General features: G+C 48.8%; 4 protein-coding genes, 1 long non-coding RNA gene and 1 other non-coding gene across 15 annotated transcripts; 2 read left to right on the top strand and 4 right to left on the bottom strand.

Annotated features, from left to right (window-relative positions):
- Positions 1-72,112: 72,112 nt before the first annotated feature.
- On the bottom strand, positions 72,113-74,757 carry LOC147649716 (uncharacterized). The gene is made up of 3 exons (XM_086858306.1): positions 73,893-74,757; positions 72,559-72,699; positions 72,113-72,407 (listed from the first exon to the last, which is right to left on the bottom strand). The coding sequence occupies exons 1-3, from the start codon at positions 73,966-73,968 to the stop codon at positions 72,223-72,225; spliced, it is 402 nt and encodes a 133-aa protein (XP_086714432.1). The 5' UTR covers positions 73,969-74,757; the 3' UTR covers positions 72,113-72,222.
- A 2,352-nt stretch (positions 74,758-77,109) lies between these two features.
- LOC111937165 (U6atac minor spliceosomal RNA) lies at positions 77,110-77,237 on the top strand. The gene has a single exon (XR_002868469.1). It is a non-coding gene; the product is annotated as a U6atac minor spliceosomal RNA (small nuclear RNA).
- A 1,342-nt stretch (positions 77,238-78,579) lies between these two features.
- WDR5 (WD repeat domain 5) lies at positions 78,580-90,374 on the bottom strand. 4 transcript variants are annotated; one of them, XM_023938293.2, is made up of 14 exons: positions 90,263-90,374; positions 88,125-88,315; positions 87,218-87,326; positions 85,848-85,921; positions 84,848-84,937; positions 84,183-84,272; positions 83,463-83,546; positions 82,573-82,628; positions 82,391-82,437; positions 82,158-82,233; positions 81,799-81,832; positions 80,966-81,040; positions 80,618-80,705; positions 78,580-79,703 (listed from the first exon to the last, which is right to left on the bottom strand). In XM_023938293.2, exons 2-14 carry the CDS (start codon positions 88,203-88,205, stop codon positions 79,603-79,605), a joined length of 1,005 nt encoding a protein of 334 aa, XP_023794061.1. In that variant the 5' UTR covers positions 88,206-88,315; positions 90,263-90,374; the 3' UTR covers positions 78,580-79,602. The 4 variants fall into 4 exon arrangements, with proteins under 4 accessions (XP_023794061.1, XP_086714869.1, XP_086714870.1 ...); XM_086858743.1 differs by lacking the exon at positions 90,263-90,374 and adding an exon at positions 89,810-90,258; XM_086858744.1 differs by lacking the exon at positions 90,263-90,374 and adding an exon at positions 89,012-89,681.
- On the top strand, positions 89,645-131,189 carry BRD3 (bromodomain containing 3). Of its 7 annotated transcripts, none has more exons than XM_086858738.1 (15): positions 89,658-89,800; positions 92,250-92,399; positions 95,808-95,898; positions 109,128-109,195; positions 114,866-115,192; positions 115,788-115,925; positions 116,877-117,024; positions 118,448-118,659; positions 120,138-120,509; positions 124,795-124,923; positions 125,299-125,490; positions 125,828-126,063; positions 126,563-126,855; positions 128,641-128,769; positions 129,286-131,189. In XM_086858738.1, exons 5-15 carry the CDS (start codon positions 114,992-114,994, stop codon positions 129,399-129,401), a joined length of 2,166 nt encoding a protein of 721 aa, XP_086714864.1. In that variant the 5' UTR covers positions 89,658-89,800; positions 92,250-92,399; positions 95,808-95,898; positions 109,128-109,195; positions 114,866-114,991; the 3' UTR covers positions 129,402-131,189. The 7 variants fall into 7 exon arrangements, with proteins under 7 accessions (XP_086714861.1, XP_086714864.1, XP_086714862.1 ...); XM_086858742.1 differs by having other exon boundaries at positions 89,669-89,800; positions 95,636-95,898; XM_086858735.1 differs by lacking the exon at positions 109,128-109,195 and having other exon boundaries at positions 89,645-89,800.
- On the bottom strand, positions 93,306-95,080 carry LOC111937053 (uncharacterized). Its single transcript, XR_002868391.2, has 3 exons — positions 94,544-95,080; positions 94,407-94,463; positions 93,306-94,286 (listed from the first exon to the last, which is right to left on the bottom strand). It is a non-coding gene; the product is annotated as an uncharacterized LOC111937053 (long non-coding RNA).
- Positions 131,190-138,096: 6,907 nt separating the features above from the next.
- BRD3OS (BRD3 opposite strand) lies at positions 138,097-138,624 on the bottom strand. Its single transcript, XM_086858746.1, has one exon. The coding sequence runs from the start codon at positions 138,486-138,488 to the stop codon at positions 138,219-138,221; it is 270 nt and encodes an 89-aa protein (XP_086714872.1). The 5' UTR covers positions 138,489-138,624; the 3' UTR covers positions 138,097-138,218.
- Positions 138,625-139,345: the final 721 nt, after the last annotated feature.

Genomic DNA, 139,345 nt, shown 5'->3' with positions numbered 1-139,345 from the left:
TGCTTAGTGAGCAAGGTTGGAATTCCAAGAGTCTTTTCCTGAAATATCTTGAAATCTCTTGGTTTCCTCCCCAGTGCCCAGCACTGACCTCAGCTCCCAGGGGTTTGTACCCCCTGGCACGACTCTGCTCCACAAACACAATAAATCCAAGCTCAGCCTCAGAATGTTTGGCACAGCCTGACAACGAAATGCCCTGGCCATGGGTGGGCAAGGCAGGTAACAATTCCCGTGGCTCTTTGGGAACATCTGGGTTTTTGATCCTGCTGTTGGGTTCATCACTGAAACACACTTTGTGGTCCACCATGCTCTAAGAAGTATTATCATCCTAAAGAAGTTCCAAAAATACATCCCAGAGGAGCATAGAGGGTCCTGCTGCCTGGAAGAACAGGAATCCTCCACTTCCAGACCCAAATTCAGCATCAGCCATTGGAGATGTGCTCAAGGCAGGAATGATCGGCCTGTCCTCACTTCTGCCACTGAAGTTTTTCAGCATTGATGGGGAACATGGAAGGCAAGAACCAGGACAGTTTTATTTCCCATGCCTGCTTTTTCTCAAGGATCAATGATTCCAGGGTTTTTTACCAGATGAACCCTGGTTAAGTGAGTATATCTTGGCTTTAAAAGACTCGCCCAAGGCTGAGGACTGGCTCTCTCTCAGCATCTCAGCAGGAACTGAGTTTGAAGCTGGGTTAGATGTGGTTCTGGCCTTTGTATTCCTCTTGGGTGGGCTGGGCTTAAATCTTAGTTTTGGCCTTCTGAGTGTGTGATCTTCCCTAATTCAGCATAAACACCTTGCCTGTGTAAAGCAAGGCTCAGCAGGGTGGCAGTCCCGGGCACCAGTGGGTACCATCCCACAGCACTGTGTGCCCTGCTCCAGGCAGGGAATCCATCCCCCAGCCCTGCCAGATGTGCTGCCTTTGATGCCAGGCAAGCACAGTCCTGCTGCTCCAGGCTGGAGCTGGCTGCTCCCAAATAATCCCTGCTTCTGCAGGCACAGCTCAGTTTTATCCAGAATTTAGTTGGTGGTTTGGTTTCTCCATCAGGTGCTGAAGCATCAGCAGGGACGTGGCAGAAACCATCAAACCATGAGGAGAGAAATGGGGAGAAAGCTGTCCAGGCCTGTGTGGACAAGGGCCTGTCATGTCCATGTCCCTGTCCCTGTCCCTGTCCCTGTCCCTGTCCCTGCCACCAGCAGACCTTCCAGACCCTCCCCAGGCAGCAAACAGAGCTCAGATTATCTCATTACACCAGTGGGTACCTGCCCCATTATCACCATGGCTCCACAACATTTAAACCTTCGTAGCTCTCAGTCCTGACAGGGGTTTTTAATAACCTGATGAGGGTGCAGCCAGACTTTCACGTGTCCAAGGCAGGGTAATCAGAGATTCTGGGTCTGCCACGGAAGCAAAATGCAAAATAAAACATTATCACAAATAACAAGGGTGTTTGTGAGCTGCACAAAGCAGGAGCTCAGTGTTGGGGTTGTTGCTTCTTTTCAGAGTGCTCTCCTGCTAAATCCTTTCTAATATTAAAGCTGGCTCGATAGGGTCCTGATCCCTGGTTGAAACATCAATATTACTAATAAATAGAAATAACAAGTGAGGTAAAGGGCCAGACCAGCCTGACCTGCTTTATGAATTAATGTAGTGAAAACTGGCCCTTTTCTTCCAGCCTTTATATACTGCAGGCACATATATGAACATTGTACACATTTATTGGACATCAGAGCTTTGGAATACAGCGGGAGCCATGCTGTAACCTAATTACAGTGCCAGGGAAAAAGTGGGAAAGGCCCATTGCACAGCCCCCTTTGGCTTGCAGGATTGCTAGGAATGAAATCACCTCTCCCAGCCAGCATTTTTTGCCCAGGGTGGATCCCCTCCAGCCCCAGAGCTGAGGGGTTTCCATGGGATCCAGGGCTTCCAGTTTGCAGGGATTTTAGCTGGAGTTTGTGGGTCTTGTGGCAAGGCCATGTTTGGTTTGGAGCTGGGGCATTTAGGGGATGGCTGGCAACAGGAGCTGGGCAACCTGAGCCCTCCACCCTGTGCATGTGCTGGTGGCTATATATATCCATATATCCCAGGCTATATATATCCAAATATCCATATATCCCAGGGTATATATAGCCTATATACGTGTGGACAGAGGTGCTGGGCACTGCTCTGCTCCCCTGTAACTCTGCCCTGTGATTCCTGCGTGCTGGGGGAGGATTTCTGGGAGGTGTGAGGCAGACGTGACCGAGCTTTGGGATGTGAGCTGATCCCAGTAATGTTCTATCCCAGATCCAGCTCCCGGGAATGCCAGCACAGCTTTACACCACAGAGCAGCAATCTGGGGCCGGGCCTCGCTCCCAGACACAGACACCGTGTGGTGTCCATAATTTATAAGCTATTCAAAATTTATCACCGAGAACAAACTCCGGCTGCGGAAGGGTTTTAAAGCCTTGTTAAGTATTAAAGTGGAAATATCTGTGCTGGTGAGGATGGGCATGGGGATGGGGATGGGGATGGGGATGGGGATGGGGATGGGGATGGGTAGCATCCTCCCTGCCTGCCCCATGCAGACCTGGGAGGGTTCAGATTATCTCTCCATCCCCTTATTTTTCCTTTTTCCCCCCTTTTTTTTCCCTTTGTGCTGCCTCTACATCACCGTGTTGCTCCAGCCACAGCAGCCCCTGGGTCAGGGGTAGATCAGGGCTGGCTGTGCCCCCCTCCACTGCCCCCAGTCCCCTCCCTGGGGGGACCCTTGGCTTTGCTGCAGGGGGCCCAGGCCAGGCTGGCCAGGGGCTGACAGAGCCATACAAGCACTTGTCACCCCGGCGGTGACGAATCGGCCTCGGCTGACAAGAATGGATGGAGCTGTTTCCCGGGCTGGTGGGGGGCGAGAGCAGGGCTGGGGATGCTCTGGGGGGATGCAGGAGAGGTGCTGGAGGTGGGAGGTGAGGTGGGACTCAGGTGGCTGAGCTGGGGCAGCCCTGTGCCAGGGATGGGGTTTGGGGTCTGGGCTGGGGCAAATTTAATAAGTCCTAGGGCGGCCTCCTCGCAGAGCTTGGCTTAATGGGATGCCAGAGACGACAGGGTTGCCTCGATCTGCTCATTCCCTGGGCCTGGGGAACCATCCATCTTGTTCTAACCCTATTTTAAAAAAATATAAAAGGAAAGAAAAGGAGGGGGTGGGGGAGAAAGAAAAATGATAAATCTGTTCAGGGCTTTTGTTTGCCTGCGATTCCTGTAAAGGACAAAAAATGAAATAAAAGCCAGGCCCATTTTTTCCTTGCTTGGTGTTGCCATGGGATAGAAAATCGCCTGTTCTCAAGAGTGCAGTGCCTCTGGGGAGGGGAAAACCCCTCGTTAATGTTACAAGTTGCATCTGTCCAGCTCTCCAGCTCTCCCTTGCCTGTCTCCCCCACCCCCTCACATTCCCATTGCTAATTTATTTGGCTCTCCATGCCCTCAGAAATCAAAGGGGAGATCCTGGCTCCCAGCTCTGAGACAATGACCACCATGCTGAGAGCATCCCAGATCTGAGAGCATCCCAGCTCCGGGAGCATCCCAGCTCAGGAAGCTCTCAACGAGGTGCAGGAGACACAGAGCAAAGTCTTGGAGTGCAATGCCTCCTCATCCCTCTGGAAAGCAGAAATAATAATCCTGGCTCACCACTGCAAGAGGTGGGAGAGGGAATTCCCCCTCGGAGAATGCTGTGGGCAGGAAGGGTTCGGGGCAGGATCCTCCACTCTTCCTTCTGCTGGAACCTCTGACCTCCTGGCCTGAGCCCTTGAGGAATCAAATGAACAAACCTCCCTCTCCTGCTCCTGCTTGGCTCTCCAGCTCTTTCCCTGCTCAGGGAATGTATGTGATCAGGACCCAGCACTATTTACCACATCTAGGAGGGTGAGAAGGCATAAAAAAAGATCTTTGATGTAACATGCTGCCATAAAAACATGTCTGTGCAGTGGAGCAGGGGCTCTCTGGGGCTTTGCAGGGTGAGGGAATTGGCTGGATATTTCCAATGGCATGTGACAAGGAAGATACCAGCCACTGCCCATTTTGGAGCTCCGAGGTGAAGCACAGGAGCCGGTGCAGGGCTGGGAGCCATAAAGCAAAGAGCTTCACAGTGAGAGACAAAACAGCCAGAACCAGTGCAGGGAGAGGAGGATTTTCTTACCCAGCCATGGCTCCTATCTGCTTGGATCCCATTTCCAGGCTATTTATAACCCAGGTGCTGGCAGAAGGCTGGTGGCTGTGAACACTGAGCCCCCAGCACCCCGTGGTTGCCTGCACCACATTGCCACACACGCCTGCTTCTCCAGAGATCTGGCTCCAGGAGCAGGGGGGATCAGCAGCCCCAGCCCCCTGGGTCTGCTCTGCACCAGGGAACACCCACAGGGAGTTTGGGTGGCCACAGGCAGCAGGATGGGGCTGCAGAGAGGGAAGAATGGTGATTTCAGCTGGTGTAAAGCAGAGGTTTGGTGCCTGATGTGCCAATGGGGACCAAAATATGGCTCTGCAGGTGACTCCAGGTGGGAACACATCCTGAGTGGGATGAGCAGCAGGGCTGTGCCAGAATATGCCATGAGGAGCCATGGCAAGCCACGCTGTGCCAGCTGCACCATGCCATGCCACGCCATGCCACCTGGGCTGGGGACAGGCTCAAGGATGCCCGGCTGGCATCACGGCTTGGCAGAGGCAGAGGCATCCTCACAGCGCTGCTGGTGCTGCCCAAAGCCTGTGGCAGTTGTGCCTGGAAGCCAAGGAGAAGCACAAAATCTCTCTGCACACTCTCAGGATCCTTGGGTAACTTGCAGGTATCGGTTTGCTGGATTGTGTGTAAAAGGCTTCACAGTCCTTATTATAAACACTATAAATAGGTTTGTGGTTCTTCTTTGAGCTTAAGAACAAAAGGCTGTTTCATTATCATTAAACTTGCGTTTGAGTTGCTCTGTGACTGAGTGTCTGGCCTTTTATTGCAAGCCAGGGCTTTCAAAAGCTCCTTAAATGTTAATGTCACCTTTAAAACAACAGTGGCGAGGCCTTTGATCAGCAGCGCCGGTCACTTGGTGCAGCTGAAGTAAGAACCAGCCACTGACTGATCTTGGGCTTTTAATATTTCCCCCTTCCCCCTGTGGGTGCCTGGCACCAGGAGAGCAGCCAGGCTTTGATCAGACCTGGGTTTTTAGCCATCTCAAAGATCTCCTCAAAGGAGATGTTCAGCACTGGGTTTCCATGGCTCAGTGCATGGAGGAGAGCAGGGAATGGCCAGGTTGCCCCTGCCTGGCTTTGGAGACAGAAGAGAGGCCCTTCTCCAGTGCTTTGCCATGGACCTATGGGACTGCCCAGGCTTTGGGGCCACCAGCTGCTCCCCCTTGTCCCTACCACTGGTGCATCCCCACAATTTGGAGGCTGGCAGGGAACAGGATCATCTCAAAGCCTTCCCCTTCTCATGGCTCCAGCTCTGCCCTTCACCAAAACCTCCCACATTCCCACCGTTTCTGTCCACACTCAGTCCCTGTGCATCCCACACACGTGCTGGAGCTCACGGGCAGCAGCGTGGGGACAGAGTGACACCAGCACTCCCTGAGCAGGCAGCAGCCAAACGCCGCAGGAAAGCACATTTCGGGTCCAATTAATGCCATCCATGGCTCTGCTGGTGCTGGGCTGGGTACAAGGATATGTTTGCAGAGATAAGTGTGAGTGTAACCTGATGACACAAGTTGCCTGCTTCCAAATGTCAGGCAAAGTTCACCCAACCCATGTGAAACGAGTTAAAATTTAACAGAAATCTGCAAAGTGTTGCGTTGTAATTGAATCCATGATGTGGATGGGAAGCATGTTCAGACACATCCCAAATTTGCCTGAACCATAATATTCTTCTGGAAAAAAAATAAAAAAAGAAAGAAAGAAAGAAAGAAAGAAAAAAAAAAGGTCGATCTAAGGGAGGCGGCTGCTGCTAAATATGCACACACCCCCTCCTTCCCCTGCTGCAAGGAGAAAGTTCTGTCTGAAAACTTCTGAGTCATCCTGCATCGGTTTTGATGTGTCAAAATCGGTTTAAAAATTCACAGCTGAAGCAGCAGCGGGGAGAGCTGAGCCCAGGCACAGGCAGATGAATGCAAAGTGCTGCAGAGCTGAACCGCATCGGCTCCGCATCCACGAGAGTCGCTAAAGCCGGACTGGGCATTAAGGAGGAAAAAGGATTTTTGGCTTCTTGACACTGTGGTGTGGCTTTGTGTTGTTTTTGTCTTTGCTGGCTGCTAATTCGCCCTTTGTCCTGGCATGGCAGGGTGCAAACCCCTTCAAGCTTTAGAAATGGAAAGTTGTTTTGTTGGTTTTGTGCTCCCTTTCTATGGCGAGTTCAGCCCCCAAGGCCTCCCTGCCGTGGGCTTTGGGCAGCAGTGGCCAGATGTGACCAGCATGGCCCATCACAGCCCCACGTGGGCTGCAGCAACCTCTCCATCCCTGAGATTGCACAGAACCAACCCAGTGCCCTTTTCCCTTCCCTTTCCACCTTCTCCTGCCCAAATCCTGCCCAGGTCCTTCAAGCCAAGCCTCAGCTGCCAAAAGAGCCGTGTCACAGTAAGGAGGAGCAAGCAGGAGAAACGAGCTCTGTGCTCTGGCTCACTGTGAGGTTTTTGTCTCTATCTTTTCCATTTAGGGAATTTATTACACTAAGTGATGGATGGAATGGATTAAAGAAAGAAGAGGATGGCCATGGCAGTTTGGAGTAACTGAAGACAGCCCCCTGCCTGGGCCAGCTCTGCACACAGCATCCCCATGGATGGATCTGGGGCTTGGCTCTGGTTTATCCCCTGCTCCTTTCCAGCAGATTAAACCTGTGATCCTAAAGGTCGATGCTCCTGGCTGCTGCTGCACAGCCAGGCTCTCCCCTGGACACAGCAGGAGTGGAGGAAAACTGTGAGGGATGACTGAGACCCTTGTGTACTTTTACTCTGCAAGGGCTTTTCATAGGGGAGCTAAAAACAAATTTAGCACTTAATGCTCTGAAGAGTAAACACTTAAATACCCTATCATCTGCCCAAGTGCTTTGTTTATTATTCAGAGAAGCCAAACTGAAGCAGTTTTCCATGGAGATGTAGTACCTCCTTCAGATTAGCCAGCTTAATTAGATCCTGGTTGCAGCGCACGCTGCTCTGTGCTGATGAGGGAAAAGTCAAACAGACACTTCCAGAGGCCAGGCCTGGGCTCCAGCTGCACCAGGCACAGGGCAGGATTTTGGGAAGAGAGTGACAAAGCAGGACATCTCAACTCTGGTTCAAGACTGATCAGCACAGGTGTCAGGGCCAAACCCAGCACTGGTGCTGGATGTGGAGAGGAGCCACTGTTTGCTCCCAGTCCCTCCAGTCTGTCCCAGCTTCCACCTCCAAATCCCAGCAGGGACAAACCTGACCTCTGGTAAAGATTGACAACTTTAAACAAGCTATTTTTCCCTTTTCTTAGAAGAAAGTTGGATGAAAATGCCAGTTTAGGTACTGAATACTGGCAAAGGCCACTCCTGGATAGTGGCTGCTATGACTGGTACTCCCTGAAGCATAAAATCTCCAGTCTCCCATTTACAAGCTATTAAAGCTGTTACATCCCATAATGGAGTTCCTCAGGTGAAGAAGACAAACAAGGGAAAATGCTGAAACACCACTGCAAGGCCTGACACAATAACAGACACGACACAAGAAGGATGTGACACGGGGAGACAAACAGGAGTGAAATTTATGTCACTGGAGATTACAAGGGCATCGTATATCAGCCTTGGAGACGGGCTCTGAACAGGGCTGGCCCAACCTTTCAGGGGAAAAAACTCGGAGGAACAACCCCAGCCAAGAGAAAAAGCAGAGCTGGGGCTCTCTGGCAGCATCCTGTGCTTGGGGAGTTTGGTGGGAAGGAGAGGGAGAGGCCAAAAATGACACCATGGCCACGTGCCTGATGTGACAGCTGAAGGTGTTGCTCAGTTATTGATGGTATGAGGCTGGAAAATGTGTGCAGAGGTAAGAGACACCTGTGCCATGGTGTGAGGGGTTTTTCCTGGGCCCTCTTTGAGTGGCATCTCTTTGAGCATCAATGGCTAATCCTGTTTGAGCTGGTGGGGCTGCTCTGGTCCCACCCTGAGCCCTGCCCATCACACCCCACCACCCCCCAAAGCAGCTCTTTGGTCTCTGGATAAAGCTGTGGGGAAGGGAAAGCCAAAAGCTGAGCAGAGCCCAGACTCCAACATCCCACAGCGTGGAGGGGAATTCTGTCCTTCCTGAGGCCAGAGATCACGAGATCTCTATCACAGGGAAGCCCCATTGTGAATGGCTTTAGTAACATCACTGAACCAGTCTGCAGGGGAAGGTTTTACCCACAGCTTATGAGATTTGGCCGTTCCTATATCAACTTTCTCATGTCCATCCAAAAACCTGTAAATAGCCATTAAAACTCAGGAACAGGAGAAGGGTGTTGGCCTTCAGTTGGATTTGGTGTAATGTGAGTACTTTGGACTTTGTTTAGCACTCAGAATGAATTATTGGCTCCTCGTCCTTCAGCTCAGAACCTTCTTTTCTTGCTTTAAGTGACTATTTTCAAGCATGTGATGCCTGCCCTGTCAGAGCCCAGTCCCCACTCTGCAGCTTTCAACTGCTCTTGGAAGTGTCAGAAATTATTAGGAGAGGCTGGATATGGCCACTGCTGTTTCACAGAGCATCTCAGGTTGGAAGGGATCCATAAGGATCATCAGGTTCAACTCCAGGATTGATCCATATGACCAAGAGCATCATCTGGGTGCTCACTGAACTGTTCTGTGACCACTTCCCTGTTCCAGTGACACACCATGTGCTGGGAAAGTGACAAATCCAAAGCAATTTTTCCCATGGTCACAAAATCAACCTATGACCACAGTGTGACCTGAATATTGGGGATATCATTTCCAGCTGTTTTTGGGGCTGGAAATGCCTTTACCAGCCTGCCCCAGTGCCAGGGCACAAAGCAGAGATGCCTCCTGCTGCTCTGTGCCTGCCAGGAAGGACGAGTCCAAGGTGGAAGAGGATTTAAGAATCCACCTAAGGGTGATGCTGCAGAAACTGAGGGTCCTGCAGGACCTGGCTGCTCAGCTGTGAGTCTCCTGCAACTCCCAGCCCTCATTATTTCACTCCAAGTCAGTGCAGCAGCAGTCAGACTTCAGAGTAAAAACTGTCCTACTTTCAAATGACTGAATGCAGCCCGTGCCTCAGATTCCTGTTGCCATGAACACACGCTTCCAGCGGCGTGGGCTCTCAGGTCTGGGTGGGTTCCCCTCCATCCTTGGGTTCCATGAGCTGAAATTGGGGTTGATCTGTCTGGCCCCAGCGCAGTAAATTTGCCCTGCTGCCTCAGCTGGCAGCAAGGTGGGGGTAAGATTGCTTCGGTGCCAGATGAACTCATCACAGGAGCGCTCCAGCCGTTCCTTCAGTGTGTGTCTGTCACAGGCTCCGCGGGGATCAGACACCCTCAACCTCCGCCTCGCGAATAAAAAATGCCTTTTCTTCTCCAGCCTCACAAAGCAGCAGCTCTGCCTGGAGCCCAGAGGCAGCAGCAGAGCCCCCTTCCCTTCCCCTCTTCCTTCCTTCCCCCTCGCAGCAGAGATATTGCATTCATTCATCTATCTCGGGGGCCGCGCTGAGCTCGCCGCCTGACAATGCATTATGGTGATGTAGGTCTTCATTTCGCGCTGTCAGGGACTACAACAACTGTATCCATTACCCACCAGGCCTAACAGGACAGCTCCCCCACCTCTGGGGATGTCCCCTGGCCATGTCCCAGCCACGAGGCTGCGGGGAGGAGGGCAGTGCCCGCTGCTGCAGGGGTAGGATGGGGAAAGGGGGAGCCAGGAGGAGATGGATGGCCCCGAGTGCCACGAACACAATGAGGTAATTCCACCCAGCAGAGCCTCATCAATCCCCCGGCTCCAGAGCGGTGTCCCCACGGCCATGGACTGCCAGGGCCATAGCCCAGGTGTGTGGCTGTCGTGGAGATAAAAGAGGCTTAATTAAGACCCAATAAGCTAAGTGATTTGTTATCTCGGCGCAATATATTACTCCAGCCTATCGATCCCAGGGAAGCACTTGTGTCCGAGAGCCACAGACCAGGCTGGATCACTCCTTGGTGAATATCTGCCCTGGAATTCCCACTGGATCACTCCTTGGTGAATATCTGCCCTGGAATTCCCACTGGATCACTCCTTGGTGAATATCTGCCCTGGAATTCCCACTGGATCACTCCTTGGTGAATATCTGCCCTGGAATTTCCACTGGATCACTCCTTGGTGAATATCTGCCCTGGAATTCCCACTGGATCACTTCTTGGTGAATATCTGCCCTGGAATTCCCACTGGATCACTCCTTGGTGAATATCTGCCCTGGAATTCCCACTGGATCACTTCTTGGTGAATATCTGTCCTGGAATTCCCACTGGAGCACCAGTTCCTGCTGCTGGCCGCTGGCAGAGGCCAGGAACCTGCCCGTAAGGACATACCCTCAAAAATATCAGGATTTGCTTTGCCCAAGGGAAGAGGACAATGAAATCTGGGAAAAGGCAGTTTCCATAAACCAGCACGAGCTCAGCTGTGGAATGGGAAGCCCCAAGGGCTGTCCCTGTCCCAAGCAGAGCTGGATGTCCCCGAGCAGGGAGCCAGGTTCTGGACACACACGCCGTGACCTTGGTGCTCCAGCCCAGCTAGCACCACACATCCCCAGAGCTGCTGAAACATTCTCTTCCCAGCTAAGATCAAACCATTTATTTTTCAAAACTTGAAGGAGGGGTGAAGGGGAGAGGGAGGGGAACCCAATTCCTTTAACATTCGAAATGTTAAACTGTTCATGGAGTTCTTTGATCTTTTGAGGTTTTGCTGCAAAGGGAACACCCTTTCCCCATTGGTTTACTGAGTCACGCTTATTACTTCAATGCAGAAATATCCTTTATGTCAAGTGTATAAATAACCAGCTCTAAGCTTCAGAAGCCTTTTCCTTTTTTCTTTTTGTCTGCCTATTTTTTTTTTCCCGGAGGAGTTTGTTTCACGCTCTCGTGGAGCTGCCTGCGTTCTCCCTCGCAGTCACAGCCTTCCCAGCAGGGAAACTGGGTGCCCTGCACGGGTGCTGTGCAGGGAGCACCCAGGGCCACCCTCTCTGCATCCTCCCCACATTTCTTGTGGGGAATTCGACAAAAAAGCTGGAGGGATGAAGAGATTAGAACATCCAGGCTGGAACCGCAGTTAAGATCCCGGGATGCCCCCAGTGCAAGGAGGAGCATCCTCCGTGGGATGCGCAGAAAAAGCACGGGCTGGGGAGCGCCTGCACGGCTCTCCCACGTTTTCTGCGGCATCCCTGGCATCTCGGGGCAGAGGCCGGGGTTCGAAGCGGCCGCAGGTGCGGAGGAAAAGCCCCGGGCTGGCAGAGCCCGGCTGGCAGCGGCCCCACGAGCCCGCCCGGAGCTCCCGCAGCCCCGGCTGGAGCCGGGCCGGGCTGCTCCCTCCTGCCTGCCCCCGAGCTACGTCTGCATCGGGCTTGTTTGAACAGTATTGATGGCAGGCAAGCCGGAGCCTGAGCCCCGGGAGTGCCCGGTTCCATGGGGAAGGAGGCGCTGATCCCCCTGCGGGATGCGGGGTGAGGCACCCCCTGCTGTGTTTGTCACCTCCAGGAGGGGCCAGCCCGGTGGCACGGGCGTGCCAGGTACTGCAAAGCGTGCTTTAAACCATGGCACAGCTCAACAGCTCCGGATTTCCTTCTTCAGCACACCGTGAGCCTCGCTCAGACCTGGACACGCTTGGCCAGGCAAATGGAGCCTCCCCAAAACGGGACAGCATCCCCACTCCAGCCTTGGCTGAAAGGACTCAAAGCTTTCAGGAGCCAATGGTTTGATCTTAGCTGGGAAGGGAATGTTTCAGCAGCTCTGGGGATGTGTGGTGCTAGCTGGGCTGGAACACCAAGGTCACGGCGTGTGTGTCCAGAACCTGTGCCCAATTCCTGCTGAGAGCCGAGATGGATGAGGGATGAGGGATGAGGGATGAGGGATGCTCAGAGCTGTCTCAAGTCACCTCTGAGGACCACCAAGCAGCTGTGTGTCCCGTCCCCAAATCAGGAGCTACATCAGGAATGACCACCTGGTGACCCCCACCTGCCAGAGGGATCAGGGCTGGTGCTGTGTCAGAGCCTCTCAGGGATGTGAATCTGCCCTGTGCTCCCTTCCCCTGCGGCACAGCACAGCAGGGATGCACCAGCATCACCCCTCGTGGCACTTGGGCTCCCAGATGCTTTTGCTGGAAGTGGCACATCCAGGAATGCTGGGTGGACCCTGATCCATCCCAGGAGCTGAGTGTGGGAGCTGCTCTGGCCCCTCCAAGCCCAGGCTGACGAGGGTCCTGGCTTACACCAGTGGAAGTGGGTCCATGCTTTCCTTTGTCCTCCCTTTCCCCCTTGTTGGAGGTCACACCCCCCCATTACATAACCAGGAGCCTGCTCTGGGCAGAGCAAGGAAACTTGACATTCACATAACCTGCCAGGCTCCCTCCAACAGGGGTTATTAAGTCATTAGAGTCTGTTAGCAAATTTTCCCAAATACTTTTTGCTTCTTCCCAGGGGCACCTTGATGGTTAATGATCCCAAACTACAGGCTGGGCTTAAATTCACCCACTCCAGTCAAACAACCTCCAGTGATCCTCAGGGTGTGCTGTGGAGGGAGGGGTCAGGAGGGACCCTGAAGAGAATTCCCTCATAAGGATGTTCCTATTGAGAGGCAGAGGGAAGGAAGGGCTGGCAGAGGGCAAGGGGGAGGTGCCCACCCCAGGGAGGGGTGAGGGGGTGAACCCCATCCTCCCTCAGTAACACACACCCCCTCTTCTCCTCAGCTGAGCTGGCAGCCCAGGGCGATATTTCTAACAGGCAACTGTATTGCCTAACTGGAGACAGAATAAAAAATAATCATAAAAAAAACCAGTCAGGCAGGCCAGTTGAGTAGAGAGGAGATAGGTTTCACCCACCTGTAGCTGACTTGTCCTCACATTCTCAGGCTGAGCAGTGTGCACATCAACACCTGAGGATCTGAGGCTGCTGACAGGGGACATCCCCTGGCCCCAAGCCCCCACCCAGGAGCAACATCAATTCAAAATCCACACTTTTATCAGAGTATCCCTCACATTTTTGTGCTTGTTGAGAAGCAAAGTCTGGAGGAAGGGCTACAACTGCACCCCAAGGCGTAGGTAAAGGGGAAACCCCACAGAGACTCCTCTAATTTTAAACCCATGACTTTTAAAAAGAATATTGTACACTTAAAAGGATTTCTGATCTATTTGGCATTTAGCAAAGCTGTCATAATTTTTATGAATATCAGTAAAACTAGCAATAATAATGAACTGATGGCTACCAAAGTGTGCCTCCAGATAACTCTGAATAATTTCCACTTGGATAAGCAGTATAGCTCTCTGATCCCCATGACCCCACAGCCTTGAAAACCCTTTGAAAGACCAGAGGAAGCTGTGATTTCCATCCCAAGCCATTTTTGGTTAATATCTGTGAGGAAGTCACCTGGCTACATCCAACATGAGGTTCAGCATTGGCATGGGGATGCAGAAAACTCCCGGATTTCCTGAGTGGAGCCCCCCCAGGCATCCATCCCACAGCTCCCAAGACAGGGATGGAGCCTTGCAATGGTCCTGGCAAGGAGCAGAGATCTCTCGGTGTCACCAACCCCTGGGCAGAGAGCAGGGAACCAGAGAGTCAAAAATCCACCTTCTTTTGCAAAGTTGCTCATGGAAGGAGATTTGTCACAGGAGCCTGTTTGGTGCAGAAATAAATCTCCCTTTAAGGCAGGTAAATCTCAGGCAGAATCTCTAAGATACCCTAATGTGGCATTAAGCTGAAGTTAAGGTTATATTCCTCCAGGGATGCCAGATGGGATTTGCTTTCCTTGAAGACAGGACACATATTTTAACTTTAATGGGTTGATGGAGCCCCTTTTATCTTGTAAATATGAATGAGGAAGAGGGAGCTGTTAAATAAATGGAGGGGTTTTACCTGAACCTTTTTCCCTGTCATTGGCTTGGACTGTGCTAAAGACCTTTGTTTTCTCAGCAGAAAACTCGCTCAATCATTCAGAAAGGGAACTAAATGCCTTTTGAGAACATAACCTTTATTTTCTAGATAAATGGTTCACTCAGAGCAATTTGCATGTGGGAAGCTGGTATAAGGCACAGGGAAAAAAAAATTATATTTAAAACCCAATAGCAATGTAGGTCATGATACAAACATCTACTGCTGAGATGACTTCTCTGGGGTTAGAGAGTTAGGGAGCCCAAGGCAATGTAAAAGGATGGGGAGGGTTTGTGCAGCAGCTCTGCTTGGGGCTGAGTGGGAGCATGGAAGAATGAACTGATCCACAGTGGTCCAGGTAAAAGGGGCTGGGCCCTGGGAAGATGCAGACAACCAGATGAGAAACTCTGCAAATGGTTCCCACCACCCAACGCCTGCTCTGCAGCCCTGTCCCCAAGGCTGGCTTTGCAAACCCATCCCATCCCCTCTCTCGTTCCAGAACTGATGCCACCAGAAGTGTCCCATTCCCTGGAGCTGTCACACCAACTCCAGGGACACCTGGTCACCTCTGCCCAAGCACAATTCCCACAGCAAAGCCAACCAAGGGAGCTGCTGCTGCCACAGCAGCAGGGAGGGACAAACCAGCACTCAAACCATTGACTCCTGATGGCTCATCTTCCTCCAGCAGCAGGTTTCCCTAAAGTTCTCCAAATCAGCGCACACCAAAACTTTTCATCCCCCATCCAAGCCACCTAATCCAGCCCAGAAACAGCCCCCAGACCTTGGGCTGGGTACCACAACCTGCTCTCTAAGGTGAGCAAGGACCCTGCAAGGCATCGACCCTGCTGCAGGTTGTGCCCCTGCCATGGTGTGGAGGAGGCAGAGCCTGGGAAAGGCGCCGGGAGCAGCTGCAGCAGAGCCTGGTGCCAAGCCCAGCTGCTCGTTAATTAGGGTAACATGTTGTCTCTTGTACACACCTCCAAAGACGCTGCATTAGCTTGATAAGTATTTAACACTTGGCACAGGGGGAAATTTCCACTTAGCATCCAGCAGCGCCGAGCAGCAGGGAGGGAAAGGTGGCACAGGCAGGGCAGGAGGTGGCACAGCCCTGGGGATCCCTCCTTGCCCTGCTGGGACAACATCAGGCAGGGGCTGAGGGGTTTGGGGCTCCTGGGGCAGAGCCCTGGGTCTGTTCTGGGTTTAATCCACCCCTCTCCTGGGGGTTGTGGCTGCTCGTGCCTGTCTTTGAGAGGCTTTTGGAGCGTGCTGGCCGTGACGGGCGCGCTGTGCCGCACACATTGTGCTGGGGAGCAGGTACCGTGCAAACACACTGCCAGGGCCAACGTGCTGCTGCCTGCCAGACATCTTCATCCCCACAGCTGCCTTCCTGCAGCGGGGCTGCAGGAAAAAGGGCCACACTCAGCTCCTGGGACAGCAGGATATCCCCAGAGCTGAGGGAAATTGAGCTGGGATGTACCCAGCCTGCCAAAAAAAATCTCTTGCTGCAAAACTCACCTTTTGCAAGTTCAGTTCCCCCCAGAGGGGCAGAGATGAGGGTGATCAGACTCTCTCCAGCTTTGGGGACTCATCCCAGCCACAGATTGGGGTGGGGGAGCTGGTCCCAGTCCATCAGGCACTGCCCAAGCCTTACAAAGGGCCGGGCAGCAGCCCAGCCTCCTCTTTCCACTTGCAGGTTACATTAGCATTTTCCATACGTTTCAGTGCAGATAAATCTTTTGTCTGAATCGAAATCAGTAATTATGAGTCAGTGTTAGCACACGGCAGGTGAGTCAGGCACAGAGGCATTTTTGCCTCGTACCCTCAAGGTCTAAGACACATCACTCTCCTGAGCCTCCTGTGTGTGGTCTTTGCTCAGGGCTTTCACAAACTTCATGGCCAATCCACCAGCCAGTTCAGCAGCCAGAGCTGCCACCTCCTCCTCAAATCCTCAGGGTGGGAAAGCACCCTCAGCACGTGGAAATGCACAGCTGGTCCCTGCTCAGTCCATGCCCTGTGCGCTTGCCTGCAGCTCTGGAAGGACGTGGGTTGTTAGAGGGGATGTTTTATTGATGGGTGTGCCTGGTTGGAGATTTGTCTCCCCACTCCCTTTGATCCCCCAACTCATCTCCTTACCCCATCTCCTCTCCTTACACCCCCATGGAGTTCAGCCCCATCTTTCCCTCCTCTGTGGAACTTCATCCTCCCACACACCAGGCTCGGGCCACAGAAAAGTGATCAAACCCTGAGAGGTGTCGTGGGCTGTAGGTTGCTTTGGTCACCCAGGTGCACAGAAGGAGCTCCAAAACCCCACATCCACCCTGGAGAGCCCATCCCAACGGGGATCCCACTGCTGGGCCAAGCTTTAAAGATGTGTGGGCAGAGCAGTACACGGACTAAATCCTGCATTTCTCCAAGGGCCACGTGCTAACGGCACCAGGGTGAGACTCTGTCACGGCTCTTCTGCTCCTTCAGAGTGGAACTTCCTTAGGGGCTTTGTCCTAAAAAGACAGGAAGCTCATGTCTCCAAAAGTTATTAGGAGAGAGAACACAGTCCAAGATATCCCCACATCCAGCATGATCATCTAAACTCTATTTAATTTAGAGGTGTCACAAGAGAGTGGCCACGAGTCAGCACTGTACAGGCAGGGGAGGGGAGAGCATCCCCACGCTCCTTGTTTGAGCCACAGTGGAGATAAAAATCCCACTGGCACGACCTAGGAAGGAGCTGTCAGCCCCCAGCTCTGCACAGAGGAGATTAGCCCAGCGAGCCTGTTTGCTTTCTTTGCCTTAAAGCACGCAAAACCCAACAGAACAGACTTTGTTTACTGCCCGTCCTAAACCGCTTAGGCAGGGGGAGATGAGCTGAAAGCTTAGACACGCTGCAGAGCTCCAGCCAGATGTGGTTTCCAATGGCTGAGTTAGGCACCTCTGAAACCTGAGGTTTATTAATGAAGGTGCCTGCTGAACCATAACGAGCTGTTGTAATTACCTCGGCCGCAGCATCCCCGGACAGCACCGCCACCAGTGCCCGGCCAAGTGACCACAGCGTCTCGGGGAGGTGAGGAAACAGGTGAAGGTCATTCCCCACACTGACAGGCTCTGGTCAGGCTGGGGAGAGATAAACCATCGGGGTCACCCTGATAAGGGGTGAAAAAGCTCCAGAGGCGAGGAATAATTACGTGTGAAGGGTGATGTTTCCCTCCCAATGACAGGCTCCTCATCAGAGCCCTCCAGAGCTGAGGATGCTGCGCTGAGGGACCAAGCACAGCTGAGCAGCACCGAGCTGTGTCTCTGTGGGGTGAGCACTGGGCAGCAGAACCCTTCCCTGCAGCCCAGATGGGCCCTCCCCAGTGCAAACCAGTGCAAGGAGCAGGAAGGATGGGCGTTCTCCTTATGGCAATATGTTGATCCCAACACCCAACCCCACCTGTGGATGGACTCTTGGATGCTCAGGAAATGATGCTGGGCTGTGCTTAGGCAGGAGCAGATTGAACTGCAGTCAGCCCAGAGCCCCCAGCAGAGGGAATGGAAAAGCCACCATGGCTGAGGACCAGAGAAGAATCTATACCAAACCACCAGGTTGATGGAGACCGGGAAGATCAAGGAAGACAAATAACAGCATGGAGGAGGGGGTGACAAAGCAGGGGGACCAGGTGACCCTCCTCAGTGGGGGCACAGTCCTGTCCTCCTCCCCGAAGCACAGCCCTGCTGATGGAAGTCAGCACCTCGCTGAGCAAACCCTCACTGGGAGCTTTTCACACCTGGTTTAGCCTCTTGAAGTTTCACACCAGTGAAGAGCTGTGACCTCAGAAGGGAAGGGTATCAGCTGTATTTCCCAAATATCAGCAAATTGTGTGAGAGAAAGAGATATGTTAAGGGGGCAGACTGCTCAAACCATTACCATCCTTCTTAGTACCACTTAGCTGAACCGTTAAAAAGATCCAGGGCTCCCAAAGACAATTAAGCTCAAGGGAAGCCATAAATCTCAATAAACATCAAGCCAAGTTTTCTTCACTGCTTGAAACAACAGATATAATTTCATTGGTTACTGAGCTCATGCTCCCAAAGGGATTTCAGATAAAAAGCCACTTATTCAAAACACCAAACCCAGGCTTCTCCTGTCTCTCAGGCTACCGAGGGGTCAGATTTCCCAGCATGGGAACAAGTGCCCCGCCGTCTGCAGAGGTGGAGCCTGGCTGCAGCAAACCTTTGCAGATTTATGATGTCTGTGGTATGGCGCTGTGACCTGCCACCAAGGTCAGGCACCTGCCTGGGGAGCTGGCAGATCCCAGAGGGAGGCAGGACCTGGATGCTGGACACTGCCCTCCATCCTTTGCTGAGCTCAGCAGGACATGGAGCTGGGAGCCTGCTCTGGGACCCCAGGGACCAAGGTCACACACAGCCAAGGTTGTGGGGAGCACTTTCTGTATCTCCAAGCTGGCTTCCACCCCTGCCTCGTTATCTCTGAGGTACTTGAGGAGCCCAAAGGGGCGGCACAGAGCACGTCAGCTCTCCTGGCTGCCCCAGGAGCCTCCTGGCACTTTGCCCTTGTGCCGTTTATCCAGCTCACAACCAACGTCTCTCATCCATGTGCATTCCACTGCGGACATCAGAGTGAAAGCCATGCCAAGGCAGCACATGCCAGCCTCAAGTCCTCACTCCAGGGTTTTTTCCTGGCAGGTTCTGTGCTCACCAGGGCTGGGGCCTCAGTTTGGACAGCTCTCTGCAAGGTCGTTCCATCCGCCAAGCGCTGCTTCCTTGTGCTTTGATTTAAGTTCTGGCATGCTTCTTGTATTGATTTCTCTCAGATGTATTTTATGGGGAATAAGCACTCAAACCAGGAGGCCAAGACCTCCTGCATTGTGCAGGGCATAGTAATGGATGAGCTCCTTCTCACACTCCCTCCCCTCCCCTTGTCCCCAATTCTCTCACCTTTTATTTAATCCACTTGCAAAAGCAGTGGAGTGAAGGATGGCAAATGCACAAACACATGAAATGTCCCTGCTTTGGATGCTTCCCTGGGAGACCCAAGCAGGGGATGGCTTTGGGTTGAGAATAGAAGGACTTCTCCCAGTTTTTATATGGAGTTTCAGCTGCAAAAGCGTTTCCCTGGTTGAGATTGTCCATGGGATCTCCTTGACCACTGGGCAGTGGTCAAGAGCCTCAGGAAGCAAAAAGAATTCAGCCTTGTTATTATTTAGCACCTAAAAGCTGTAGGTGGTAGAACCAACTCACACCTCAGCTTTTCTCCCCAAGAGAATTTTATGCATCTGATGCATCTTTAGCATCAGGAATGCCCCGATGGGATGGCAGGGAATGTGTCCTCATATCTGTTCTGCTGTCTGTGCAGACTATCCAGAGCCAAACACATCCAAACATTCCAGGGAAGGCTCTCCTGCCAACTGAAAATCTCCTGACCTCAGCAGAGGTGGAGACACGCGAGATCCTGGGGGACAGCCTGGGCTCTCCAGGTTTCCAGCCCACTGGTTTATCAGCATCCGAGATGTGCACTCTGGGTTTGCTGCATCCACAACTGCTGGAGGTGACCTTGGCAGTGCTGGTGTCCTGGTTAAACCCCAGCCTCAGGTAGGTGAGACCTAGAAATCACCACCAGAAGCAGCAGAACATTTCAAGGGACAAACACTCAGCAGACTCAAGGGATGGATTTTCCCTGTTTTAGTAAACAAACTACCTGGGATCCCTATTGCCAGCATCAGGTTTCCCAAAATCCTGAATGCAGGCTGCTGGAATGACATTGCTGTAAAAATGAGGACTCCAAAACTCCCATTCAGTATCTTGTCCCCTGATGACATAAGCCCAAGGAGTCAGGATTTGGAAGGCAGCCCTCGTTCTGTCCACGGGAGGAATAAAAACATGGTTATTGTTTTTCTCAGTGAACTGCAAAGCCTGTTTTTAAGTGAAACCTGAGCTTCCCATCTCATCACGTGCTTCCAGGAACTCAAGCTTTAGGAAGACCAAATACTTTCAAACTCTGGATAAGACCATTAGAGTTGCTTAATTTCCTTTATGTCCATCTGTTTCAGTTCAGCTCAGTTGCTTCTGTCCCAGACAAGACATTTGGCTCTTCTAAATAAATCTTATAGCCCATTTGGATTAAAGACTTTCTGATGCAGCCTCTGAATATAATCCCTCTGATTTGCATATCAAAGAAATCGAGTTAAAACCGAGTAAGAACCATGCACGGAGTGCTTGGAATTGCTGGAGTATGTGAAGCACTCACGAGGTCCCATATGGATAATGGCTCTTTTGTTTGGAATTTATCCTGGGCTCCTGCGTTCCCCTGGCTCTGGTCGCACCGGGCACACTCCGGGCTTTTCAAGGCAGGCAGGGTGAGAACATAATTGAGTGGTTTAGCTGTTGTCCGAGGCTCGAAGTCTTACAGCCCAGCAAGCGAGAAGGCTGCGGGGAAAGTGTGAGACGCGCTGGGAGCGGGGGCGGCCGCTGCCACCGCGGGGACAGCGCAGCTCCAGCGGCTCCGCGGTTATTCTGCTCGAACAGAAAACACCAGGAGGTGTTTTCCCATGGAGGGAGGGCTGGGAGCCTCTTCCCCGTGCTGCAGCACCCCGCTCAGCCCCGGGCAGCGCTGGCAGGGCTGGCTGCGGGGCTGTGGCGCTGTCCCCAGCGCTGTCCCCATCTCTGTCCCCATCTCTGTCCCCAGCCCTGTCCCCAGCCCTGTCCCCAGCCCTGTCCCCAGCCCTGTCCCCATCGCTATTTCCAGCCCTGTCCCCAGTGCTGTCCCCAGTGCTGTCCCCAGTGCTGTCCCCAGCCCTGTCCCCAGCCCTGTCCCCATCGCTATTCCCAGCCCTGTCCCCAGCCCTGTCCCCAGCCCTGTCCCCATCGCTATTCCCAGCCCTGTCCCCAGCCCTGTCCCCAGCCCTGTCCCCATCGCTGTCCCCATTGCTGTCCCCAGCCCTGTCCCCATCGCTATTCCCATCGCTGTCCCCATCGCTGTCCCCAGCCCTGTCCCCAGCCCTGTCCCCATCTCTGTCCCCATCGCTGTCCCCAGCCCTGTCCCCAGCCCTGTCCCCAGCCCTGTCCCCAGCCCTGTCCCCAGCCCTGTCCCCATCGCTGTCCCCAGCCCTGTCCCCAGCCCTGTCCCCATCGCTATTCCCATCGCTGTCCCCAGCCCTGTCCCCAGCGCTGTCCCCAGCCCTGTCCCCATCGCTGTCCCCAGCCCTGTCCCCAGCCCTGTCCCCAGCCCTGTCCCCAGCCCTGTCCCCAGCCCTGTCCCCATCGCTGTCCCCATCGCTGTCCCCAGCCCTGTCCCCAGCCCTGTCCCCAGCCCTGTCCCCAGCCCTGTCCCCAGCCCTGTCCCCAGCGCTGTCCCCAGGCTGGCAGCGACAGCTTTATCTCATTTCTGAGCAGCACAGCTGGGTCACGGGACAGCGGGCTGCTATTCCTGGCACTGACGCAGCCTTCCTGCCCAGGCAAATGCTCTTCCCCTTTCCCTGGTGTCCCAGGGTACCTGTCTGTGACACTGGCCTTGCGAAAGGCTCCAGAGGTTCCCCAGATCACAGGCTCCGAGCCGGGCTCGCTGCCGGAGCTTTGGCAGCAGCCCAAGCGCTCCCTCGCTGCTGTCCCACTGATTCCTCTCAAGTGTTTGTGCTCCTGAGGCATGGGAACAGCTGCTTCCCTCTTTTTAACCTTCAGAACGGTAAAATCCTGCAGGGAAAAAAAAAAAATTAAGAAGGAAAACTTACATAACGCTAAAAAAAAAAATAATTCAGCAAAACCTTGCTGCACCACCAGTGCTGCCCTCTAAATGGATTCAAGGGAGCAATTCAAGACCCTGTCACAGCCTCCTTCAGTGCCATAATTATAAGAGGAGTGGACATGGTTGCATTGACAAACTCCATACCTCCTCCCAAAGATCCCAAGATTATCAGCTCCTCTGTTCGGTGGGGAACTGAGTCACAGAGCAGGGAGGTGGTTTGGGTATCAGCCCTGCAGGGTTACTGCAGAGGATCAGATGCACAGAGGGACTCAGGCAGGAATCCCTTTGCTAGGGCAAAGCAGACACCCACGCTGCTAATAATGATAATAATTAATTACAAGGACAGAGCAGAACTGCCCCAGCCTGAACCTTTACCCAGAAAAACCTCATTTTCTGTGGATGAGAAGAGCCTCGCTTGTTTACCACTGAGGAGCAGGAGGGAGAGCTGGACCCAGCACAGAGCATCACCCTCCTGCCTGCCACAGCCCCAGAGCCACCACAGGGCCATTAAAAACCAAATTCATTTCCAGGGCTGAAACCAACTGCCCGTAATACAGAATCTGCTGCAGATGTGGTTCAGTGTGGCACCTGAGAGCTGGGAGGTTAATGACACAGGGCTGTCAGCAGCCTTAATTATATTCCCATTTTTCCAGCCCCTGATTAGCTTTAGAGCTCATCTGGTGTCAGAAATTTGGTGCCTAAGCTTTGACAAAAGTGTTTCATTATTACTTAATAAACGGGCAGAGAGGGAGGGCACGTCTTTAAGCTCTGGCTTGTAAAAGCTTCCTTTTTCAGCTTTTTTTTTATTATTATTTAACCTCCCTTACCTCACCTCAGCCATTTGGGCTGGCCCCACTCTCAGTGCCCAGCCAAGAGCCCCCCACATTGCTGGGACCCCCAAACCTGTCTCAAATTCCCCCATAAATGTGCCCTGTTCAGCTGGGAGCCTGCTGCTCTCTGGCTGCTGATGGCCAATTAATAAGAATCATTTATTACTGTTCTATCACCCCTAAAATGAGCCAGGTGTTTGCAGGGAAAAAATAATAAAATAAAAGGAGATTTAAAAACAATAATAATAAAAGCACAAGCTTCGAATCAAAAGATCCAAACGGCTTAAAACCTAAAGCAGAGCTTAGGTTCTTGTTGAGATTCAATTTCCTCCAGCTCTCAGTGAAGTTAATTAGTTTGAATATTAATAGAAGTGGTGAGAAGGAGCCTGGTATCTTTTAGCTCCTTCTCTAAAAACACAGTGAGTTCCACCACAAACCTCGCTGGGACCGACGGCCACCCCAGCACTTTCCTATCCTTGCTCAGACCCCCAAAGGCAGCTTGCTACCCAATTCCCAATTAATTCCCCCCAAATTTTTTCACCCCTCAATGCTTGTCTGTTTTATCATTTTGCTCCTGGAGTGGAAATTTGAACAAATAATCCCAAAATACTGGGCTTGTGCTCAGAACTGAAGTGGCTGGTGCTGCCTGGGTGCCTGGAGGAGGTTTTTAAAGGCAAGGGTGGCTCCTCAGCATCATGAGCTGGGTGTTCCCTCCCACCTGGCCTGACAGTCAATCCCCTAAATCCCTGCTGTGTTTGTGGACATTGCTAAGAACATTTTTGCTGTTTCTGTGAGGATGAGAGCGGCCTGCCCAGAGGAGCATTCATGTGGGGTAGGGTTCATGGTGCTGGTCTCTCTCTGGGCTTGGCCACATCCACGGCAGTTGCCTGGGATGAAGGACGCTCTCAATGACTTTATCCTTGACCTCTGATCAGTCAGAAACCACGGAAGTTTCCAGCACCTCCAACCACTTAATGTTTAACTTCTGCCGTAGCTTCTGGAGACTGATACAATTTTGGCTTTGCAGAGGCAACTGTGGCTGGAAGGAGCTGACTGCAAATCATTAGCAGGACTGTTCTCACCCTGGTTCTTGGCTTTTTAATTGCCAGGCAGAGCAACATGAGACATTCACTGCAAAAATCTGCAGCCACATGAAATCCTCTTCATTTGAGGTTTGGTTCCAGCGGAGCAGCGAGGGATAGAAACCAGGCTGATATTAACAGAGCCACTTCCAGTGTCTCCAGTGGTGACAGCACTGGAGTTTGGTTCAGAAGATTTCCAGAGGCTGGAGATGGGCAGGGAGCAGCAGCAGCATTTAGTGAGTGGCCTCAGCTCAGCACAAAGCAGGTGTGGGATATTTTTGGCACAATCCCACTGCTGTGTCTGATGCTCCTGCCCCTTGAGTGATTAAAATAAGCCCCATCAGAAAGGGACCCAAGGGAGGGTTGGTGACTTCTACATGTCCAGCTTATAAATTCCCATGTCCAGGAATACCTGAAACTATTGGAAAGAATCTCCCCCTCCAATGAAAAAACGTGGTTTGTTTGGGAGGGAAAATCAGCTGGAACAGGAATGGTTTTCCATCAGTGAGGAAAGCTGAGGTGGTGTCTCGTGATGGCTGAGGTGGACATTCCCTCTGAATGGAGGACTTTGGTCCAACTGCCTCCCAGCAAGGCACCAGCAGCACCAGTAACACCAGTAACACCAGTAACACCAGCCCTGCAGCCTGTCCCCGTGCCATTTCCAGTGCTGCTAACGAAGGGCAAACACCAAATGCTCATTGCATGGAACCCACCCAGGCTAATAACACTATTAATTACAGCACACAGCCCCTTCTTCCCACTGTAAATCTCTATTAGCAATAAACTGGAAGGGTCATAAAAGGGAGTTTACAATGAACCCACCAGGCAATATGTGCCTGAATCCTTGGCTTTGTTGCAGCTGGCAATAAAGCCATCTTTTATTAGAGCACATACCCTGCCCTGGAGATAACATACAGGGCCCAGGACTCCTCGAAGAAATGATGCAAAGCTGTTTTGTTGCACTTTGATTTGCTGCAGAGCCATGTGGAGGTGGGAAAAGCCGAGGGATCCGGGTAACAGGCTCTGGTTCCCTCGCTCCCAGCCTGACACTGAATCACCAGAGTGGGAACAGCCTCGGTAATTCTACATCGTAAATGTTCCCCTGCCCTGCAGGAGGGAAAACTTGAGGAAACAGGGGAAAAAAAAAAGGAAAAAATAAAAAAATAATAAAAAAAAAGAGTTGGAGGTAAATGAAGGAAATCTCTGGTGTGAGAAAGGAGTAGCAAACGGTTGTGGTGGTGTCATGGGCAGGGGTTAATGGTTAAGCTTCTGTTTTTGTTTATAAAAGTCAGGAGCAGATAGTGCTGAACATCTTAGAAATAGGCACAGATCCATCCAGGGGCATGAGAGCCAGGCCTGGAAGGCTTCAAAGTCCGAGGCAGGCTGGCTCCAAAAGAGGAAAAATATTAAAAAAGAAGGAGTAAAAACCCCAAAATAAGCAAAGGTTGATATCTGCAACCTGTGGGACATGAGAGAAGCACACAGGTCCCAGAAAAAATGTCCCTCTCTCTTCTTGCCTCCCAGCTGAAACAAAACTGGACTTTGATGCTCCTTGTAGGTCCCTTCCAACCCAGGTTATTCTGTGATGCTGAGAATGTTTGCTTTGCTGAAGGACAAGCACCAGCCCTGGCAGGATCCCCACCAGTATCACGGGATAGCCAGTGCTGCCCCTCTTCCCACTCCTGTCCCAGCATCCCTTCGAGCCCTAGCATGGGCACCTGGATCCTCTGGGCTTGCAAAGTCCCTTAGAGGCAGCAACGCTCTGGTTTAAGCTCGGTGGAAGGTGCTGTAGACACCGGTGTGAAAACACCACTTGTATTTAGCTCGCTGCTCAGGTAGGATTGTTCTGAAGTGCAGATCAGCCCTCTTCTCTTATATATCTTGCAGTCTTAAAAGTAACAATTCTGTCACCTCTGGAGCCGTTTCTCTGCTGTTTGCAGCTTTGCTGGAGCTTCAGTGTTTAGCTGGAGGGCTTCATCTCCTTCAGACATCTACCTGCCAATTATCCATCCCCTCCATAAATAAAACAAACAGCTGGTGGCTTTTGTTATACCCATAAAAAGTCGTTTTCCCTCTGTGTTTGCAGTAAAGCTGGTGGCACTGTGCTAGGAGAAGGCAAACAGATTTTTCCAGGGAGTTTAATACCTGGCTCCAGCACTGTGGTTTGGACTTTCTTTCAAGCTGAAATTCAACCAGGGCCCTTCACACTGCTGCCTTTATGCTGCTCTGAGGTGTGTTTCCTTTCTTGCAAACACTCCCAGTTTTGGGGCTGCTCTTGGACAAGTTATTGCCCAGGGAAGCTGTGGCTGCCCCTGGGAGTGTCCCAGGCCAGGCTGGACAGGGCTTGGAGCAACCTGGGACAGTGAGAGGTGTCCCTGCCCATCTGGGGGTGGAATGAGATGAGCTTTAGTGTCTCTTCCAACCCAAACCATTCTGGGATTTTGTCTGCTGCCCTGGACAATGGTGAGAGCCCATTGTGGATGTCAGGTGAACAGGACAAGTGCTCTCCTCAGTGTAACCTTTTTAAAATTCTCTTCTCCTTCTTCCACCTGCTCCAGACCTCTGGATCCTCAGGGAAAACTCTCATCCCACTTCTCCTACACTCTTCCCTTCTCAGGGTAGAGCTTTTCCCAGCTGGGTTTGCAGGCCAGACACACTCTCAAAGTCAAAGGGAGAAAAATATCACGCTGGAAGTGCTGGAGCCCTGGGCCTGGCTTTTTAAAGATGAATATTCCGCAGAGAAATTACTCATTGTTTTTTGTGGCTCTTTTACAGAGACAGAGAAAGAAAAGAAACTGATGTAATAGGAGATATTAGCCAAGACATCTGACTAAGGCACCTCACTCCTCATCCACCACATCCAGTCCACTTGGAACTTCTGCTGCCATCCCCAGCCTGGGCTCTGCTCCTGATGGAGCACAGGCGGGGCTGGACCCCAATCTTTGTCTGCAAGAGTCAAAAACCAGCCTCTGAACCCACCCCACAGGGGAAGCAGAGGAAGCTGGGGAGCACCACCAGCCTGCAGCCAGGCTTGGAAGGGACCTTGGCTCCCTGCTGGGCCCTTTGCCACCAGCCTGTCCTTCCCTGTGCTACCGAGAGGGCCGGGTAGCCAGCAAGGCCACGGCTCCTGAGTCATCCCCATCCCGCCCTCCCCAGCTCCAGCTCCCTTCCATCCCCATGACACACGTGTGGGAGGGGACATTTTATATATATATATGTATATATATATGTATTTCTACTGCAGCTGGTGGCCCTGCTCCTGAGGACAGAGGAATTACTATTACCTGCTGCTTTCGTGGTGTAATAAAGGTCATGTGTTGTACCCTGCACAGAGCTCCTGAGATGATGAGCAAGGAGATTTTCCCCATTCTCTGCCCTGGACTGTGCAGATGAGTGCTCACATTTATCCAGCATGGGAGTGGGAAGGGATGGCTGGGTGAGAAGTGGGAGCAAGGCACACATGTGCACACACAGGGACACATGGCCCCGTGCATACTGAGGCAGAAAAACGCTGCAGCTCTCTAAATCTACCCAGCAATCCCGCGCTAATCTGCTCAGTCGCAGTCCCAAATATAACTCAGGGACAATAAATAAACTAACAGGAGTTAAATAAGTTCAGCTTCTTAACCTTTGCACGGATCAATCCCTGTGTTATTTCATTTTTCCCTTGTTTCTCTCTGTCCCCATGTCTTTTTCCCTGCTTCAGTGGCAGCAGGGCACAGCAGCCAGGTGAGCAGGTAGCTGGAAGCAGAGAAGGAAGACCCAGATCTGTGAAAAAAATAAATCACCAACCACTTCCTTTCTGAAACCTGGGCTTGTTGCTTCCTGCTCTGCATCCCAGATCTCAGGAGGTTCCATCTCCAGGGGGATTGACACCCTCAGAGTGCAGGAATTCAAAAATCCTGGGTTAAAAACTCTGGCTGTGGCTCCTGCTGGTAAATCACACTCTGCCAGCTGGGAGTGAGATGACCCATGGATTTGAGATCTATAAAATACCTGGTCCATCATGTGCTGGAACCATGTCTTCCATCATGACTCATGTGCTGCTGTGCCACACACTCATAGGGAAAGTATGATGCTGGTACCCAGCAAATGCCACACTGGAACAGCCCCAGCTGCACTGCTCAGCACATCCTCCTGCTTTATTACCCATCCCAGTAGGAATAAGTCTTTCCTCCCAGCTGGACTCACTCAAGAATGATGAATATCCAGCCTCACTGCTGCTGCCATCTGCACAGGACACAGAATTTTAGGTCTTTTTCGAGGTGGTCAGTACAGCCACCATCCTGCCTTGCCAAAATCCCAGGATGGTTTTTGACTCTGAGCTGGGAAAAAGAAGCTGTTTTCCAGACTCCCACCCTCGGAGGATGAGTCGGAGGAAATTAGCAATGATGCACCACTGAAAAAATCAAATTGTTCAAGCAAGTTCAAAGCTGAGCCAGTTTGGAGACATCTGCACACCACATGCCAGGAGCAGTGAAACACCAAGAAATCCTTGCAGAATGGCATTGGGGGAAGGAAGCTTGAGCTGTTCAACCCAACTGGGGAAGCTCCCAGTGCTTCTGTTCTGAGATGCTTGAAGGGACTCAGTAGAAAGGAGAGAGAGTTGAGGGAAGTGAGGGAAGAATAACAATTTTTGGGGAAAATGTTGAGCTACTCATGTTCATAGAATCCCGAACTGGCTTGGGTTGGAAGGGACCTGAAAGATCTCATTCCAGCCCCCTGCCAGGAGCAGGGACACTTCCCACTCTTCCAGATGGCTCCACGCTCCATCCAACCTGGCCCTGGACACTTCCAGGGATCCACGGGCAGCCACAGCTGCTCTGGGCAACCACAGGGGCCTCCCCACAGTTACCTTCATTTTGGATGTGGTTATTGCTCCAATTTCCAGAATGAGGTGACCACTGAAGTCTATTTTCTGATTGAAACCCAAAATCACTCGGCCAAATCTAAAGAAACCCTTTCTGAAATTGGAAGGCAACCATGAACTGAAACAGCAGAGAAAAATGGAGATGAGAGTCCAGTTTTCTTTCTGAAGAACAGGCTGGTTTTAAAATAAAAATAAAAGAACCTTGCCAGGTGAAAAAAGTCCATCCCCTTCATCAGAGATCAATAACATGACAGCTCAGGCCAGCTGACCTGTGGCTGTTTGCAAAAGGCTTTCGCTCTGTCCATGGAGGTCAGAGTAAAAAACTTTTACAATGTTCAAAGAAAAGTGAGTAAATAACCCAAAATCAAAGGTCCAGCAGCTTCTCATCCAAATGGCCTCAAGATCATGCATGCTGGAGGAGGAGGTGTCAGCCCAAGTGGGAAAATCCCACTGTACCTGAACAACACGGGAGCTTTGCCATCCACTCCAACAGAGGCAGGAATTATTCACTGTTTTTCTGAACTTCTGTGTCATCCTAAACTCCATCCTGCTGGATTTTGTGGTTGAGGAAAGGCCAAGTCTGGAGCAAGGCAGTTGTAGGAAAACTTTATACATTTAGTAAGCACAAATATCCCCTTGTGAAAATCCATGTCGGTGTGAGGGGTGGGTTCTTCCACCTTCTCCAGGCTGGGATGACAGGAATGCTGTGGATGGGTTGCCTTGCTGGGAATTCCCACACTGACAGGTGCCACACTCCATCCCCAGTGCTCACAGACTGGGTGAAGCCCCATCTCCCCACCCAGCTCCAGTCATTCCATGGCCCCACAGCAGACATTGCCTTCTCCAAGGAAAAATTAGGGTTGAGCATAGTTTGAACACCATGACCAGCCCCATGGTCTTATATATGAAAAGGGTTCCTGCTCTTCAGGCAGAGAAATTCAAATAAATCAAAATCTGCTCTCAGAGACTGAAATATCCATCAGCTGTAGGGAAAGGAGACAGAAGGAAGGAGCAGGGTTAGGGCAAGCCCACAGCAGAGGAAGAGACATGAGAACATAGCCTGGTGTTTGCCCTTCCTCTGAGAGAGGAGCTTCACACAGCCCTGAAACCAGATTGTCAGAGCAGGGAGTTTGCAGAAGTGGTCCAGCACAGGGGGACTCCCATGGGGATGCTCGAGACCAGACTTTCCTGAAGTGCTCACCTGATCCGCTGCGCTTTTTGGAAAGTCTGAACACAGAGCAGATAGCTCTAGACACTGCTGTCTCATATAGGTATGGCTGACTCAGATAAATATGGAAATATATCTGTGAGTGGCTTAACGCACTTCCCTTCCTTCCTCCTCTCTCCCCCCAAGTTTTGCATGTCTGAAGCTGTTTCAGATAAAAGATTCACAAAAATGAAAATGCATTTGGGATGTCTGGGAACTGAAGAAGTCAGAGAAAACCAGACGGGGTTAGAGCCCAAAAATCCCTGTCTCCTGCCAGGAATCTCAACCCACTGCTTACTGCAGGTCGAGGCTCCGTGTGCTCGGCAGCAGCCAGGGTTTTTTCCAAAGTGTATTCCATCAGCAGTAATGGGTCTTTCCTCATAAGCTCTGTTTTCATAGTAAATCTTCAATCTTACATTGCATTACAGAGTTCAGCTGCCGCTAATCCTTAAAAACAATTCATTTCCAACTGCAAAGTGCAATAAAGAAAGGATAATCACTATTAATATTAGTTATTGTTATTGATTTCAGCTTTAAAGAATTGATTTTCAGTCCTGGCTGCATTTATGAGTCTCTTTGCTGAAGATGCATATACAGGGCCCACCACTATTTTTAGATCCTTGCCCCAGCTCCGGGAGGAAGATGATGGAGAGGGAGGGCACCTCCATGCACATATGGAGGAAAACATTGAGATTAAAAGGAAAATTATCAGTGCCTTCTTCCACTGAGGCCCTGCAATATCAGTGAGTCCTCCCAGTCCTTCATGAGCCATAAATTCAGTTTTACCCCCTGACTTGCTTTGCCTGGAGTTCTCCTGGCTGACATTTCTCCCCACTCTATCCACGGTTTGATTGCTAAATATAACATCAAAATATAAATAAAATGGTTTTAGTGGAGGTGACCCTTTCTTGTGGAGGGGTTCAACCCCTGGGGATGCTCAGCTTCCTCCACTGAGCAAATTTGAGTGAGGCCCCAAAAACAGGCAATGATGCCAGGGTGGGATGGGATTCCTGGGAGGAAAATCTGTGCAGGAGCTCAGGGATGGGATGAGGATGGGCAGGTGGGAAATGTTTTGCCACTTGTGGTTGAAGCAGATGCCCAGAAAGGAATGCTGAGAAGAGAGAGTAAAGTTTCAGTTCCTTGCTTTTAAGGCAAGAAGGGGGTTGGGTTTTTTTAATCAACGTCTTGCTTCAAAAAGTCACTAAAGTTCTGTCTCAAGGGCATAAAAATACCGAGAACCTCAAAAGCAGAAGGAAGGAGGTTGGTTTTTTAGGCCACCAAAATGTTTCAGTGGGCTTGGAGTGAAAAAGTTTCCAACATATTGCTTGGGAAGAAATTTTGGAATTTTTTTGCAATTCCAGTCACCCTGCAGCAAATGCTTCTTTTTCCCCAGTTGTTTGGAAATGGCAATATATATAAAAAATTCCATATATAGCGCTATTTTCTGTGAGCTTTAAAAGCTCTCCCTCTAGATAGTTTGAATATAATTTGGTGAGGATGTGGGAATGAAACTGGGATAAAAACCTTAGCCAAGCCTGTGAAATAATTAAATGAGCATTTAACCAAGATCATTATTTTCCACAGTTTTATTTATATGCAAGATTGGATACAATGGTCTGGAATATTGTTCCACGCTATTACTGTGCTATAAATTATTCGAGCAAAGCACAGCAAGGCATCATAATGCAATATATTTTTATAGTGCCATAAAGTAATTACGCACCAGACAACAAAATCCTACAGAAGTGACATATTTTATGCTTAAATTATAATTACATTAAAAGCGTCTCTTCCATTTGATGTTTATGGAGCACACACAACGGCTGTAGGGAGGCCTGGGAACAAAGGGGATCTCTCAAAGAAAGCTGGGCTGGGCCAGGGAGATGCAACTGGGGAATATTCCTTGGATCTTGGCCTTTTCAGAGAATTTCTGACAATTTTGACTGTGTCTCAACAGCCACACTCAGAGAAACACCACTGTTCCTTGGGTTAGGCCTACGGATACAGGCCCAGCTAGGAGAAACAATGCAATCCAGTGGTGTTCCAAGAACTGGGCTGGGATTTTTCCCTTTGTTTCACCTCCCTTGGACATGAGGGATGAGGAATTTCCCAAATGAACATTTGTACTTCCACAGATCTCAGCTACAAGGACATACAGCTATCTCCCTCAAGAGAGGCCTCAAACCATCTTCTTCTTCCAACACCATTTTTCTAGAAATCTTGTGATGTTCTGGGGATAAATTCAGTCCAGAAGTGGGAATAACACCCCAAAAATTGCACTTAGAGCAATGGGTGGGAAGAGCCCAGAAAAAAGAAAGAATCCTTTGGTAGGAAGGGCCTGGATATTTCATGGATATTTCACCTCAGAGATGTTTCCAGCTGCAGGAAACCTCTCCAAATGGGGCCTGAAATTTTTCCTAGTGGATGGCGCCTGGTTTGGGTTAAAACCAACTAAAGAGATCAGATCAGTGATGTAGAGAGGGGTTGTTAATGCAAGGAAGCTGCAGGAGGAGCGAGACAAGCCATGAGGCAGAGATGGTCCCATGGTTGTCCTCAAGCCAGGAGCTCCTTCTGGGAGCAGCCCAGAGGGTGGGAAAGGGGCAGCTCTGCAGAGGGGACATGCAGGAGCAAATCCTCACCTCAGGAGGGCTCAGCATGTGCAGAGCACTTGTTTCTGGCAGGGCAATAATGGCTCGAGCCTGCAAGGAAATGGCTTCTGTGGTTACAACCCAGCTTTTCCTGGAAAGTGCCCAGCTCCCACCTCGCAGCTCTCGGTTCTTCCTGCGTGACTCACGCCAGCCCCAAGGTGGGCATCTGACACCCTGCAGAGGCGGTGACATCTTCCTAGAAGTGTGACAGAGACCGTAACCGGCAAGGCAGCAAGGAGCAGCGGTCAGGGGAGGATGGAGGACAGGGCCCCTGGCTCTGCCAGGCCTGGGTTTGCTGCCCATGTGTTCTGCCACCTTCAGAATACGCTTTGCTGCTGCGTGCCTCAGTTTCCCTATCCGTGTGGGAGCTGTGCATGAAGGGAAGGAGGCCAGGAGCAGTTGTGAGCCAATAACGCTGTGCAAACACTGCCACACTCAGGAGCGGGGTGAAGATACACAGTCCCCTTCCCACCCAAACCTACAAAACCTGTGCTATGAACGAGGACAGCTAATGGTCCTGGGAGGGCTGCATTGCTCTGTCTGTGTTTCTGTACCCCCCACATTAACTAACTAACCAACCAACCAACCAACCAACCAGTTTATCTAGTTAATATCTATTTATCTATTTATCTATTTATCTAGCCACCCCCTGCCCATGGAATGGCCCCGCTCTTCCAGAGCAGACACTCTTCAGAACAAACCCATCCCACAAGAGTTGGTGTTTTGCTAGAGAAAGGTCACTTCAGCTGTTTGTGTGAGAGTCGAGTTCAGCTCAATATCCTTCCTGTCCTGACATCCTTTTCCAGGCCGAAGCCCTTTCTGGAAGCACACAAAGGAAAAGCTCAGGACAATATCTGCCTTTACTTCCTCCTCCTGGGCTGTATCCTTCAATGTCCCACTGTCCAGGGGTTCTGCTCCATGCTGGAAGAAGGAATGGCTCCTAAATCATGTCTACACATGGCTGCTCCCCTGGATCACCCAACAAACAGCGAGGTCTCCTGCTGTGTGGAAGCAGCCCTTAAATTCAGTGACCCAGAGAGCTCAGAGCAGAGCAGGGATGGTTTGAAAGTCTTTTCTGGCTCCTGTGGTTTCTCTTCTCTTGGATCTTTGTTGTGACATGCCCGCACAGTGTGACAAGACCTGCACAAACCCTGTCAGTCTCACTGTGCTCCCTCTAGCATCGAGGAGGAAGCTTACTCCAAGAGAAAGAACAGCAGAGATACTGCAGGCTCTGCTGGGAGAGGGCAGGGGTTAAATTCAGGCCTTGGAGAGTTGAAATATTCCAAACATAAGGCGGATGTGGCACTTCCCAGACTGCATGTAAATCAGAGACACATGCTCCCTCCACTATGGCAGCACATGTGAGCTGTTTATTTGGAGGACCCACATTGCCACTTATTTTTGTTTCCACCCAGTCAGAACTGGAAGAAGTTTGCTCCAGTTCTTCATGGCAAAATAACACAGGGTCTCTTTTCCCCCAGGACCGAGGGCATGAGAGCTACCTTTAATTTCTTGACCAAAAGGACTCAGTGTTGCCCTTTTGGGATGAGCTCCAGATCCCCCATCAGCCTTGGAGCTTTCTCTCCCTCTGAACCCAGCCAGGAGCAGCTCAACATCAGGAAACAATTCCAGGGACTGTTCCACATTAGCCACAATCCAATTATTTTCCACAGCCTGGTGATGCCTTCCCACACCCCTTCCCTGGCCATGGCGGTGCCATGGATGGTATTGGGCAGGCTGGGGGTGACAGTGGCAGCACAGGAAGGGACATGGCAAGGTCTGTGCCTCTGGCTCTTTGCACAAGCCCAGGTTTGCCCTGCTGCTGGCAGCAGCCTCCTGGGGGTGAAGTCCAGTGCTACGCTGTCAGTGTGCAAAGGACATGGCCACTGTGAAGACCTTTAAGCAGCCAGAAGATCATGGGGACAAATGTCCATGGAGGACAGAATTACAAAGCCAGGGTGAGGAAAGGTTTCATGTCCTGGGCATGGGCAGTGCCCTGAGAAACTCTGCAGTGCAGCCGTGCTCAGGACTGGCTGCAAGGCTGCTCCAGCTTCCCTTTTGGGTGTCTCCACTGGGTATGCTTGCAAGCAGAAACTCTTTTCTGGCTCAAACCAGCCCTGGCTTCAAGCCAGGACCTGTGGCTGTGGTCAAGGCAGGGCTGAGGCACCACTAACAAGCCCAGCTTGCTGTACATCAGCTCCCACACAGCCCCGACTGCTCACTGTGACTTTCGAGGCTTCCCACACACCACAAGCTCTTCATCTCCTCCTCCATGACACCCTGGCTCCTTTTGTGCCCAATTTCAATTTATTTCTTGCTTGGCCGTGCTCCTTTGCTCAGCACCCAGCCCAGGCCAGGCCAGGCTCCCCTCAGGGATCACAGCAGGGATTACAGCGATCTGCAGATGGTATTTGGGGTCCTGAGAAAGGTCCTCCCTGCCATCCCTGCTCTGCTCTTCACTCTGAGCTCTGCGCTGGTGCGGCAGGAGTGCAGCCCTGCAGGCGCTGCCTCTCTGCAGGGTTATTGCTCTGCTCGGCTGGTTGGAGTCGCTTACCCTCGGAACCCCCAGCGCCACGGCAGCGCTCCAGGCGTGCAGCAATGCTCCAGAGCCCATCATCTGCTGGATCCCCCCTGGAAGGGTCTATTTCTCTATTTCTGTGTATCTCTGTCTAGCAGCTCCCACATGACTGGAGCAGAGTGCGAGGGCTGGCCCAGCTCTGTGTGGAAGCTGCCTGGTGTCACCCAGGGAGGGCTGGGCCCCCGCTGTCCCCATCAGCCAGATGTGACTTGTCCAGTGATGCATGAATGCCTGGGATTGAGCTTTCTTGGTTTTCCTTCCTTCCCAGTGCCCCCAGCTGATGGCAGGAACTGGAGGAGGCAGCTGAGATGCCAGGGATGAAATCTGCTGTCCCCTGGCACACAGATCCTGTGTCCCCAATGACAGATTCACCCCAAACAACCTGTCCCCTGTGACACCGGGACCTGCCAGGTTGCCAGACCTCTCAGTGAGTTTTGGTGCCCAGCCATGAACAACCTGCCTCCTCTGGTGGAAGGAGAAGGGCACAGAACACAGAAAATGAACCTGGATTCAACATCTGGTATCACCCAGTCCCAAAGGGGCAGAGGAACTGGTGTAACTGGTCAATTTAACAGGTGGGAAGCTCACACTAGGCAGGTACAGGCACCAAAAGCCACTCTGGAGAGGATGCAGAAAGGCTCTTTGCAGCCGTACACCAGCTTGCTTTTCTGTATTCAAACTGAGGTGTTGATCCCTGCTGAACCCAGCACTGATAAGAAAGGACACACTTGGAGCAGCTCCCACTGCATTTTTTGGCTTTGTGATGCCCATACCCACCTCACAGCCAAAGCTCCCAGACAAATTAGGAGTTTGGAGCTGCTGAGGCTTGCCCAGCTGGAGGAGATGTTTGAACCCACTCACAGCCAAGGGGGGCTGGGGGAGACAAAAAATCCAAAACACAAACAGAGCTGGGAAGGAGGGAGGGGTCCTTGCTTTTCATGCTCAGGTGAGGCAAGGCAGGGAGGAGGAATGCTCTCCTCTGGATCCACCAGGCCCTGAGCCCCTGGGGGGGCTGGCCTCACCCCTGGAGCACAGTTCCTGCTGTGCACCCTCACCCTGACCCCACTGGAAGGCAGAAGCTTTGGGGAGAGGAGAGCAGGGTTCCCCTCTCTGCAGCCTCCTCCATCCTGGGGAGCTCTGGAAACTTCCCTGCCCAGCCAGGAGTGGTACCACAAACCCTGGCAAGGGTACAGGCAACGCTTCCCTCCCACTCCACACAAATCAGCCTTTATCTCCTGGCTAAGTGGGCAAGAGGTGCCTCTTCCGAGGCTGATGAGAGCTGGGAACACGAGGCGTGGAACGGGCAGAGCCCACAATGGCTCTTTGTAACGGGGCTGAGGAACGCTGGGGAAGCAGAACAGGTTTGCTTCACAAAGACCAGAATCCTCCCAGGAGCAATTACCAGAGGATCTGAGGGTAAGAAGATCCCCAGCTCCCCGCAATTTGGATGTGAGGACAGGGTGACCCGTGAGGACACGAGTATCAGGATGACAACTTTTCAGGGAGGGCTCCTGGGGACACTGCTGGAGGTGGAACTGCTGATCAAAAATCCTGCACGGCCAGGCATCTCCCTATGGAAACAAGATGTGGGGAAGGACTAACTCCTGCTTAATTTAGAGCTGGAAAAGATCACACTCCCTTAGATGGCTTGGAAGCATATTGATATGACTGTCGTGGTCCCAGGCTGTTGTGCCGTGTCAAAACAAGACGTTTTGATCAGACTGAAGCAAAGGAAATGTTGAATTTTCCCTTTAGGGAAAGAATTCCCAGGACTGTGAATTTCATCCTGGCTTTAGATTGCCCTTCTTCAGCATTTCCCATGGGACAGGGGGATTTTATTCTTTTTTTCAAACTCTTATCCTCAAGACCTTCTTCCGCAATTCTGGACTTAGTCTTTCCAGAGGGTCAGGTTTATTCAAAACCGAGGGGGCCAGAAGGCCTTTCAAGCAGTACTGTAATTATAACTGAAATGTCCAGAGACTTCAGAGAGAGCAGAAGCTGAAGATGAGCACAAGATGCCTCAGGACCCTTGAGGAAATGAGGAGATCTGGCACACGGATTTGGACTGCCATGGATATGCCATGAAAGTTCTCATTAGTGTTATTCTACATTGTGTTTATGGCCACAGTACCAAGACAGGGCTCCCACAGGGAGACCGCACAGGAGCATCACAACAAACGGTGGAGAATGGAGAAACATCTCCCACCTGCTGCTGTCAAAGGCTTTTTCTCCTCTAAACACAGCAACACGGACTCAGAGGCTGAGCCCAGGCACTGCAGCTCAGCAGCTTTAGCCCACAGACACATCCTGAGTCACGGGATGGGTTTCTATTCCTGTTTTCTGTGCCTTTGCAGGCCAACTTGGTGCGAGATTGTGTCACCCACACTCGCACAGACGTCTGTGTTGAGGCCCTTCTTGGCCCTGCCACCTCCATCTCCTGCTGTGCTGGAGATTTCCACCTCCACCTGCCTGCACAGAGCACAAGCACAGCCACATCCAAGGCTGGCTCAGCTCGGTGCCAGCCTGCAGGAACACGCTTCAAAGTGTGGCGTCTCCTCATGGGAATCCAGAGCAGACAATTTCCACAACACGCCCGCCTGTTTCAGCATCAGTCCCCAAATTTTGGTCCTTCAACCACCCACACCTGTGAAACACATTCCCAAGTCCCCTTCCCACCTGCTGTACCTGAGACTGGCGTGACCTCAGGACTAAACCAGTGGATTTGGATTCTGTTTGCTGTTAATAACCCATTGCCAGCCCAGAAATGGGATCAGCTTTTGCTCATGGCATCAGGTCCACCACTGGTTCCCAAGAGTTTTGTGGCCTCTTCAATTTGATGTTCAGACCTACAACCCAAAATGCAGGGGTTGACCCGAGTGGTCAGGATGGGCTAAGAGATATTTGGACACAGTTAAGACCCCACCCCAGCAATGCCAGGAACCAGCTGCACTCTGAAACCTGCTGAATCTTCTTTTCTGCCTCATTCCTGCCAAGACCATTCCAGGTGAGCTTTTGCAGCTCATTTTTCTCATCCATGAGAAGTCCACATCAATGCTTCAGCCTTTGCAAAGTGCTTAGAGTTCTACAGACTGCCCAGTGCTGGTGCAAAAGCAGATGTTGTTGAAAGCTGGGCTTGGGCTCCTTTTGGCCCAAAACCTGCAGCTGTATGCTTGGGTTTTGATTTGGCCATGCATACAGCAATCAGTTAAAGTTTAAGCAATGTCCAGAAGTCCTGTTGGCTCCTGTGAGGCCAAAGGACACATCTGAAGTGAGATTTGGGATTAAATCAGGTTTTCCAGTGGAGTCTAATCGAGTAAAGCATCCAGCTCCCAGGATATGCCTGAATCCCTGGACCTTTTCCAAAAATGAGATGTGATGATGAGGTTACTTCACCTGGATAAAGAATTGGAGGGTTTTGTGCCCAGCTTGTCTTTCCCAAAACATCATGTTTTCCATTAAAGGGAGCCATTCAGGAAATTAATTACTCCAAACTTCCACAAATGTTGAAGCCATGTAAACAAGGACAGTGCCCAATAGTGCCACCCCTTTGGTGTCAGTGGCTCATCCCTGACAATGATGGAACAGCTCCTGATCCCACTGTGACATCAGAAGCTCCTCGTGATTTTGCACAGCTTCTGAGAACTCGAGTTCTCTTCTACTTAAAGCATCTTCACCTTAAAAATGAGGCTGTGGAGAATTCACTGCAAATCCCTTTGCATTTCCTTAGCACTGAGGAAATGAGTGAGATCAACTCCAGATTTGCAGCAAGCTTGCCCTGCCAGAAATATTTGTGCTTGGACCAGCAAAGCCAACCTTCCCAGGCCAGCTTGGGAGAGCAGACGCTTTGTTTTTTGGCTGCAAGGGAAAAAGATGCCAGCTGCCAGCATTTAAACCAGCTGCTGAGCACAAAATCATCCAGGCAAGGCATTGTGATGGGGGGACAGGAGGGAAGAAAGGAGGGCATGGACTCAGTACAGAAACCACCGTGCTGAGAAACCCAGCTGTGACACAGAGCTGGGGCGTACCTGCGGTGAAGCCAGATTAAATCAGGAAATTGGGATTGCTCTCTTCTTATTGCTGCCATCCTTCACCAATTTGTCCTAGAAAATGGGGCAGGAGCTTCTAAAATCCTGCTGGTGCCATTTCTTGTCACTGCCTGACCCTGCCCCTGGTCTGACAGCCCTGATCCATGGGGTGACCATGGATATTGCCCTGGGAGGATGCCTCAGCCTCACTGAGGATAAACTTGATTTACTTTGAGAGATGATCATGTTTTTTCACTGTTCCATGGCTGTGATTGCTTCCACATCACACCCTCATCCTCCCAGCCTTTTCCCCACTCTCCTCAGCACTTCCAGAAGAAGCAGCAAGATGAAAGCAGATGTTGGCAGCTCTCAAGGCTTCTCTTTCTGAGCCAGGCAAAAGTGACTTTGGTTTTCCACCCTGCTCTATGAGAATGTTCTGCCTGGGTGCACGAGTGGGTTTGGATTTATGGGGAATTTACCCAATGAGTTGGGAGCTGTAGAGTCACATATATATATATATGTATGTATATGTATATATGTATATATATATATATATATAAATTCTGTTTCAAATCAATATCCCAGGACTGTTCTCCATAAAACCAAGAATTTACACAAGTGAAAAAGAATTAACATCAGTGTGTTCCTCACAAATAGAAAGTTTCACAGAGTTTGATTTTTGTGGGCGTACATTTCAAAATCTGCCCACAAATGTTTTCTGTCTTAAACACCTCAAAAACTTCCCAGGGAAAAGTGACAGAATGTATCTCTGCAGTCAGAAATGGCATTGCATCATGTACAGACATAATCAGGCTGGTTTTCAGCTAATTAGCTCTCATCCAAACTGCATCACTGCTTGAACAAAGCTGTAAGAGACCCAGGGCAAGTTTCATGGTCAGGAGGTCCATGGGAGTTAGAATAAGATGATCTTTTAGATTCCTTCCAGCCCAAATAATTTTATTATTTATTATGAATCCATGCCAGAAGGGCTGGAGTTCCCTGGAAGGCCATGTTGATGCCACTTTGAACATTTTCGTGTAATCCAGTGAAAATTCTTCGAGGTCCCCAAATGTTAAAATATGAGTTGGGAAAATATTCCAAATTCCTTTGCAGTAGTGTGAAAAAAAAATCCAAGTTAAATCTGGAGTGTTTTCCTACATTTAAAATAAGAGTTTTAAATTGCATTTCATTTTAAGGGACATTGAAATTTTATATTTATTTACATTCTACGACGACATGAAAGGCAAGAGCGGTTCCTGCAGCTGGAGGATGATGAAGTTTGAAGGAGATGCTCCGTGCAGGGAGATGTGCTGGACCAGGGTTTGGGATCAGTGCAGTAGCATCCTCCTGGTGCTTCCATACCCAGTTAACATGAAGGAAAAGCTCTTGCTGTCTCCAGCCGATTGTAATTCAATTGTAAAAAAAAAAAAATTTGCTCCAGGTGGCAATTTGGCATCTGCTTTCATTTCCCCCTGTGGTGAGGGATTGCAGGCACTGCTAACGAGAGGCTAATTTTGCACACAGTGGGCGAGATCCCCGGCTCCTGCAGAGCGCAGGGAGCTCCGTGGAATGGGAAACAGCTCCTTCCAGCCCAGGGGATAAGCCCCAGGAGTCAGTCCTTCCATCCTTCCACTCCCGACAGCAGCTCGAAGCTGTGAGTTTTGGGCTGCAGCCTGGGATGGGCCCTGGGGTTGCTGTTTGCATCTGCAGCCTCTTTAAACATTCCCGTGCAGAGTTATCGCTCTGGAATTCCAGAGTGCTGAGTCCCGGCCTCAAGCAGCCAGAGGAATTTGCTCCCCAAGCATTAATGCCTTCTCCTTCCCCAGAAGGATCCCCTGGGATGGCTCCTGTTGTGCAATGAGGGTAGGCTGGAGTCCTGCCAGGCCCCAGATCCGGGTCTGGGCTCGGTCACCTCATCCAGCTCTGGCATGCGAGCTGGGTGGTGGGACCAGTATGGTCCATGGGGGGACTGGGACAAGCCCTGGGCGAGGAGGGACTGGGCATTGCTGAAGGGCAGCACTCTCCTCCACCCCCTCCACTCCAGGGGTATCCAGCTTTGCATCAACCCATCCAGAGGCAGAGCTGGACCCGGTCTGGGGACACACACACCGCATCCTGGATCCTGGATCCTGGATCCTCACTGATGTTACTCCCACTGATCTGAGGACAAGAGAGGCTGCAGGACTCCTCACTGCAGCACGATGCCTGCCTGCACTGAGCTCACAAGGAACAGTTTGAAGTTGTACACACGCAAGAGCAGCAGTTTAAAAAAGAGAGATAGAAAAGGTTCTGGATGTAAACCAGGAGAATTGCTCGAGTTTGGAGGAGGCTCGTCCACATCTGCTTTCGGCAGGGGCTCCTGTCACTGCAGAAAGGCCGTGGGACAAACGGGGCTACGGGGCTGGCGAATCATCCCTGGCGAGCTCCAAAGGAGCCAGCAAGCTTTTGCAGTCTTTCTGATGACAAGAGCGTTGTGCTGACAAAACAGCCCATTTTCCCCGGTCTAACCCCCTCGTTATCAGCCCTTCATTGCAAGAGTGTTGGCTGACACGGCAGAGCAGGATTATGAAGTTGTTGACAGGGAGCTCATCCACTCCGAGCAGTTACCGTGGCAGGGAGCATCCAGCACACAGCAGCTCCTGACAGGCTCTCTCATCAGCCAGATACCGTGTGGGGGAGCCTCCTCCAGTCTCACACCCCGTTTTCCCCACTTATTGTATTTAAATGAGTCTCCCAGCAGGTTATGGTGGATTAGCCCCACAGAAAAATTCATGGGGACACAGCCATAAATAGCCTTGGAAATGGTTCTGTCCGTCCAGGTGAGTCCATCTCTGCAAGGAGGTAGGAAAGGGGTCTGTTTGGGAGAATGCTGCTGTGATTTTTCTCCTAATGGCCAGGGAGGGGAAGGAGGAGCACAGAACCTTCATGGATGGGGAAAACCAGACCAAGGCCAGAACCTCACCTTGCCAAGACTTCCATTGCTTTACTGATTTTGGTACAAGGCTCCTGATGGCACCAAGTGGCTAAAAGCCATGCCAAAGGCCAGAATTAGAAACCCAAAGCACTGTCCAGTGCTTTATTCCTGAGCTCAATAAATGTATCCCCTCCTGGAAGTGCTGCTCAGTGTTAACAGGATTAGTGGCCTGCTCATCCATCTGGGCAACCTCTAAGAGCAGGGTAGGAAGGAAGGAGGTGAGAAGGATAGAAAAAAGGAGAATGGAGGCTGGTGAAATGTCCTTAATCCTGCTCCTCTCCCCACTGGGACAATGTGCTGTCTCCTCGCTGCTCTGCCATCCAGATAGCTCCATAATCACAAGGCAGCAGCAAAATCAGCCCCAACCCAGCACTGCAAAACTCAAGATTTCACTTTGATCTCTACCTGGAAGATGAAAAGTCTTAATCAAGGCCAAGAGCATGTTAAACAGCTGACTCTAAAATAATTGGGCACTCTGGCCTCCTTAGGTAAGTGCAAAAAGAGGAGATTATTTTGGCTTGGGTAGTCAAACGTGTCCAGGCTTTATCCTGACTGGAACAGGGCACAGGCAGAGGGAGCAGAGCAGTGCAGGCTGAGCACACCCTTCACAGGACGTGCCAGACAATCCAATGGTCTCTCTGCTCCCAGGATCGTTCTGTTCCCTGCTTCCCCCCCAAACTGGCTGCATTAAATCTGGCTGGGGCAGGGCTGCCAGGCTTGGCCAGCACTTGCCTTGCCAGACCCAGGAGCAGCTGCTTTTGCAGAGAGGATTTGTCTGCCTGGAGAGTCCGAGTCTTTTACTTCATTTCCCTAAACCATTTCAAAAACCTCTGCCTGCAAGGCTGAAGGAGACTTAAAAAGAGGTTTTAAACTGATGATTGCTGGTGGGATGGACTCCACAAAAGAATTGTCTTCCCAATTCTATTAGGATGATGTGCAGGGGAAAAGGGGCAACCATGGCATCCAGATAAGCCACGCCATTGCAAAAGGTGCAGAAATCAAGAGGGATGGAGAGGAGAGGGATGAACTTGCTCCTTTGGGCTCAGTGCTTGAACAGAAAACAGCAGAGCCGATATGGTAGGAGGTATCCTGTACTCCCAGCTCAGATGATGCCATTGGATGCTGGAGCAGGTCCCAGATGTGCCCATTTCTCGTTGCAGGTTTGTGTCACGTTGCCTCCCAGCACCTCACAACCAGCACTCCATGTGCGACAACAACACACGAGAGCGAGTGCACGGGCAGGGGGAGGTTTGTGCCATGGAAAAGGTGCTTTGCCCCTGATTGGAAAACCTAATTAGCAATTGGAGAGGAAGGAGCATCCCATCAAGTAGCTTTGCAGGTTCTTTTCCAGCCCATCTCTCTTGCAGAGAGCGAGGGAGCAGCTTCTGGAGTGGCACAGTGGAGCAGGGGATGGACGGGATGGACAGACGAGAGCATCGCCTTTAAGAATGGAAAGGACATGAGACAAAATGTTCTTGCTCCATGTTGTAAACAAACCTAAAGTGTTTTGAAAGACTCTGTCAATATAAATTACTGACAAACAAGACACTGGAATTGCAAAAGAGGAGCCCAGCTGGAGAAAGGCTGCTCGCAGAGTGCCTCGCTGCCCACCTCAGACACTCAATGCGGCAGCACCACTCTGCACTGCCCTCCCACATTCCTCCCTATTCTTCCCCTCTCTAGTGGAGAAGAGGCATCAAGTGCTCTGTGTGAGATGAGTGCATTAAAGCATCCTTCAGTCCAGCCACCGCAGCCCTGAGAGCCAAGGGAATTTGCCAGCAGAATTCTCTGTGCAGCATTTCACGATAATTCCCTGTGCAAGCCCTCCCCGTGGTGTGGGGTTGGGAGATTGGCTCAGCAGTGTCTGTGTCCCTGTTCCTTCCTGCAGGCAGCTCATTCCCATCCCCACAGGATGGATCAGGGAGCTCTTGGCATCCTCCATGGGGTAAATGTGTGCTCCAGCCACGGGCAGGGAGCAGCTTCTGTGCTGTAAATTCACAGCCACGGTTACCTCGTGTTAACTTTCTCATCTGGCTGTACCTTCTCCTGGGACAGCAGCCAGAGCTCTGTGAGGAACAACCGTGGCACTGCCAGTCTCAGCTCAGCTGTGGACAGCCCAGCAGCAACCTTGGAAAAAAAAATGCCCAAAATAGAGTAATGTTGATCTCTTAACCATGGCCTGGAGTGATTCTATTGCAGGTCCAGTGGTGAACAATCCCTGTGTGCTTTGGGGGACACTGATGGGGAAAAGTGCTCACACCCACACTGAGCATGCATCACGATCATAGAATCCATAAAGGTGGAAAAGATCTCTAAGATCATCAAGTCCAGCCAGTACAGATAGAGACCAAAAGTGTATATCTTTAGGGGTGTTAACCCCTTCCCAAAGAGATCAATTAAGAAAACCTCTTTGCAGGGTTTGTTGGTGTGGTCAGCTCCCAGCCCAGCCCCAGCACCAGCCTCTTCCCAGGAGGGTTCTGGTGGCAAATCTCAGGAGGATTTTTAATTATAACAGTGGGAGTTAGATCTTCAAAGCTTCTCTGCATCTGAGCTTAAATTGCTAAAACAACCTGGAGAAGACCGTGAGGAGACTTTAGAGCACCTTACAGCACTTAAAGGGGCTCCAAGAGAGTTGAAGAGGGACTTTGGACCTGTGCATGGAGTGACAGGACAAGGGGGAATGGCTTCAAACTGCTGGAGGGCAGGGTTAGATGGAATATTGGGAAAAAATTCTTCCCTGTGAGGGTGGGGAGACCCTGGCACAGGGTGCTCAGAGAAGCTGTGGCTGCCCCTGCATCCCTGGAAGTGTCCAAGACCAGGATGGAAGGGGCTTGGAACACTCTGGGACAGTGGAAATGAGATGAGCTTTGAGGTCCCTTCCCATCCAAACTGTTCTGTGATTCTACAAAAACAAAGGCTCCAAAATCTACTGCAGCTCCTCAAAGCATCTGCTTGCACCTCTGGCATTTCAACCTGGTACCTTCTGAGTAAAATCGATAAAACAGGTAACAAACAGGAATTTCTGCACCCAAAGACTTCCTACCAATTCCCAACACCACTCAGTGAATGGCATAAATCAGGGTTTTGCACTTTTTCCCCCTCTATTTAAAGCACAGATGTCTGAGCAGAGCTCCAGGAAGAGAGCTCTGCCTGGTGCAGAGCCATGGCTAGCACATGGGGATGCTTTAAAGCCATATGGGATTTCCAGAGGGCCCTACTGTACTTGGGCCTCGAGTTCAGAGCAAGGGGAGTGCTGGAGGGGTGGCTGTACCAGCTACACAAATAAACTGGAGTGGGTTCATCCACCACTGAAATACAAACACGGCTGGGGTGGCAGGAAGCCAAGCAGAGAGATAATATTTTTCTTAGGTATTAGCCCAGTATGAAATCAGAGCAGACAAATACTCAAAGAAAGCCTTGACAGGGAATAATGAGATCTTCAGGTGGGTTTTTAAAATTTTACTAGAAAGCTGAGAAAATAATGAATTCTAACCATCCTCCCTATGATTAAAGAGTCTCAGTGCTACCCCCCTAGAGTGGCATGGGTAGGAAGTGCTTTTCATAAAGATTTAGTGGTTATTTCTCCTTCCTTCTGTATTATAGGAAGCTCCAGGAGATCTCTCTGCTTTAGCAGAGGTGAGCTGGGCTGTGCCCATGGCAGCAGTGCTCACCAAGCCCTGCCCTGGCACAGGGGTCACTCTGGGGCTGGGGTCACTGCCCTTGGACGGGATTTTGGGGCACATCTCCTTCTCCAAAGAGGAGAAATCAAATCCAGCCCAGGATGCAAGGAAGAATCAGACAGAAGGTGGTCTCCACGTTCACATTGCTGGTGCTGAGTTAGCTCTGCCTCCTCTTAGGGCTTCAAGTACCTCGCTGGGACCCTTGGCAGTGGTGCCAGAGCAGAGCTGGGGTGACAGCCTGGCCTGGGGACAGAGGAGTGGGGCAGGTGAAGGGAAAACAGGGACAAACAACTCATCGCTGCTTCCACCGAGATCACAGAATGCTTTGGGTTGGATGGGACCTTCAAGACCATCTCATCCCAACCTTCCCAGCATGGGACACCTTCCTGCAGACCAGGCTGCTCCGAGGTGACACCGGCAAGGATCCTGTGCCGGGTCTGGCTCCGGGAGGAGCCCGTCCGTGTCAGCCGGGATGGGGAAACCTGAGCCCATGGACAGCTCGCAGGAGCAGAACTAACAAGCCAACAAATCAGGCTGCTGCCATCTCCTCCGCCCCTCTCTGTCTGCTTCAATAACAGCCGATGGGGGAGGCTCCCAGAACTGCTGAATGGCTCGATAACCAGGAGCCAAAAACATTCAAAACCGCACGTCCAAATTAATTCATCCCAAAGCATCCGCAGACAGAGAAGGGGAGGGGGGTGGTGGGGAGGGAGGAGGTGGAGGAGAAGAAACAGAAGAAGGAGAAATGAGTTGGCTCCTTTTCAAGCCCTTTCTAAAAATGCTGAAAGAGTTTGGCAATACTAATAAAAACCCAGTGCAGCAGTTGCCCTAATTTCTCTCAGCAACATCTCTGAGAGGCAGGCGACGGGATGGCTGTGGCATGTAAAATGAGGGATGAAAAGGAGGAGGGAAGGGTGGGGATGTCAAAGAGACGGTGGCAGGATGAAGTCTGACAGGATGGACACAGAGACCCGGGATGGCTGAGCTGCTGGAGCCCCACTTGGATCCCTCCCTCCTCCATCCCTGCCCTTCCAAAGCTCATCCCAGACCCCCTCCCAGGGCTGGGAGTCTCTGTGCTCGTGGCCCGTTCGTGGCTTCCAGAACGACAGAGACGGGTTTGAACATCATCTCGAGGCAGTGTGCAGTGTCAGCCTGTCTGCTGGGATGAGACTCAGCAGAGCTCCAGCCAGAGGAGAGGAGCAGAAAAGTCATGCATTGGTATTGGAGCGAGGGAGCCCAGCAGCCAAGCAGGAGGGAGCTCCAGAGAGCAGATTTCTCCTCAAACAGCATGAAATCTACACAGGAGAAAAGTTTGTGACCAACTCAGCCTGGGAACCCCCTCCTGGGGAGGTGAGGGCTGAAGGAGCACTGAGCTTCCTGCAGGTATGGGCAATGTGGACAAGGTTTTCTGTAGCACCATCAAAGCTGCATTTTGGGGTTAGTTTCCAATGTTTGCCACTCTGGAGCAACACTGACAGCATGTGGTGTGACCATTCCCATTTCCTCACCACCCAGAGGGATGCTGTGGGGTGCCTGTGAAGCTGATTCATCAATGAATGGCTTTAAAGTGGAAAATAATGCCTTTAAATGGAAAGAGAGTAGGGTTAGATGGGATATTGGGAAAAAACTCTTCCCTGTGACATTGGGAAAGCCCTGGCACAGGGTGCCCAGAGAAGCTGTGGCTGCTCCATCCCTGGGAGTGCCCAAGACCAGGTTGGATGGGGCTTGGAGCACCCTGGGATAGTGGAAGGTGAAACTGGATAAACTTTAAGGTCCCTCCCAACCCAAACCATTCTGTGATCCTGTAATTCCACAATAAATTAAAACATCCCTCAAGAATCTCAAGCTCAGACCCTTAGATTTTAAGTTTCCAACACCAAACACCATGTCAGGAGTTTAGATGACTCCATCCCAGCCTGTGGCTGGTTTTTCCAACCCTTGAACAGTGGCATTTTCAGGGCAGTGGCAGACCCAGGTCCATGTTGGGGACCTTGCTAAATTGAAAGGCCAACTCTGCTATTAGAAACACAACATTTAAGGACAGCAACCCATCAAACCACCAGCACAACCAAGGTCAAAGTCATCTTTGAGTCATCCCATGGAGTTTTACGGGGATCTGTATAAATAACTGGAGAGGCTAAAGCTAACGGCTGAGTGCAAACACTCCCAGTGCTGCAGGACTTGGTGACATTCAGCCAAAAGGTCACATCTCTCACCATGCTATTTGCATTCTCCATCTACATACCGCAGGAGGAGAGCAAAGGAGCTGGAGGAGGCAGGTGAATGGGCTGGAAATGTTGCCCTGCCTCTGGTTTGGGCAGGACCTTGCAGTTCCTTTCATTAATTGAACTGTGAGAGTTTCATAGCAAAGCACCTCGTGGGTGTTGGGTCTGCTACTCCCTCTGACCAAGAGTGAGGACAACACATGTGGGGACGCCCCAGCAGACCATGGGACACTGTGGCTTCCATGTGAGACCATCCCCTGCTCCAGCTGGAACTTGCTTCCCATGGAATTGCTCTTGTAGGGACCAGTGAAGAATGGGGCTGCTCTTCAGAGGGGGCTTTGGAAGAAGAAAACCAAGAGCTCAAGCACTATTAGGACATGCAGCATTTTTACTGTGCCCCTCATCCCAGTGATAGTTGAGGGTAATTAAAATTGCAGAGAGATACTGGCAGCTCTTGGGAAGGGAACCACTGAACCTCCATGTGACTCCAGGCTGGCCAGCTCCAGTTGGGATGAGGGAGAATGGTGTTTTTCTGTCTCCCAGAGGCGGTGTTTGCTATCTGGGGAGTGCGGGCAGGGAAGAGGTGTTAGGAAATCTCTCTGACTCAGCCTCAAAAGTTGCTCAACTGAAATATCCAAGGCAAAGCAGGGTGCTACAGCTGAGGGATTGCTTCCTGAGTTGCAGAAGAAGGGATGGCTTGAAAAGTTTCGACCTCCAGCTAATTTTAGATGGACTGCCCTATTATTCTCCAAGCTTGCATCAGTTAAACCTTGTTTTTCTGTCACACAGGACATGGGACACATCTGTACCACTGAAGATTGGCTTAGTCAGAGCCTTTCTGAAGCCTGGGGCTTTCTGGATTGAATCACAGAATCATTTAGGTTGGAAAAGACCTTTAAGATTATCGAGTCCAACCCTATTTATGTACCTATGTAATGTTTAACTTCATGGCACTATAATGCAGTTAAAGAGAATTCAAAAGGAAAACCCTGCTGCTCCTAATGCAGTTTTTTGGTGATGTCTGAGGCACCTCAGACAGCAAAATGCATCTTTTTAATCAAGAAGGAAAAGGCTGCAGTGTGCACAGACCTGGTGAACTCATGGTACCAGGAATGATCAAAGCTGGACGACCTCCTGCTGCTCCCCAGAGCACGCTGGGTTGTTGCACCAACTTGTACATGAATTTAAGTCCCAGGGTAGGATTTTAACCACAGCAGATGGTTGGGAAGAAAGCAAAGGCTCTCCAGAGGAGCCCCACCTGGAATGTGGGCTGTGCTGTGATGTAGGAGGCTGATGGTGGCGTCTGGCCTGTTCCTCTCACAGGTACCAGAGGCTTTGAAGCATCTCCCCAACATTCTTAAGGACAGTGTGGGTGTGGGGGAGCCACCCTTCTTGGCTTGGGGAGGTGACTGCTCAACCCTCAGCCGGGGAAACCATCCATAAAGGCTCCAAATAGGAAATGCCTTCAAAAAATTTAGGGTGAAAAACCAGTCTTTGCAGATCTTATCTCAGGGGAAATGGGAATCAGGCTTTTGGGAGGAGGCATTTCCCACCCCTGTGGGCTGCCAACCCCTCCCTGTGCTGCTGCAAATCCCTGGCAGTGGCCTTTGCAGGATGCAGGAGAAGGCCTCTGAGACATTTCTTTCAAAAATAGAGCAGGGGTTACCCTTTCTTTCCAAACTCCTCCCGGGAAGGAGCCGCCCTCTCCCAGCGCCTCTCCGTCCCCTGGCTCTGTGCACATTAACCCCAAGCTCTGAGGGTCCAGCCTCTTCCCTGGGTTCTGTGGTCACTGTTAATTCCTGGGGAGCAACTCCCACCTCTCCTGCTGGTGGTTTCCCAAATAGTCCCAAAAACTTCAAGGGAACACCAGGGAAAGGAGGAAATGTGCTGCAACTTGATGATCTTTAAGGTCCCTTCCAACCCAAAGCATTCTGTGATTTCTGTGATTCTCTGCTTTAATGTCAGGGCTCTCCCCTGCACCCCAGCCCTCAGCAGGGCTCCAAGCCAGCCAAGCAGAAGAGACTTTCCAGAGCTCATGGCAGAAGAGGAGCTATAGCAGAAATTTTAGGAGAAACGCCAGATCCCTGCAAGTCATCAGCGTGAAACAGCCCCACGTCTCTCAAGACAGATGTTTCCAGATGTGGCCAGGCAGCTGGACTACCTGACAGGCAAAACAATGACCTGGCCAGAGGTTTGGTGCCCAGAGGGTCACAGGCCAGTTCAGCAGGGGGTAAAGGGTGGTGATTTGGCAGATTGCAGGTGGCAAAGCCCCACAGGTCCCCTTTGACAGGCTGAGGATCATCCCATGGATCCAGGTCTTCTCTGCTCCTGGGTTTATGCCTATTTAAAAAACAATCCTGGGATTCTGGAAGGTGCTGTGACACTCTGTGGATGTGGCTGGAGTGTTTCCAAGTTCCCTCTCTAGAGAGAGCTCTGCAAGTGTCAATGGAACTGACACTTAACCTTTTCCTGGGCCAGGTAGTTTCACTCCGGCATCCAGGGCATTCAAGCCAGGATCAAAGGTCTCCTCTGCAAAGTGATGAAACACAGGCAAAGGCCATGTTTAGATGGATTTGTCACCCAAACAAAAAAAAAGAAAACTGGAGATTGTTCAGCCTGGAGAAGATAAGGCTTCATGAAGCACCTTCCAGTACCTAGAGGGGGCTTACAAGAAGCCTGGAGAGAGACTTTGAAAAGGAGGGCAGGGTTAGATGGGATATTGGGAAGTAATTCCTCCCTGTGAGGTTGGCAAGGCCCTGGCACAGGGTACCCAGAGAAGATGTGGCTGCCCCTGGATCCCTGGAAGTGTCCAAGGCCAGGCTGGACTGGGCTTGGAGTAACCTGGGCCGGTGGAAGGGGGTAAGACTGGATGAGCTTTAAACTCTTTCCAACCCAAACCAGTCTGGAATTCTGTGAAGTGGAGGGAGAAGAAACCCTGAGCATCCCTGTTGAATGGGTGAAGGGATGAAGCAAAACTGCAGCCAGCCAAGGAGCTGAGCTGTTCCCTCTGCTCTCCTGAGCATCCTTCCTGGTCCTGCAGATGCTCCTGGCGCTGTGGGAGGGATGGGAGCTCCTGCAGCTGCATCACCTGCAGGGCATGCGGGCTAATTACCAACCACACAGCCAGCAAATGGCTCTGCCAAGGCAAAGTGCTATTGACTGAATCAGAGTGCAGGAAAATGGCCCCATCTCAGCTAAGGTAACCTTCTTTTTCTAAATGGTTAATCTCCAACATTAGAGCTGGTGTGTTAAAGGAGGTTTAGGGCAATTTAATAGCTCATAAAACTTTATGGTCCCAGTTGAAATTGGAGTGATAACTCTGGAGTGTAAAGCTATACTTTGCTAAATGTCTCCCTTAGATTTTTTATTTTATTTTATTATTGGAAACTTAACATCTGCTACAGCAAAATAAACAGAACCATTTGCACTGTTGAGAGACGTGAGCATTCTGCTTCTCTTCATTCTGTTTATATGTTTATTGCTTAAAACTTTGGCGTCGATATTATCCTTGATTATTAAGATTTCAATCACTCCGAGGAAGGGAGAGATAAAATAAGCCAAAACAGAGCTGTGATCAGTTTAACTTGTGGGCAGAATGGAAACCAACAGCATGCCAAATCGTAGATACTGATATTGTTTGGAGTCTTCTGAAATTTCCATTAATGATTCCTTGGCCAATTTTTGTCTGTAGCAGTGCTACATAAAGCAACACACAAACCACCATGGAAAGGGAAATGGGGAGGATTTGGAAGGTGCTTGACCTGTAACAGTCCCTATTTTGATGCTTCAGTTTCCCCAGATGCCAAGTGCTGGTGACTCCTCCTAAGAGGAGACCTGAAAGCTTCATCCCAGTTGTTCTTCCCTGGGAAGTGCCAGTAAATGCCAAGATCTGTGGCAGAGCTGCTTTTCCCGAGTCCCAGCATTGTGGGATTCTCTAAAATGCGCAAAGTATTATTTTTCCCTCCAACAAGTACATATTTGCTAGTCTTCCCCAATTCCTTTCAGCATAAATCTCAGCTCACGCTTCCAAGCCACGTATTTAAGGGGGGGAAAGTATCTTTCTAAAAAGAGCCATGTGAGAAATGAACCAGGGGCTTACAGAGCCAGAACAGCCACGACTCACACGGAAAGGGAAATGAAAATGTTGGTGAACTGCAACCAAGGGTGCTCCAGCAGGGAAGGGGTCAGCGAGCCCAGCACAGGCTTCACAGTCCCTGGGAGGTGTTAGAGGAAGTTTGGGATTTATTCCAAGATCTTTGTGCAGAGACCAGCTTAGTCTGTTCTGCCAGCAGTCTGCTTTAAGCCTGGCTTTAATCTGGTGTCCTTTGCCCAGCACAAGTCCCAGTGCTGCATTGCTTGGAGCCACTGGGGGCTCCTGAAGTGCGGAGAAGTGAGATTTCCCCGCTGCCAGCAGTCCCCCAGAGAACGCTCTCTGGGATTTTGTGTGTTTAATTGCCACTTGGAACAGAACAAAGCCCTTCTGGCACAGCCCTGACAAGAGCAGGATGTCGAGTAGAGGCTTGAAAGGCCTCGCTCCTCCCTGCCAAGGCCCAGCTCTGGTATGTCCCCGGACAGGCCGGAGTGTCCACACCGGGCTGTGTGGGAGGGCAGCGCACTCCTCTTGAAAAGCCGCTTCCTCAACTCTCCCCTGACGTGCTTCCCATGCAGAGATACCCCCACTCCTTTCAATTCCACCCCAATTTTCCCTTTTCCCTGCCTGCCATGTGCAGGACAGCTTTGCACGGGTGTTTTCCCATGATTCAGCAAATTCCAGGGCAGCAACTGAAGGGTTAAAGAGTGTCTCGTTAAATTGTCCCCAGGGATCCTTCCCCAAGCTTCAGTCTTGGCCTTTGCTGAAAGATTTCCTCCTTCCCTGAGATGTCATTTAAGCCATTAGGGGGATCTTTTGCAGGGAATAATGCCTATCCCTTACACGTGGTCCCCCTTAATTAGTAATTAGGATAATGCAATATTGAAAAAGCAAGGCACAAATTTAATTAGTTGTGTTTTATTAGAGTAACTAAGGAGAAGGCCCGCAGACTCCACGGAGGGAGAGAGATCGATACTGAACATCTATTTTCACTAGAAAACAATTGCAGCTGACGGGCTGTATGTGGGGGGAGCCACCCTCAGCCTCCACCCCTGCCTGCCCAAGGGAAGGGGCAGCACAGGGCCTGGAAAATAAATGATCAATACCTCCAGAGAGGGTCTGTGTATTCTCAGTGAGCGTTCCAGAGCGGATATAATAAGAGCTGACACATAGCTATGGGGAGATGGCCTCCATTGCCCAATTAGCTCATTATCTTTTTAAGCTGTTCTGGCTCAAAGGATGGCAGAGGAGCTTGTTTCTGCTTCTCTATCTATTTTTGGGGAGTTGGTGAGTCTGCTTTGCAAGGAAGCCCCTTCCCACTGGCACCCTCTGTCCACCCTCACTGACCCAGCAGGGCCATGTGTGCTCAGTGTCTGCTGGAAAAAGCCACTGTGTCCCTTTCCTGGGGTCCTTCTCATTCCTTCCCTGCCCCTCAGGGGGGCTGCAGTGGGGCTTGGCATCCTCTGAGACAAAAAAACATTTCTGTTTGCTCTGCAAACCCTTCTGGTAGAGATCTTGAGAGATGTTTCCTCTTTGGCAGGGCTGCTGCTCACACAAACCTGCCTTTATTTACGGGCTTTCATGTCAGCACAGAACCTCCCACCTGGGCACACGTACACACCTGGTGCCAGTGCCAGGGAGTCAGTGAGTGCCACCTCTTTGCATGGCTTGATAAAGCCACCAGACAGTTCCCAATCTGCCTTTTCCTGCTTCTGTTCCATAGTTGTTCTCCAACCTTCCTGCATCTCATCGAGTACAGAGAGCAGGGCCCTGCTGGGCCAGAAACTCTGCATGGTAAAATAAAGGGACTTCATGCAGGCACTTGTAGCTCAGATAGGAAGATAAAAGGTGGAAGAAATTAATTATTCTCATCTGGTTATTTGAGGGAGAAATAAAAGGGCTGCAGAGAGCAGGAATAGCCACTGTGCCGAGGGTCCCAGGCCAGCGCCGTGGCTACGAGGGCAGCAAAATTAGACTCAGACCCATGCGGCTCGATTAGAGATCAAGCTTAAAAATAAAACCCAACACCAAGGGTAAAGAGAAAATATAAACTCACACAGATTTCCCAGTCTGGATGCTTGGGCCACCCCATCCTAGCTCTGCTGCGGGAGAGGGATGGTGTGACACAAAGGGAGCCGGGCTGTGACCCACCCTCCCCACGGGCTGCTGCAAACGGAGCCTTTCACGATATTTAATGCTCTCCAGCACATTTTGGTACATGGAGATCAGTCAGGCTTTGATAAGATCATAGCAGGAGGACAGGAGGAAATTGCAGTCTTGCCCAATGCTTGATCTTGCGCTGCTGAACCTGCTGTATCGGAGACGTGATGGTCCAGCCTTAATGGCATCATATTAAGCTGAGACAATGCAGCCCCGTGACCTTGTGATGCTTGATAGCCACATGTGCTGTTTTAATGAAAAATCGGGGCTTAAGTAAATGGCTGCCCATCGGCTGAGGACTGTTAACGGGATCTCGCTCCCAGCCGAGCCCACTCCGAGCCGGGGGGAGGGAAAGGGAAGGGAATTGGGATGTAATAGTCATAATCATCCCTCAGTCAATGTCCTTCTGCCTCCTCTGATGGTGGCCCATGGTGCTGGTGGAGAGGCAAACCCACTCTAGCCCACCTGGGGCTGCAGGGCTCTGCTGCTGGGTCTGTGCTCTCATATTTGGGTTTGGGCCTCAGTTTCCCTCAGAAGGAGTCAGAAAATCTGCCACTGCCACATCACTCGGGTGCACTGGGGGCAAAGCACAGCTGGATTCAGAGCTATTCCCCCTTGCTCCAGCCTCCTCCATCCCAATACCCACCTCTGGGAGCGGGGACTGGGGCGGACACCCCTTCCAGGCACACAAACTGGTTTCCTCCCCCAACAAATTGAAGCTGTAAATATTGATAGCCTTCTCTTCCAGGGCTTTTTAATGCCCTCCAATACTTAGGAACTATTAAGCGCACCCATCATTAGTAACCTGCGAAGTAAATGCGTCCTAATGGGCAGGCGAGCTACGCTGGCCCCAACAAATCATTCCTAATGAATAGTACCTGGCACATCCATCACCCTTAAATGCCAAAGCAAATCCATCTGCGTTAGCCGCTGAAAAGAGCCAGGCAGATCTCGCTCTCCCTTTCCTCCCAAGGTAGGGGAGCGTTGGGCTCTCAGCAACACGTGAGAGTGGCTGTTCCCAATCTCTCCCCATTCCCCAAGCCAGGATGTCCAAGGCGCATTTCTCAGCCGCACACAATGGCGAGAGGGCTCTGCCAGCGCCATGAAAGGCTTTAAATAGAAACCAGCGTTTCTCCCTCGCGCTGCACACAATGCTGCTCTGACCCTTTGCCGACCTCACCCTCAAATCTGGGGTTCACAGCCCCAGCCTTGAACCCGGCTGTTTTTTCATGTTTGGCCTCTCTATTTCCTGAGGTCAGGCAGCCCACCGCTCCATTAGCATGAAGCAACTCAGGGCTCATTTGCCAAAACTGACATCCTGGGAAAGTCCTGATGAATTTATGAATTAGAGGCTACAGATGCCAGTAAAAGAATTAAGGAGTTATTTATTTATGTATGTATTTATTATTATTATTTGCAGGAAATCAGCTGGGATGCTGCTGTTTGCTTTTTCTGAAAAGCACAGCCAGCCTTGAACGCTGTGTCAGCAGCAGTTTTCTTTCAGAGAGGAAAAAACACATTTTAAAGGTCTGTTAGGGGTTGGGGTTTGGTTGGGGGTTTTTTTTTGTTTCTTTGGGTGTTTTTTATTATTATTTTTAATTTTTTAAAGGAAGGGCCTGAGGAAGAAAGTTCAGCGAGCAGGAAGCTGAGGGAGCCAGGCCGGCATCCCGGAGGGGCGAGGTGCTCTCACCTTGCGGAACGCGGGGATTGCGACACCCGAGCAAAGAGGTAAAATTTATATCCCATAAATCACATGTCAAGTGCCTGTGAGGAGAGGTCATTAAACAGATGTATGAGGCAAGAGGCAAAGTCCATCCATTTCAGAAGACGCTCCCAGTGTCAGCAGCTCTCCAGAAGTCTCAAGAGGCAGAGGGATCCAACCGGCACGGCAGCAGCTTCCCTGATAGTCTCTTATTTATTTCCTCCTCTCTTTATTTGATGGCATTTTCTTTATTGGAAGAACTTCCCAGGCTTTGCTCTCCCCTGTCACAGCTGCCCAGTTGTGGGGGCTGAGGGAGGGGAGAGTGGAGGCTGGCACATCAAACAGCTCGGGAGGGGTGGAGGCTGCCCTGTGATTAATAATCCCACCAAGAGCTTTTACTGGGCATCACGTGGAAAATGCAGCTTTGGAAACATTTGTCTTCATCCCACAAACAACAAGTGGTGTTTCTTTCCCTTTCTTTGTTTCTCTCTGCACACACACACACACACACACCCTTCCTCCCTCCCTCTCTCTCTTTTTGCTTTTCTTGCCCAGAATCACTGATTAAAATCTTTTCCATGCTTTACCTGCTCCAAGTGGCTCCTGTTCTGGTTTGATTTATGCTTTGCTTATCTCAGGCTTCAGTGGAAAAATAATGACCAGATAATAAAGAGCACTAAGTAGCTTTTCAAGTGTTGTGGCATCCTCTGTGGGACTGGGTTCTGCAGGAGCAGGGAGGGAGACGCTGGGATGGCCTTGGGCCAAAGCAGAGGGAGGAAAACGGAGGATAACGGGAAGACAACCACAACCCTGGGCCAGTGGTTCCTTAATGGGTGCAAGCTTGGGGCACTCTGTAGTGAATGCCTCAGCCAGCCCATCCCTGACCTGCTGAGGGGCAGGAAATTTCACCAATGGATGTTTTGATCTCCCCAGGGCTTTTGGCCAGGATTCCAGTGGCTGTTTGCCCTCCCAGGCCCACACCCAGAACAGGGGCTTCTCTCAAGCAGATTTATCAGGATGTTCCTTCCCACCCCCTTGTTTTCTCCTGGACAGGCCCTGCCAGTGAGAGAGGAGACCCCCAGCTCCAATCTGGGGTGCCCAAACCCCGATCTCTCCTGCAGCTCTGGGCCTTGCTGTTCCCAATGGATCTGCAACAGCTCCAGCCCCACCAGGCTTCAACCACAGCAGCAGCAATCAGCCTTTACTACGGGGCTGGGACCTACAGCTTCCCCTTCCTCGTTCCTTGCTGTCTGCAGGGCCACACAGCTTCCCTGCCCCAGCTCTCCCCAGCCCTTTTCCCAGTGTCATCTGCTTAAAGAATCGCCATTAATTCCAGGGTAGGAAGGAGCCATTGTTTACACTCAGGGAAAAGGGAATGGTTTTGTTGCCAAGGAACTATTTTTAATTGTAATGTGCATCCCGCATGGCCAGCGAGGCGGCGGCTGCGTGGGAATAGCAGGAGAAGTGGGATGGGAGGCTGTAGGGATAACTGCTGGTCATCATCCCACGGAAAGCCTTGAGGTGTCTGCCCAGCACCCAGTGACACACAGGAGTGTTCCCTCAGCAGTAGCCTGTCCCTTCCAGTCCACATTCCCAACAAATCATCCCCAAAATGCGCTGCTCAGCTCAATCTGAAGAGAAGAAGAGACACAAGGCAGCGCAGGCTTCGCAGTGTGAAATTATTGTCGAGCAGGGATCGCACCGGTCCCTCCTGGCTTTAAATAATCCCAAAAAATAGATGCCTCTGGATTGCCTCCACGGAGCGAGGGCTGCGTGTGGGTGAGTTGGAGGGGGAAAGGAGGGATGTGCCCATTTCTTTGCCCCCTGTCCCTGGCTGGCAGCCAGCCCCTGACACCTCTGGCAGCGCCGGGCGCGCGCTCGGCGGGCTCTATAAATACGTGTGCATGACAGATCTGGCACCGCGTGTTCCTGTAAGTGATGTCATCTTTGGGGAGTTACTTAGCAACCGTGGAAAATGTTTTGGAGGCTCTAATTTTTCAGTATGGCAAAGCCATATATTTATGCAGCTCAGCTAATCAGCTCGCTGGCGAGGCAGCCCCGATGAGCTCATTTTCTTCATCATTATTTTATGTGAATTGGGCTTTTAGCACTAAAGAGACCACAAAGATTTAATTCAAAAATGTGATTGCTTTATGTTTCCAGGGTATCATTAACATGGCATCTACGCAAATAACCATGGTAACAAACTGGTAATTAGTACATATATGGCACTTATTATTAATACAGAAACAGGACAAGTTCCAAATCAGCACAGATTACAGTACATTATTACCATAGTAATTACCTGCAGTAACACACACAAATTGAACTAAATGGCCAATTGAACTAGAGTGAATGGCTTTTTATTCCAGTCCCTAAATAATGTGCATTCTTGGCTGAGTAGTTCAAGGTAAATAAAACTGTTTTTAATTTATTGCCAAGGGTTTTTGCCCCCCCTTTTGGTGGGAAGGGCTGGGAATGGCAGAAGTCAAGAACTTTTTTTTTCTTTTTTTTTTTTTTTTTCCAAGCTTACAGTATAATTATTGTACAGGCTAAGCCATTCCTGATTCCCAGAGAAAGACAAAGAGGGTAAAAGTTATTAGTTTATTTTATTAGCAGGTTTATTTCTTTAATTTCAGCCATGAAGTAATGTTCAGTGTATCTACAAGAGTCAATGCCAAATAAAGTAGGGTCCAAATCCAGTCTTTCAGTCCCTGGGTTTGGATTTCTTTATTGAGAAAGAAGGAATATCTGCATTTGGAGTAGGTTAAAAAACTGAACTTTTTGGAGATGATCACATTTATTAAACTAATGAAAAAACAGGGGTTTGGCCTAACCTTTCCCCTATGGGTTTGAGGTATATAAAAGTACTGAAGCCACAAACCCTGAGTCAAACCCAAGCAGCCAAATGCATTGGCTGGAGCCAGCATTGCTGAGATGAGGCCAACCACCAAAAATAGAGGAAAAAATTCAAAATTTCTTCTTATTCTCTCCATTTTGCTATATTTTATTAGTGCTATCCCAGACCAGGGAGGGCTGGAAACCTCCTCTTTCTGAGGTGCTGGAGATGCTGAACACCCTGGGCTCAGAGCAGCAGTGGCAGCAGACTCCCAGCCCTTTAAAGATTAAATCCATCCCTCCATCCTAAGTTGTTTTTTTTTCTCTTTCTAAATGAAAATAACATTCAGAGAGACACTTTCAGAAGGAATCTCTGTCTGACCTCTGTGCCTGCAGTTTGCAGACTTGGGAGCAGGAGCAGACATTGCACTCACTCCTCCTGGTTGGGGGCAGCCCATCCTGCAGGTGCATGGTTCAAGACCTCTTTTTTTATTTTTTTTTTCCTTTTTTTCCCAGCTTTTACTCCTGAAATGATTCTCCTGGGTTGTCTGGATGATGATGATTTTACCAGTCACCACTTTCTTGGGAGGGCTTTCTTCCAGCTGACATTTTTTCCTGTCCAAAGCCACACCGAGCAAGTTCTCAGCATGCAGAAGTTCCTTGTTCCCCACCCCAAGGAGGTGCCTCCCCTCTTCCCAGTGCCAGCAAGAGCAGAATGAAAATTCCAGCCATTCAGAATTTTTTTTTTCTTCCCTTTCCTTCTCTCTCCTCTAGACAAGCATTAATATTTCCATTTGCTGTCGGGAATTCAGACACCACCATTCTTGGAGCAGCTCTGGATTGGGTGTCCACGGTTTGGGATGGAGACAGGCAGTCTGTGAGGGCTTCAGCAGCTGGCACAGCCCTGGAGAGCATCCCACAAATGGATCTGTATGAGGGAAAAGTCATACCTTCCCCACCAGCAAACCTGCTTTATTGTGCTCTTTACCCATGTGCTTCTGCTGGAGAATTATGGTTCCTTTATCAGGTCCGTCTCTCATTGTATTTTACCTTCCTCAATTCATAAGAAAATTATTATTTTAGCAGGCAGGCATTTAATTAAGTTTCACTGTGTTTGCTTTGGCTCTCACAGCATGGCAAATCTCCTTTTAACAACCATCCCTAGAGTGTGGGTTCTGATCAAGCCAAACTGCCTGGATGAAATCCCTTCTCCCAGCAGCTCCCTTTCTCCTTCCAAACCCTCTGAGCCCCACTGGGCGCTCCCAACCCTGCCAGGAGCACAAAAAACCCCTCTCAGCAGGCAGCAGGAGCTCAGCACTGCTTGGCATCCTGGCTCCTGCCCACTCCTCCCCTGCACCCCTGCCTGACTCACAAACTTCCCACTCCAAATTAACACCCATTAGGGCTTATTTCCATCACGCTCTTCCCACGCAGCCACAGCCACAGCACAGCTCTGCCTGGGTTCAAAACAGCGATGGAGCAGTGTTCTGAGGCTGAGTTTAGCCCAGTTTTGTTTCCTGGAGGGATGTTGCCCTCATGGGAGCTGAAAGCATCACTTTGTGGGGTGGGAGCACAGCAGCTGCCCCTGAGGAGCTGCTCTCTCCTGGGCTGGGTTGTTTTATCCAGCAGGTCCTCAGAACTTCAGTCCTAAGGAGTAAAAGGTTCTTTTTCCTCTGCAGTGCCATGAGCAGCTCATCTTTGTAGGATAATTAAGAGCTGCTGTTGATGTTTTGGTTTAATTTAGGAGAAAGAAAAAAACCAAAACAAATTGGATTTGGTATCCTCAGCTCCCTGCCCTGCTTGGCTGCCAACCCTCAGGATCTGGGACCTTTCTCAGCCTGAGCAGAGGCTCAGGAACCCCCCTGGCATCAGCACCCAGACCGTGCTTTGCCTCCCCCACCTGGGGTGCAACATCTCCCCTGACCTAAAAAACCCCCAAAAGGCCAGAGCAGGGCTTGATTTTTCCCTTTCCTCTCCCCTCCTCTCATTGCTGTTTTGTTTTGCAGTTGCTGCTGTTGCCATGCCATCTCCTTTTGTTGCTATGGATTAATAGCGGTTTTTTACTTATTTTTATGTATGTCCTGGGAACATGATTGCTTAATTTGCCCTGCAGGTTTGTAGGCTTGACAGGCATTTCCACATTGTCACCTTATCTTAATCCAGTTCTGGGCTGCTTGCAGGATAAATACCTGCAGAAATACCTGTTCCTGTGGAGGTTTGGGACAGGTATTTGTCCCAGCAAGTGGTCAGGGTGGGAGTGGTGGGGACATACTGTTCCTACAGCCTGTGCTGGGCCCTCTCTGATGTCACAGGGCTGTTTTTAATCTAACCCAGGATAACACCTCAGGAGCCACCAGTGGAATGATCTTCCAATCCTGGGTGGAAGGACGGGCTCCAGCTGTCCTCCCATGGACCCCCGAGGTAACACATCTGAGGGACTGCATAAAATATATTCATTTATTTCATTTTCATGGGCATTGAATCAGGATTTGGCCTCCAGCTCTTTCTGTCCCTGGAAAATCCAGATCACTGGAGAGGCACCAGGAGTCCCCAGGGAGCATCTGAGCTGTGCCATGGGAGAACTTTTAGTGTCCAGCCTGGAATGTGGTGCTGGGAGCGAGGCTGCCACAAAAACACAAAACCAAAGTGTTTTCCAGTGGTTTTAGGAGGTTGGTTTGTGCTGTGGAGGCAGAAGACTCAGCAGATCCCAGTTCATTCATGTCCCACAAAGCCCGAGGGCTGCTGTACCCCTGCCCACCGTGACCCCTGCAGTGTCCCTTGTCCCCAGCCAGCCCAAGAGAAGATTTGCATAAGGAAACCACTGCAGATCTGTGCTTTGGTTGTGGGAGAGTGCAGAGGAGGGATCAGGAGGGATCTGCTCCAGGTCCAGCTCCCCACACACCCCTCATGGGACCATCCTGTGTTGTTTTGCCAAGTCAAACCTTCCATTGCTTTGTGTTTCCATTATCCCCATGTGAAATGGGGGGAAAAATTCTGTCCTTTTTGACCCATTATTGAAAACTTCATGGAAGTGACTTCATAATATTAGTAGTAGTAGTAGTAGTAGTAGTAGTTGTAGTAGTAGTAGTAGTAGTAGTAGTATTACTATTATTATTGTTGTTATTATTATTAATAATAATTAATAATTATTCTTTAATTTTTAAAATTTTTATTTATTTATGTATTCTGTTGTTGTTGTTGTTGTTGTTGTTGTTGTTGTTGTTGTTATTTGTGCCTTTGGCTCAGCACAGCCCTAATGCACTGATGAGTATGGATACAGGGATCAGCCTCTTCCCTCCAGCAATTAATCTGGCCTCCATCCTACTGGGTCATCTCCCAAGCAGTGCTCAGATAAATTTGCCCCCAGAGCTGTGAGCCTCAGAGGTCCCTGGCTTGCACACATCAAAGCAGAGCTGGTGACATCATGAAGATCACAGAAAACATCAACTCTGCCTGTCTGGGGTGGGGGAAAACAGCTCCTTGTGGATCCACAGCTGGTGGGGCTCTGAATTACACAAGAGCCGAGGAACATTCCAACCATAACATCCTGCAGCCTCCCCACCACCAGACAACTCATCTTTTATTAGGGTAGGAATGTGTCTTTAATAAACTGGAGGTTTTTAACTTGTCAGAGGGGGATGGGGACAGGATCCACCGCAGTCATCTTGGGCCAGGCTCTGGTGCTGGCTGTCCCTCGGCCACCCTGGTCCCTCACCAGTGCCAGCAGCACACTGGTGTGAGGATCCTTGCTCTCCTGGGCACTCTCCAGTCCCCCTTCCAAGGGGATGATTCACCTCCATGGACATCTCACAGCATCTTCTCTCTGTTCCCGTGGAAATCCATCCTTGTCCTGCAAGGAGAGGGGTTGGAAGCACCTCTGAGCCCATGGAAGTGTGCAAGGCCAGGCTGGATGGGGCTTGGAGCAACCTGATCTAAGAGAGAGTGTCCCTGTCCATGACAGAGGGGTGGAAGAAGACCTTTAGGCTAAAATCCTCATGGCACAGGAGCAAATCCATTCTTCACCGTAATTACCCCTGCCCTCATCAGTGTTTACACAAACTGGGCTTTGGGGGTGAGGGAGTTCCATGCTAATAAAAGTTTTCTCCAGTTCCAAAACCATTGTCACCATCTTCCTCACTGCTGTCTGTGTTTGTATTGGTGATCCCATGGAATTCTGCAGGGTTTGGGGCTTTACTGGTGGTTTTTTTAAGGTTCTCTTTCACCCCATTTTAAAGCAGCACCTGAGGGAAGGTGATGCTGAGAGGTTGCTCCACCACAGAGTAACAAATCTCTCTTATTGTTCCCTTTATTTATCCTTATTCAGAGACTTTCAGCCCTCTCTGAAGGGCTGTTTGCTGTCATCAATCCTGGAGGAGCCCGTGGGGGCCAGGAGAGGAGTGACACCGGAGATTTGTCCTATTGATTAACCTGGGATGGGAGGAATCAAACACCAGGAGCAGACAAACGCCTGGGAGGAGAACAGGGCAATTGTCAGCTTTGCTTTGCAGGTTATTGGGTTTAGAAGATTTCATTTTTCTTTTCCTACCTGGAGGCTGAGAGAAAGAGGTAAAACTTTCCTAAATTCCTCCTCGTTTCCCTGTTTGAAGTTTCTCAGCTAACACCACATGCCAGAGAGAAAAACCCCCTCAAAATCCCCCCTCTGCCTGCCAGCCACAAGTGAGATCTCACATTATTGCCTCTGACAGCTCTCATTCCTCAGGCATTTTCTTTTTCCTTCCTCAAAGGAGGGGGGAAAAAATATCAAAGGTTTCCAAACCTGAGCACCTTCTGAGACTGCAAATGCAGCCCCATGTTGGGAGGGATGCTCTGAGCTGGAGAGGAGAGGGAGGATGGATGCAATCCTTGGGAAGAGTTACATGTGTTTGCCATTTGCCATTGCGTTTGCCTTGGGCCCTTGGAAAATGTTTGTAGCTCTCAATTAATCTCATTAGTTTGGAAGTAGACAGAGGGGCGGGAAATCAAAATAATTTCATGGGGAATTCTCTTTAATGACTTTTTAAAAACATGTAATTGAGAGAGGTGGTGGTGGAAAACATTTTAATAGTGCTGAAATCAGCGGAGGGGAAGCAGTAAGGAATGTTCAGGAAAAGCCTCGTGTGAGGGGTCTGTCAGGACAGGGCTGAGCTCAGGGGACACAGGGCTGAGCTCAGGGGACACAGGGCTGAGCTCAAGGGACACAGGGCTGAGCTCAGGGGACACAGGGCTGAGCTTTGGGGACACAGGGCTGAACTCTGGAGTCACAGGGCTGAGCTCAAGGGACACAGGGCTGAGCTCAAGGGACACAGGGCTGAGCTTTGGGGACACAGGGCTGAGCTCAAGGGACACAGGGCTGAGCTTTGGGGACACAGGGCTGAGCTCAAGGGACACAGGGCTGAACTCTGGAGTCACAGGGCTGAGCTCAAGGGACACAGGGCTGAGCTCAAGGGACACAGGGCTGAGCTTTGGGGACACAGGGCTGAGCTCAAGGGACACAGGGCTGAGCTCAGGGGACACAGGGCTGAGCTCAAGGGACACAGGGCTGAGCTCTGGGGACACAGGGCTGAGCTCAGGGGACACAGGGCTGAGCTCAGGGGACACAGGGCTGAGCTCAAGGGACACAGAGCTGAGCTCTGGGGACACAGGGCTGAGCTCAGGGGACACAGGGCTGAGCTTTGGGGACACAGGGCTGAGCTCAGGGGACACAGGGCTGAGCTCTGGGGACACAGGGCTGAGCTCAGGGGACACAGGGCTGAGCTTTGGGGACACAGGGCTGAGCTCAGGGGACACAGGGCTGAGCTCTGGGGACACAGGGCTGCCAGTGAGGCTGCCATGGGGTCAGCACAGCTTTAGGACTCTCAGCCAGGTCCCTGGGCAGTGCTGGGGAGCCACCCTGGCTGCTGATAAACCCTGGGAGAGCCCTGCTTGCCATCATCAGCTTTTCATTTCCTTTTGCTGCTCTCCTGAGGCTGGGTTTGCAAGGCTGGCAGGAATTGGTGATTGCTGCAGTTTGCCTCTGCCCCACTCACTGCCTGTCCCCAGTGTGCTGTGGTGACACCAGAGCCCTTGGAGGGTGGCCTGGGGTGAGGATAGGACCTCCCCTCCATCCCTGGAGAAGGGACAGAGCCTCAGAAACCTCTCTGCCTCGCTGAACCACCTGCAGCATCCCCCAGAGAGCCCAGCACACCTTGGGGACACGGGACATGCTGAGCATCCATCCCACTCCTAATTCCCTGCATCCCAATTAACCAGAGAGCAACAACTGTTCCCTGAAAGAATTGTTATTTTCCCGGGAGCATCCTGTGACCGAGACCCCAACAGCCAAAGGCACCCCAACCCCTCTCTGTCCCTATTCCAGCAGAGGTGCGCCCTCCTCTGCAGCCTGAGCGCTTAATTGATTGGATTAGCCCTTATTTAGCAATTAGCAGCAGTGCCCAGCCGGGGAGCGCTCCCTTTCTCCCCGAGCAGTCGCTGTTTGCCGGCTCCGTCAGCGCCTGCCGTGATTCATTCCTGTGTCAAAGCGAAACTTGGCTCGCTGCTCTCCCCGGGGCACCGCTCCACGCCGGGAGCAGGCAGTGCCAGCCTCTGCCCACCTTTTAACTTGCTTTATTTTATTTTATTTTATTTTATTTTATTTTATTTTATTTTATTTTATTTTATTTTATTTTATTTTATTTTATTTTTTCATTTCATTTATTTCTATTTTATTTTATTTTGTTTTGTTTTATTTTATTTTTTCATTTCATTTATTTCTATTTTATTTTATTTTGTTTTGTTTTATTTTATTTTTTCATTTCATTTATTTCTATTTTATTTTGTTTTGTTTTATTTTATTTTATTTTATTTTTTCCTTTCACTTATTTCTATTCTATTCTATTCTATTCTATTCTATTCTATTCTATTCTATTCTATTCTATTCTATTCTATTCTATTCTATTCTATTCTATTCCATTCCATTCCATTCCATTCCATTCTACTCTGTTCTATTCTATTCTATTCTATTCTATTCTATTCTATTCTATTCTATTCTATTCCATTCCATTCCATTCCATTCCATTCTACTCTGTTCTATTCTATTCTATTCTATTCTATTCTATTCTATTCTATTCTATTCTATTCTATTCTATTCTATTCTATTCTATTCTATTCTATCCCATCCCATCCCATCCCATCCCATCCCATCCCATCCCATCCCATCCCATCCCATCCCATCCCATCCCAAATCCCATCCCATCCCATCCCATCCCATCCCATCCCATCCCATCCCAAATCCCATCCCATCCCATCCCATCCCACCCCATCCCATCCCATCCCAAATCCCATCCCACCCCATCCCATCTCCCTCTCTCCACGCAGAGTTTGGTTTGCTGAGTGGAAGGAGCCTGGGAGCTGCTGTTGCAGAGCAGATCTGCTGCTCCAAGGAGGGAGCAGTGACAAAGACACAGCCTGAGGGGAGGGACATGACACCGACACCGCAAAGACCTGGCTCTTGTCCCCAAAGAGCTCCCCACCGCGAGGACACGCTCTCTGCTCCGTCACAAACCTCTCTCCACCCTCCCCAGAGCTGCTGCCCTCGCCAGTCTCTCTCTCTGGGTGTTCACCCATCCTGCCCAGCCCAGGACTCACTGGCTAAGGCCACCAGCAGGGGAGGGGTCCCTGGGGAGGGACAGACTGCAGGATGAAGCCCACTGTGTCCCAAGATGGTATTTTTATGCCCCACTCACTGTTACTTAGTGAAAATTTGGGGATTTGGGGGGGGAGATATCACCTGGCACCACAGTGCCTAACCCTAACCTTTAACCTTTCCTCCTGGTTTTTGCCATTATGTTCCTGCCACCCTCCCAGCCTCTCCTCTGAAGGACATCAAGGAGCAAATTATGCCAGGAACATCCATCCCGTGCAGCAGAACCCAGGAGGTCAGCGAGAGCGGCCCCAGGCTGTGAGATGCTCAAAAGCCCAGCCAAAGGAAAAGCCTTCAGGGTGTGATTCCAGGCTGGATAACCCAGACACCCGGGAGGGAGGACACAAATCCTCCCGTGATCCATTAGCAGGCTCCATCAGGAGATGTAAATGGAGCTGCTGAGCCAAGGAGGGCAACTTTTGACTTCTTAGCAGCCAAACCCTTGTGTGCATCACTCAGAGCTGCCCCAGGGGCAAACACAACATAATACCTCTCCCTCCCAGATGCACAAAAAGAGGAGAACATCCCAAAATAGGTGTCCAAGGGTCAGGTTACTCTGTGCCAGGACTGTGGAATACGGAGGATACAAGAGAGGGATGCTGTGAGATGCACGGAGTGCTCAGCATGGAAGAGAAGCTTCACCCTGGTGCTGCCAGCTCCAGTTGGTGCCAGGGGAGATCCTGGCTGGATGCAGGGAGGCAGGGAGGCAGATCCTCCCCCACACTGTGATCTCTCTGCTGCCAATGGATCGATTGTGCTCGGGGGGCTCGGGGCTCTATGTAGGTCAGGCACATCGCTGGCTCCCACACTGCTGTGGAGTTATTCAATGGAACCAGGATGCCCCTTTCTCCCTCCATCCAACCCTCTCCATGTCCAGCCCCCGGCACAGGGCAGCCTTGGCTCTCATCCTAGAGGAAAAGAGCATTGCCCTGGGGCTCAGGGCTCGTTTGGGCACAGCCAGTGTTTGTCCAGCTCCTGCAGTCGAGCAGCCCCCGCAGCAAAGAGCTCCCCGGTGTCTGCACGAGGAGAGCTCGCTGCTGGGAGGGGGAATGGGCAGCATGACCCAGTTCATGGGTTTCTGTCAATGAAGCTGGCACTGCTCCCTCTCAGCTTTGTGAGATGGAGGGCCTGGAGCAGCTCCCAGAGAAGGGGATTTCTCAGTGCAGCATCCCCTGGGAGGAGGGAGCTGGATCTCCCACGTGTGGTTGCTTGCCTGCTTGTCTCCGTGGGGGTGGAGTAGATAAGAGACATCCCAACCTTCAGCCTTGGGAGCTGCTGGTTTTGGCCACCCAGCCTTAATCCTCTCTAGAAGCCTTTATCACCCAAGGAGGAAACCCAAATCCTCCGGTACTGAAATCCATCCGGGGCTGATGAGCTGGAAGGAGAGGGATGCACGGAAAGGGAGAGAAAGCAGAGGAAAAACTTTGTCAAACAACAAAAAAACCCCCCACTCAGTGGTTCAGAGCAAACTTTGTACTAGTTGAAGATTTGACCTTGTGTTCTCTCCTAGGAACAAACAAGAGCAAAACGAGGATCATATTATTTTGCCTGAAATTTGGAGTGGATCAGACCCCTGCTGTTCCAAGCCCCTGCAATGAATGGCTATAAACAAGATGCATTTCCAGGGAATGAATTAAACACGGAGCCTGAGTACTGGCTGTGTTTGAGAGATGTTTATTTGTCCTTGTAGCCTCTCCATAAAGAATTGCACAAGTACTTACTAAATTTTAACCCCACATTGTTCTTGGGTAAACACTGCCCTTTATCCAACGTCAGGAGTGCTCGGAGCTGAGATAAGCTCAGGTTGGCTCGTGCTCTCTGGAGCATTCAGCCTCCTGGAAGCAGCTTCCTGCAGACCCCAGGGCATCCACATAATTCCCAACTGCCTCCAAACCTCTGGCAGCTTTCTGCATTTTTATGCCAAGAAGTTTTTTGTGAAAAGCATAGCGACTTTTATCTCAGCTCCTCTCCTTATTTTGGGAAGAGAAAGGGGGATAAACCATGAGAAACTGGTGAATAACAGTGCCAGGAGTTGTGCTGTGACTCCTCAACAAGTCTCTGTCCCCTCTCCCACCACCACATGGAGCAGGGGGGGTTGGAATGAGGTGATCTTTAAGGTCCCTTCCAACCCAAACCATTCCATGGCTCCATTTTCCACTGTCCATTCTTCTCCTGTCCTTTCACAGAGATGGAAATAGTGAAGCTTTGAGGGCTTCCTCCATCCCCATCCTCACTCTGTCACTCCCAGCATCACTGGTGAACACACACACATAAAAAGGCTAAAAGGGGGTGAATATCACTGCAAACTTTCTGTCTGCTTTGATTTCCAGAGTCTACACAGCCTTGTGCTTTTGGACCATCTGCTGGCATCCAGAGGGATGGGGAGCTAGGTCTGCACAGCCTTCGGCATCCAAGCAGGAAGAGCAGCCTGAAGTGCAGAATTTCTGGGGGGGAAAAAAATGGGTTTTGCTGCTCAGGAGGGAAAGGCTGAGTAAAAATGGTGTGAAATCCAGCCCAGCTCTCCCTGCCTTCCAGGGAGCCCCTGAGAAGTCCCCCTCTCCCTGCTTCCAGGGCTGTTCTGTGGTGTTTCCCCCACTCTGGGGAGACATGGCCACAGGATGTGAGATGCTGAATGTGACTCTCCCAAAAGAAGAAGGATCTGTGCCTTGTAGAAACATTTCTGAACTCGTGTTTGTTCCCTCTCCTGGGTCTGGGCAGAATGTCAAAGCCTGCTCTGAGATGGAAATATTTTAAGACTAGCACTCACTGGAGACTGAAACAATGGCAATTCTTCAGCTACTGAGGCTTTTATAAAAGGGCTTTTGACACAGAGGCTGCTTAGGGTTGGGGTTTTTTGGTTTTTTTTTTCTTTTTTATTTCAGTTGCTTTTTCTCCCAGAAAACACTGTGCTAGTGTCCATGTGCATGCTCGTGCACACACTTTTGTGTGTGCAAAATAATCCCTGTGCTTCCAGCAGGGCCAAAGGTGGGAATGCCCAGGAGATGCCTCCAGCCCTGCTCCAGCGAGGAGGAGGCAGCAGCTCACACGGGATCCACGCAGTGATGCAGGAAGAAAAAGACATTTTAGAGTAAATGTCAGCTTTTGCGTTTCTGGGTTTGGGGCTTTTTTTAAACACGTGGGTGGGACTTTTAATGCCCAGATGAAGCTGAGACGGTTTCAGTCTCCAGGGCTTATCCAGAAGATTCACACAAACACTATGGAAAGTGTCTCTTTGCTCAGGGAGGATGAAATTTGACACTGCAGAGATTTTAACCCGGTATTCCAGCGAGGAGCCTCGGTGGTTAGCGTGTCATATCTGATAAAGGCTAATCAGCCCTCCTTCAGGCACCATTCAATTCTTATTTCCATCTGCTTCCCATGCAGATTGTGTTATCCACGATATGGACTCACAAGCAGGCAAACCAGTGCGAGTTCTGCTCAGCAATCAGAGGATCAGCACTGAAGAGGGACACGGTGGATCCCCCAGCCAGAACCTTTACAAACAGTCCCGGCAGCTCCCAGTCCTTGCTTGGAAACCAGCAGCGTCCAGCACCAGTTTGCACTGGTGTAGGGATGGGATCCTACAGGGCAGCAGGTTCCCTGCACAGCCCCCTTGCCTGTCCCAAGCTCTGAATCCCCTGGCCCTGCTGCCATCCCTCCCAGGCTCCTCTTCCTCCTCTCCCTCCTCCCCAATTACCCCGGCCGCTGTTTGCTCAGGCCATGTGGATTTAGCTCTCCAGCCTCATGTGCACTGTGTGTATAGGGAAAGATAGATTGCCGCTACTTTCTAGTATAAATCACATTCCTTACAACACTCCAAAGTAGCATTTTCAACCTCAGGGTGCTAATAGGATCCAGCAGGAGAAAGAAATGTCAGCTAAGTAGCAGGCGCTGTTTGGAGAGTGCAATGGAGCTGATCCACAGCCCCGGGGCAAAAGGAGCAATCCCAGGGCAAAGGTTAAAGAGTTCAGGAGCACTTCAGCCTACTTAATTGCAACAGGCCTCTTAGGCGGTGTAAGATGGATGGCTGGAGCCGGGCGAGGGGGGCAGAGCGGGGCCAGCAGCATCACCCGCCCCGGGAACCGCCGGCACGGTGGGGACAGGATGGGGATGGAGCGATGGAGACACCACTGCCGCTCCCAGCTTCTCCCCAAAACGCTGCTGGGTGGCAAAGCTGCCACTGCAGCATCCTCAGGCCATCAGCTCTGCCCTATCCTGATCCTCTGACCATCAGCCCTGCCCCATCCCAATCCTCTGGCCATCAGCCCTGCTCCATCCTGATCCTCTGACCATCAGCCCTGCTCCATCCCGATCCTCTGACCATCAGCTCTGCCCCATCCTGATCCTCTGACCATCAGCCCTGCTCCATCCTGATCCTCTGACCATCAGCCCTGCTCCATCCTGATCCTCTGACCATCAGCCCTGCTCCATCCTGATCCTCTGACCATCAGCTCTGCCCCATCCTGATCCTCTGACCATCAGCTCTGCCCTATCCTGATCCTCTGACCATCAGCCCTGCTCCATCCTGATCCTCTGACCATCAGCTCTGCCCCATCCTGATCCTCTGACCATCAGCCCTGCTCCATCCTGATCCTCTGACCATCAGCTCTGCCCCATCCTGATCCTCTGACCATCAGCTCTGCCCTATCCTGATCCTCTGACCATCAGCTCTGCCCCATCCCGAGCCTCTGACCATCAGCTCTGCCCCATCCTGATCCTCTGACCATCAGCCCTGCTCCATCCTGATCCTCTGACCATCAGCCCTGCTCCATCCCGATCTGCTGTGGATCAATGTGAATTTATTCTGGAGAGAGCTTTTGCAAGAGCTCAGCACAGGCAGATAAATAACCAGTAGCCAAAATGACTCCAGCTGCCAAGGAAATGTTTCCTGCTCCCCCGAAAATCGTAAGGAATGTTTTAAGGGGAAAGAGGGGGAATTGGGTACTGTTGCTGCTCTTGTCATTTTTCTTCTAGGATTTGTTTTCTGACTCCTTTTTATTTTGAATCTTCAGAATCTGAACGTGGTTTGTATCAGTCCCAAGGTGTTTCTGTTGGGAAGGTGCCTCAGATAATATTTTCAGTAGAGTTTTGGCTTGTTTTCTGACACACATCTGAGAAATGTCATCAAAAGCTGATGTTTTGCATGGAAAAGGTCTTTTGCTTTTTCTCTTCTTTTTTTTTTTATCTGAAGAAAAAAATAGAATAAAAATATTTCATCCCTTTCTCAGAGCGAGGTTTATGCTGTTTCCCTGGTGATAAAGGCACAGGGCTGGCTCTTGAGACAGATGCGTTTAATTCCCAGCTCCGCCGCAAACCCCCGCGATGACCTTGGAGCAGCCACTCGGGCTCCGATCCGCGCGGGATGGGATTTTTCTGTTCAAGCTCCCTTTTCGGCCTCTTCGGCTGGGGAAAAACATCTGCAAACCCCTCTCGTTTCATGTTCCCCCCGTCCCCCAGCCCAGCGCCCACCCCTCGCGCAGGGGATGCTGCCCTGCGCGGCCGCCGCATCCCTGAATCGCGCAGGGCCGGGATGCGGAGCGAGGGTGGCGGATGCCCTCTCGTGGGAAGAGCGAGGCTGGGCCGCGCTCCCGATCCCCGCGGGGGCGTGGGGAGATCCCCCCGACCCTGCGCTCCCCCTGCCCCGGGGATGCTGCGGGTACCCCCAGCCCGGAGCATCCCCATCCTCCCCGTGGGGCTGGCTCTTCCAGCGCTGTCCCCACAAGTAAAGGAATCATCATCATCTTCCCAGGGCGCAGCGTTCGGCACCTTTTATTGAGGAGAGGGGAGAGAGGGGGGCGTCCTGCCCACCCCCAGGAGCGGCGATGGGGACACCCCCGCCTCCAGCAGCCGGGGGGCTCAGGAGAGGAGCAGGGCAGCGAGGATGCAGGGCAGCAGGAGGTGGCCGGGGGGCGGCCGGGGGGCTCTGGGGGAGCTGTTGCACAGGTCGGTGTCACAGCAGTGGATGCGGACCCCCGGCAGCTCCTGCTGCTGGCAGTGACGGGAGGTGGCACAGCCGCTGGTCAGAACCATGCCCAGCACCACTGCAAAGCAAGCACAAGGAGGGACATCAGGGGGACATCAGCGGGGAGGGGGCGCTGCCACAGCCCGGCACAGGGGGCTGCAAGGCTGGCTTTGGGGGGTGAACAGCGGCTCGAGCAGCCCCCGCAGCCCCGGCCCCGGGGCCGGACTCACCGCTCTCTGTTTTAATGCAGAACCGGTGCTTGAAGCCCTGGTGGGACTGGGAGCAGGTGATCACCTCGGGCTTGGAGCACCCCATGTCCACGTTTTTGGTGCCGACCACGATGTTGCAGCCATAACACTGCAGTCCAGACACTAAACAAGAACCAGAAGAAACGCAGCTGGGTTTTTTCCGAGAGGGGAAAGACTTCAACTCCTTCCGAGCTGCTCTCTACCGACGGCCCCGCAGCGCTCCCTGCCTTGCCAAGTCGCATTAAGGCAGAGCCCGGAGCTGCCCGTCACTTGTTTACCCAGTGGGCCCGAAAATACAGCCTCATCTCCCACTAGAGGTCAGTGCGAAATCAGAGATTAGCCGGAGATTGGAGCTGGGATCAAACTGCGGGAACAAGGGAGCTTTGAAACGGGGGGTGTAAAAATTAGGTGGAACCTCACGACCGCAGACACCACCGAGTCAGGGCTTGGTGGTGCTCAGAAGCAGTTTTTCCTTTTTCCACCAGGTCTCTCCGGTTTAGCTGTGCCTGTTCGGGAGGTATTTGCTCCAGAGGGATGGGTTTATCAGCATGGTTTGGTTTTCCCCCTGGCAGAGCTGATGTTATCACAGGGTCCATCAGGAAGGCAAAGCAGCTCGGAAACAGAAGGGAAATCCTCCTTCAGAGCACCGAGAGCCACCGTGCCTGTGACCCCGGCACAATGGGCTCAGAGTGTCCCCAGGGCTTTGCACATTTGCACTGGCGGCAGCTCAGCCCTTCCCTGCAGCCACTGTGTCTGAAAATTGCCACAATAGGAATTAAGCCGTTTCTCAGGTTTCTCAAAAAAAAAAAAAACCAAAAAACAAAAAAACAAAAAACAAGCAAAACAAAGAAACAAAAAAAAAACCCAAAAAGCCTTTAAAGGATGTTCATTTACAGCATCCACCTCTGCTGTGAAGGTTAAGGTAACCTCTGTTGATTAATCAGGTTGCTGCCATTACCTTTCCTCACCTCTGAGCACTGACCCAGAGCCCTTCCCGAGCCCTCCTGTGCTTCCAGGGCAATTTTGGGGGTGGTGAGCACCCTCACACAGCCAGGCACATCGAGGGGAGTCCCTACCCCGGCCAAATCAGGGAAGAGGGGCCCAGGGGACCCCAAATCCGGGCGTGTTGCCCTTTTGTACAAGACACAGTGACATTACTTCCATCCTAAAGCCACCAGCACACAGCTGCACGGCTTGGGGCGGCAGTGCCCCTAAATTCACCCCGAGGATAAATCACACCTGAACAGCTCGGATTTAGGGGGGATGTAAAGAGCATCACCAGGGCACGTCTGCACCCCGGGGAGAGCAGCACTCACCCTCCGGCAGGACGAACAGCACGGTCAGCAGAGACAGGATCCCATGGGCACCTCCGGGCATGTGTCCGCAGAGCATGGGGGGTCACCCAGAGCTCTCAGGGTGAACACGAGGGGCTGGGGGAGCGGCCTGAGACCTCCTCTCCTCCCGGCTCTTCACCCCAGCCGTCCTCGTCCTCCGCGCTTCCTTCTCACCTGCAAGCCCTTTTCGGGGGGTTTGGGGAGCGCCGTCGGTGCAGCAGGGATCTGGCTGCTCCCCACCTTTCCAGCCAGCCCCTGGCACCCAGGCTCCTTATGGTGATGTTTGATTTCTCCCTTTTCCTCTGGAGAAATTCCCCGGTTCTTTCAGTTCATGCACAGACCTGAGTGCGTATGTGCTACCCTCAGTTATTTCTGTCCTATTTCCTCTGTCCACGATCACTTCCCATTAATACCACCGTGCAGCAGCTCTTGGAGAGAAATTCTCCCTAATCAAGATTTAGTTTTAAATCCACTTCGAAATCCTCTAATTCAGTTGGATTAGGCAGAAGGGGTTTGGGGAGATGTATGGTTTTACTTTTTTTTTTTTTTTCCCCCGTCTCTTTTTCCTCTCTGAGCTGCCTCATCTTCATGAACGGACCCACCGGCTTTCTGTGACATATTGTGCTATTTAAAGAGGAAAGGAATAATTTTATTAAAGAGAAGCAGTCAACTAATTTTAAATCCGAGACTTGAGATCCTCTAACAAAGTACAGCTCTGGGGGTGGCCCTGGGGTTAAGGGGAAGACCTGAAGGAGAGGGAAGAGGGTTTGAATGGAATGTGTGTATTTACACACAAGAAAATAGTCGCCTTAATAAAGCAGGGAGAGGTTGGAGCCAGCCCCGGGCTTGGATCAGCTCTGGAGGGAGCTGGGACTGCCAGGAGCTTGGGGAGGGGACAGGGGGACAGCGAAGGAAAGGACTGAGCAGTGATGGCTCTGCAGGGCCAGGGTCACACCCACATGGGACACCACGGCTGTCCCCAGCTGCAGGACCAGGCTCCCAGCCCCCTGTTGGCTCTTCCAGCGCTGTCCCCACAAGTAAAGCCCCAGCTTTCAGCGGAGCTAATGGGACTTGGAGAGCTAATGCTTACTAATGAGAGAGCGCGACGGAATGCACGGGATTAAAAAATTAAAATGACAAAATAAGCTGCTTATGTAGCTCATCCAGCAACTGCCTGCTAGCAGCACCTGAAATCTCCCACCCTGGGCACCCCAGCCCACCAGGCACCTCCTTTGACAGACACAGCTCCCAGCCAGGCAGGCTTGCACCTAATCTCCAACAGCATCTTCATTTGCAGGGATGCTGCTTCACATTTCACCGGGAGGCAGCACAGGCTGGTCCAAGGAGGGGCATCTACAGCACAGGAGAGGCAGCTGGCACCTGTGAGAAGTGCCCAAGGAATGCAGCTCATGGATTTAAATCCCTTAAACCACCCACGGTGATTCACTTGCCTGAAAACAATGTGATTGTAATAAATGTCTGACACAGGAAAGCCTGAAAGCCTGGGGGAGAAGGGATAAAAGGCAGGAAATGGGATTGATTTAAATGCATGCATAAATCAGAGCATTCAATAAGGAGGGGAAACTAACTTTTAATCCTCTAATAAACTCATCAATTATTTGGAAGGGGCAGCCAGGAGCAGCCTGGCCTCTGTGGCAGTGATGAAGCATCCCTGGAAGTGTCCAAGGCCAGGCTGGACAGGGCTTGGAGCAGCCTGGGAGAGTGGGAGGTGTTCTGCCCGTGGCAGGGCGCTGGAATGGGGTGAGCTGTAAGGTCCCTTCCACCCCGAGCCGTTCTGGGAGTCTGTGGTGCAGCAGCTGTGCACAGCTGGCGGGGCCGCACCAACCCCTGGGCGCTGCACCTGGATCCGCAGCCTCATCCGGAAAAGCGGCTCCTCCGCTGCTCCTTCCCAGCGGGAAGGGCTGGGATAGTCCCAGGGCTCGGAGGATGGAGCGATGCCTTAAGGCGGTATCGGTGGGACCTGCGGCGGGATGCTGAGGGAGAAATCCCGCTGGGAACATCAGCTCCCCGGGCTTGTTTGAGGTATTGCAGTGCTCACTTAGAGAAACGTTTGTATGGTTTTATCCCCTTTATGCCGAAGAGAAAGACCTTAAGGGGAAAAAAGCCACTCAAGCTCTTCCACCGCTGCCACATCTACAACTTGTAACTCGTCATTAGCGCTGATGGAACTCGGAGCGATTTTCCAGCTCCGGGGCATCAGGAACGTGTCGGGAATGGGCTCCCTCCTGCACCGCTGCTCCGGCTGCGGGAGATTCCAGCGGCACATCCCGCGGGGCAATCCCGCTGCCGCACAACCCCCGGGATACCCGGAGAGCTCAGAGCCCCGGGATACCCGGAGAGAGAGCTCAGAGCCCCGGGATACCCGGAGAGCTCAGAGCCCCGGGATACCCGGAGAGCTCAGAGCCCCGGGATACCCGGAGAGCTCAGAGCCCCGGGATACCCGGAGAGAGAGCTCAGAGCCCCGGGATACCCGGAGAGCTCAGAGCCCCGGGATACCCGGCGGGAGAGCTCAGAGCCCCGGGATACCCGGTGAGCTCAGAGCCCCGGGGTACCCGGAGAGAGAGCTCAAACCTACGGGATACCCGGTGAGAGAGCTCAAACCCCCGGGATACTCGTTGGGAAAGCTCAAACCCCCGGGATACCCGTTGGGAAAGCTCAAACCCCCGGGATACCCGGTGAGAGAGCTCAGAGCCCCGGGATACCCATTGGGAAAGCTCAAACCCCCGGGATACCCGTTGGGAAAGCTCAAACCCCGCGCAGATTACGCCGCCCCGCCACACATCCCGCGCTGAGCTCATCCCAGCCGCCCCGCCCCGTCCCGCCGGGGGCTGGACTCGAACCGGCGAACCCCGGGCGTGCCCGCCCCCAGCAGCGAGGCCAAGGCGGAACCACACCCCGCGTGCCACAGGGCGGGAGAGGAAACTCCGCCTTCCTCACGCTGATTGGCTGAGAGTGATGAATATATTAAAAAACCTAGGGGAAAGTGCACATTTTAGCCATTTTACCGAGATTTTTAGGGGTTTTAGGGCAAATCTGGACTTAAGAGTAAAATTTTTCTTGTGGGGATTAGGAAGAGATGTAAATTCAGGGCCCAAAAGATAGAAAGGCCGGCTCGCCCTGTCCTGTAGAGATGTAGATTATGGAAGGTTTAAATAGCGGCGGCTCGGCGCCTTCAGCTGTGTTGTATGAAAGGAGAGAAGGTTAGCACTCCCCTTGATAAGGATGGAAGGGGCCCTAGTGGCCTATACAACACACATACGGTTAAGGCACTGCCACCTACTTCGTGGCATCTAACCATGTTTTTGGGTTTTTTTCCTCTTTATTTTTTATCTCGTTTTCATTGCCGGAGACACTAAAAAGCAGCAGCCTCTTTTTTAGTCTCCCAGCTCGCCTTTTCCCTCAGCTTTAAAGTGGCCGGTGCACCCGAGGCTGTAACTCACCCTCCCTCAGGGTGCTGTAACACACCGCAGCTACTCTCAGCCCGTAGCTAAAATAAAGTTACACCTCCCCTACTCCAGCCCCTCCAGCTGTTTCCTTGTTTCCAGAGCTGTGCTTGAGCTAATCCTGGCTCTAACCACCACAGCCATGCCAGGCTGTGCAGAATTAGAGGTAAGTAGGGCTCATGCCAATAGGCCCTAGCGTTAATCCCAGGTGGGATATTAAGGATTTAAACGCAACCTTTATGAAGAGCAGCTTTACAGTAGATCCTTTACATTAGGGGTTTTTCTATCCCTGTTCAAGAGATTTCCTCATGATAGCAGAAAATTCATCTCCCTTCTCCACGGATCCATGAGACAGCACAGGTGGGCAGGCAAAGCCACTCACACCCATGAGAAACACTACACCAGGAAACATTTCTGAATCAACATTAAAATGTTTTGCTGGAGTGAAATTCCACCTTCTCCGTGCTGTAAGGCAGCACAGGCAGATCTTGCACTGAAGACTTTCACTGAATATTTTCAAGAATAAGGCTGAAAAAAAATCCTGAGTTGATCATTTTAGCAGTGACACTAAGTCTAGACACAGTGTCCCTTCCTGGGGGTAATGAAAAACCTCCAAAGGCAGTGATATTATTAATAGCCGTTTTAGCAGCTCAACATGAACTCTGTATTTTAAAAATAAAACCTATGCCTGATGTCTTGCAGCTTTTTCTCCAAGGGTTTCAAAGCAAGGCAACCTCAGAGCAGCACTCCAGAGGTCTGGACTGTAATTGATTTTCTGTTATTACCGAGCACATGAGGTAAACACCAAAAAAATGAGGTTTTGCTTCACCAGGAGCAAAATATCCCCTTGCAGCAGAAGCCTTTGGGTGCAGTAAAACTTGTGTCTCCATGCATTTCTTAACCAGCACAAAGTAAATCCTGGATCCCTGCCCATCCTGCAAGGAGAGGGCAGCATGAATCCTTTCCCTTGGCTCGAGCACTCTGTGAGGGGTTGTAGCAATGTTGTCGCTGCTGAGGACACCTTCAGCTCAATCCTTCTCCCTTCATTAAATAAATCTGGACTTGTGTTTGTTCCTCTTTTTCTCCAGACTGCTGCTCCTCATCCTCCCTCACTGGAGTTTCTACAGAAAACATTTTCCCTGAAAAATGTTTTTAAGAGAAGCTTCCACAGACACTTCACATCAGCACGCTCTTAACCACAAACATACACATAAAATCCCACCTTTTTATTATGGCACATGGTATTTTTCTGGATGTGTAAATACCACATGGATATGACAAAAAGGGAAAGAAATACCAATGCTGAGATAGATACAGAGTCATGCCATTTGCAATACAGCTTCATACCATGGATTGCCAAGATACAAAAAGTCTGGGTTTGTTTCTTTTTACATTGAAATAACTTTACAGTGTTCTGTGAGTTGGTTTTAGAACCAGAAGAGGCAAAATATATTAAAAAAAAAAAAAAAAGAGTAAAATATGCTGAGAACAACTACAAGCAAGATTCATTTTAATGGTTAACAGAAGAACTGTAACTTTGCTCTAGAACAGCATCTATTAAACACACGTAACAAGAGGTAAGCAACTATACAGAAGGTAAGAGATTCCACCACAGGAGTCAAGTCAGGGGCAAGAAAAGGGAAATCTGGAACTGCATGGTTTTATTTGGTCACAAAGTTTGAGCAGAGTGTTTTAAAATGAAGCACCCTTAAAGATGCAGTACTCCTACTTAAAACAATACAGAAACTTCCCAAGAGACTAAAACCTACATTCTGGAAAAAAAAAAAATTCAAAATTAAAAAAAAATTAGACATATTTAAAAAAAAATCCACACATCTCTAAGCTTGTGACTTAACTTACTGGTACAAAGTAGATTGGCAGCTCTTCCTTAAGCAGCAACAGTGCCCAGAAGCAATGCCACCAGAAAATACAGTATCTTTGGGGTGTCCAAGACTTCTGACCCGACATCAGAATCATCCATTTGTCTGCCAAAACATTAGGCAAGAAAAGGAGACACTGCATCTTTTTTTTTTTCCACCACATTGCCCGGCTCTAGCAGAGCTAAGATGTTTTCTTTGGGACAAGACTAACAGAAACCACTTTATCAAATATTCTTCAGGTTTCCTGCCAAACTGGATTTATGGGTGTTTTTATTTTTCAATAATTTTTTTTAAAAACATCTTTTTGTTTTGTTTTTCCTGACAGTCTCTAAAGCAATCCTGGAACATTTAACAGTCACTCTTCCACAGTTTAATTGTTTTGTCGTTTTCTAGTGCCGCTGATGCGATGATGTTTTCTGTTGGGTGACAAGCTGTGGAGATGACAACATCTGAGCAAAAAGAAAAGACAGAAAAATGAGATTATTTAAATCTGGTTCATAGCAGACCTTTCTGAAAATTAGCAACTATGTTTTATTAAGCCAAGTTGTTATTCCCTCGTAGCAGAATTAAATGTGGTATTTGTAAAATCTTACAACTGTTGCTCCTCTGTGAGAGGAAATACAAGCAGGAAGGAATTGAGGGCAGTAGAAAAGTGTTTGACAGGTTTCCAAAGGCAAGAACTCTCTAGATTCTAGTTCTTACTTCTATCACATCATGTCAGACACCGCTGAATCAAAACCCAGGTCAGTTTTTTTGTCATGGAGGGTATTTCCAACATCCCAGTCAGTTCTTAGCTAACACTTCATCTTTAGAGCCTGAAAATGAAAATCTGCTGCTACTGCCTTCCTTACACTCCAAATCACTGGGATCCAGCCCAAATCACTGGGATCCAGCCCAAAGCAAAGGACTGAGCACGCTGAGATTTCAGTTAAAACTCTGCTCTTTCACAGGACTCAGACTCAAGTACCTATCAGGTGACAGCTCCTGGCTCAAGACCAGGCACATGCACACACATTTCCAGTCCACACCAATCCTTATCCCTGGCAGCTGCAGCTCTGGAAGGTGTTAACAGACCATTCACAGTCACTAATGTTACGAGACACTAAAACATCTTCACCACTTCTGTGCTCAAGCAAATCTCCTTTGTGAGCTGATGTCAAAGTTCCCACAGGTGAAGAATAAAACATTTTCAATGCTCATAAAAACTCTTCATAAAAAGGAGCAAAACTCCCAGGGTTCAATTAAGCTTCAGCCAGTCAAGAATTTATGGGTCTGAGAGTCAAAACTGGTATCAGAGAGAAAATGATCAGGCTAAGCATGATGGTATGAGGGGTATTTCATCAATAAAAACAGAATCCCTCACCTGTGTGTCCTTGTAGTTTCTGTACAATCTCTTTTGTCTGAAGGTTCCAGATATAAACCAGGTTGTCTTCTGAACCAGACACGATCCACTGGAGAGGCAGAGAGAAAACACAGTTATCTGAATCTTTCTGATCCAAATCCAAGTGCTATTTCTCAGTAAACATTTCACTGCTGTCATGTGAAAGGGAGAAGGAGGAAAAGTCAGGAAAGCTGACAGTGAGCCCACCTAGAGACACAGAAACCAGCACCCACCAAAGGAGCTTTCCAGCCCCAAAATCCTCTTTTATCTACAGAGAAAAGCAGTAAAAAGTGCACATAGGTAATAATAAATAATCAGATCAACACCAACCTTTCCACCAGTGACAGAGAAATTGGCAAATATGCAGTACTTCTCATTTTTGTGTCCTGTGTACGTCTTCAGGCACTGGAAGGGAAGAATCACAAGACATTAATGTAGCTGGAAGGGAGTTTTCTCAGTCAAGGACAAACTCCCTGGGAAAAAAGGACCAAACTTATCAGCCTGTGTTTCCCACTGCCAACAGATCTAGAGGATGCAGAGGGCACCTCTGCTCTAAAACTCAACACAAAGCCCTGAATTCGTCCCATTACAACAGTGAAAGAGATGAAAGGCAATTTATTGCTCATGAAGAGAAAAATGCAGAAATATTGCTATATTTAATGTCTCAGGGCTATGAAGAAGGCAAGTATTTTAATTTTTTTTCTTTTCAGAGACACCTTTAGTCACAATCACAGAATAGTTTGAGTTTGAAGACTCAAAAGTTTGAGAGAGAGTTTGAGAGAAAAGACTCAACAGTTTAACTTTGAAAACTTTCAAGTCCCTGCCATGACACAGACACCTTCCACTATCCCAGGCTGCTCCAAGCCCCATCCAGCCTGGCCTTGGACACTTCCAGGGATCCAGGGGCAGCCACAGCTGCTCTGGGCACCCTGTGCCAGGGTCTCCCCACCCTCACAGAACTTTCTAACCTGAATTCACCCTCTTTCAGTTTAAAACCATTATCCCTTGTCCTGTTGCAACAGGCTCTGCAAATAGTTTATCCTCTCCACTAGAGGGGTACTGACACTTTTTTCTGTAGTATTCATACGTTAAGTTTAAAAATCGCATGTAAAATCCTATTTTCCTAAAAACTTAACTAAGTGCACATAAAGAGAAAGAATTACCTTTCCTTTGCTGTAGTCCCAAAGTTTAAGAGTGCTAGAAAAAAAAGAAAAACGAAGATTTTAGTTCTTGGGTATTTTTATTTTTCTATCTGAAAAGTTTCTAGAAGCCGAAAAATATTTCTCCACACCAGAGTTCCAAAAGTCTACGTGGATTATTTTAGCCTGGCTTTGGAATGTAGGGTAAGTTAACCCCAAAATATCAATTTTACTGCCATGCCATTCATATTTTCCTCTATATAAAACACTATATATGAAGTCATGTATTATCATTACTGTTGGAGCCAAAAAGCAAAATAAAGCATCATCTGATACTCCAAATTTCAAATCTGTGTGTTATTCTCCTTTATTTTTATACTTACTTGTCCAAAGTTGCAGCTAATATGTATTTGCCATTTGGTGAGAACTTCACAAAAGACACAGGAGGGTTATCATCATCTACAGCAGAATTAAAAGCAGTGTTACCAAGTGCATGGCTGTGTTATCTCACTGACAGAGGGTTTCTTTTGACATTCATTTGTTTTTCATATTCAAAATTTCATATTTCAAAATCTGTGTGAAAAATAGAGCCCAGACAAGAAATATTTCTACTTACCAATCAGTGTTTTCAAGCACTGGCCTGATGCTGTATCCCAGATTCGACTGTTAAAAACACACAAAAATCATTATTATTTGGTTTAAAGTCTTTTATTACAATTCTAATATTACAGATACAAGTTTGGGGTTTTTTATAAAGTGTTTTTAAAATGCAGATGCAGACAAGAAATAACTACTTACCACAGTCCATCATAGCTACTTGACACTATCAGGGATCCATCACGATTAAAATGCACCTGTAATAACATTAATACTAATTATTAAAATGAATAACTTTACTGATGTTCATAAAGATCAAATGTTTAAGCTCCACTACAAGTCCTTACTCTCAATTTCTGACATGGAACACATCAGCAGAATAAAACATGTGAATAGAACCTGATTATTTTAGGGGCATGGAATAGAACTTCTTATGTAGCCACTAATGTTTTAAGGTCAATTTTCTGCTATTTATAGCTAAAGAATAATTTTTTAGAATTATTACTAGAAAGAGACATTTGTAAGTGTGAAATATCTTTTACATATGGCAGAACAATCATGTTAGAACAACCACAGTTAAATATATCTGAGGCTCACATTTTTTTCAGTGGTCTTCATTTCAAAGACATTAAGAGTTGAATACCTTCTGGTTTTCCTTAATTCCAGTGGATATTGCTGTATTCCAAGCTTATTTCTCCTATTAAATGACTGAGATTTAAAAGAAGAGTGTTCTATGGAACAAGCCTGCTCTGGATTTCAGTAAGGGCTTTGAACAACACTAAAGCCAGAGAAATACAGACTGTTTCCTGAGCATCAAGTGCCACAAAGCTGTGTTCCAGAATGACACACAGGCATGCCTGGCACACCTCTGCACTACTCACATTTACACTCAGGCCAAAATTCTTAGAGGTCTTAGAGAAAACATCTCTCATTTCATTCCCATTGAGCAACGACCACTGGCAACAACCACAGCCCAGCCTGGACACTGTGTAAGGGCTTGGTAACAGCACAAACTCACCTCTCTACAGGGGCAGGAGGAGCTCTGCTAACAAAACAAGCATTTTTGTGTTCACTGATCAGGAGAGACTTACAGCTGAAACTGGGTCAGAGTGAGCAGGCAACGTCTTGAGGCACTTCCCTGTTTTCACATCCCATATCCTCACGCTTTCGTCAAACTGGAGAGGGAAGAGAGGCACAAGGAGGTTTAGTCAAGCACCTGATTGAGGCATTCAGCATGAAATCTTATCTCAGCTGAGTCAGAAAGCCCAGGACACAACCAACAGTCGGGGAACACCTCCCTGAATTCCTTGTCTCCATGTAGGACCCTGAGGATGGATTAAAGGCTTTCCCAAAGCAGGGGCAATGCACAGCTCACCTGACTACAAGCTATGCTTGTGAGGGAAAACACAATTGAAATGGGCTGTGTGATTCATATTCTTTCATTTAATATTGTTTTCAAACCATGACCTGACCCAACCTGCAGAGGGAGAGGTGATTAGAAGTCATCCTTTAGATAAGTCAGAATCCAGGTTAGAAACCGTAAGTTGTACATAAATTCTGTACTCCTACTTATAAATTGTACTACATCAATCCTGCCTGCAGAAATCCTATGCCATTCTAATCATAAATTAGTGTGCTATACTAATCATAATAATCTGCTAAGAAAATAAAGCTGTAATTGTAACTGTGATTTAATGCCATCATCATTCTGCCAAGGATCCCTAAAGAACCTGTCTGTCCCTTTAGTGACAAGTGACGGAGTGTGCAGTACGTGCTTCCCACGAAGAAAAGAAAAATTAAAAACCACTCACTGAGCCAGAAACGATGAGGTTTGACTGAGGGTTGAAATTGCAGCAGAAAACGTAGTTACTGTGCCCTTTCAATGTCTTTAAGCATTTACCCTGAAATAAAATTCAGCAGAGTTAAATACACAGCATCACCCAGCGTCATAAAAGCATCCAGAGAGACCACATTAAGGTTAATCACTGTGCAGCACAGAAAGAAACCATCTCTAACCCCAGATTTAGATGGGCAGAGGGCCAGCTGCAACAACACAGGAAAGGAAAAACCTACATAAAACAATCATCATGATTGCAGACGAGGTGCAAACTCTTTGGGCAGCTCAGGAGGATCCAAACCATTTAATATTCCTAATCAAAACTCAACCAAATTATCCAGTTCTCTCTGTCATGAGAGAATGGGTGAAAAAAGCAGAAATAAGTGTGGCTGTGATATGAAGTTACAGAAAGGTTTCATCTGAGAGGCTTTTTGCTGTGATTCTATCTCCATCATCAGGCTTTAGTGCTCTCTCAGGCTCCTTGTGGTACCCACAAGCATCCCACTCTTTCCAAGAGCAGACAGCACAATTCATTTATCCTCACAGCCCATTCACCAGCTTGTTACAAGCAGGAACACAAGTGAAGAACCCAGTGCCAGAGAAAAATGAAGGAAAATAAATAATAATTCCTGCCCTTACCGAGCTTACATCCCATATTTTGAGAGTTTTGTCATCGGAGGCAGAGACAAGGAGGTTGGAATCTGATGACCAAGCAACATCAGAGATCCCCTAAAACAAAGGACAACAATTCTCTTCTCAGCTCTGTTTGTTCAGCCACACAGAAAAGTGGAAAACACAGACTGCAATTACATTCCCAGCTGAAGCTTGAATGAAAATTCAGCACTCAGTCAGGAATTCAGTGATTTTGCTGGGTTAAGAGCTCCTCTGGCACAAGTTAATTTTAAGCTGAGCCACACACTCTGAGAACATCAGTAGCTCGTTCACACAGTTCTTACTGTGGCCACCAAAACCCTTTGTTGGAATTCCTAAATAGAATGCTCATAAATTAATCTGAATAAGTGGCTTTTCTTCATGACAAATGGCTGCTCTTTACAGTCCAAATCCCCAAAGGCTGGAGAAGATTCCAGTGGTTTTTCTTTTGATAAATCTTCATTTTTGCTCATGAAACTTCAGCAAGTAAAAAACTTTAAAAAAAAGAAAAACCAAAGGGCTTGGGAGTTTTGTGTTTTCTTTAGAACTTCGCAGAATGAGTAAGTGCTGTGTTTATGTAGGCAAACCCACAAGAAAAATTCAATCTCCTTAAAAGGCAAGTGTTTTGTTCCTTTTACAAAGGAAAGATGGAACAGGACACAGTGTTAGAATTCACGGGGATTTTCACCCAGGAATGCTCTGCCCTGTGTCTGAGGTGGGTTCTCCTGAAATTCAGGGACACCAGAAGCTGGCTGGGGACTGGGAATGCAGGTGTTCCATGAGCAGCCTGCACTCCACCCATATTCCCAGCCTGCCCCACTATTACTCCAGCAATTCCAGGACTATATAAACAAAAAAACCACAAAATAAGACTGAAGAACAAACGTTCTACACAGGTAGAACTAACCAAGAATGGAAATTTCTGAATGAGGAAAAGCAAGCAAAATTCTTCCCAGGTAAATTCCCACAGTAATCACCTCACACTTACCAGCTTATGACCAGATATTGTTTTTTCAAACTTGCCATCATATGCTCCCCAAATTTTAATGAGTTTGTCAGCAGCTGGAAAAGAATGTGCCAGTTCAGAGGTTAATTAACAGCACTACCAGAGCTGTCCCTTCCAGGTGAAAGGAAATAAGTTAACTCTGTCTCTGGGCAGTTCTCCCTCCCCAGGCAGACCTCAGAGAAGAAGGTGATACCAAATTGGTGAAGAACAGCTTCCTACACAGCACTCTGCAGCAGCTGAGATTACATAAGCTGCCTGGAATGCAGAAAGACTCCAGCAGCTTTAGTTTCTCTCTTGACAACTTGGGTTCCTACTTTTGTTTTAGACTGCCAGTGGTAAAAGTAGTGCTGGTCCACAGGAATGCTTGAAAGGCTTTTTCCCCAAAAAGAAAAATAATTACACCACAAACTGGACTGAATGGATGCCTGCAGAAAGCCAAACATGTTATCCATGGTAACTTGCAAAACAAGCCAGAGAAAAAAGTTGCTATTTGCCAGATATAGAGTTTGGAAAACATGTTCAGGGGAAAAGGGAGGGGGAACTCTGATGGGGACACTGTAAGAATGATTTATATGGCACAGTGCACTGGTTTTATTGACGGTGTTTGCAATTAAGTCAAAGCCCCAAGCCATTCCCATGTCTGGAAGATGTTCCAGTGACCCTCACTGTCATATTCAACATTTCCAACTGCCCTTTCCTTACACACAGATCCTCTCTGGATCACTGACAGGCACAGAAGCACATTTTCAAGGCAAAGCTGTCAAACAGTGCTGAACACCAAAAAACCCTCATGAAATACGAAAACTGACAGAAAGGGGACTTGTTCTATCACTTAAGAGAGCAAGCAGTGAAACACTATTTATAACAACCTTCTGCACTTCACTGGGGCAGTCAAAGCCTCTGACTGTCAGCCACCACAGGCACACAGGACAGAGCATGTGCATCCAACTCTGCAGCCCAGCAGCACCTTCCTTATTTCCCACAGGTAAGTTCTGCCTGCAGATACTGTGCTCAAAGTTTAATTTAGAAGCTTAACCTTCCATTGATACAGAAAAGCACAAGGTTTCCTCCACACAGGAAAGAGCCCTGCGTTGGTTTATGCCTATTTGTTCAGTAAGGAAATCTGCAGAGGTGAGGGCTCTCATGGCAATGCAAAGACCCAGTGCTCAAAGTAACAGAACTTAAATCAAATTATCTTGAAGAGTGACAACTTTGGTATCACTCATTTAAGAAAAACCATGGCATTACAACCCTCCTCTCCCTGATGGAGGTAGCACTGCAGACAGGCCCTTCTTCAAGGCCAAAAAAACAATGTTTGTGCTTGAAATGAGATAAAAGCAAGCAATACTTACAGGAGCTGGCAAGCCACTCTCCATTAGGACTAAACTTGACAGATGACACTGCCTTTGTGTGTCCTGCTAACGTGAACTTGAGAGCATAGTTTGGCTTTACTGGGGCAGGCTGTAAGAAAAACATGTATGAATGAGTTAAATTCCAAATTTAGTATCTCAATGGCCAGCTCTGATCAGTACAGAGGAATGGACCACGTGGATGTTCACCATAAAAGAGATCTCAGCATTTACATCACATTTACATTCCCATTCCACTCTCCAAATTAAAAAGCAGCCAAACACCCTTTCAGTCTGGGACCTCATTGTTCCAAGCACAACACCAAGTCACCCCTGATGTGAATTCTATCCTAGCCAGTAACCAACAGGTGAGAATAATCCAACCACAAAGTGCATGGCACTTCCAAGTAACACTCTCGATATTGATCTGTGCAGTGCTTTCAAGTGTTTGCATTTTCACTCTGATCATGAATTAAACTGCAGGCCAACTCCTCCATGCCCCTAAAATCCCACTTTTCCCCTTTGAAAAGGCTTCATGGTTAGACAATAACACCTCCTATGAGCATCTCCAGGCTTCAAAGAACCCGAATAACAGTCTCCCCACCCCACAGCTAGAGATCCACCAATTCTCCAGCCACAAACAGTATCTGTCATTATCAAAATGACAAGAAGTATTTCACTAGTGAGAACTTCCCCAAAACCTAAAGAAGCAACACTGAGCACTACAGCAGAGCTGCACTCCATCCACTTTTCCCATAAAATCCTCAGCACAAGACAACAGCAGAAGCAGCCACATGGAAAAGATCTTAATTTACAGCAGAATTCAAATCCCTGATTCTGGTCTGGCTGCTGAGTGCTCAGGTAGTTCCAGGTGTTTTTACAGGGATATATTTTGGAGCCCCATACACACCTTACTCTGATTGGTCGAGGAGGAAGGAGTAGATTGTGTTTTGGTAGATTCTGCATCTGGCTTCTTTTCTTCTGTTGCCATGGTTCTGGAGCTGGCAAATGAGACTTATGGGTGCTTGAAGGGGAGAATGAATGTGCTGCTTTAAAAGGCAGCTCTTGCCACCGAGAGGAGAACCACGCTGAAAGGAAAACCTGGAAGAAAAACAAAATATTCTCATTAGCTGTCAAAAAGATTCTCAGCATGCACAAGAGTGAGACTGGTCAAAGAGCAGGTTGCCAGAAACCAGTATGAAAACCCCTATTTATTATCTGTTGAGCAACACAGCAGTATTTTAGGCCTTCAGACCCACTTATGTGCAAGACCAAAAACTCAAGCCACGGCCTTTGATCACTCCTTTTTCCAAACTGAAGTACAGCACAATAGCTTTGAGCTGTGGCAGGGTTTTCATATCGCAGACCCCAAAACACTTCTAACGAGTACTTAGCACAGAGTAAATACAGCAGTTTGTATGGAAGATGGAAAGAACAGTCCAAGGCCTTTCCATCTTAATTTATTAGAGAGTACGAGATTGTAAGGAACACAAAAAATAACCAGCGCTTGCAAAGCTTAAGACCTGACTAGATTCTTTTCACCTCAGAACGCGAATATTTTGGTGTCATATTTCCCTGCTGAAAGGTCTGAGCATCAAACCATCCCCTTTTCCACCCAAGACTTCCCCCTGACTGGCAGCAGCCTTGGATCAGCCTCTCCAGACTCGCTTTCTGTAACAAGACCTGATGGAGTGCAGTGCCAGGATTCCGTAATCGGGGCTGATGCTGCAGAGGGAACAAATCTCCACTGCAGCTCAGCCACATTTCAGCTCAGGAACAGAATCACCCCCGGCTCACACTGTCAGGATTTGTCTTCTAAGTGCCTTTGCAACATCGCAGCTCCTTTTGCTGTTGGCAGCACATTCGGGAAGGAGAGCGTTTGCTCTCAGGATCCACTGGCATTCCAAGCATCTCCCTCCCGAGAGGGTGCAGAGCAGGGCGCTACCAGCTGCCCGCCGGCTGTGCTCGGGTCTGGGAGATCCCAGGATGGGCCAGGCTGGAAGGGAGCACAGCGGCTCATCTGCTCCAGCAGGGTCATCCCAGAGCACATGGCACAGGATTGCATCTCCAGTCAGGGACACTCCCCGGGCGATCTGGGAGCCTCAAGAAGAAATTAAACTTCCCTAACGCAGATCGTGACTCCATTTCATCTGGAACTCATCTGGGAAGTCGGGCGAGCACGCAGCGCGCTGCCAAACCACCGCAGCACCGCTCCGCGCCCGAGGGGCTCCCTGCGCATCCCCCGCCGCCACGCACGCGGTACCGACAACACCCCCCGAGACCCCCGGTCCCGAACGGCCCTTCCCTCGCTCTGGAATGCGGGGCTGCCTGGGGGAGCCCCTGAATTTGGGGAGGGGGGGGCGAGTGCGGGGTCCCCACGCGGTCGGGGATGGGGGGGCCGGGCCGGGCGCGCGCAGGGGCCCGGGCCGGGGGGAAGGGGAGCGGGCGGGCTCCGCGCGCGCTGCCTGAGGGGAGGCGGCGGCGCCGCGCGCGGGCAACGGCGGTGCGGGAGAGCCCGGGGCGGTGCGGGGAACGAGGAGCAGACGGGAGACGAGCCACCGCCTCGCCCTCTCGCTCTTTCTCTCGGTGACTTACCGGGGGACGGGGATGGGGAAAGGGGGGCGGCCGCCGCCTCCTCCGCGGCGAGGGAGGAGCGCGGCCGCGGGAGGGGAGGGGGGGACGCGGCGGCGGCGGCGGCGGGTCCGGGTCCGCCAGGCGGGGAATGCGGGCCGGCGCTTGCGCGGAGCGGGCCGGAGGCCGCACAATGCCGCTCTCTCCCGGGAGCGCTACGGCGCGGCCCGAGAGCCAAAAGAGCGGCGCGAGTGCGCGCACGGGCGGAGCCCATCCCCGTGGCGTCGTGCCCGCCCCTTCCCTCCCCTCCTTCTTTATCCTCCCTTCCCTCTTTTTCCTCCTTTCCCTCCTTCCCTGCCAGCGCCCGCTGCCGTTCCCCGCTCGCTGCGGGGAGCGCCCTGGCCGTGCGGGCCGCGGGGTGCGGGCCGCAGCCATGGCGGTGTGGCGTTCCCGTGTGGGGAGCGGGCTTGTACAGACCGGGATGGGGTGGCCGGGGCGCCGCTGCCGTGGCTCGGGGCCGTTGAGCCCGGCTGGAGGGGGTTGGGTGTCGTTGGGGTGAGTCCGCAGCTGGCCACGTTGGATGCACACTGATAAAAGCGGCTGTGAGCACGGCAGGCCAATTCGCGCGGCAGGAATGTCTGTAATAGTGACTGTATAACGTCTATAATAACGTCTATAATATCCATAATAATGTTTGCAAGGTGAGGGTCAGGCTTTTTGCCTGGGCAGGTAGTGACAGGGCATAAAGAGTCATCCTCAAGCTGCGCCAGGGGAGGTTCAGGCTGGATATCAGAGGGAATTTCTATATGGAAAGTGGTGTTAAATATTGGGTTAGGGGGAAACATTAAACATTGGAGCTGCCCACGGAGGTGGTGGAGTCCCCATCCCTGGGGGTGTTCCAGGAGTGACTGGATGTGGCACTCAGTGCCATGATTTAATTGACAAAGTGATGATCAATCAAAGGTTGGACTCGATGATCCCAGAGGTCTTTTTCAAATTAAGAGGTTCTGTGACTCTCTAATGCTGATGTTTGAACCATTGAACACCATAATCCTTGCCTGGGTGAGAGGATATCTGAGGCAAGGTGGTTTTCTCGGCGTATTGTCACACAAAAAAACCCTGACTCAAGAGTGTTGAATTCATTAAGGCCAAACAGCCCAGTTACAGTTAAACACGTGTTTAAGCGCTTTTCTGGAGAGCGGTGGGTTATTTCTGAACCCACACGTTGCAGTCTGCTTTCAGTTAAGAGGGAAGAAAAGGAGACGTGTGTCATTTACTGGCCCTTTAACACAGGAAAATATTTCACTTCCAAAAATTCTAATGGCAGTTGAGAAAGGAAAAGATGAAAAAAACCTGTGGTGTAGTGAAGCCAAGGCCCTTCTTCTCCAGCCTGGAGCTCTGCAGCAGAAATCTGGAGAATTAGCCCTGCCCTCTAAACTCAGGGAGGTAAAACACAGTTAGAAGAGCTGCACACTCACCAGAACAATATTAGGAAACAAATCCAGTTAAATCCCTGGTGCTGATTCTTCCAGATGGTTTTGGCTTAATGTTTTCAGTCTTTTAAACAGTGAATATAAAATAAAATGGGAGAATACAAATCAGCAGTATAACGCTATTTATAGAACTTTCTCGTGGCAGGGTGTTTTTTGTTTCTTTCATGTTGGAGATAAGTTCGTACTTTGCCTCTCAGTGTCTGCTTTGGGAATTTTTGCCTGATATTTTTCAATATATGTAGAAAGCATGTATAAATATATTTATACATGTGTGGAAGATACATATATGTGCCTGTATAAAAATCCCTATCTGCTCTGAATAACACCTCTCTGGAACCTGAAAACTGTAGTCTTTACTACAAATTAAGTGTAATCCTAAACAACCCCTTAGCCTCTAAGTGTCCTGGATAATTTTTTTAACTTGTTTAAAGTATGATAAACTCCATTTGGCCAAGTTCCTGACTCCATGCCAGGCTGGGTTTTTGATAGCTTGGAGCTTTCAGAAGCAGCATGAGCAGGAGCATTTCTTTGGGACTGCAGAACATCCCCTCCTGGGCTCGGCACAGACAAAAATTTGGATTAAATTTCACTTGATGGTTATGAATTATCTGTGAGGGTCTTTCTTGCTCCCCCAGCCAGGCTTCCACAGCTGGGATCAGCAGGATGTGACATCTATCCAGACTCTGGGAAAGCATGGAGCTTGGCAGGCTTCTCCCTCACCAAATCTTTCATTCCCTTTGCTTCCAAACAGCCTGAATTTGGGCACGTGCCAAGTGCACTGGAAAAGACACCTGTCTGAGGTGTTTGTGGGAGAGCAGCTTTCCCTGGTGATGAAAGGGAAAGGAAAATGGCCCAGATTGGAAGGAAGTGGCTGTTCCCAGTGCTACTGGGGTCCCTTTGGGTGCCTTTCAGGGTGTCAGGAGCTGAGGCTGAGGCTCCTGCTGTGACCAACATGTGTGGTTTTGTTCCAGGTTGCACTGAGAGCAGAGCTAACCCAGTGCTGCAGAGCTGATCCAAAGGACGTTATTGTTTGTGGAAAAGCTCCCAGGAACTTCACTACAGCCTGGACCTGTTCTTTCGACCTGCCTGCTGCAAACCAGCTTGTGCTTACGTTTGTAGTGGTGAGTAATCAGACAGGGAGCTTACAAGCTGTGTGAGCCCATGTTTATGTTTTGGCACAATTAGCAATCTCAGCTCGCATTTTTATTTGCTTGGGCCCCTCAGCAGACAGAGGAAGTGCAGAACAGATTCGCTGTGTGTTACACTCTGCTCCAGAAACAGGGAGGAAGAACTTGGGAGAGACCTGCTGCACCCTTCAGACTTCTAAAAAGCAGCTGATCCCTGACACAGAGCTGTTTCTGGGTGGTTCCTAACATGCTGCCCTGTTGGGTTCTTTTTCCTAAATCCCCACTACATCACATTCATACGTTTCTTCTGGGATTTAAAAACAAACACTGAACCTTTTCCGGGATGATATTTCTACCTCCCCCACTACTCTCTGAGCCTTGCTTGCATCATTGCCAACATTTGTTCATTTAAAGCTCAGAAATCTTAGCCCAGTGGAGGGCAGGTGGGATTGGAATCATCCTGCCCTGGGAGGGATGTGTACAAACACTTAGTCCAGGCATCAGGAGCCTCTAGAAGTTGAAGAACTTATTTCAATATAAGATCATTGAACACTGCATGTATCAAACCCTTGTTAGTAAAGACCTGGTAAGAAACATGATTTTGAAGAGCAAGTTGGACTTCCCACAGGGTTGGAGTCCTGAAATGTACTCTAAGGCATCATTCAGCACAAATTCCCCCCAATGCCAGCCCCAGCCAAGTTAACGCATCGAGGCTGCTGATTTGAGAGCCCCAGCCTGAGTCACACACGCTCTGGCTGCCAGACGTGATGACAGCCTGACTCTCCCAGCCACTTCAACTGGAGCAGCAGGTTCTCAGCACTTCTGTGAATCAGGAGCTTTGTTCTTTGGCTCCAGCCACAGAGAGCGGACAGATCAATACATTCACTCACACCCCTGAAATAGTTTTAGTGAAATCTATTTATTACTCATTGTCATTTACAGATCGAGATGTTTGAAGGTGTTACTGTTTGATTAGAGGATCTCTGTGCCATTCTTTCCAGTCTTTGGGGGCAGGAGGAAAAGGAAGGAAACAAAGAGGAATCCTTCAGGGCTTTGGCCAGCTGAAGTCTGGCATGTTCCAGTGTCTGTTGGTTCAGGTGCCAGCTCAGTAGCACACACCATTCACAGCCTTGCTTACCTGTGCAAACCACTGTGTTCACAGTAGGTGCTGGGTCTCCACATCACACTGAATGTCCAACAAAACCATTCTGATGTGATTTCCAAAGGAACATTTTTAACTAAGGCCAAAGATATGTAGCCATGTTGGTTGAGCAGTTTCTTTTCAGTTTCCAAATTCTGTGGTCATTTCTTTTTCTTCTCTCTCACAACAGTGTAGGCCTTTGCTCTGCCTCTTTCCTTATATATAAATCTTAGCCCACTATATCCCAGTCTCCAGCTCCTCCAGATAAAGCTTTTTGCTCCCTCCTGGTAAGACACATCATAGTCAGACAGAAGATTTTGTGGGCTCTTCTTGCTCTTCCATTGCAGTGGAAGCACTTCATCTCTGCTTCACTGGTTTGAGAACTTCCAATCTGGAAGAACTTTATTTCAATCTACTCTGAACCCACCACTGGATATAGGCTGACTCCAGACCCTCATTCAGATGACAATCAAAACTCCTCTTTGCAGATGAACACTTAGAATCCTTTAGGTTTGGGTTGCTCAATTCTTTCCTGTCTTCTCTTCAAGTAGCACAGTGTGGGCAGCCCTTTTGGGGCTTATAGGCATCCTGGCTCCTGGCTTCCCATTCTGGGGGGCTCTGCTCACCCTTCTCCAGATGAACAGAGAACACTGAAGATCCAAAATCCCTGCAGGCACTGACATTCCTGGGAGTGAGGAGCCAGGGTGGCCTCACCAACTGGTGTGTCCAGGCTCTCAGAACTACAAAGAATGAGTCACAAGAGCTGAGTCCCAATTCTGCCTCTGCCCATGATTCTCTGCATCATCATATTCCCTCTCAGCTTCCTCAGCTAAAAAACAGGAGTCATAATATTTCCTTACCTACAAAGGCTGTTAGGAGGATTATTGCATTGTTGTGAATTCCACAGATGAAAGGTACTACAGAAGAACAAACTGCAATTATTGTTTCAAACCTCTGCCCTAATCCTGTCATCCTTAACTTACTGAATAACACTTACTCAATCGAGGAAATCCTGCCACTACACTGAAGATGATCATTGGAAAAGATGACTCTCTGTTGTAATAAGAGCATTTATCCCCTTGTGTTCAACACCCTTCTGCCTGACACCAGAGTGATCTGAGTCATATAACCTCCCCTTGCAGTGGGGAACTGAGGTTTTGATGGTAGAACAGGCACAGTGAAAATCAGAAGCTTGCAGGAAATATCTATTGCAAAGATCAGAAAAATTGGTATTCCCAGCATTCCCTGATTCCTGCTAAATATTGTTGGGTGCAGTCACACAAGGTACTGAGTGTGGCCCATCCTCCCAAAACTCATCTGTCCCACCAAGTATCTCCTTTTCTCCTTCCATCCCCTCTCGGTTTCAAAACACCCAACACTCCATGAGCAGAGAGGCAAAAAGTGCCGGTGCTTAACAGCTATGAAAACCGCTCTGGTTTTGCACAAATAACACTTTTCTTATTGAAGCCTGTGCACAAAGCTTCTGAGAAGGATGTAGGTGCCACTGGGCATTACAGGTTAAAAGTACTACAACAGCCAGCAATAAATACATGGCAGGTGTTTGTTAACAAGGCACTAATTGGGTAACTGGAGGTGCAGCATAAAAGACCACAGAGGCCAATTGAGAAGCTTTAGGTGAATCTCAGATGTTCCTCTGGGCTTGGGGAATAGGAGGAGGTAGAGTTGCTGTGGGTTTGTGTTTTATGGAAAAGCTGGTGCTAAGGTGTCTCAAAAGAGACAGCCTGTTCTATCTTGTGCATAAAACTGTGTGACAAAATCAGTTCAGAATTTAATTTAAGGATTATGACTCTCTTTTCCTCGGTTGGAGTGCTTTTACTTTGGCTTTGGTAACTTGATCTTAAATTGTTCTGATTAGATTTCACTGTACCTCCTAAGGGGGTTATTCAAACTGAGTCAGCCTGTGCCTGTTTGGCTAAACCATTATCTAAACTCATTGCCTTGCATAAAGAAGGCTTTAGGGATCCCAAAATATGTTTGCTTTCCTAATCCCTTGGAGGATGCAGCAGGGTTCTTCAAGCACAAGTGTGCAGACCTACAGGTAGGTGTGTGAATGACTGCTGTGTTCCAGGTTGAAAGCTGATCGTGGTGACATCTCTGGGGACAGTTTCCCACATGAATTGTTTTGCCTGCTCAGCCTGCTGCATAATGAACATGACAATTTGGGATGAAACTCTCTTACACCCACCCTGGGTGAGATAAGGCAGGGTAAGGTGTAATTGGAGGCTCCTTTTGGGTTGCAGTTTTGATGTACCCTCCATCATCGTGCTCCTGACAGTGGATTTGCAGCGAGGCTCAAACTCCAGCATGGAACTTATGCACATTCACTGTGAGGTGAGTGTTCTTCTAGCTGGGAGAATTTTTTGCTCTCACAGAGTTTCTGCTCTCTGGATTCTCTTGTCTTTGCCTGTCTGCCTGCGCTCTCTGATTTTTCTCTGCTCTTATGTTCTGTGTCTGTTGCTGAACACTTTGCAATAGGAGACCCCTGTTCAGTTCCTTGTGGCTCTGCTAACAGCATTACATTGCAGCCAACACTTCTTTTGTTGCAGGAGTTTGTCTTTAACTTAAGTATAAATATTTTTAAAACCTGAGCTTTCAGATTATGATTTAGCTGAAAAGGAGTCTTTAGTGTGCATGGAGTCCATTTTTCCAAGTGTTCATAATGAATACTCAGCCCATTTCTCCCTGTTCCCTCCCTTGGAAAGCTTCAGCTGCCAACTTTTCCCAGCCCCCATGCCTTGAGCTGCAGCAGTTTTCATTTAGGGGCTCTTTGGTCATGCTCGTGATTTGGTGTCTGTGTATATTATGGCATTCAGGAATTCCTGCTCTGGTTATCCATATGGATTAGGTACATCCTGGAGCAGGACAGTGCAGTCAGAACTCCTCTGGTTCTCGTCAGCTCTCAAATGCTTGGATACACTTGTGGTCATTTAGATTGCCTTGCAAATGGGTTTAGAGCAGAACAATGGTAAAAAGTGCTCAAAATCCAGTCCTTTCCCCTAGTCCCAGGTGTCTGGTGTTCAGGGCATTTGTGGGCAGGCCAGAGCTCAAGTGCTGTTTCAGAGGGATTTCCTCTGGTTTTGGCAATCAGGTTTGTGAACACCCGCTCATGAAGTGTGGTGGTTCTCCTAAAGCAGACCCAGAATTTACCTTTTTCTTACTGCTTGCATGCTTTGTGCTCCTGCAGAGACCATGTGCTCTGGGCATGGAGGGTGGGGAGGTGACTTTGGGGTACCTGATGGTCAAGTCAAAAGGGTCAGCTGGCAGGAGGGAAACCCATGTCTCACACACTGACCTGGAGTGGGGTTTGTGTGTCAATGCAGATACACCAAATGCTGCCTTAGTAAGCGTATCCAAGAGTGGTAGAGTTTCTGGTTCCTGAATTTGCACAAGCCTTGGAATTGAGTGCCAAAAAGCCCTTTTTGGGGGGGAGCATGGCTAAGGCGAGTGTACAATTTTTGTTCCATCCTGAGGCATCTGAAAACACGGCTAAATGGAATTCTCTTAAGCCTGTACAATCTTTGTGATTATATCTTACCTCTGGAGAAATTTTACTCCCATTGGTTGTGTTTCTCTAAAGCTAATCTTCTGGAAATAAGGCCTTTTAGTAAAACTGCCTTCACCTTATGGTTACAATAAACTGACTTATTAATTGGCATCAGCATGTGGCACTCTGAACCAGCAGCGTGGCAGCCTCTGCTGGCACACGTGTCCACAGAGAAATCCCCTCGCTGTGCCTTATTCCATCTTGGCACTCAAATGTTCCCATCATTTATTTTCTAATAGTTCTCTTATTTATTTTTTTTTTCTGCAGCAATTCAAGCCTATTTTGGCTTCTAACAATTTTTTGTTTCAACTTGTGTTTGCAGTTGTGGATTTGCTTTAGGACATGGGCTGTGTGGGTCTGTTACTTGGAAGTGTTTTTAACAGCGCTGATGTTTGTTGATGCTTTTATGGTGGTGTGCTGGTAAAATTCACATTGTTTTTATTGTATACATTAGATTAATTTCTGTTGTTTTCAGCAGTTGACAATGTTATGAAATGCACCAACCAGTGCAAACTACATCGGGCTGTAGGCTTTCTCGATGGATTTTTTTTGGCCGCTCACTACTCCAGCGTGCATCGGCGGCGGGCTATTTTTATTGCGGCTCGTATTAGTTGTTGCGTAATAAACGCGAGAGCGCATTACCCAATGCAAACCGCGATTAAAAAAAAAACAAAACCAAAACAACACACACACACACACAAAAAGGGGGGCGAGAGCAGTTGTGATTTCCAGCTCGGCCTCCCGTAGCACGCGTGGATCCCACGCGTGTTTCCAGCTGCACTTTTCAGGCTCTGCTCGCACCTCGGCAGGCGCGACGCGGGCGGAGGGGGGAAGCCGGGATTTTCCCCGGCCATGTCTGCCCGGGGACACCCGCCCGCCGCCACCTCCTCACGGCTCCGTGTCGCCGCTCCCCCGCCCCGAGCCCCGCCGGCCGCTTCCCCCGCTGGGGACACCGCGTTGGGCGGCCCCGCCGCCCGCTGACCGGGGCATCACCCCTGCCGTTCCCGTCCCCTGCCCGCCGCTCCGGGGAGGGCGCGGGGGGCCGGGGAGGGACCCGCCGGCTTCTGGGACTTGTAGTGCGGGCTGCGGCCGCCGCTTCTCCCCCGGCCCGGCCCGGGACTACGGTGCCCACATGGCCTTGCGCCCCGGCGCATGAGCGCTCGGGCGCTGTAGCGCATCTATTATACTGCCTTGCCGAGGATAAAAAGAAGAGCAACTGGAGGGACTGTAAGGCAAACGTTGCTGGAGCTGCCGGGGCAAAGTAATCTATTTAATCTTTCCCTTTATTTGTTAGATGCTTGGGTGTGCGTTGCTAGCACTGGGCCATGGTTTCTGGAGGGAGGGGGGGCCGGGAAAGAAGGGGGAGGAAAGCAAAACCCACTTGGGAAAGGCCAATGCTGATATATTTTTTTTTTCCCCCCTCCTCTCTTCTTCTGCTCCTTCTTGTTGCGAGAGCCCCGCGTCGCTCCCCGCGGCCCCGCAGCCTTTGTGCGCCGCCACAATTGTAACAAAGCGCGGCGGGGCTGGCTGCAGCCTGGCCATTGATTTCCTCCCGGCCCCGCCGCTCCTGCCCACCCTTTTCTTCTTCTGCCGCTTCTTCTCCATCTTCTGCTCCCCCTCCCCTCCCCTTCTCGCCGAGCGCCCGAAGACGCCCCGGCCGGGCGCAGCTGCGGCCCCGCCGAGCCCCGCGCCCCAACGCAGGACGGGCTTGCATGCTTTCTTTCTCTTCTCTTTTTTTTTTCTTTTTTTTTTCCTTTTTTTTTTTTTGGTTTGGTTTTGTTTTGTTTTGTTTTTTTTTCTTCCCCCTCTCGCTCTCGCTTTCCCTCGCTCGCTCTCTCTGCCCGCCATCTTTTGAAGGGGAAAATTAGGGGCGAGGAAAAGGAGGGCTGCGGGCGCTCTTGAAAACAAGGAAAAAAGAAAGAGGGGAGGGGGGGAAAAAAAAAGAGGGAGGGAAGAGGAAAAAAGAAAATTTCCAAAATAGCTGGGAGAAATGGGGGGATTAAGCAGGCTCCAGCCCCCGGTGCCGGCGGTGCGCGGGTGCTCGGCCCCGCGTTTGTCGCGGCCGTGCTCGGGTGCGGAGCGGGGCGCGGAGCGGAGCCCGGCGGCGGCCCCAGCCCTGCGCCAGCGCCCGCCTGCTCCGGCCATTTCCCCGGCCCCGCCGCTGGCTTGGGAGCTGGGAAAAGGTCTGAGCAGGCAGCGGATGAAGGGCTGGAAAGTGTGCGTTTCGCGTGTTGTCCGCGTCCGCATGCATTTATTTGTGTATGTGTGTGTGTGTGTATACCCAGCTGCTCCGGTCGTGTAAATATCCGGTGTTTACCAAACTTTTGCAAATAAATGGAAACCCAAGGGTTCGCTGCCTAAACTTGATATGCTTTCTAGGTGTAAAAAGAAACACAGATCGCAGATTTATATATAGAAGTGTCACTCTATAAATAATGCTGCCGATAATAAAATGTAAAACTTCAAAACTCCCGTGCTTCTCCTCCGTTTATACTTCTTGTTTGGGTTTGGCACCTCCCTGGGCGCTGGGGATAGAGCATTATTTGTAGCCTGCTTGGTTTCACTTTCAAACAAAGCTGTAGTGTTCAGGTCGTGGGTCTGTGTGCGTCTTTACGTGGTTGGGTCTCGCAGGGTGTTAATTCAGAACGTGTTTTCCTCCACAATTGGCTTTTGACAACGTGGAGAATGCGTTCTGTCAGGTTCGGGATAAATGTTCTGTGAGAGCCCCAGAGTGTGGATGTTCCTTTCTGTTGATTTCTTCAGGAGCCAAAACTTGCTGAAATAAACTTGTTTGGGTGAGCAAATATGATGGCTTCACTAATATTTCGAACTTCTGTATGTAGGTTTTGGGGTTGGTTGGTTTGGTTTGTTTTTTTTTTACATCTTCACTGGTAAATAATAGCAGGTTAGAAGCTGACATAATTAGCAAAGCACACCTGCTGTTCCTTGTTGGGAATAGAAAAGCATGTTTTTAATATGCTTGTTAATATTTTTAATGTGTACAGTGTGAGTGTGCTGGGGGGTGTGTGTCTACATGAAACTGGAAGTTTAGTTTTAAAGCTGAAGCTGTTGTCTTTAATTCACACAGTGCTAAGCCAAGGTATTAGAGGGGACTTGGTGACTACCATATGTGCTGCAGGATCTGGGTGACAAGTGCAGAATAAATATGCATCGATCAAAACAAACAAGAAGTCCCCAAAGCAGTTTGGTTGCTTTACAAGCAGAAAAAGCCATGATCTGTATTGCTTACAACTCCCTAACTGCTTGAGTGTTCTGTGAATGCAGGTCCTGCCTCCTGATCTGCAGATCACAGCACTGGCAGACTGCTGGGTGTCTCATTTTTTTTTTAGCACAGAAGTTTGGGGAGTCTTTAATAATTCCCTGGAAGGCTCCTGCTGAAACAGAGTTACTCCAGACCTCAAAGCCTTCCTTTTTGGAAAGAAGAAATGCTAAGATTGTGTATGTCTTTCTCTTTAGTCTATACCGGATACAAATAATCACTCATGCTTATTTCGTGTTTTGAGACAATGATTAATAAAAGGGTTGGGCAGGGGGTAGCAGTCTTATACAATGTTCAGCATAAGCTTGATTGCAATATTGTCTCTTTGGTGCTGAGACAGTAGCTGTTGCAGTGAAAGGCTTTTTAGTTGTAGTGACCTATGCATGCAGAGTTTAAATTAAGAAAGAATGCACGTGCAATGTGAAGTGTCTGAGGGTTGTTTTCAAAGCTGACTCTGGAGTGTTTGTTATCTTCAAATAAAAACTAGGCTCCTGCAAATAAAACTGGTGTCGTTTAAGCACCAAAGTGCTTACAAAAACTTTAGCTCTTGTCATTTAAAAAGTATTTAGAAGAAAAGCATGTTGAAGTCTTGATTTCCAGCTCAGTAAGCGTGCTGGGTGGCCTTGCCCTGTCTTTAAAGGGGGCTGATTTTGTTATTAGTCAGCATCTGCAAACGCAAGTGTTTCTGTGGGCTTCGTATCTGCTTGTGTCCAATGCTTGCACTGCTGTGTACAATGAATTAAATCACAGTTCTTAATAGTCTTGCAAAAAGCCTCTTTGCTGAGTTAAGAACTGTGTGTTTAAAACTCATCTCTTAAGAAGGAGCAAGTCTAATGGGGATTCTTGGTATCCCCAAACCTCACTTGCAGCCCAGGGGTCCAGCCTGCCTGACCTGAGGGTCTCTCCCTGTGAGGCTGAAGGCAGTGCATGCACTGGGCTGGGGCTTCCTGGGCTTTTCCCAGGCACATCTTTTACTTGGTGCATGTTCTGAATGATGCAGTTTAATATTTACCATTTCCCTTTGAGGGGAGGCACTTGTGCAGTGGGGTGTGAGTTTCCAGCCAAGCCCTGCTGCACTCCTAGAATCTCACTCCTCCTCCCAGGAGTAATCTGGGAGCCTGATCGCTCTTGTTGACAGCACAAACAACTCGGGAGTCAAATCCCTCTCCTCGGCAGCAGCTGAGTGATGTACTAAGGTCTCATATTTCAAAGGCTTAATTACTTTTACAAAATATATTACTCTGTCTACTTTGGTAAGCTATCAGGTGCCTTCAGCACAGGCAGAACTACACTTTGCTAAATAAATGAACAAAGAATGTTTTGCATCTCAGTGTTGTTGATTGTTTCTCTTTAATTCTGGTTGCTCCTTCTCTACTAATTTGCAAAATTCATTAATCCCCAGTGGGTTTCCCAATCATTACTATGAGCCATATGTTTTGTTTTGTTGTACGTGGTGTTGGTTTTGTTAGGTTTGGTTTTGTTTTATTACAATTTGTCACATAATTCTTTAGTAATAGCTCAGAACCCTGTTGGAAGCAGTGGAGTTCTGGGAGTTGGGAGAGACCCATTGTGTGCTGTGCTGATCAGTGAGCTGTCAGGACATCTTGGAAGGATGTGTGCATCTCCAGCTTTTCATTCCACAGGATCTTAATGCAACATCAGGGTTGTTTCGTCAATCATTAGTGCTTGTTGGAGGTGAAAAACTTTCACGCTATTTAACCCACTTGTTGCTAAAGCCAGTGTTGGAAGGATGTAAATTCTTCTGGAGAGCAGCACAGAAATTCTCTGTAATGTGTTGTGTTTTCTAGTAGTCCTTTACCCTTCTTCTTGATAAGATACCTCTATTTTGGGTTCCTTAAGCACCTTTCCAGGCCTTGGTCTCTTTTCAGCAGATGTTGTCATAGTTGGAATTGTTTCAGCATCGTGGATAGCCTGGTCAGAGGAATTTTTTTCTTCTTTCCTGGGAGCAGGGCTTTCTCCTCTCCACCAGCATTGCAGCAGGTGTAGCAAAGACAATTTGAGGTGAAACTTCTGTGCACAAACAAATTTTTCTGTCTGCACTGATCCCCATTTAGTGTCAAACTTTGAGATTTAGACTTGGATGTGATTGACACTGATCTGCTTTGGGAATGATCCTGTTTGCTCCTGCCTTTCCTTTAAAAAATGAGAAGCAGGGACAGGAGAGGATTGCTGTTCCACTCTGAAGTTTACATTTGGAGAACATTCCTGATGCACCTGCACTGACATCCGTGCAGAGCATGCACTGGCACAGATGTACAGGCTGAGATGTTCTTCATTGTGACCGACTCTTGTGTTGTAACCAAACCCTACTTGTATTGAAGAAAATGCACATTTCTCTTCTGGTAGTTTGTCTTTTCAACTGCTCAGCTTACCCTTGTGTAACATCACAGAGGGTGCCTGGTTGGGGATCTCTCCTGCTCAAAACCCATTGATCTGGCCATGCTGAGATAAATCTGTTTTCTAAAACTGCCCTGGTCCATTGGTTTGGCTATAAGCAAGTGCAGAGTTTGCAGTCCAGAGCTTTTTGCTGGGAGGGGCTGTAGGATGTAGCTGCCTTTTTGCTTACCAAGGCTGGTTTGGGAACTGTGTTGTGCTCTGAGCTGCAGTGAAAGTGATAAACTGAGCATGTATGTGTAAGAATTGTCTGAGTTTAGTGGAGAATGCTGTTCCTTCCTGGAAAGTGTTGTTTTTTGCAGCTTTTCTGTTGCTGCTACAGTCCTGCTCAGGGTCTGTGAAATAATGTAGAAGTGCAGCTCTTCAGTGAAGAGAGAGGGAATGTTCTCCTGGGTTTCCCCTGGAGTAAGCGCTTGCCTGAGTGGAACTATTATGGATCAGCCAGTGTGCTGAAAGTGTATTCCTATCCTGGGCAGGAACAAGCCACATGGGAATCAATTGGGATACTTGTCCACCCCGTCATGGTCATATTTCCTTGGACTTGAGCTTCATCCATATGCAGGAGCTCTGAGCGGCTTAGGGCTCATGTGCTCTAAGCCATGGGTGCTCTCAGCAGGAGCTGTGCTGGGGAGGCTGTTCCTCCTGGCAGGAGCCTGGCCTGTCCATCTGCCCTCAGCACTGTTCCCTGGGGGTCTGAGGCAGTAGAGGGAGTGCCTTCTTCCCCCCCCCCCTTTTCCTGCATCTGTTTCCTGCATAGGGAGGGGTACTAGGCTTTAAGATTGACATTTTTCCCTTCCTTGCAGACCCTTTGGGGATTTAATTCAAACGCACAAACTCAGAAACTGCTTTGATGCTCTCTAAGGGAGCGACAGCAGCTTAACTACCACAGTTAATTCACACCTCAGCTGACCTGGAACTTCCTTGCATAGCTGAGCAAGTTTATGGATCTACCCAAGCTTAGCAAAATCACTTCATCGGAAGTAGCAGACCCCATAGAGCCTTTTGTACTTGTGTGGCTGTGTTTACTTTGAGTTAACACACGGAGTTATTCCGGGACAATGTGCTTGTTCAAACACAGGGCACTTCAATTGCTTTGGAAACAGATAAAGCCAAGCTGGTGGGAGTGTGCACAGGGGATGAGTGGTGGTCTTAAATGAGAGGGTGCCTGGTGTAACAAGTGGTTGCTCTACCTGCAGAGCCGCAATAATTCCTTTGGTGTATGGGGGCTCTTACCCTGCCCCATTACCAAGTCTAACCTTACTGTGGCTGAGCTAACAAGCAGTATATTTATCTCATGGTAATTCAATCCCTTTCATTTCATCCTTCATCCCCTTAAGCTGACTTGATTGTCTTGTATTGATTTTAGGTGGACTTTGCATGGGAAAAATGCAGTGCTATAGTTGTAAACCCAGGATGTGATTTAAACCAGTGGCAGCTCATCCATTTTTACTACACTTGTAATGCTTTTTGTCCTGAAATGAGTCTGTTCTTGCCCAAAATAGTAACTTGTCTTAGGTTGCAATGCAAGATACAACCAAAAGGATGTGTTCTATTGCCAGCTGTTGAAACCAGCTGGGGCAGTGTTCTTTATCTCTTCCACCACCCATCCGCCCTCCAGGGGGAAATCTTCTGTTGGGCCATTGAGTCTCACGGCAGGACTGATAAAATGACATCATCCCACTGGGAGATGCTCCAGGGAGAGGAGCCGAGCATCCCTACCTGGATACAACCTGAGACTCAGAACACTGCAGGCAGCCTTTCCCCACTGCATTCCCAGAGGAGAGACCGGACCCATCTTCACCACTGGACCTTCAGTGGAAAACTACACCCTTCCACAGGATCACTGCTTCAGCAGAACCCCAGCTGTCACTCCAGGGGGGCTACAGCCACCATTTAATCAGACTGCTACCAGCACCCTGCCCAACAGGGTGTCAGGTTGTATTCTGACTCTGTCAGTGGATTTTTTTGTACTGCTGCATTTTTATCTTAATTTTCCTAGTAAAGAACTGTTACTCCTATTCCCATCTCTTTGCTTGAGAGCCCCTTGATTTCAAAATTGTAATAATTCAGAGCTGGGGTTGGGTTTACATTTTTATCCATTTCAAGGGGGGGTCCTGCATTCCTTAGCAGACACCTCTCTTTTCAAACCAAGACATAACTAATTATTTGCATATATAAAAACAACTTTAAAAATTAAGTAGGAAAAAGTGTTGGAGCACAAGAAGCGTGCAAGGGATGTTGTTGGTGAAGATGTTTTCTCTAATGAATCACTTTGGTTCTGCTCTGTACAGTGAAATGCTTCAAACAAGTCAACAGATGGATCTGTGTCTGTTTATTAGAAGTCTGTCGATGTTTGCATGGAGCTGCCCCTAAGGAGAACATCTGTAGCACTTGTAAATCATATTAATAATGCTGATATATGGCCTTGCGGATCTGGTGGCGTGAGGGAGAATTGCAGTGTAGGTTCTTAGCTCCACAGAGCAGGAAACAACCCTTTAAATAGGTAATACAGAGGAATTAAGTGCTATTTGCAAGGGCTGTATTTTATACTTTGCTCAGTGTACTTTCTGTACTTAGTTTCAGAAAGAGGAGCTGATCTTCCTGTTTCTGTAGCCTCTTAAACTCAGATGGAAGTGGAATTTGACTGTATCTAACCCCCCCCCCCCACAACAGGTGTCACTAAGGACCTTTTGGGTGTTGTGGTTTATCTTTTAGAAATGTTTTAAAGATGCAGTGTGGGAAAAGGGATAAAGCAGATGACTTTAGCTTTGCAACTTCTTCCAATGACAAGGAGTGTTGTACTTAGCCAAGAAGTTGTTTCCAGAAATGCCAGAGATGGTATTTGAACACCCTGTAAATACAGATTGCTTTGTGCTCTTGCTTCTTTTTTTTTTCCCTTTCTTTAAAATTTGGTGCAACCACAACATTGAGAGGAAGTTAATCTATAAATGTGTGGGAAAAGGCTAATGACTTTAATTGCAGTTGGCTTTGGAAATATTGATATCCCCATTTTCCAAGTGGGGAATAACCAGCCTGCAGCCTGGGGTGTCAGAACTGTCAGCAGGATGCCTTGTAGCAGGAGGTTTTGTAATTCTGTGCAGGTATAGCAGAAGCTCAGAGATGCTCTGCCCAGCAGGGAAGCAGTTGAGCTCTTGTGGCTTTTTCTTTTCCTTCTTTTAGACTTTTCTTGAAAAAGCTCTCTGTCCAATAATCTCTCTTTTTGGAAATCAAAGTGCAGAAAAAGAAACAATCATGACAAAACGTGTTGTGGAAAGGCTCTGTGTCATTTATTCACTCTATGCTGAATAAATGGCTTGAGTTTGAGGGTTTTCCTTATGCTGTAAAAGTACACAGAACACCATAAGCTGATTAAAAAGAGGAAGGGCTGAGTTTTTCAGGACTAAAATGTTTAACTGTGCAGATCACATCTTTTAAAAACCAGAAAACGAGGGTGTAGATGTACAATAATCCCATTAGGAGTCCTGGACCCTCTGTGGGTGTTGCTGCATTCTGCTTTACTGGGGGTACCTCAATGCTGCTGCTGTGCATGCATCAGCTGAAACTTGGGACAGGGCTAGAGTGTGTGTGTTGTTTTTTGTTCTTATTTCAGTTAGTTTGTTTTTGGGTTTTTTTTAAGAATTTAAATGAAATACAGTGTGTTGACCTGAAATTGGCGTTGCTGGAGTCACAGGATAAATAGTCAGGAGTGTCAAGTTGTGCTTTGGAGAAGGGAGGCTGTAAAGGAGTAGGGAAAATAAGGGAAATCAGGAGGCAGAGCCTTGGAGCAGGTGGGTTATGATGCTTTAGCCTACAGTTCAAGAAAACAGTCTGGGTGTGATTTAACAGCAACCTGGGGTCAATCACATTTTCAAACTGCATGAAACAGGGAGCTTTCACTTCTGTCTCCTCACTTTAGTCATCCCTCCTTTCTTTTCCTGACTTTCTCTGTTTTGCTTTCTCCCACAGGGTGTCGGTTAGCTGCCTGTTTCCTCTTGCAGTTTATCTACTCAGTAGTATTTATATCTGTTTCTATCCACCAGCTTTGTGTCCTGAAGGAATACAAGCAGAAGCCCCAGGCTGACTTCTGCTGAAGCCACTGAGTATCAGGTTAAGACTATTCAGCATTATCATCTGGTTCTGAAATGATTAACAGCCTCAGCCTGCTGCTTGTCATTGGGGTGGTGTGTCCAGGATGGACCTGTTGCTCCTGCACTTTTAGCTGTGTGGTTTCTTCTAAACAGCTCTCAGCAAGTGAGATTTTTGTCTTTTGCTCCATGTGCTGTGGCAGCTCTGTTTTCTGATGGCTGGGCAAGCAGGAGTTCAGAGATTCCTTACCATTGAGATCTGTTACAAGTAAGTTCAGGCTAGAGGAACATCAGCTTGTCATACAGTTAGTCTCCCACTTTCAGAGCAGTTGGTGATGCTGACGTGAAGGATGCTTAGAAAAGGTGAGTTTGGGTCAAACCCAGGCAAGGGAATGAATTTGTAATTCTGGTTGTTCTTGAAGTATGGATTTGAATGCAAAACCAGAGGCGAGTACAAATGGAAGAGTGAATTTGGTCCCTCTGTGAAGCTTAAAGTGATAGTAATTCCAGAAACACAGAGAGGTAGAATAGCAAAGAAGGTGTCCAGCACCTGCAAAGGTGTCCACCACTGGCATTTGTGCAAGTTCTCAATTTGCAGAATTGGCCAGCCTGCAGAAATTGTGACTGTCTGGAGTTTCTTGCTGTGTCCACAAGCAAGCTTTGAATTTGGGATCACCAAATTTTTTCCACTCCTTGGCCAACTTTCATGTAAACATGGAGATATGTCTTCCTGGTTTCTTTTTGTGCTGTTTTAGGAAATGTGATGGCAGAGACCAGGATCTCCATGGTCCTGCACCCCTTGCCCTTGTGCAGTGGGATTTCTCTTGCTGGGATCCTGTTAGTAGAATGCTTCTCCAGGGCTGGGTAGCACTGTCTCCCTCAGCTTTCCCAGCTATTTTAACTGAGACAGCAGCAGCACCTGCCCATCTGATCAGTCTGACAATGGTCTCCAACCCCAGATACGCAGCACTGAACCTCCCTTGTCATTTTACCTCTTCTCCAGTTGTTTGCTAGAGAGGAATTTACTCAGGTAGAGAAACCACAAAGTGTGCAGAGCTTGAGTTTGTTCCTGCCCTGTGCTTAAGTCTTCCTTAGGAAGAGGTTTATCTTGGTTGACCAATTAGTTGTATCTTGCAGGTGATAAGTCTGCAAAACTCTCTTGTGGTGAGGTGCTGAGCCACAGAGACCTTGCAGCTGAGTGAGAGGTGAAAGCCACTGAGCACTTTGCAGGATCAGGCTTGAAGTGGTTCCTGAATCCCAAAGGACTGGGCAGCAGCCTTTGTTGTGGTTTGCACTGTACTTCCAGTCTGCCCTCAGCCACGTTCCTGCCTCCCCGAGCTCTCCTGCCTCCCATCCTGCTCCTGACACGTTGAGAACATGGATGGTATGTGGCCATGTGCCAGCACACAGTGCTTCCTTTTTGCCTGAGGTCCCAGGCTGCAGGGCTGCTGCTGCACTGGGGGCTTTTGGGAGGCTGCAGCCACCCCTGCAAGAGCTAGGAGCTGCTAAAGAAGTGTGCAGTGCACTGGATAAGAGAGAAAATCTGCTCTAAAGCAGGATCCTTTCCCTGTAAATTTTGGCTGTCTGGTTTCTCCCTGGCTGTGCCCCCATTAGGTGTTGTGGGCTCAGCCCTGTGGGTCACACAAGGTAATTCCATTAAATCTCCACCTTTCCCCTCTAGGAAAAAATGTCATGAGCAGAGTCTGCCCAGACATGTGGTTATCCCAAACGCTTCACTTGCTCTGCCAAATCTCTCTTATGTAAAAGCCCAGCAGTTGGGTTTTTTTCCCCCATTGCCATAAAGGTGTAATTGTGTATCTTATGAGAGGCACAACCACCAGCATTTTCCTGTTAAGCACCTATCCCTTCCCATCCTGTTGATTTGGATGTGCAGGCCACCAGCTGCTCCAAGGACTCTGGAACCTGTTCATAGATCTTATTTATTGCAGCTAAGCATTTGTTCACTTTTTCATAATGGGCCTCCCAGTTAATTTGCTGAAGTACCTCCTTGCTGATTTTTTGCAAGTGCAGTTTAGCTTATCTGAGTCCAGACCTTACTGCAGTCAGTCTCAGAGCTGCCTGAGCTCCTTCAGTCAGGAGTCTGGCTCAACACAGAGTAAGCTCTGTAACCACTCACTTTTCCTCCTTCCTGTAGTCTTTCTAACAAAACTCTGGAACTCAGGAGCTTGCATAAAACCAACATAGTCTGAGCTGAAATTTGCCTCTGTGTTTTCAGGGGACCTCAAAAAGCAGGACAGGAGGAGATGTCCAGAGGTCATTCTGCCTTCCCCAATGCAAGGAAAGGTCAGCCATGCCTAATTCATTACTGACATTGATCTCTTAAAACTGTTCTCAAAACCAAATTCAAAGCTATGAAAATGAACTTGGTTTAGTGTTAAACATCACTCCCTGCACTTGAAGCTGCAGCCTTTAGAAATCAGTTGAGTCCATCTGATTTGTGTGATATGCAGCTAAATTCCTGCTCAGACTTGATCAGAAGGTGCTTCTTGTGGCATTAGTGACTTGGGGGAGAGAAATACTCTGGCCTCAAAATATCAGAAAGTCCATCACTTTTTTTGTGGTGCTTAACAGTGTTTACAAGACTGCAGTGCTTTTATTAAAGTGACTTTTGGGTATCCCTGGGTTTGAAGGCATCTCCTCAGAGATCTTACAGCAGCGTGATTTGCAGGGAGCACTGAGTAGGCATCAAAACTGAAGACCCTTGAAATGACCAGTTACTCCTGGCTGATTCCTTCCTACTGGTCAGGGAGCCACAGGCTCCTTACTGAGGAACCACCTGTTCCTGTAATAGCCAAGGAGAGACCAAGGGTGGGAAAGCCATCTGCATAATCTGATGAGCATTAAACCAATCAAGTCAAAAGCCAAGGAACTGACTTAATCTGCTGTGATCTTTTCCCCTCCCTCATGCAGAGGTGAGCTCAGGACACAGTTGCATCTCCCAGTCTCAGGATGTTATTAGGGTGGTGCTCAAAATAATATGCATGAAAAGCAAATCTGTGATGTGTGGAATTAATGATTTGGGAGACAGCAAGGATGGATGAATGGACTTTCAGAGGGCTGTAGGGGCACTACAAGCCAAATTCCCAGCTCCTGCAGTGAAGCCAAGTGTAAATCCCAGTGTCTTGAGGGGGTGGCGTGTAGTGTGTCTGTCTGCCAGGGCAGGGTTGGCTGACAAAGCAACTTGTCTGTCCTCAAGTCTTGCTCTCAAATTGCACATCCCTTGAGTTTGAAGACACCATCCCTGCTGACATGTTAGTAGGTACTGAAAGCTGCCTGAAATTCGGTTCCTATGTGGGGCTGGGAAGGGAGGGCAAAGGAGGAGGAAAAAGGAAACAAGTTTTGTTTCCTTCTGAAGAGACTGGAGGAGTGCTGGTGTAGCCTTTACTTTCTATAGCCATAGAATGAAATATGTACAACCCTCATTAATAACCTTACCTGACTTTATATTGAGGTTGAGTAGTGCTAAACCTGTCCTGCAGAGAATGTCTGGGCAAGATTACCAAGGCTGAGCTGCTTCCCTGGCATGGGCAGTAGCACACGGTGGCAAATCTGACCAAACTTCCAGCTGTGGGGATAAAAGAGCCTGAGAATCTGTTTTGGAGGCTGCGAGGAGCCAGTGTGGGGAAGCAGTGCTGGGAGCAGCAGCTTGAAGGATACTGCTCAGACTGCCCTGCTGGCAAATTTTGGGTCTGGCTGCTCACTGTGGGGGGCTCTGAGCAGGTCACCTCACCATGGTGTAAAGTGTGAGCTGTGATCAGCAGCCCTTTGAGGAAGGAGCAGGGTCTTTGTGTGTGCCGAGTGTGAAATGCCAAGGGACCTTGGTCTCTGCCCAGCCTCTGTGTACTACTGTAATGTAAATAAAAATGTGCAGATAACAACGAGGTCAAGGAACATCTCTCAAACTTGATAATCTTCCCTGATAGGAAGATTTATGTGGCTGTTTCTGGCTGGGCTGGAATTGTGCCAGATTTTGGTCAGTGTCCAAGTAACCACACAGAAACACTATAGCAAGGGGGGGAAAACCCAAGGTGTTGTTGGACTGCCAGGCTGACATAAAGCTTGCTGTAAGTTTGCAATCAAAATAAACCCCATTGGGTCCTGCAGGGGAGCAAAGTATCCATGAAATGCTGGACACTGCCAAAGGAAGTGGCTGAGCTGTTGGCTGGAGCAGCAGAAGTGCTGGCACACTGCACGCTTCATGGGGCTTCAGAGCTGCTTTTAAAATAGTCCCCACCACTGCAGACAGGAAAATGTTATCCTGCTAGTGCAGAGAATTATTTACATGTTTTCTCCATGCCAACTGTCTCTCCACTCACTGACCCTGTGCAAGAGACTCAATAGAGGAAAGGGAGTATTTTAAAGAAAAAATCCATCTAAGCTAGCTGGGTTTTTTGATGCCTGGTTTGCCACAATGAGCTTGCAACCTAGCAAGAAAAGACTTAAACTCCAGGAATTAAAACCTCCTTTCCTTAAGGTTTAGGGTTTTGCTTTTAGTTGCTATCTCAGACTGAATAAGAAGGAGAAGCAGTGTTCACTCTTTGTGTATGACAGCACTTTAGGGTGTATTTTAAACTTGCAGTATCAAAACTACTTGTGCAGACAGAGAAATCAAGAACATCTCCTGCTACTTGAACATTATAGGCCTGAGGAGCAGGATAAGTAGTGATTTAAAAATTGAAATTTAAAAAGTTATTACTGCAGGGCTGAAAGAAGTCTCACCTTAGCCCTTGACTGGAAGATACACATGATGTCTGTTTTTTTGACAATCTTTGTTCCAGGCTTGTGCAGTACCTTGTACAATGATGTTGTGGGTCACTGTCCTAATAGTTTAAATATTTATTGATACCAGTGCAGTTTCAGTAGGTGCTGGAGTGCTTAGACAAGAGCTGTGTAGTTCACTTCTACGTGTAGTTATAGGACAATTTGTAGTAGCTTGCTTATGTTTTGTCTGTGGGTCAACTAAAGTGTCCTCTTGGATGATTTGTGTGGCAATTTGGGATGTCAGATGGTCAGGGCTCTCACTTCCCTCACTTAATAAATGATAGAGTAAATTTCTCAGGCATTCATTTATCTTTAATTCAAAGTCATTGCCTTTTGGACATTTTCAAAGCATTTTTACCCTCATTTTCCAGGTTCCTCGTAGTCCTGCTTTTTGCATTCTTCAAAATGATGCCAAATTGAGTTTTAAAGGTAAAGGAATGGCTGTAGAAACAAATATCTAGTTTTAAAGATTACAAAGTGATCCAGTATCAAAGCAGCTTCCCCAGCAAATGGTGAGGAAGCTGCTGGAGCAAGGGTTAGAGGTGCAGTGAGACACAGCACATTAAAGCTTTATTTATGGCAGGACAGTGCTGCCAGATAGTCCAGGTAGCTATTTCTGTCTTCTGCAGGATCCAGCAGCTCAGTGCCAGTGCTGCTGGGAGCTTTGGAGCCACTTTTGGGTGTAAAAACCAGTGTGTTGGAGCATGGAAGTTAAAGAGGAGCAGGGCAGTGACGAAGTTGGCTGTCATGGTTCTGCCCCTCCTTGTTTTGGTAATGTTCTTAATTAAAATCCTTTCTGAGTTGTGTCACTGGTGACTGTTCCATCCTTTTATGTGGACTGTACAAGCCTTGTTGAAGCCTGATGATCAAAATGGCCCTGTGGAGAGGCAGTGCCTGTCCCAGAGAGTTTTCTCTGCTGGGTGGGGACAGAAGGGAGCTCCCACTATCTCCATGGCACAGATGAGGAGCTGTGGGGTGAAGATACGGAAAGCCTTGGCTAAGGTCAGGTAGAAAACGTCTGAGAGGTGGGAGCTGTGGATCTGTGGTTTGTTGAATTACAGTTCTGGGATTTAATACAAATTAATTAAAAATCCTTATCATATTGGAGTTTGAGAGGTAGGACATCAGGAAATTCAAATGAAAAGTTAGCCTCAGGTTATTTAAAGGGAAGACTTAAGTTATGCTGCATAGTTTCAAACTTGTGACCCAAATGCTCTGTAGCAGTAGGAATTTCTCTGTGGGTGTTTTATTTCTCCTCAGTCCTTGCACTGGGTTTAATTTGTTAATCAAGAAGACAGCAAACAAAATGCTTCAGTGGTGGTCACTAGGGGCCTGCAGCCAGCATTGCATTCTCTGGGATGATGGATATTGCTCAGAAACCTGAATCGATGCAGGGAGCTCCCCAGAAAGAGATGGAGTGAAACTTCCTAATTATGTTTTTTCTGTTGTTTTTAATTCTTTGTCTGTTTTCCCTCCCTCAATCTGAAGATTGAATTTTGCAATATTGCTGCTGCTTTGACTTGATGGAACACTGGGAGAAAATGCTTCCCCAGTTTCTTCCAAATCTGAAATCCCAAGTGACATTCTAGTTAAATTCCTTGTCCAGAGGATGCCAGCATCCCTTTTGGCTGCTTGGTGATCACTCTGCCTGTCACCAGCAGCATGATCAAATAAGAGACCTCTTGGAACTAAATTGGGCTCCTGAGTTATCAAAAACCAGCCTGATTCTGAAGCTATACTTAAATCTATGGCACAAGAATACCTACTGGCATTTTTCTCTATCCTTGGAATATAGTGGGTGTTGTGAACAAATGGTGGCAGCATCAGAACTGGACTTGTCCATTTCCTGCACAAATACATGTATTCACACAGGGTTTTGGTTCGGGTTTTTAGCGGTTCCCTCCCTTTCTGCTGCAGATCTGTTTGTTTGTACACAGCTATTTTGGTAAAATTTCCCACAAGTTAGGTCTGTGTTTACTTTTTGCCTTCATCTAATCAGCAGCTCACAGGGTAAGTTGATGTTCTATATTTAGTTCAGATATTCAGTGGAGATGATTAGGGGTGTATTAAAGCAGAGGGTTTTGGGTTTTTCCTATGATATCTCCCTGGTTTTCATTCCTGTGTTGTTGCAGCTTCTGTCCGTGCTCATATTTCTCTGTTCAACCACAGTGTATGTCAGAGTATTTATATGGCTTTCTAAACATATTTGAAATAATTTGCCTCTAGAAAGTGATTGTGGTCTGTTTGACATGAGAAGAGTAGCTGCAGTCCTGATGTGAGCTGAAATATCCAATGTTTATGGAAGATGACATAGCAAAGCTGTTTACCATATGCTACACGAGGCACAGTGATACTGGGCTATTTTTACCTCTGCAGTTTGCAGAGGGAAAACCAGAATACAATAATGCAATTTATGTATTCTCCTCTATTTCAAATGTGCCTTTAAAAGAGAACATGACAGCACTGTCTGAACCAGGTCATGGGATATAACACCAGTTATTATTTGAGCCTGAATCTCTAAACTTTGGTACAAAACTGAGGTCAAATCCAGTCAGGTGCGTGTAGTAAAAGGCATAATAAGACATTTAAGAAATTCAGAGTGCAGATCACTTCAAATTGGGCTGTTCCTGGTGACACCTTTCACTCAGAGCAGTTCATAGCATCTGTCTCTGCTCCTTTCATTTTCCTGGATTGAGGTCTTTTGGCAGCTGTCGTTCGCTCTTCATTACGGGATTTCAAACTGCCCATTGCGCCAGAGCAGAGCCCTGTGAGCTGACTTGGTGCCAGGCAGCATGGGTCTAGAGACAATGCAGTTCAGTTTACATGGAGCTGGAAGCTATGGATTTAGCAGCTTGCATCAGTGTGTTCATGGGAGTCTGCATTACATCCTAACTGTACTCTCTGACCAGATTCTTAGGTTGCTCTGACTGTTTTCTTGACATGAAGATGCTCTCTGAGCCAGCTAAAGCAAGAGCTAGTTCCATGAAGCTTGCTATGTCTCTGCAGGCTTTGAATTTGAGAATTGCTGTTCCACTGTCTCTTGGGTCTTGAACTGTGCCCATCTCCAAGCAAATACAGGAAAAAAGTCAATGGGGTAAAGAGCTCGGGTTTAAATATTGTCCACAGAAGAAGTGTCTTAACCTGCCTGCTTCAAAAATCTGTCTTTACAGCCTGCCCTCTCTCTCTCTTTAGTTTGCTCTAGGTTGTATGGTTGCACCCTGGAAATGGGATGTCAGTCCCATTCAGGGAGCATAAAGGAAGAAAGAAAATCTCCCCGTTGCTGCCACAGTGACAGCGAGTGAGAGCCCGAGCAGGAAGATGTCGACAGTCACATCAGCGATCCAGGCTCCTCAGGGCCCTGTGAATCCACCACCTCCAGAGGTGACTAATCCAAATAAACCTGGCAGGAAGACCAACCAACTGCAATATATGCAAAATGTTGTGGTGAAGACATTGTGGAAGCATCAGTTTGCTTGGCCTTTCTACCAGCCTGTTGATGCAATTAAACTGAATTTGCCGGTACGTATCTGTCGTCTTCTCAGCCTAGAAAGCTTTGTGTTGTCAGATCAGTTTTGGGATTGCTTAGAGTGGAAATATCAGTGCCTGGGATGGTGTTGTGCTCAGCCAGTGGCTTCATGTGCAGCAAGAGAGGCTTTGGTGCTCTAATCCAGAACAAGAAAATGACACTGCACAGCCCTGCAGCATCCCCAGGCTAATCACAAACTCTGTAGGTGCTTCAGACCAGCCCAGGGAGAAACCGGATTAACAAGTGGAAACCTTTTAAAGGCCAAAATGTTCTTAAAATTAGAGACTGAAACTTTGAGTACAGTTTTAGCCAGCCCTGATAAACTTCTGTAAGTGTCAGAGGCAACCTTTTAAAAGGAGAGGCAGAAATTCCCATTCCCAGACTGGAGGTTGTATGTTTTGGAGTCAGGTTTGTAACGATGGTGAGACTAAAAGGATACAAATTAGAATATAAATGAATATATATTTACATTTACAATTTCCACAAAATTTGGGGGGGGTGTTTCTTAGGAGTGGGGATGAAGAGAAAGCAGGGGTTAGAGGAGGACATGAATCAGGAAATGTAACTTCTTCCTTGTTTTTCCAACAGGATTATCACAAAATAATAAAAAACCCCATGGACATGGGGACAATCAAGAAGCGCCTGGAACACAACTATTACTGGAGTGCCAGTGAATGTATGCAGGATTTCAACACCATGTTTACAAACTGTTACATTTATAACAAGGTAAAAAAACCCAGAAAAGCCTTTAGAAACACCCACCTATCCCTGTTACAGTGCAGGTTTTGAACAGGGCCAGCTCCAGGCCCTCCTTGAAAGGATTTGACATGCCACTAATTGCAACCACGTTACTTGAAATGCACAAAGCTGTCCTTGTGCTGCCTCTTTCTTCCCCCAGACTAGTTACAATGGCAAATATGCCTTTTAATTATATGTAGATTTCTGTTCTGGGGTTATGCAGCAAGTTTTTACTCTTTTTATTTTCAGTTTTATGGGATGAGCTGCACTTAATGCAGTGCTCTGCAGGTGTTTTGAGGTGCTTTAATGCTGTGTGTTAGACTGTCTGGCACTAAATAGTATCTGTTAGCAGCAGAAAGGCGTTCAAGAACCATAATTGTGTTTTTTGACTCTGTCTCCATAAATCTGTTCATATTTACACACATTTAGATTGCTTATTATTATTATTTTGGATTTGGCTTGTTCGCTCTTTTGTTAGGTTGTTAAAATTCTTTGTGTTCTGTTTTCTCCAGCCGTTTGTCATCATAGACCCAGACTGGAGAACAGCTGAAATAAACAAATTAATTAGTTTGAGCCACAGAATGTGTGTTTAGCCTCTTCCTTTGGACCTGCTGGCAAGCAGGGGAGGACAGCTCATCCGTTCCAGTTTGCTGCTTCCACACTGCTGCACAGGGTACTGGTTTATCAGGCTCCTACTGAAGTCCTGATAATTCTCTGGATGCAGCACACTTTGGGGCTGTAATTATTGCATGCTAGAACAGAATAGAAGAGCAGGAGAGTGGCAAGCAAGGAGAGAGAAGAGCTAATCTGTTTATTGTCAGCATTTGAATACCATAATTTTTATTTGAAGGGCATCAGTGTTTTCTAAGCCTGATCTTCAACATTGCTGCTTCAGATACATGAATGATACAACAAAGGCTCATACTCTTCTTTGTGCAGCCCACAGATGACATTGTCCTCATGGCCCAAGCCCTGGAGAAGATATTTCTGCAGAAGGTTGCCCAGATGCCTCAGGAGGAGGTGGAATTGCTACCCCCAGTTCCTAAAGGCAAAGGTCGCAAGCCCTCAGCAGGCACTCAGAGCACAGGTACGGATCCATCCAGGGACAGGGAAGGCTGGGAGCTGTTCCTGAGGCCTGACCCACCTTCCAAGCTGCTGGACTTTGCAGATGGTGGAGAGCCTGGGAAGGGAGAGTGTGGTCTCACAGTTAAAGCAGTGGGGAGGAAAGCATGAGACATCTGGGTGATGCTCACTCAGGGTTTCAGGGCTTGTCTGTCTCAAGGCCACCCTGCATTTGTCACACCAGTCTTGCCATCTGTGACTTGCCCATCCTGGCAGCACTTCACTGAGGGAGGCAGTGCTGTTGCTTCTCTATGCAAGGAGGAAACTAAGGCAAGAAAAGAGAAGGTAGTCAGAAATGGCATGGAAAGTCTTCACACCATTTGGGTTTACACAGCTCACCCTGGGTCCTGGCAGAAATCTGACACAGCAGAGACTTGGACTCAAATTTTGATAATTCCCTAAGCCCTGTGTATTTTTCTTTTGCACACATGGTTACAACATTGTAAAATTAAAGAATTTATTAAACCATTGCAAAAGGCTACGTAGACCATTGCATATCAGTGGAAACTAAGTTTAGTTCAATTTACCTAGAATTGATTTTAAATGGGTTTAGGATTAAAACGTCCAAGCATGGTAAAACAGTTCATAAAGGACCTTGTGTGGGCTGAGTTAAATGATTGCCAGTTGGTTGTTTAGGTTTTTTTCTCCAAACAAGGTCTAATTGTTGCTCTGGGAAAGTCAATTATTCCTCTGTTTTCACACATTTCAGGTGCTAAATGGAGCTATAACTTTATCCAAGCTCAGAGAAATTAATGATGATGTATCTTTTGATAAAACATAGGAGGATTGCTGCTTTTGTTATTGGTAGTAGGTTTGCCCCCCTTAATGTTATACCAGTGGGCAGGTTTTTAGCAATGCATCACAGACATTGAGGCCATCAGGAGGCTTAACCTCTACTGAGAATCATAAAATACAGAGTTGGAAGGGATCCACAGGAATCACTGAGCCCGACTCCTGTCCCTGCACCGTAAAATCCCAAGAATCCCACCCTGTGCACTTGTGGCAAACCTGCAGTGCTTTGAGCTCCTGTGTGCTCAGATGGCCTGGACAGTGGTTGTTGCCATTTGCATGGTGTGAACACCTCCCACTCTTCCATCCCCTGCTCTTCTGCTGAGCTCTGGGAGCATGCAAGGGGTGAAGACTGTCCCAGAGCAACACACACTCCGTGCAAAAAGCTGGAATTATTTTGCTTGTGGCTGATCTAAACCCGTGGTACAAGGACTCAGATCAGAGAATGCTCACTTTTGTTGTACCCTGGGTGTAACAGCACCGAGCAAATCACACTGTGTCCTTTGTGCTCTCCCTGGCATCCCTTTGCCAGCAGCAGCAGTTTGCTCCCAGTACGCTCCGAGCTTAACCACCAGTGCCTTTCCCCTCTTGTTCGAAAGGAGCTCAGCAAGCCGTGGCCGTGTCTTCCGTGTCCCCGCCGGCCCCGTTCCAGAACGTCCCTCCAGCCGTGTCTCAGACGCCCGTCATCGCTGCCACCCCCGTGCCAACCATCACCGCCAATGTCCCTCCCGTCGCCGCCCCAGCCGCCGCCGCCCCGCCGCCCGCCGCTCCGATCATGCCCGTGGTGCCTCCCACGCCCCCGGTCGTCAAGGTAAATCCGGCCAGTTCTTCAGCAGGAGCAGGGCTGCACTGCCAGCCCTCGCTGCTGGCTCCCTGCGTTCCTGCTTTCATCCTTGGGTGTTGAGTTGGAGAGGGTTGAGAGCAATTCTGCCGGTTTTCACACGGTCCAGCCAAGGTGATGTCACCTGTGTTTGCTGCAGCTCAGTTCCAGCCTCTCCTTTCACAGCCTTTCCCTGTGCTGCTGTTCCAGGGTTCTTGGAATTCTCCCCTTTTTACACCAGATCTCTCAAAGCATCTCTTCCCTCTGTAACTGAGCTCCTGATTCTGCTGAGGCTGTTCCTTTAAGGTTTGCAGGCTCCAGCATTAGGAATGTTCCTCTCTGCTTTCAAGCAGTTCAAGACAAGCCTGTCACTCCAGTTGGAGGAGCCTGATGTTGCCTGCAGGTTTTGGGTGCTTTAGTTCTGACTTCCTGAGTAATCTTTTGGGAGTTGTCACTGGTGTTTTATTATTTATTATGTTAATTTATGGGTAAATGAAGACATTACCTAAATAATTGAAATTTTCTTAGCAAGCAGTGTATTGCTTTAAAAATTATGAAAGCACAGCTCAGAGAAAGCTGGGGATCTTTTTATCTAAACTGTGGAATTAACTGCAACAGTTTTGGTTGTGAGGTTGCTTGGACCAGCAGAGGCACAGAATTGTTTTGCTTTTTAACCCAATAATTTGGGAATTGCTAGAGCAATTGTAAGTCAGATCTTGCAGCTAAGCTGTCCTCCTTAGAAACCTGTCTCATATTTCAGATTCTGTCCAAATAACTTTCTTCTGAGAATCAATTTAATTTTAAAACTCGAGGATGAACCCAGAAGTGAGTTTGCCAAATACACTGCAAAATTAATTCTGCTTGAGATTTACTTAAGATTTCCTTTAGATTTCTCTAAGGAACTTTTTCTTCCCTATCTCCCTCTCCAGAGAAATAAATCCTTCAGAGGAGTACAAGAGAACTGATTGGACAGTCACAGCTGGAATTTATGTGAGAGTGTTTGTTTGCTTAAGGCAAAAATCTACCTTAGCACCCACTAAATACAGGGGGAGTGAGGGCTCATGGGTCTTTGGTGATTAATAAGCTTTGGTTCAGAACTTAGAGCCTTATCCTGCCACTGGGGACTCAGACATGTTATGACACTTGCTCAGTCCCAATGCATCAGCTGAGCTGCAGTAATGGACTGCACACCCTCCTTTCCCTTGGCAAACACCAGGTAAGGGTCCTGCCTTCCATCTAAGGGAAACATCACATTTTGCAGCATGGTTGGGCTTGGGTTGGAGCCGTGTGAATGGTTGGTTACTGTGGCTCAGGTGATAGCAGTGTTTGCAGCCTCTGGTCACAGATCCCATTTAACCCAGTGAAAGAAGTGGTTTGTTTCTGTGTGAGGACAGGCAGAACCGAGGGTGAGCTGTGCTGGGGTTTCAGCTGGGCACGTACTCACAGAGCCTGTCCCTCTGCTGTTTCAGAAAAAGGGAGTGAAGCGGAAAGCAGACACCACCACCCCCACCACCTCTGCCATCACTGCCAGCAGGAGCGAGTCCCCCACGCCCCTCTCGGACCCCAAACAGGCCAAAATCATCGCACGCAGGGAGAGTGGCGGCCGCCCCATCAAACCACCAAAGAAAGACCTGGAAGACGGAGAGGTCCCTCAGCACGCAGGGAAGAAGGGCAAACTCTCTGAGCACCTCAAGTACTGTGACAGCATCCTCAAGGAGATGCTCTCCAAGAAGCACGCAGCCTATGCGTGGCCCTTTTACAAGCCCGTGGATGCAGAGGCCTTGGAATTACATGACTATCATGATATTATCAAACACCCCATGGATCTCAGTACTGTGAAAGTACGTCCTCATTTTCCACCTCATGTTGCAGGGGACCCCTCTGGTTGCAGAGGGCTCCTTGGTGGGAAGGGGAAGGGGAAAGGGTGGAAACTGAACCTGTTAGGATGCCAGCTGGATATTTTTATATTTTGTTTCCTTCCCCTCTCCCTTTTTGCCATAACCCAGGACAGCTTTTTTCCTGCCCTGCAGAGCAGCTGTACACAAAGCAAAGTACAATGGCATCTTCTCCTCTTTGTGGATAGTCCAGGTATTTAACTGGTGTTCTTAGGGTTGTGTGGCAGTCTGAGAAGAGGAGGTACTTTATTTCATAGGATTCAATTGATGGTATCCCATTTCCAGAAGCTGCTGATTACCTACTTGGTGGTGGCAGATAGGCTTACACTGAGCAATTCCAACAGAAATGTGATGGTAGTCAGGGAGATGTGATGGTTTTGTGGTTCATGCTTGGCTACTCAAGTGTTTAACTTAGTATGGTCCAATATTCTTGTTTTTCCCAGTGGGTTTGGAGTTTTGTTAAATCTCTCCATGAAGCAAAGCCATGTCTTTGTAGTTCTCATCTTCTTGTGAGCCAGGCATTGGATTCTGTGTTGATGGAGGGGAGACTTCCACGTACAGGAGGTGAAGATATTGTTGTTGGCTTTCACTAGCATTGCCAGAAGGGTTTTACTGCCAGCTGAGCCAGTGCCCAGGATTGTCTGAATGCCCAGGTGACAAAAGTGGTTGTGAGTCCTGTCATATTCCTTGGCAGATCCTGTGTGGTACCTGGGAGCAGCATGTCACACTCTGATATGCCAAGCAGCTATCCTAGGGATGCTCTGGGTCTCCAGAGACAGCTACAGCCTGCTAGTTGAATCCTTAGGTGGTTGCAGGAAGATTAGAGATGGACAGAGTGAAATCCTGACACTCTCAAACCAGTATTTCCATGTGTGCTTAGGTGATTTCTTATTGCAAGAGATCCTTGTCCCGTGTTCTGAAAAATCTAGGTGCAAAGCTGTGATTTCTTGGGTTGGTGACTTCTTCATACTTAAATCTCTTTAAGGTCCTAACTTCATTCTTTTAAAATTGTACACCTCTGCCCCTCTCTGGCAAGTGCAGGTGATATCCTCCCTCTGCACCTGACTAGTGTAGGGGAGAAAATTTGAGACAGGCAAACCCAGTGGAGTCTTTTACACCTAAAGACTCTGGGTTTCTCATTCCACATGGTAGTATTTTTCTTAATAAAGTTGTTTGAAGTGCTGTCTGGTATTGGTTTTTTATGGAGTGTTTTATTGTCATTGCTCTTGGCCTGTAGATCATGGTGTGACTTCTCAGAGATGCAGCTCGTAATACGTTCACTGTGTGGAACAGAAACCTGCCATTTGCAGGCAGTGTCATTTTCCAATGTCAGGGACTTCCTCTGTGGCTCTGAAAGGTTTTTAGATTTAATTCTGCCCAAGTGACAATGGCTGTGATAAAGTAACACAACTAACAGCCTCCAAACTAACCTGGAAGGAGTTGTGTGAGAAAGTAAAACACAGTCATTGCTGCAGCTGTAACATATCTTGTCTCTGTTTCTGTGGCTGTGTTAGGTTTGATTTTCCTCAGAGAATATCCTTCTCCAGGAGCACTTTTTTCCCTGGCAGAGGTGTCTCCAGGAGGATTTGGAGGTTGTTTTTAGTGTGTGGTGGAGGAGGCAGGTTGGCTGTTGTGACTGTGCCAGGGACAGGTGAGATGGAGGGGCTGTAGCTGAGCTTGTTGCAGTCAGGAGCAGAGGGATGTGCTGGAATTTTGTGCTGGAGCTTGGACTGAGAATGGGAACAGCTGAAGGGACAGGATCTGTGAGCTCATCTCCACCTCAATTCTCTTCATCACAGAGACAAGAGACAGGACTTCTTGGAGTAGGAAAGGATGGAAGTGTGAGGAGAGAGAGGCAGCAGCTCTAATTCTCTGTGAGGAGTGGGATGCACTGAGGCTGGAGCTGCTGCTGCCTTGTCCCCAGGCAGGTAGGGACCACTTGCAGAACATCCCTGTCCCTCTCTGTGGTGCTGGGGGACCTGGAGCACTTCTCCTTCTCCATCCTCTGGCTGCCAGGTCCCAGTAGTGACATGGATGTCTCTGCCTTTGGTTTACTCAGTGGTGAAGAAGCAATAAGCCTTGATTTTACCCAGCTCTAAACCCACCACACTGTGCAAGAGGATTTCCACAGGGTGTTTGCTTTAGGAATAAAGCACTTCCTCCAGGGATGTAACTCTGCTCACCCCTTAATTTTCCTGCCCTGAACTGCTGTATTTTCAGAGCAGCTGAGTTCAGGGTCTTAAAAGGGAGGGGACATTCTTTGTGTCGTCTGTGGGCAGGACAAGACTTACCTTAGAGCAAGGGACATATTAGATATGAGGAAACAGATTTATGAACAGTGAAGGTGATCAAACACTTGACTGAGGGGAAAAATGAGATTGCTGTGGCAGATGTTGTCTGTGGGACAGAGGATGGGTGAGCTGTTCTGCATGTACCTCTGCCAGCCCTGCCTGTCTCCTGATTTCCAGTTGTAAATGTAATCACTTTTTTTTTTCTGTAAGCAGCTGGATATCTCTGAGTGTATTTATTACAAGATATTCCAGCCCACCTATTTAAAGTGCTTTTCTTTCTTTTCTTAAGCTAATTATTCTTTATAAGAAAACAAAACAAAAATACACATATTAAAACTGTAGGGCTAGAAAACTGTTGAGTTTGGATGAAAAGCAAAGCCTCAGACACTGGAATGTATTTCACAGGCAGTAATCAGGCCCTGAGTATGCCAAACAAATATAAAAAGGTCTTTCATGCAGTAAGATGTATTTTAAAATAAACGGGCCCTTTGGTTTGAACATATGTTTTGCTTTGGAATTGGCCTGAGAGGCTATTCAGACAGGAGCACCACAAACCTATTTCCCTTTCTGCCTTTGTGCTGTGCCTTCCAGGCTGTCTCCTGGTTTATTCATCAGGAAAATGAGGTCTCCTGACAAAAGTTTGACTGATGTCTGGCTGCAGCACAGCAGGGATGTCACCACCCTGCATCAGGTCTCTCAGAAGCTGAATCCCTGGAGGTGAAATTCTGCCCTTTTCACAAAAACAGCTCCAGGAGTGGTTGCAGTGTTTCAAGACAGTTAGAAGGTCAATCACAGCTGTGAAATTTCTGTAGTTCTGTGAAAAATGGGAATTTTGCTTGTGTCAGGGGTAGGTGACAGACCCTGAGCATCCCTGCCTGTTGTTGGGATGGGGGATGTTTGTCCCCATCACGTCCCCAGCCTGTCTGCCACTCAACCCTTCCCTTCTCTGGGGTTACAGGTGCCCAAGACAGACAAAAGGGAAGCCTGTAAGCACTTGGCAAATAGAGAATTTCTTTAAACTCAGGTCTTTTAAATGCAAATGAAACTTAGTGTTAGCTTCTGGTTCCTTTCAGCAGGAGTAATTGGAGCTAAGGTTTTATACATAGTAGTAATATATGCATAAGATCAATTAAGGGCTAGGAATGCTATAAACTGCTCTCTAAACCCAAGTCACTGAGCCCCAAACAGCAAGAGAAATGTCTGGAAGTGAGAGCTGAAAAATAAGAGAAAGGAACAAGGTACAAATATTTGACATTTATCCTCTAGGAAATAACATTATGAGTAGGTTCATAAAGGGTGAAGTCTGTATCCATTTCTATCAGCTGGACTTTTAAATTAAGAGTGGGAGTTATAGTTTAACTGTAAATGCCTATTTTGCTGTAGGAATTGCAGAGCAAGCCTCCTGTGCTCTGTTAGCAGGAAGTCAGAGTTAGATTTTTGTGATCTTTTCTGCCCTTTCAGATTTACAAGGCAAATTTATCCAAGCATAGGTAGAAATACACACTTTCAGGTACTCCTGTAATTGTAACTTGCCTGTTAACTCTTGCCCTTCCCATCCATGATCCTTGTTTCAATTAGTTCCTGATCCATTTTTCTAAGAGATTTTTTCTAATGATTTCTAAATGTTTTCTGGTAGAATGTGGACCCTGACAGATTTACATTCTACTACTTAGAAAACAAAGCCAATTCAGAATCTTAATATTTAAACTGCTATGAAATATCAACTTCTTTGGTTGCCTGGTGTTTGTTTGCTTGTTTCATAAAGCAGAAACTCTGAATGTTACTTAAGAACTAAGAACCCAAATTAAACTTTCATTCTCTTAGATGGAATTTTTGAGGCTGTTCTGAGGTTCTCATGTCCTTCACACAGTTGCTACAAATGCCTTTTGCTTATGGCTTTTTTTCTCCTTCCCCTTCCCCTTTGGCTTGTTTATTTGCAGAAAAAAATGGACAGTCGGGAATACCAGGACGCACAAGGTTTTGCAGCAGATATTCGGTTAATGTTCTCTAATTGTTACAAGTACAATCCTCCAGACCACGAGGTGGTGGCCATGGCCAGGAAGCTTCAGGTAAAGGTGTTGGCAAATGTATCTTGCAGAGTGTTTTTAGTTCAGGTACAAGGTGAGATCCAGGTGTGGATCTGCTCTTGGCACCAACAAGGGAGATTCCTCCAGCCCTTGGGAAGAGCCTCATGCTCTCTGCAGGACAGTTGTACTCTTAACATGGCATGGGCACAATGCCATGTTCAGCTCCTAAAATATTACAGTCCTTGGTTTTAAAGTAATTGGAGAGTTTTCTTGGGTTTTCCAGATGGGTGACCATATTCTGTATACTATTATGTACTTGTAGTGCACAAAGACCCTGCCCTTGATGCATTTAAGAGACCAGAGTGAACTGTTTGTGGCCGAGGCTCCTTTTGTCACCGATTTTCCTCCTTTTTGCAGGATGTCTTCGAGATGAGGTTTGCAAAAATGCCTGATGAGCCTGCAGAGGCACCCACTCCACCTCCCCCAACAGCCCCAGTGGTGAGCAAAAGCACAGAGAGCAGCCACAGCAGCGAGGAGAGCTCCTCTGACTCTGACAGCTCGGACTCTGAGGAGGAGCGGGCGACTCGGCTGGCCGAGCTCCAGGAGCAGGTACTGCACCATCCCAGCTGTGTGTCCATGCATTAGATAGAGCACAGCAGCAGGAATTGTCCTGAAAAATCCCACCTAGGCTTTGGCATGCAGGGAAACGTTCCCAGTCTAAGGAGAAAAGCATTCAGGTGTGCAATCAGTGCATGTTTGATGGAACAGTAATTTTTTTAAGATCATTTTTCTCCGTGCTGATGCTTCCTCCTGCCTTCTGGGATCCCAGAGTATGAACTGCTTGGTTTTTGGCTTCAGAATATCCTTACACCTTGGGAGGTAGAGGGAAGGGTTTGTGGAGGCAGCAGTTACCTTGCCTTGATGATTTTTTTCCGTTTCCCCCCAGCTGAAAGCCGTCCATGAGCAGCTGGCTGCACTGTCCCAAGCGCCAGTGAACAAACCAAAGAAAAAAAAAGAGAAGAAGGAGAAAGAGAAGAAAAAGAAAGATAAAGAGAAGGAAAAAGAAAAGCACAAAGTTAAAGCTGAGGAGGAGAAGAAACCCAAGGTGGCTCAACCACCAAAACAAACGCAACAGAAGAAAGCCCCAGCTAAGAAAGCGAACAGCACAACCACAGCTAACAGGTGAGAGCCAAGGTGCCTTGAGGGGAGAGCCAAGAGCTTCCAGCTCTGTCCTTAATTCCTGGGGAAGCTCAGTAGTTGTTAATTTGCTGCTGAATAATGTTCCCATTCCCAGACTACTCCAGGGAGTCTTTAACTTGGAGCTGGCAGTGGAACCATGGTGTTTTCACTGTCCAGCTCTTTGAATCCCTGCCTGATTGCTCTCAGATAAGGTTTTGGGGTTGTCTTTTGTGCAGCCACCAAGAATGTGCTATTTCATGGCTGCCCCCCTGCTGCTACTTGGGCTCGTTGTCACACTTCACAGGGCTAAAATATAATAGGAACACAACAGCTGATCTCAGGCTGCTGAACTTTTTCAACACTTGTGGTGCTGTTCCAGCCATCTGACCAGAGCTTCAAAGCCAAGAGCATGGGGATGTTTGTTACAAGGGAGCTGAGGGGAAAAAAACAGAATTCATTGCTGTGTCCCCATGAATGTTTTCATGCTTGACAACCTCTCCAGGCAGCCCAAGAAAGGAGGCAAACAGGCATCTGCAGCCTATGACTCGGATGAGGAGGAGGAAGGGCTGCCCATGACCTATGATGAGAAACGACAGCTCAGCCTGGACATCAACCGCCTGCCTGGGGAGAAGCTGGGCAGGGTGGTTCACATCATCCAGTCCCGGGAACCTTCCCTCAGAGACTCCAATCCCGATGAGATTGAAATAGATTTTGAAACCTTGAAGCCCACAACATTACGAGAACTGGAGAGATACGTGAAATCTTGTTTACAGAAAAAACAAAGGAAACCGTTTTGTAAGTTACCCTCCCGGGGCACGTGTTCCCCCCAGCAGCTCTTGGGCTCAGCTTTGGAGTCAGGGCATGTGTATTGAGATTCTATTATCCACCTGTTGGGTATGTGATGGCAGGAATTTTCAGAGATTCTTTTCTCCCAAGGAAATGTACAGAAACTTCCTGTTTTTTCTCTGTTCTTTCTTCCCATGGTGTCCTGCTGCAGAGACCTGGAGAGCCAATGTGTTCCTCTGCAAGACCTGTGGGATGCCTTTATTACTTATCCAGGCTCTGGAAGGCCCTGTAAAGGTTTCAGTCTCATTGTGTCAGGTGTTACGTGCACATATCTGGAAGGATCAGTTTCTTATCCTGAATAGTTTAGCATCTAATTAGGAAGGAAACAAAAAGTGTGGTTGGGATCCAAACCACCAAGGCAATAAATGAGATTTGCACAAGGTTACGTGGTTACCTGTGGATTCTGAGCGTGTCTGAGTTGTGTATTCACCCCAAAATTGCTCTTTCTGTGTGTCCTGATCACCACATTGCCCTCACCCTCTGTCAGTTCAGAGGGTGAATGTCAATCTGCTGCTGAGTGTGTGGTTCAGTGTGAGACAGACTTTGTGCCTCATCCACAAAGTGAATTTCTGCAGCCCCTTGAGAGTTTAGCTCCAGCTGGACAGCAATAGCATCACTTACCTGAAGTAAGTCTCCTGCTCCTTTGTTTAAGGGAGTTTTTCTTTTAAGATTGACACAAAAGCTACTCCTTGCTCTTGCAGAGCATCTTCATTTCTTCCTCACAGGATTTTCAGGAAGGCCTAAGCAAAGCGCAGACTTTGACCTTTTTTTTTTTGCTTTATTTTTTTTTTCCCCTAAATCTTTCACTGTTGGCATAGCTCAGGAAAGGATTTTCCAGAGTGCTTAGGAACAGGAAGCATCCTTCAATTTTGGAACCAGGGCATAGAGTAACACAGAATAACCTCAGATACCCACCCTGTGAGCCTGGCATGCCTGAGCTTCTCTGGACTCCTGTACTTAGTGTTCCCTCTTAGGACTGTGCTTTCCAGATTTCTTTTTTTGTTTTTTTAAACCATTTCTTTGAAACAGCTCACAGAAATATAGTTACTTCCTTGCTGGATCAGGCAAAATATCTGGCTCCTGTCTCGTGCTTCCAATCCTAGCCAACACCTGTGTTCAATTACTCCTCCTTTGGAGGAATATTTCCTTTCTTTGGCAATGTGAGTGTTACTGGTCCTTTTCACCCTTTCCATCCTGATGCAGTTACATTCCTGTTGTCTGCCAGCCTTTGCCTCAGCTGGTTTTTAATTTGCCTTTGTTTTGTTTTCTATTTAGAGCAACATAAACCACAGGTAGATTCTTGCGTGAGGAGATCAGAAGTTTTAATGGCAGATGCTTTACTCCTGACAACCTTTAATGGGACACTTTATTTTACAGGGCAGAAAACCCATGTAACAAATCTGTAATTACAAATCTGTAATTATTGACCATATAACTGGCTGGTAAGTAACCTGTAATGACAAGGTTATTACATGGATATTTCTATCTTCTAAAATACTTTCCAGAAGATCTCTCTTAAAAAATTGCATGTTACAGGATGGTGGTGATTTGATGAGCAAGGCAACTTCAGGTGTTGCCTTCTCTCTGGGATGTGTAGTTGCTGTGTGAGCACTGGATCTTGGCAGTGGCACTGCAGAGTGTGCACACAGATGTACATGCCCTGTAAAATAGTGATGTCCACTCTTTCCCCCTGCATCCCTGCACTTTCAGAAACTCTGCGTTCCTCTCCCACAGCTGCCAGTGGGAAAAAGCAAGCAGCAAAGTCAAAAGAAGAGTTAGCTCAGGAAAAGAAGAAAGAACTAGAAAAACGGTTACAGGATGTCAGTGGGCAGCTAAACAACAACAAGAAGCCTGCAAAGAAAGGTAATAGCTTTGGGTTTATGTGAAAGCAGCACCCCAGAAGTGGACAGACTTTATCACAGGGTCAAAGCCTCTGCCTTGGGTTTGTCTCTGTGACAGAAACCCTCAGAGAGTCCCCAGTGAGCTATGGTGTGGGGCTGCTTTGGTCCCTGGCCACGTGGAAACTCCTGGGTGATAAATGGGAGCTGTCTGGGAGGAAATTCCTCCTTCAGAGAGAGGAGGATCTTCCCTGTGTTAACCTGGTGTGCAGCCTGCACCACAGAGCTTCTAACACATGGGGTTAAAAAATCCCAAACCCCCACACAGCTCAAGATGCTCCAGAAAGTTCCCCCAGTACAAGCAAAGCTTCCACAGGGGAGCTTTCCTGTGCTCCTCAGAGGTGACAGTGCCCCACAGGAGAGCTCCTTTGTGCATCCCAAACTTCCAGTCCCTACCCTGTGGGTCATACTGGGGACAAAGGCAACCCTTCTGTGTTTCAGTTCCTTGCAAGTAACCACATCCCTGCCTTGTTGCCCACAGAGAAATCCAGCTCCACTCCCTCCGGAGGCCCCTCCCGGCTCAGCAGCAGCAGCTCCTCCGAGTCCGGGAGCAGCAGCTCCAGCGGCTCCAGCTCGGACAGCAGCGACTCGGAATGAGCTCGGACACTCGGACACAACCCCCAAACGGACACCCCCTCCTCCCTCCCCTGCTCTGCAGTGTCCCCTCCCCTCCTCAACCCTCTGCTCTTGGGCCATGGTGGTCAGGTTTTATCCCCTCTCTCTTTTCTCTGACTTTTTTTTATATTTTATTTTTTAACTCAGTGTTACAAAAAGGTATCTTCCATTTTTTTGGGGGAGGGGAGGGGGCTCTCTTTTAATAGGTCAAAGAGTGTGTGTGTGTGACTAGACTTTATGACAAATAGTTCCCTTTGCATAAAGTCTCTAAAATTTACATTTATCTGGAGAAAATTGGTCGAAAATGGAAGAACTTTGAGCTCTTAGCAGGAGATAAATAGAAAATTCTGCAAGGTTTGTAGTACATTTCCCTCCCAGCCCTTCCCTTTCCCCAGAATATTCTCTTTTAATAAGCCTGCCTGGCTCACACAAGGTAAAAACCATCTTTTTTTAAAGAAATCTCTGTAAAATGGTACTGTATCTGAAAGATGTTAGCTTTTGAACTAGTTTGGTGTATTTGTTATTAGCACTAGTATTCTTAATCTCCAAGTCTACAGTGTGATGAAAATGTCAGATGCTATCATCTTTTTACATAAAAACAAAAAAAAAAAAATGCAAAAAAATTCTCATATACTATGAATTGCTAACATGCTTTTTTTTAATCTTGGTAGAGGCATAGGCACCTGTTCAGGAAGGTCTTGAAGCATGAATTTAACTTTAAAGCACACGAGCAATACAAGTGGTTGCGTTTCTTGGTTTTCCACTCAAAAGCTTCACTTTTCCTGGGGATTCTTTGGGAAGAAGGGAGCAAGGGACACACTCACGTTTCTTGGGAATGTTATTTTTACTATTAAATAGATAATTTCCAGGAAATGGGCGCTGTCTATGAAAGTTTTCATGGAATTGACGAGAGGTTTTTTTGGTTTTTTTGGCTGGAAGTTGTCAGCTGGAGCCTGGAGTGATCCCTGCAGTGACCAGGACAAGTCATGTGCCCATTACTGGGCACATCTTGGGGATTTTCTCCAAGACAAACACTTCAGTCTGGGCTTAAAATAAAGCAGCACTTGAGCTCCAGCTGAGGCTGAGCTGGCAGGGGAAGTGGAGAGGGATTTTGTGTGTGTTTGGGCTTTTTGCTTTTGAGTTTGCTTTGGTTTTCTCCCTTCTCCTCATCATTCTGGTAGTGAGCTCCTAGAAAGGGGATGCTCCTCCTGTGTCAGGCAGGGTTCAACTTCCAGGCACTGCAATCTTTTACCTCAATGAAAAGAAGAAAGAGGGGAGGGAGAAGGAAAAAAAAAAAGCTAATTTTTTTTAAAGCTTGCTATTTTTTTCAGTCCAGCCTAACATTTTGACCTGCACTGCTGCAATACACCCTGGTTTTAGTGTCCCTAATTTCATGTATATACCATGACTTTATTTATTAAACACCATTGGTCATTTAAAATGTAATAAAACCTAACAAAAGCAAAGCTGGGGTTCTGCAGGCCAGCAGACTGGCAGACTTTTAATGAGGTCTGAACCAGATGAAAAAAAAAACAAAAAACAAAAACAACCAACAACAAAGCAAATAAAAATTCACTACTTTATTTATATACCTTGGACTTTCTACCTACAGGTGCTACAGTCCAGTCTGGTGTGTATCTGGTGCTCTGTCATGTTTGGTGTGTTCATTTTTAGATTTCTTTTTTTTCCTCTTCTTTTCACCCCAGACCCCTTTTTTCCTGTTTTGTACAGATTTTGGAGACATACACTTCAATACACTTTATTATCTCAGTGGTCTCTTTTTTTTCCCCCCCTCTTTTTTTTTTTTTAATAGAAAAATGGGGGGGTTTTATCCTTTTCTAATGCAATTTTAGGAAAACACCAGTTCTATAATTATATCAAATTTGTATTCTGAGGGGCAGAAGTTTCATTGTAAATTCTTTTGATTGTAAAGAAAAAAAAAATATACAGAGTTTAACAAAAAGTTCTGTCTTTCCATCTCCAGCACCAGCCCCTAAAACTGCCTCTCTCTTTTGGGGTAGCCCTAAAATTCACCTTCCTGTGCTCTCCCAGTGGTGCAAATTGCTCCAGATTTTATTTTCCCTGCAGGTGAGTGGCCCTGGAGGCTCCTGAAGGCCAGTGCATGATTTCCTTTGCACCCTCAGCCTCAGGAGCTCTGGGGTTGGGAGATGCTGTGCTGGGCTCTGGGAATCACTGCCTGTTTCAGCATTCCAAGGTTTGCACTTCCAGCTGCATCCATGCTCAGTGCCAGTCACCCACTGCCCATCAGACAAGGGTGATCTGCTGGACACTTGAGCATCTGCCTCTCAAAATCTGCTGGAGACCAGAGATTCTTTCCCACAGCATTTGGAAGAAAAAAAATCTGATTTTTACTGAAATTCATGATTTTTCTGTTCTATTAACAATGGAGTTCAGTTCTGATTTTTTTCCCTTACAAAACCTTCCCCCAGACATATCCCTGGTAATATATTTCCAGAATTTACTATGAGGAAATGTAATATTTACCTAATTAAGAGCTTGGATTTCTTTTTAATGGGGTTGCATTTCACCTGAGTTTCTCCTGTTGCCTGTCACTTGAATCATCAAAACCAAGGAATATTTTGAGGAACAATTGCAACCAATTCACTGCCATGGCATTTGGATAAACAAACTCCCAGTTTTCCCTTCCTGGGACCTTTTCCTGTGTGCTTGACCCTGAGCTGTGGTGGTGGCTTCCGTGGGGAGGACAAACTGGAGGTGACAGCATCACTGCCACAAAAAAAACTGGGAATTTCAGCTCCACCACCATCCTCTGACATCAGGAACAGCCCCTGGAACATACAGACATCCCTCAAGGCACCACGGGGCTGTCCCACCAAAATGAGTTGGGAAATTTGGAGCCGGAGGGTTGAGAACCACGTGTGAAGTGATGGGCAAAGGCCTGGCCTGAGGCTGGCTCAGCACTGGAGGAGGATCCCTGTTTGAGCTGGAGAAGAATCCCAGCCTGGGCATTTTCAAGGAAAACAACCTGCCAAGGCCACCACAGAATGAGAGGAACCTTCTGCACATCTTTGATCCACCAGCTGCAACTTGGGCTTCCACTTACTGGGAACCTTTGCATGGAAAGCGAGGTGTTCCCAACAAAATGGAGCAAGGAGAAATCCATTTTGGCATGACTGAGGGAAGAATTTGGTGACTCCTCACTTCCAAATGTTGTCCTTATATTTTTCCATTCCCAGCTTATTTATAGTGCTTGTTATCCCCACCATGTCCATGGGGGTGCCTCTTGTACATCCTGAGTTTCTCCAGGAAAGAAAAGATGTTTCCAGTCCAGAGTAAGTAGCAGCAGTCCTAAATGAGTTGGGAACTGAACCAACAGAGCATTTATTTAACTGGGTTTTATTGCATGACACGTCAGTCCAGATGTCACAAAATAACTTGGAAACAATCAAACACACAACGTTTGAAAGAACATTTTTAAACTTAAGAATAAAAAAAGAAAAAAAAAAAAATTAAAATTTTTATGGTAGAATTTTTCTTGAATGAACAAAGTTTAACTTTGTTTTCCAGGGGAAACTTCACTGAAATCAGTATGATTTCATATGTATGCATACACACAGAGTTTTATTGAAACTGCTTTTTCGGATGAATTCCTGTTTTGACAAAATATCTGACCAGACCTTTCTCAATCAACCAGCATTACTGCACCTTTTAAAAACTTTGTGAACCTTTTCTCTGATTGTAAACTCAGCCTGTCTCGTGGCTCAGTGGGACCAGAGGGAGATCCCCATCCCAGCGACCGAAGGAATCTCTCGGCTCTCTGCACACCAACTGTGTCGTCTACACAACAAAATCATTTCAATTTTTGTACTGACGTGGTTTGAAGCTTGCCTGCCCCCAGGGTCTGTAAGTGTAGGAGTGATCGTTCATGGCTGTGTCACTGCTGGGAGGGTGGTGACCCCAAAGCACACACAAAATGTCATTTCTGTGTGTGGAAATGCACAGCTGAGTTCCCCCTGAGCTCTCTTCCCTGTTCTCTAGGTGGTGGAAACAGACTGCAGTTACCTAACCCAGTTCTTTCTCTGCTTTGGGGACTTGTAGACCAGTTTTTAATTTTGGCTTTTTTTCCTTGTTTTGAAAGGAATGATTTTATTTTTTTAAAGCTAGGGTTGGAGCTGAGGGGAAGGGATTGGGGCATGACAAAGACAAACCACAATCTTTTTAGTACTGGATTTTAAATTCTCAGTCTCTTCTAAACCATGAGCAGTTACCACTAGGGCTAACTGTGGGCAGGCTCTGCATCAGTAAAGAGAAATTTAGGATTCCTTACACAGCAGCATTATCTTGCTTGAGCTGCATTTTGTAAAGAAAATGGTATTTGCATATCTTTTTAAAATGTCATTTTTAAAAAAATAAATTAAACCACCAGCTAGGATTTGACACAGGACACTTAGAACACTGCCCTGATACTGGCATAACCAATCCAGAAAGATCTGTTGCTGTATTTTTTGTTTTGTTATTTTGGTTTTTTTTTTTAATATTTAAAAAGAAAAAAAAAGAAATTGTTACTTTTCTGTATGATGTGCATGCAAATTTACCGTAACTCTTTTTCTTAAAACTTTTTAGTGCCATTTCTAGTATATTCCCGTAAATGTCAGTTATTGAAAAGAAATGAGTCAATGTAAGTAGTTTAGCTTGTTTATTGCAAATTGCTGGCCTCAAACAAAATAGAATTAAAAAAAAAAAAAAAAAAAAAAGAGTTAGAAAGTAATCTTTGATGTTACTGGTAATCACAGACCCTGGTGCTGGGGCATTCATTTTGTTTTCATAATAAAAAGAAAAATTGTTTGGTGTGTGCGGTTTGATCCCATGTTTTCCCCTCCCCTCATCTTTTCCAGGTGTGGCACTCAAACCTGGACTGAGCAGTGCCAGGAGCCCAACATCAGGATATTGAATCCTAGTGCCACGAGTCCTGGAATAATTTGGAAGTTGTTTTGGGAACAGCACACCCAAAGGGCCGACTGCCTTCAGAGTAGGGGCAGCCCCTGGCATAAAACTGCTTTAAATCCTCTTTTTTGGGGTGAGGGAAATTCAGCTGCTCCCATGTCCCAGAGCAGCCAAGGAAGGGCTTGAACTCTTCTCAGTATCCAACAGTCTGCAGGGGCTTAAATTCAGTGGGAATTGCTCCTGGTTGAGGTAAGTTGGGCTGAAGGGAGATGAGATTTCACCCAGGTTTGCTGCTGAAGCCACCAGGACAAGCAGAGGAACTTTGTCACCTGCTCCAGCAGCCAGGGCTGGCTCTGGGAGCTCAGGGTGACCTGGAGGGCCCAGCTTGGAAAGGGGGGGCCTAGAGCAGCTGGTCCCTGTGCCAGCAGAGTCCTGGCATTGCTGTGTGGGGGCCAGGATCTATTTTGGTAATGGGGGAGGGTTTGGGTTGGTTTTGCTGTTTGGTTTGTGTCAGGTGGGGTTACTGCAGCCAGGGTTAATCTTTCCCTAACCCTGTTCCTGCTCACTGCCTTTCCAAGCCAGCATCTCCAAGGCTTCAGCAAACCTCTTCCACTCTGCTCCTGTACCAGTGACACTCCCACAGGGCTGTTCAACCTAAACAATCTCCTGTGAGGCAAGTGAGGATGTTTCTTTAGCGTTGACAGGTGAGTTATTTCTAGGGACAGCAAAAAGAGCTTTTTCTGCAGGCTGGGAGGAGGTTGAGGACATACAGGACATGATTGAGGTTCAAATCTCACTGGTCATGCCTTGAATCCTGGGGCCAGGTGTGTGAGAGGGGCTGGAATGAGGCCAGAGAAGGGAGCAGAGCTGGGGAAGGCTCTGGAAAGTCTGTCCCGTGAGGAGCTGAGCTGCTGAGGGGACTCAGGTGTGAGGTGGGGTTTGGTGTCTGCCAGGACAGGAGGGAACAGCCTCAAGCTGCATCAGGGGTGGTTCAGGTTGGACATGAGGAGCAATTCCTTTGTGGAAAGGGTTGTCGGGCATTGGCAGGGGCTGCCCAGGGAGGTTTGGAGTTCCCCTCCCTGGAGGTGTCCAAGGAAGGCCTGGACGTGGCACTCGGTGCTCTGGTGACAAAGTGGGGATTGGTCACAGGCTGGATGTGAGAATCTCCGAGGTCTTTTCCAGTTTAATTCCCGGATTCAGTGTGACATCTTGAGGCTTTCCTTACCCTGAGAGTGCTGCTGGCCTTGGGGAGCTGGAGGAGCCTCCCCTGCAGCTCCCAGTGCAGAGGTGTGGCTTGGGAGCCCCACCAGTAACTGAGGGAATTCCTCCCTCCCAAGTGGGGAATGCCAGAAGCTGTCACCTGTGCCAGAGGACATGCAGGGGAAGAAGAGCCACTCACAGAGCTGCATTCAAATCATTTTAATGCACTTTATCAAAGAGGCTACAACAGTGTTTAAACAAGTGCATCACACAGCTGGCTCACAGCCACAGCAGCCACTCCACAACCCTGCTGTGACCAGTGACATACAGAAATGGAAAACTACAGTCACATTCACAGAGATGGAAGGACAACTCATCCTCTTCTTCCTGCACTGTCACATCCAGCCTCCATCCTGAAAGAATTTATGCACATTCTTACGGGTTTAGTCTCGTATAGTCCAATTAACACTCTGCAAAATAACTGAATTTTGGTTTACCAGCCACGTTAACAAAAAGAGACTGATTATACCCAAAATAAGCATCTTCCTTACTGAAATTCAAAAGAAAATAAGTGTTGGATTTCTTTTTTCTATAAGAAAAGAAAACGAACAGCTGGTTTGGGGATGTGCTGTTCCTTAAACTCCCAGAGTTCACGTGCTCCCCAGGGCTGGCCTGGAACCCACCTCTCCTGCTTCTCCAGGTGTATCCACCTGCAGTTCCCAGGGGAGCTCTGGGCACAGCCTCCTGCCTGTTTGAACAAATAATCTCCTGTTCACTCAGCCAAGACCTGGAGGCCCAGGTGGGTCACACATCCCTGGCAATGCTCCCCCGGCACCTTCCCGAGCCTCGCTGGGTTTGTGAATCTCATTGAGCGCTTTCACCCGGCTGAAAAACATTTATTCACTGAATTGTTTCTCCTCCAGAGCTGGTCCTGACAAAACCAAGAGGGTTATTTGTGTGCAGAGCAGTGCAAAGCAGCGAGGTCCAGCAGGTTTAAATCTATGAGCGCACACACACAAGGTATCAAACACCAACACATGCAGAAATAGTGCTTTTAAAAAACAACGAGCTGCCTATTGTTTGCAGTGCTATGGAGCAGGGCTGAGTACACCAAACCTCTATGATTTCACTCTAGAATAGGTGTGTTCTGCTCACTACAATGAGTTCAGCAAGGTTGAGTGTCTGTGTGTTCGTTGTAGCATTTCACCCACACGGGAGAGGAGGAAGAGATTTTTCAATGTATTTTAAAAAAAAAAATTAAGTAAAGTGCTTGAAAAAAATGCAAGGGAGCTTTTAGATAAATAGAACAGAAGTAATGACTGTGCCTAATAATAGGCAGGTAAATAATCCATCCTGAAGCTGACATCAAATACTGATTTGCCTGGAGCTAAGCCTGTGCCCAGGCACTGCTGGGTTGGACACATGGCCTAGGCAGGACAGAAAGGGCAGAACCCTGAAGAAGAACTTCGATGCTGAACCCTGGGCACATCATTTGCACCCCTGGAAGTGATAGTTTTGTTTTTAACAAAGATTCAGGTGCTTGCTGGGCTGAGTTTCTCACTGTGATTTTGCCTTGAGCAAGTCAGGATTCAGCAGAAACTTAAACCTGAAAGCAGCAGCCTCTATGCCCAAGCAAGGCCATGTTTTTCCCTCCTAAAACCCTCCAGTCAATCAAAACAATCCCAGACACAACTTCTAAAATACATGCACCAAACCTACAATCCAACCTGAACTAGAAGTCAAACCCTTCCAAGCTACTGCATGCATTAAAACTTGAAGGCAAAGCAAACTCCAGTGGCCTCTCTCCTTCTGTACCCCGTCTCAGGAGCGGGTCTGTGCTGTGTAGGAGTTTCCTTGTGCCCTTTAGGATATGTCTGTATTTACAGGGGTTTCTTGCTGTTGCTTTCCTGGGCCTGTCCCTCCCTTTCAGGTGCTTCACTGGAGGATCTGTTCCTGAAGCTGGGCCAGGGATCTGCCTGAAAGGAGTCAGCTCCCCTGGCTCCACAACTCCTGTTATTTCCATGATCCCGCACTGTGGGGTCAGAGAAGGCCCTTTGCTTTGTGTGAAACTCCAGCACACCTTCCCTACCAGGTGTTTTGAAGGCTCAGATTAAATTCTCAACACATTCTCTCCCTGTTCCCACAATAAACCTCTCCATTCCCTAGCTGGAAGAGACGACATCAGAGCAGCAATCAAAGGAAGACAGGGCAAACAGAACAAGAACGGCCAGATGGTTTTGGAGATAAACTTCTTAAAACCACAGCCTTGATGGGAAGAGATCTGTACTTGCCTCTGTCCCACCAGCATTCCCAGAGCTCTGGAAATGCACCAGGACTGGCCAGGAAGGGTGGCTGGGGCCAGTGCCCAAGTGTCAGTGGGTGTTTCTCAGGGCACACGAGCCACTTACAAGCAACACATGGTCCAGCACAGCCCCTGCCAGGATGCTGGGCAGCAACAGGCTTGAGAGCTCCCCAGCAAGAGGTTTGTTGTACACACTCAGTGCCATGCAGAATGGGAGTCCATAAGCAGCAAAATCAAACAGAAACAATCAAACTTCAGCCTTTCCCAGCCCCTCCTGGGAACGCTGCTTCCTGTGAAGGGCTGGGAGAGGGTGGTGCACACCCACCTCCCCCAGCTCTGCTTCCTCTCCACGCGTGAATTCCTGTGGGGAATTACATAATAGCACAAAACTTGGACTGCCCCGTGTCCCTGGAGACATCCAGCTTGTTTTTGTCCCGCACCAGGATGGCTTCGTTGCCGTACTGCGAGTACCACATGCTCCTGCTGCGGCTCAGGTAGGTGTTGGGGGGAGCCGACTCCAGTTTCTGCTGCTGCTGCTGCCAGATGAGCAGAGAGGTGTCCCTGTACCTCAGGCGGGCGTAGCCCTCGGACAAGGCTTTCTCGGGCAGGGGCACCCTCCCGTTCATCACCGTGTCACTCATCTGCCCGAGGAGAGCTCCACCAACAGGAGCTCCTTCCCGGCAATTCCGAAATAAACCCCGCTGGGCCTGGCCAGGTCGACGGCTGCTGCTCGGAGCTCAAGGGAGAACATCCCAGGGGACAGCTCTTGGGATCCACGAGCTGCTGGCACCACTCAGGACAGGGAGCAGGGCCCTAAAATCACAGCAGGCAGCTTGGCCTTGCTTAAAAACCACGGCAGGACTTCTGAGAGCTTATCCAGCGGTGCTACTGCTGCGCGTTCCAGGCTGGCAAGGGCCCACACGTGCCGTTTGTTGACAGCGCATGAAGCATCTCCAGGGCTGCGAGCGGCGGATCTGCGGCCAGGCAGGACAGGCTGAGCGGGTCTGGAGGAGCCCAGTTCCCTGGAGAAGGGAGCCAGAAGGCGTGGGGAGGTCAGAGGCCGGAGTTCAGGGTGCCCAGGCCCGAGCATGGGCTCGGCCGGGAGGCCGGCACGTCACGCGCCCAGGGATGCAGGGATGGAGAAGATGCTGCCCGGCCCTGCCGGTGGTACCCGAGCGGGGAGGGGGGCCCGGCCCCTCCCGGCGGCACCCGCGGGGCACGGCAGGGTCACCCCACGGGCTGGCAGCGGGGATCCCCGCCCTGCCCGTCCCCCTTTCCGTGTCCCCCCATCCCGCCCGCCCCCCGACCCTTCCAGCGGCACCGCGCACCCTCCGCGGCCCCCGCGGCCCCCGGGCCTGTCCTCCCCGAGCGGGGATCCCGCACCGCCCTTCCCACGCCTCCCCCCGAGCTTCCCCTGACCCCCCGCTCGCTGCCCCAGCCCCACCGTGCTGCGAGCCCGGCCCGGCCCGGCCCGGCTCCGCTGGGCTCGGCGGCGGCT

This window comes from Cyanistes caeruleus, chromosome 20 (assembly GCF_971803275.1).
Source record: "Cyanistes caeruleus chromosome 20, bCyaCae1.hap1.1, whole genome shotgun sequence".
NCBI lineage: Eukaryota > Metazoa > Chordata > Aves > Passeriformes > Paridae > Cyanistes > Cyanistes caeruleus.
Note: the sequence above shows the minus strand (reverse complement) of the source record. Positions and strands in the feature narration are given on the sequence as shown.

What these genes read in the sequence shown, in the direction of transcription:
- LOC147649716 (XM_086858306.1), bottom strand. Translation starts at nt 73,968, where the DNA reads ATGCTCTGCGGACACATGCCCGGAGGTGCCCATGGGATCCTGTCTCTG. An exon ending in GCTGTTCGTCCTGCCGGAGG is followed by an intron (nt 72,700 to 73,892) that starts GTGAGTGCTGCT and finishes GTTCTTGTTTAG; the next exon opens with TGTCTGGACTGCAGTGTTAT. An exon ending in CTGCATTAAAACAGAGAGCG is followed by an intron (nt 72,408 to 72,558) that starts GTGAGTCCGGCC and finishes CTTGCTTTGCAG; the next exon opens with TGGTGCTGGGCATGGTTCTG.
- WDR5 (XM_023938293.2), bottom strand. Translation starts at nt 88,205, where the DNA reads ATGGCAACAGAAGAAAAGAAGCCAGATGCAGAATCTACCAAAACACAA. An exon ending in GGGACTACAGCAAAGGAAAG is followed by an intron (nt 81,041 to 81,798) that starts GTAATTCTTTCT and finishes CTTCCCTTCCAG; the next exon opens with TGCCTGAAGACGTACACAGG. An exon ending in GAAACTACAAGGACACACAG is followed by an intron (nt 79,704 to 80,617) that starts GTGAGGGATTCT and finishes CTTTTTGCTCAG; the next exon opens with ATGTTGTCATCTCCACAGCT.
- BRD3 (XM_086858735.1), top strand. Translation starts at nt 114,992, where the DNA reads ATGTCGACAGTCACATCAGCGATCCAGGCTCCTCAGGGCCCTGTGAAT. An exon ending in CAATTAAACTGAATTTGCCG is followed by an intron (nt 115,193 to 115,787) that starts GTACGTATCTGT and finishes TTTTTCCAACAG; the next exon opens with GATTATCACAAAATAATAAA. An exon ending in CCACGCCCCCGGTCGTCAAG is followed by an intron (nt 118,660 to 120,137) that starts GTAAATCCGGCC and finishes CTGCTGTTTCAG; the next exon opens with AAAAAGGGAGTGAAGCGGAA.
- BRD3OS (XM_086858746.1), bottom strand. Translation starts at nt 138,488, where the DNA reads ATGAGTGACACGGTGATGAACGGGAGGGTGCCCCTGCCCGAGAAAGCC.